This window comes from Calidris pugnax, unplaced genomic scaffold (genome assembly GCF_001431845.1).
Source record: "Calidris pugnax isolate Ruff unplaced genomic scaffold, ASM143184v1 scaffold13, whole genome shotgun sequence".
NCBI lineage: Eukaryota > Metazoa > Chordata > Aves > Charadriiformes > Scolopacidae > Calidris > Calidris pugnax.
This window is the reverse complement of record NW_015090810.1, coordinates 18,538,525-18,682,703: the sequence shown is the minus strand read 5'-3', so window position 1 is coordinate 18,682,703 and position 144,179 is coordinate 18,538,525. Positions and strand designations below refer to the sequence as shown.

Genomic DNA, 144,179 nt, shown 5'->3' with positions numbered 1-144,179 from the left:
CTCAAGGATATTAAATAAGTCAAGCTTAGCACAAATGTGATTTTATTTCCAAACCAAACAAATCTGGCCTTATTAGAAACCTTAAAAATAGGCATATTTTTACAGAAGGTGAAACTTCTCATAGGATGTAGATGCAACATCTTTTTAGCACATTTTACATGCTCAGCTATACCGTTATAGATGGTATATAATGTAATATTTGCTGCATGCTCCAGAAACTGCCAAATGTTTTCCATAACCCCTCTTTTTATTAAAATATTCCAGATACATCTGTACTGCACTAAATCCTATGCTGCTATTTGGCATGAACTGTATCTTCAAACTGTTCTGCAGAGTTACACTGTGCCAAGACTGAAGTATTGATTGCTACTTATTGTACGCTGCATACTAATAAATCCTATCTCTCTGTCCTGGCCAGCCATATAGATATAGCCCCGGAGAAATCACTCCTGCATTTTAATAGTCCTGTCCTAATGGAACAAGGCACTAACAAGTACCTTTCATAATTTCATGAGATGAAGAAATTGAGCCAGCTGAGCCATTAGGATATATACAGTAAGCAAAAGCAAGCGGCTGCCACATCTTCAGTTTAGCTCATGGTGTTGGAACAGGGGTGTCTCCACCTGGGCTAGAGGCTACAACCAAGAGAAAGAGAGAAGCTGAAACAGGCGGAGGCTAAAACTTCTCCTTCTATGAAAGACAGACTTCATATTGCAATGTTCATGCCACATTTTCATGTAATTTTTTATCCCATACTTTAGCAGACATAGACTCATTTTTTTCCATATAGTTATCATTCTAATTGAGCAAGCTTTCGGGGACAATTCAAAAGAACAGTTATTGCATACTATATTCTAAAATTATACATATGTGCTTATGGGAAGACTGACTCATGAATCTGGAAACAGAGACCTTACTGTTAGATCACTCTGTCCTATTAAGCTTAAGAATATCTCAGTTTAATTTCCCCAATTAATGTTCCCCATCTAGTTGTCTGGAGATGCAACCATTTTGGGGACATTATTGACATACGTATATTTTCTTAGAAGTCTGAGGGAGAAAAGTTGTTAAGTTGGAAAAAATGTGGAACAATAGAGGGATCCTTTTCAAGTATGTCACTGCAAATTGACTACATTTTTGAAGCAGCTCACAGTGACTTTAGAGCCAGCTACTTTTCTTCACTAACTAATTACCAAGCAATGATACATTTGGGTAGCTCAAATGTTCACTTTCAGGGCCTACTCACTACCATTTTTAGCTACGTTTACTGAGGAAATTAAGTTTATTCTGTAGCATTTGGATGTCTATCTGTCCATCCCAGTAATACTGCCTTCCATCAAACCTGACACTTAGTATAGGCTGTAATATGTAATAGGAGACAAATCAGTTGCTCAGACAAGTATCTAGAGCTCTTTTAGATGGCCACATGCACCCTTTGTCTGCTGCTCCAGAGAGGTACAGGTCTTCAATCCATTTTGTATCATAGTTCCAGTTCCACCTGGAAGTCTCTAGGGCAGCACGCCAGCTTTAGGCAATGACATAAATGTCTAGGCACCTAAATCCCACCCTAATTTCCAAAGAGTTTTGTGAAACTCCATTGCCTGCTGAGTTAACGGCCGTAGCTTAAAGCTTAAACACGTATCCATCATCTGCAAATTGCCAGTTGGGAGCATCCATGCAGCTCCGAGCTGGCCACAGGCAGCTACTGGCTCTTTCAGACTGGTAGGTGTGGGTGTGCAAGGGCCTGGAGATACTGTGGAGGAAGAGGCTTAAGATTAAGTAGAGAGGTAACCGCAGGAATGACAGGGCTCTCATAAATGACATGCTGGGGAGGCTGCAATTATTGCAGTGAGATCAAGGCTGGAAATCAGACATGGATTTAAAGAAAAACAGACTTCCTCATTTCCACCGTTTCCCCTGTTTATTGTTTAATAAACCGCTTGTATTGCTGCTCACTAATCTCTCCAGACACAAATAACAAAAATGGCCCTGATTAATTTGCAGGCTTTGCTAATGACCGTCCCTTGCAGCTCACCAGCAACGGTACTCCTAAGGCAGACCCAAGGCATGGCTGCAGAACCAGCCTTTGCAGGGGTGTTCCTGTCCCCTGCACTTCAGTCAGGGCTGTTACCTGTTGTAGACAGGCCCAGTTCTGAGGGAGGCATCTCTCTCTCAGATGTTTCCTGTAATGCAGTAGTATTTTTGCCAAATCTCAGCTGAATGAATATTCAACGACTAATTTAACCCACTGTTCTGACTGCCTGGTCCTAATAATGCATAGATTAATTCCTAGCCAGTAAAATACTAAAGAGCATTTTTAAATCCCATTGCAATCCATCAGCTACACCCCAAAATAAGCAGACCCTAGAGCTTTGTTGAATACTTCTGGCCTGAGTATTAAATACTTCTGAGTGAGGAAAGGTCCAGGTTTAGCTTACACTAAGCATCTCACTCATACATTATTGTGTCTGCCATATGCATTATGATAACATTTTCTACAGAATTTACTGTCCCTAAAGCTTGCTAAAAACTCATAACTTTTTTAATTGGAAGATTCATCAGAGAATCAGTGAGACCAAACAGCTTCGTAAGCAACCCTGATAAAAAAAAGGGGGGAAATGAGGAAAGAAAACACCAGAATGATCACTCTGAGAGAAGCAGGGCAAAAGTGTAATTCAGTGTGGACCTATGAGCCTGTTCCACCCTGAAGTCTTATACCAGCTCCCCTTGAAATAACAACAGAACTCTACCCAAACCTGGAGCATAACATAGGGCTCCAAGTGACTGCAATTAATCATGACAGCAATCAAGGACTTAGACTATATGAGGCCTTGCCATCTTGTGACCCTCTTGCTGCTTCCTCACAACACCTCAGAGCAGCCGCTGATGCACAATAATACACATCTATTTTAACACATGGGATCTTGGAGCTCCCATTTGGGCTCAATGGGCAGGTACCATTCATAGGTACTTTGCTTCCAGTCATCTGCCAGCCATGGAAGGGGAGGCAGGGGCAGGACTGCAGGTCCTAATCTCCTAAGATGCTGCAGAAAGAGCCCAGAGTTTATCTGTCAACACAGAGACAGTTAAGTGCCTTCTGCATGTTCATATGATCTACTGGCAATGGATATAGAACTGCGTTATCCTCATTACCCGGTGTTTACTCCTAAGTGAAATGAAACCATAACATCATAAAAAAACAACTTGTGTTCTTTTTGCATTTGCAAAGCACATGCTTTTCTACATGTGGCTGTTTAAAACTGCAAATTTATAAAACTGTTTGTCATGGTATATTTGACTAATAAAAAAAAAAAAAAAAAGCCTGGCAAGTTATGTAGCAGAAATGCTTTCAATGGCTCCTGCTATCTGCAGTTTGCAGTTCTCTCTGGCATTGCTGATGGCTACTCCATCTCTTTCAAAGCCCTGTGCATTAAACCATTTTGCAAATTAAAAGAAATGCGCTATCTCCAGCAGACAAAGAGCGGATAGGAGATCTTCCAGGCTAACACCAAGCCTTCAAAAAGCTTTTGAAATCTCATTACTCAAGTATTTAATGGACAGAGTAACAGTTGCTGCATGGTCTTTTCTCTTTACTAAGCATTGTGTATAACTGAGATACATCAGCACTCATGATGTTGTTAAATGGGGTGGATAATCTGCCAGCTTCGATTCCCCTCAATACAATTTTCCATAAATGTAGGAAATTAATGTTTACAGGTTATCAAAAAATAATTGTACATGTGGTTTAATAGTGCTGTCATACTGTATATTGTAGAATATTTAGAGTGACCAGAAAGCCTCATTACAACTTACTTCACTTTATCCATTACTTAAAGTAACATAAAATATGTTTATAGCAGTCCTCACTTTTCTCTCATGTCTTTCTCAAAAATTCAGAGTTATTTAATGATGATCAATGTTTGATTCATTAGTGTCTAATGAAGACCAAGTTCCATTTGTAGCCTTATGTAAATCAAGGTTTTGATAATCACCTTCTCCCTCACTCTTCCTTCCTCCTTCACTTAATCCCTCTCCCCAAATGAGGTCTGAATTCACACTGATCTGTTCTTGACTGTGGACACTGATAAAATTTTTCTCTCCATATCCTAAGGAAAAAATCTAGGACTTAATGGCTACCTTATATAAGCTTTGACTTAATTTATATGTGGATTCAAATATTACAGCACATACACAATTATGACCTACAAAGCTACATTTTCTTACAAAGTCAGGTTTAAAAAGCCTGCCTGTTCTGGAATTAGCACAGCAATATTTAGCAAAATATACTTACCAGGACAAAACTTCATATTTCATAAACTTGGACATTCTAGAAAGAGCAATGAAAGTATTTTCAGAAGTACACTACACTCTTCTAACTGACCAAGCCAGTGGTAGTTTGACAACTGGTCCCAACAGGGCAAAGAGCACTGTTGAGCTCTCCTGTCTGTGTTCTGATTTTCTTCTGTAGCCTTCTGATTGCAGAATTTAGTTTGAAACATTCCCCAAAACCCCCAAAATCTGACCATGGAGATCACAGAATCACAGAATGGCAGGGGTTGGAAGGGACCTCCAGAGATCATCCAGTCCAAGTCCCCTGCCAAAGCAGGTTCACCTAGAGCAAGTTGGACAGGAACCCATCCCAAACAGGTTTTGAATATCTCCAGAGAAGGAGACTCCACCACCTCTCTGGGCAGCCTCTTCCAGTGCTCTGCCACCCTCAATGTAATAAAGTTTTTCCTCATGTTGAGATCGAATTTCCTGTGTTCCAGCTTGTGCCCATTGCCTCTTGTCCTGTCACCAAGCACCACTGAGAAGAGTCTGGCCCCATCCTCTTGACACCAGCTCTTTAGACATTTATAAGCATTGATCAGATCCCCTCTCAGTCTTCTCTTCTCCAGGCTAAGCAGGCCCAGGTCTCTCAGTCTTTTCTCATAAGAGAGATGCTCCATTCCCTTGATCATCTTTATAGCTTTTTTGCCATACCCTCCCCAGTAGTTCCCTGTCCTTCTTGAATTGGAGTCCCAGAACTGGACACAGTACTCCAGATGTGGGCTCACCAGGGTAGAGTAGAGGGGGAGGATGACATCCCTGGACCTGCTGGCCACACTCTTTTTAATGCAACCCAGGAGATCATTGGCCTTCTTGGCCACAAGGGCACATTGCTGGCTCACGGTCTTCTTGTTGTCCACCACCTGGGAGGACTTCCACATCTCTCTCTACATAGGCTTGGCCCTGCACCAACTTCATCTCAATTCCTTTCCTTTTATTGGTGTTTTTTATTTGTCCTGGGAAGAGTGCGCAAGAGCCTGGTCTCTGCTATGCACCCACTCTGCCCCAAAAAGCCACACAACCCAGCACTCGGGGCTGCCCATTGACAGTCAGGCTCAGGGAAAGGAAGCTGTGTGCCTGCATGGAGAGGCGTGTTTCAGGCCCAGAGAGCTTTCATGCAGAGCAGAATGGATCAGCATGGGATGAGTAAATTAACTTTATGCCATGACTGTGGAGAACTACTAAGAGATGCAAATTTTGGCACAGCTCTGAAGGGAGAACCAATGCATTCGCTTTCTCTGTTTAGTGTGAAGGGGCTCTCTCTCTGTAAGAATACAGAGAGAGCAATTACAACAATTACTGGCTAATATTTTAAACAACATTTAATTTCAAAATCCTGATTCATAAAACTCGTAACACTTTGTGGAGCTGTTCTCCACTAGGACTTCTGCAGACTCAAATTCAAGTTCAGGAAGTTGCCTTGTGAGCTCATAATGGCTCTCTGGGGGGTCTCTCTGCAGCGCATGGTACCCCAGGGCAGGACTGCTCCACCAGCACTTCCAGATTTTCTGTCAGCAACCTGAGAGCAGCAACCAAAACTCTTCAGTGCCCAAATTCAAGCTGTGATGAGCTTTTGGATTCATGTAAGGCCTCCTTCTCAGACTACGCCAAATCTGGAGCACCACCTTCTCCACATTTCTCTGGCAAATGGCTTTGCATGCCTACCCCTTGAGGAGGCACATTTCACTGCAAAAGTACCACGTTGTTGGTATTTGCTGTGTAATTTTTTTCTTCCTAGAGAATTCCTTCTAGAAATTTAGACAAATTGGATTTAATTTCAAACTGGAACAAAACCAAATGTCAAAATAATGATGCACACTTTCCTCGGTTTGGCCAGCTCTGCATAAGGTGAAGTAAGAATGAATGACCTCAACCTGATTGTCCATCATTTATCTTCCAACAAGGTATCAGCCTGTTCTGAAAGCCCCAAATACATGCTGAGCAATTAAAGTTGCCTGAACGAAGAGATCAATGAAGAGCTGAACAAAAGGTGTACACGGGAGTGGGCACAGCACGGTGACTTGTGAGCTGTATTATCCTGCAGTCACAACATGACATGCAGGTCCTGTGGCCAGATAGCACTTTAGTTTGGGAAGTAGTTTGCATAGACTGGTTTGCATCTTTCTTTGGGACTAACCAAAAGAAGATGGAGAACTGCCTTCAAAAGGCAGATGCATTGATTTGTCATACCATTCAGTTGTCAGATTTCTAGCCCATCAGGGGATTTAATTTACTTTAAAAATGCAAACATTAATTCCCTTTGTTTACTCCTTCCTTCACATCCAGTTCTTGCAACACTTCGTTCTTCTTACATGTTTTTGAAATTCATATGCGTTCTTACTGGGAACAAGAATGATCCTAAATTCCTGAGTGACTGGGTGGCTCAACAGGATTTCTTTATGACTAATGAATTTTTCTCACTCCCTCAAAGCTTCATCATTAAGGCCATTGTTTCCCCAAGGATATGTCCTTGCACATTCAAAAAATTGCACAAGGTTCTTCCCATGTATTTTGTGGCAGATGCAGTTGAGTTCCAAACACCCACAGTGGCTCAGCTACTTTGTGGCTTGGTATCAGCCATCAGTTGGTAAGCTCTTATGCAGCTCTAAGGATAATTTCTGCTTAAGTAGCTCTGCTGTTATTCCTCCTCCTTTTGTTCCTGTTCTCATTCTACAAAGTTTATGGCAAGGTTATATTATTTTTTAAAAAAACTATGATTTGCTGTCCACTGGAGAATCATTAGGTACATGACTGGGTGTGCCTGTGAAACTGCAGATTTTGACAAAATGGAACTTCTAGATCTTTGTCTCTGACCTCTCTCTGTAGCCACACGTTTCCCTCATATTTTAAAGGAGTAAACTTTTGGGGAAAGAGTGACCATGTTAATCACAAAGGTAAAAGCAATCTTTTCTTCTCTATTCTTTCCAGAAAGTCTGTTTGCTCTCAACGCAAAAAGCTTTCTGTTTATAAATCTGTGAGGGTGATGAGGTCACTAGATATTCAGGCTCTTGCAAGTCTTGAGTGATGACAAGTGAGAACAAATATTTTTCTTTTCTTCTGAATTTAATTGAACTTCTGTAAAGAGGGAATGAAGCCCTCTGTAAAATAAAATTGGCTGTTTGATGAGATGGTGGCACTAAGTGATAAAATGAGATCTCTTTCACCTTTTTGTGTCATAAAATTAAGTAATAGTTATAAAAGAATTTTAAAAGTGCCAGAAGAGGAGCTATTATCCATTTTCCATGCATTTACTTGTTATACCATCTTCTCACACTGTCTAGCACCTTGCAGCTGTTATTGGTTGTTTTTAGCAAAAGCGCTTTATGCCTCCTCCCTTTCTAATTCAGGTTTTCCCTTCTCCAGATGACAAATCTTTGGGCTTGTACAGTTTTACAACCCAACATAAATGGCCAGTGCCTGGCCTGAAGAAATCCCTTTCTTCTTTACAGAATCAAAGAGTGGTTTTAAGTTGGAAAGGACCTTTAAGATCATCTAGTTCCAACCCCCTGCCATGGGCAGGGTATGCGGGCACCCCAGGTGGGTTCAATTAGAGCAGACAGGAGGAACTACTAAGCCTCTCTCCACTCCTGCCCACCCAAACCCCGCTCCCTTCCCGCAGATGCAGCCTCACTGGATTCTCCGACTCCTGCCCTCCAGATGAAACTCTTGGCACAAATACACCCGAGAGCTGAGCCAAAACTTCTTTCAGGCTTTTCTACTCTCAATACAGGCTTCTGCAAGCCCATCCTCTGTCAGACACAGAGGAGATGTGGCTGACCACAGGACAAAACTGATTGTAGCCATGGCTCAGAAAGACTGTTTTGATCTCATCCCACTATTTTTTTGAGGGGGGGCGTCTATTTTAGTGTCTCTGGTCTGCTGTTAATCATTAGTGCCAAGGGATCCATGGTGTCCTTTCTCAGGGAACAGAATCACAAAGTCTGTTTTATCTGAGAAGTTTTACAGGGTAAGATGCTGGCTGATAGCTAAAAGACTTCTTTCACGGCACAAGAGGGAGTGTAAAATGACTGGAGTTTGTGTGGGTTTGGGAGTGGACAGGGAAGAAAGAAGCTTTGTCAGCCTTTATTCCTTATTCTTTCTTCTTATTGTTGAACAAACTATGTAACTACACACAGACATGCACAGCTTATTACACACAGCTGCTGTCTGTGTTTTCAGTGTGGTTGGTACCAGCCTTGATGTTAGCTTCTAGTCCCTGTGTACATAACTCAGGTCTGTAGCAGAGTAGTGATACTACGAAAGACTTTTGTAGAAGTCAAGGGCAAAATTAGCTGAGTCCCCTTCAAGTCACTGAAAGGATAATGAATGTCAGAATCATACCCCGGCTGTTCACAAATTGGTGCCATTAGAAGGAGAAAGCGCATACTAATCAATAAGCGTTGGCACGTAATGGCTCTGAAGTATTGGTGGGCTGGCAATTTACATCTGCTCACAGCACTGTACCTCGTCACAACAATTTACTGTCCTCTCTCCTGTTGAAATCCACCAATATAAATTGTCAGGCAGGCACTAGGTAATTCTTCCTTCCAGTCTCCTAAATGACTCTTACAAAGGTCTGTTTAGAAATCAATAAATTTTATAAAAGGAATGGGTAAGGAGGCAAGGTGGTGTTTAATTAAGAGGTAACTGTCGCAAGGTAACATCATGTTTTCCCCATCAGATTTCTCTGTTGCAACTCTATAGATGTCCTCCTACGACTGCTCATGGTACATGCACATCCTTCTGAACTTGCAGAGATCGGTTTTCAATGTATTCATTCCCACCTGAGGTGCTTGTGTTCCCTCTTGAGATCCAGCTCTTGCTAGACCTGCTCAACTCAAAGGGCTCCATAACCTACTGCAATTCCAGACTGGGAGCCCAGCCCTGGGCAGCCCACCCCTTGCCCAGTGTTTGCAAAGGGAAAGGCAAGGGACAGGCTCTGTGCTGCAGATTGTACTGGTGGCCTTACTTAGATGAAAAATCCACCTGTGGCAACTTCCAACTTCTCCCACTGAAGATTTCACTCACAAGCTCCAGCTAGTTCACTTCCAAGAAAAAGGAATCGTGGAACTACTCTCCTATAATGGAAGCTTCTCGGAGAGAGCATTTCACAGAGCTTTCCCAGAAATTATCACCATTTCTTCCCCCAGTTGCCAAGGAAACCAGCAATGGACCCTTGGCAATGTAGAGAGCAGCAAAGAGAAAGATTTGCACACACCTGAAAACGCAAGAACAATCTTCTCTAAGAAAATTTTCAAGGTTAGTTATATGGGCTACTTACACAAAAAACCTCTCAGGAAGGTTCACTTAGTCCCTTACTGATCTGAGACAGTGTAAGGGATACGTCCACTCTCGCTTCACAGCAATATGGAAACTGGAGTATCACAACATCACACAAAAATTTAATGTTTGGTATTATACCTTCTCTTGCCCACCATTTTTTTTAAATCATAAGAACACCTTAAAAAGAGTATTTTATTGTAATTTTTTTCTCTCAAACAATACCTGAGGTTTTGTCCCTGAGATACGTTTATTCATTTTTGATAGCCTGTTCCCTGGTGAGTTTAGTTTGATCTGGCTTTAGGACAAAACGTAATTATAGAGATATCAGCCAATTACATGAATAGCTACAGTCTGCAGAACTAAATCTCTGTTTCTCTTGGGATTCTCCTTTATTAGCCACTGTCCGGTTACGTGATGTGGGAGAAGGAATTACAGATGACATGAGAAGTAGCCTGAGAGCTGGAGAAGGCCTATGGCACGCCATCAATGGGGAATGAGACAGGAGAAATTTATTGAAACTCCTCCATAACTGAGCTTCAAGAAGTCCAAAACTGCATCCCATGGTCCCTTTATTAAAATAATTAATATCTAACATAGAGAATTATTTCCAAGTCCACACACTGGACTGGAACTTAGAAGACGTGGTTGTCATGCTTCTTGTGTTTGGCCCACCTGAACAGACATGGATGCCCAGAGGACAGAGGAAAAAACTAGTGATCCGTCCAGAGGTATGGAAGCTCTGAAAACCTCTTGGTAGTGCCTGACTGTGAGCACTGAGCAGAGACAGGCACTTGGGACACAGAGCAAGGAAGTCAGTAACCCAGAAAGCACACCCAGCTATGAACTGCTCTCAGTGCTCTGATGCAGCTGTAGAGAGAAACCTGTTGCATCAGGCTGAGCTGGAATCCTGCTCCACGAACCACTTAGCCTGAGGCTTTTGGAAGAAGAAGACAACAAAAAGTGGGCTATTTGCACCAACAAATTGACAGTTAGAGGTGAGACTCCAGAAGGACAGTATCTTCAGATAGCTGGAAACTTCCCTACAAACTTCTGCTTTCTAGGTCTCTCTTGTTGTGAAAGCTGGGATGGAAAACTTTGCCTCACTAGGTAGGAGATACGGAGAGAGAGGGGACAGTGCCAGGGAAGCTCTTCTTCATTCAGACAGCTCAGCATCACTGTCCTACACAAAAGCATCACTCAGGTCGGGGGGATTTTTTAAAATGGAAACCAACCTGTATTCAACCAGCTCCAGGGTGCTCTTGCATAAAAAACCCCACAAAAAACAACAAAAAAACCCAAACAGGTTGCACCCTGATTTCCTCTGCAAAGGGAGTATGGTTGTAAAAACACGGTCACGCTCAGTAACAACTGGGTTGGTTTGGTGTCTTGTCTGTGAAAGTCATCTTTAGCAGAAACAATACAAGAAGTAAGGAACCCCACAGAGCAATACACCTGTATACGCCTACAGCAGGCTTTGACTATTTACATTTATTTAAGATAGGATCTGGATTCTTGTCACAGAGTTTAACATCTTGGATTTGGGCTTTTCCCCAGGCTCTCTTGCTTTCTCATCCATGCCCTATGTTTTTATTTTTAATTAGAGTTGTCCTGTAGTCTAAATAAAGCATTTATTTTAAAATAAATTCATAGATGTCAAGAAATGCATTACCCAAACAAATAAATCTTGCCTAAAATACAACATTGATTTGGGGATGGTCAAATTATTTGAGGTTTTTGGGTCCTAGAGGTCACTGTACTGTAAACTGATGTAGCTGCTGGGTGGCACAGTGCAGCACACACCACAAATCTGGCACAGCTCTGGCAGCTGCTCCCTAGGGCAGGCACAGAGGTGCCGAGGCTGGAGGAGCAGACGTTTGCACTGCCTCTTGGGGTGAAGCATTCAGTGACTTAAGCAACCTGCATGTGAAAGATGCATATTCTAAGTCACTCTGTCCTACAGTAACTACCATGAGAAAATGCTCACTGCTGTCAATCATTTGTTTTATTTCCCTCTCTCTGTTCAAATTGAGTCTATTAGCCCACTAATAAACACCATTTGTCAACTGCATCCCAAGTGTATTCACAGTGAATCAAGTAAGGTGCACCAGAGATATATTTAATGTTCAGATTCACTGGTTTAATTTTAGCAAGTTGCCACTACTGCCTCATGCTTCATCCTACTAACAGATTTATGTCTAGGTTTTTTGTTCATCCATTATTCCTCACACTGTTCAGTGGCTTGCCTTTCTTGCCCTTATTCTTAGCAGACGGGTGAAGCACACAGATCTCTCTCTGGGCCCAAAGACACTTTCAATTCTTTCTCCTACATCAATAACACATACAGACAACTTGTCTTCTGAGGGTTCTTTACCGTATTTTGTTGCCTTTTATTCCACAAAAAGATATACTGCTATGAAAAGACTCATTGTAGTTGCTTTCTCCTACCTTTACCCTCTGGGTACTGTCATTGTTATCTATTAGCTACAGAATAGCCTATGTTTTTCATGTTTCTTAATAGTCTTGTTTATTATTTACTCCTCCTTTCACTAGCATATCAGCTCATCTCTGTTTTCTGCTATGTATCGCACTTTAACCATTATGATTTTGCATTGTTGTTTCACCATCTTCTATAAAAGCACTCGGGGGCGGGAGAGCCCATTCATTCCTATGGCTGTGGAAAATGTAACCATGGCTTGAACCAAGAGTGACTTTTCAGCATCAGATGAAGCATCTTTATCAGGATTTTTCATAAACACTCAGGTTCATAGGGGGTTGGCTTTTTAAGTCTTTTACTTTACTTGAGACTGCCCTCCTTTGACAATGTAGTGGAAGTCTTCGATGATGCCCTGAAAGAATATACCAAGATTTTCTTCCCTGTTTTTGCCTATGACTGAAAAAGAAGCTCTTGGGGATGGGAGAGGAGGGGGGGAGAGCTGCATGGTGATACATTCGAGATAAGGCTCCATATCAAATCCTGCTTCATTCACTGTTTAAATTCATGTTGATCATGTTGTTTAGCTTAATTCTGCACCATGTAACTAGATTCATCTGCCTTTTGCCAGACCTTTTAAGGTGTGGGATATATTAATTTTCCATATTACTTTTCCAGTGAAGTATAATAATAATAATAACAAGTAATAAACAAATTACTGTTAGGCAAGCTACAACATGTACAACTAGCCTGTTAATGAAAATAACTTGCAGGGCTGAAAAAAAAACTTCTTAAGGGCTCTCTTTAAAACACTATTAAGTGTCTCTTGGGGTTTTCTCCTTACCAGGAGCCTAGCAGTCACAAAACAAACAATATTTTACCTAAAACAGGGCAGAGCTTTTTGTTGTGGTGATGCTTTGTTCTGCTTTCTCAGTCTGACTGACATAATCCAGCTCTGGACGTCGCTCCACCCTTGCCAAATGAGAACATATCTGCAACTACCACAGCTCCTCCAGGTTTGGCTCCAGTTTGGAGATCTGCACAGCTGAATGAGATATTTTTGTACTCAGGGAAGGGCAGGGAAGAATGTTATAATCAGCCGGCTTTTTCTGGAAATGTCAATAAGTTGCTCATGGCCGATTTCAGCTAATGCTGACATTTCGTCTCATCTCCAGACTACATCCAAATTCCCATTCTCTGATTTTGCTGGCACAGGGTCTTTAGGACAACGGCTTCACCCAGGCCGTTATCAGAGCCGTGCACATCCGTGGAGTCATTGCTGTGTTTATTTATACACGTCCTGCCCCAGCTCCTGGTGCCAGGCGTGGCTGGGCAGTGACTCAGCAGCAGGAAACCTGATGTCGATCCTCCTCGGCCGGCATCCAGGGCATCACTGCTCCCGGCTTCCTAAAAGTCACCTCAAAAACCTTCTCATAACCACACAGTCCCCTTCCTGCTGCACCCCCACCCCACCTTGCCCATACTTCATCCCTACCATGTGAACTATTTATACAACCCCCTCTCTTTTTCACTCCTTCTTTCCCTCCACAAAGGTAGAACAGTGAGATTTTGGGGAAGCAGAGACCCGACAGCAAACTTTGCTGAGTTTTCACTCATAAGAAAAGCGAACTCAGCGAGCAAGCACAGAGGTTTATTCTGAGCGCTCCTTGGTTTTTGCTTGCAGCAAAAGATTTTGTTAGGCCTTACTTTGCCTGTGTTTGAAGTCACAGAAGGGTACAAAGACGAAGGGTGACAAAAAAAAAAAAGAGCATAGTTGTTTGGGTTTTTTTTTCCCCTGTGTTTAAATCTCAGTAATGTCCTTAGACCACAGAACATATATATATGGGTACTATACACACATAAGGTACTATACACACTGCTTCTCAACCTGCTTCAGTCCAGCGAGCGCGTTTCAGCTAAAATGGCTTTATGCCGCCTTTTCACCTCGCCTTCTCTCACCCCTCAGGAGCGTCCCAAGAGGGCAGGTGGATAGCCCACTGACATTCATGGCACAAAACTCATCTAACACCTCCCCCAGGCCCAGGCCCCTGTGAAAATTTGCTTCTGGGAGGGAAAAAATGAAAATTGGGCCTTTTATTTTTGCAAGCCTAACTCCCCGATCCCTACAGAGCCCCCAGAGCTGGCGGCCTCAGCCCCTGTGTCAGCCCACCTGCCAGGGGGGCAGCTGAGGGGCACCCACCGAAGCCCAGCAGAGGACATCCATGGGCCTGGGCCTCCCTTTGCCAACACCCTGATGGTCACCCGAGGGTGGACATCTTTGTGTTGCCCGGCCTTCGCCTCCCTCCCGCAGGAAAGCCACTGAAAGCCTGAGTTTTGGAAGCCAGGCCGTCATTTCCCCTGCTTGGCACCATGGCTGTGCCCACTGTTATGGCAACGCACGCCGGAAAAGGGGAAAAAAAAAAAAAAAGCCAACGCGTGAATTTGCGTGGAGTTTGTGATTCGGCCTCCTCGGGCGATCCCCTGAGGGCTGGTCAGGCCCGAGCCGTGACCCCGGCGGCGGCTGGCGCTGGCAAGTCAGCCAGCGGGCGGCGGCACGGAGGGGGCTGCGGCGCCATCTTGTGTCGGCGCCGGGACGGGGAGACGAAGACGGGACGGCTCGGGGCGGTGGGGCCAGGGGGCGGCCGTGGGGCCGGAGGAGAGCGGTGTGAGGTGGAAGCGGGCTCCCTGCCGCGGGAAGGGCCGACCAGCGTCTCCCGATCGGTCGCCCGCCCCCCGCCGCCCAGCCGGGACAACCGAGGCTGAGAGGTGCCTGGCCCCTGAAGGGCCCCCCGGCAAAGTGTCTCGGGTTTGAGTTTATTTGGTAGGCCTAGGTGATGCACATTTACCCGTTTGTCAAAGGCCTGGCCAAAGAGAGGAGCGTGACTAAAGCACTTGGGGGAAAATGGTGGGGATGGGGGGCAGCGTCTTTGCTGTGAGGAGGGCCTAATTTTGTGAAAACTGTTGATTTTTTCATCACTCAGCCCAAAATCACCTGGGCCTTCTGAGCCCCGACAGCCATGCCTGGCCCTCTGTAGCCAGTCCCGAGGGCCAAGAGATGGGTAGGTGTGCAGGTACCCTGTGGAGGTCACTGGCTGCTCTCTACCATACTCCCAGTGGTCTCCAAAAAGTGGATGAACGCTCCTTCAAGAGGGCTCTCTGGCATTTCTGCAGCATCCAGCATCCAGCAAACTCTTAGGTGCAGCAACACCAGAAACCAAGTTCAAGAGAGACAGGGAACTACTGGAGAGAGTCCAACGTAGGGCAGCTAAGATGATTAAGGGATTGGAGCACCTCTCTTACGAGGAAAGGCTCAAAGAGCTGGGGCTCTTTAGCTTGGAGAAGAGAAGACTGAGGGGAGACCTCATCTATGTTTACAAGTATCTAAAGGGGGGGTTGAAGGATGATGGAGCCGGACTCTTTTCAGTGGTTTCCAGCAATAGGACAAGGGGCAACGGGCACAAGCTGGAACATGGAAAGTTCCATTCAAATATGAGGAGAAACTTCTTTTACGGTGAGGGTGACAGAGGACTAGAACAGGCTGCCCAGAGAGGTTGTGGAGTCCCCTTCTCTGGAGATTTTCAAGACCCGCCTTGATCTAGTCCTGAGTGATGTGCTCTGGGCAATCCTGCTTTAGCAGGGGAGTTGGACTAGATGATCTCTAGAGGTCCCTTCCAACTCTGACAATTCCATGACTGTGATTCCGTGAAAGACATTTTCCCTGGAGGGCGTTTCTTTCCACCACTTGCATCTAACATAACAGTTTTCATTTGCTGTGAGTGAACCACATTTTTTTTTTTTTTGCCAAAGCATAAGTATCTGCACAAGATTCAAGGTAGTGATGAACCAAGCTCCTCAGTGCCAGTACAATGGAGACAGCAAGAACTGAAAGAGCAGCATAGCAGGGAAGAGGCAACAGCTATGCAGGAAACTAATCGTCCTCCAATCTATGCTCCTCAGCATTTCTCCTCAGGACTCTGAAAAGAGCTTGGGGGAAAAAAAAAGAAAAAGGCAGCACAGAGAAGCAACAGATACATGGTTAATTGATCCATGTAGACTTCCAGTCCTAAAGAACAGAGGAAAAAGCCCTCAGAGATAGGTGAAATGAATATCTTAGTAAGTTCAGTAAAGTGGAGAAGCATTGTGAGGGGAAAACTGAACTAAAGGAAGTAATAAACTCAAGAGCTCAGAAATAGCTATAAAAAGAAAGCATTAAAAGGGATGGGGCAAATGGATACCCTACAGAAAAGGTGAAGGTTTATTTTAACATCTGTATAGTTATGGTATCATTCTCAGGTTATCTCAAAAAAGATTAACAGGTGTTAAACTCTATAGGTTATCTCAAAAAACACTTTTCTACTGTCTCTAACCTTTGGATACGTTTGCCTCCTACATTCCTCCAAGGGAATGCCAAAGAAGGCTTGGGAAAGGATGAGCAAAATACACAGAAGGCGAAAAAACATAAATAAACTGATTCTTACCTAATTCCCATGCCTTTAATGCTTTCTTTTTATGTTATTTTAAACATCTATAACACAAAACATTTTGTGAAACACCAATTAAGAACTCTGGGAGAGCATTTGGGGAATTTATTACTTTAATAATTAATATCCTATACTAATTTGTATGAAGTGTATTATTAAAATCTAAGGCTTTTTATAATGTCCCAAAATCCTTGTTTGCAATCTAGACAGGCCTGCTTACCTGCCATATGGTTTTTACTGTAGGATAGTGTTTCTCCTTCCACAGTGTTCATGGCTGAGAATATGGAACAATAAATCCCCATTCCTCAATAAGTGAATGTGCATTTAGCCTTTTCCCAGTTTGAAATGACCATACATAATTTCCATTATTATGTGATTCCCTGGTTAGGATTATCATGAGTTTCTACTTAAAAAGATATCAAATGTATGCCATTGATTCTGTGTTTGGAAAGCAGGAAAAAAAGGCTTCTGGAATCAAATGAGAAGCCCAGCTGGGTCTTTTACCTGCTGCTGCCCTTGCAAGCCAGCATCCCTACCCTATCCCAGAGTGGCACCAGCCAAAACCCAGAGTTGCTGACCATATATGTGAACAAATGCGGGTAAAGGCAATTTCATTTCAATAGCAGCAACAAGACCATAAATGCCCAGCGATGTGTGATCAGATCACTTATATTTAAAGCATGCAAACGGGGATTCAGGTATCAAATCTTAGGGATGGTGTTTTGGAAATTGTAGCTCTAGCCAGTTCCTTCATCAAGGTGGATGGAAGGGTTCAGTGCTTTTTCCTTCAGTTTGGCAGGTGAATGGATTATGCCTTGGTATATTGTACTAGGCTGCAATGGCCCATAGAAGCGTTGCATGAAACGGGTGCTGAGCTCATTCGTGAGTGGAAAAAAGTGTATTTGCAGTCATGAATCTGTAACTAGTTATTGGTGCAGTCAGCACAGTCATTGTGAACTCCTTACAACTTTATATGGTGTGATATAAACATATTTTTTCAGGAGACTGTATTTTCTTCTTGGGGATATTAATGATAAACCTCCATGGAGATGAACTGCATTGTGCTGCTAAAAGTAGAGAGGAGTAGTAGCTCTGGCTTAGCTCCACCATCAGCTCTGCATAATTAATTAACATTTTTATTTGCTCTTTTCACTCCATACTGTGGCAATTTTGAGAAAGCAGATCCAAACATGTGCTTTTAATGCACACATTAGGGAAAGAGTGAGGAGGCAACTCAGTCATAACTCAAGGCAATGCTTGTCACCTATAGAATCGATGGCAGAAAGTAAAAATAGAAAGAGTAATAAAATATATGAAATATATGCTTATGGATGTCAGCATTGCAGACAAAACAATGAAGGCAGTGCTTTACCATAAATCTCCAGTGTGAAGCAAAGATCACAGAGGTTGGCTGTGGATTTTGAACAGCACTCCAAGAGGCATAGAGCAAGTGACTGAGTAGGTTAGCATTGAAGTCAACGATAAGTTAGTTATTCTTTGATTTTTCAAGCAGTTGAAGCATTAGGTGATCATTTGTGATGTTTGCATGTCCCTGAAGCCTTTTATAATGTTGCCAAGAACTTCTTATTTGGAAATCCCAAATTTATGGGTCATATTGCCTTACAAGAGTGTTAACAAGTTTACAATATCTGACTTTTCCCCTTTCCAACTTCCCTGCATGCTGAATGGAACAATAAACAGAAAGAACCTCCAGTGTTGATTCACTTGTTATCAAAATGCACCTTTGTCTATTTTGGGGCTCAAGAATGTTTTTGCTTTACATCCTAAAGTCTGTAGAGCCTTATGTGCAGTCCAATTTTTGAGAGTATTTTAGAGACTTCCAGAGGGGACAATGTCTTTATGAGGGAAATGCTGCAGGAACCAGCCTACAACATGCTCAAGAGCGAGGTGGCTCACTGAAATCCCCTGCCAGCTCAGCCTGTGACAGCTCATGTAGACCTCTGTGTGCTCCTTCCTCCATGTGCATGTGTACATGCATAAGATGTGCTCATAAATATGTTCTAACTGTTGGAGAAAACAAAATGCTAGCAGCTGGTAGGAGATGGCAGTTTTATAACCGCTTGCTAATTTTTCCGTAGCTTATTACCGAGCATTTTAGAACAGTGATCTTGCCAGTAAGTGCCAGTTCTTTCCGTTCAGTTCAGTTTAATAGCTTAATAATGCATAATTGGAGTTCTTGGGTACTGGTAGTGAAAGGACACTATACTCCATTAAGTCCAGGATATTTATTTTGAGAAAATGAGTGAGTGCACAATTTTCTAGGAGCACTAATAGACTTAAATGGATTTCAAAAAGCCTTTTACCATTAACAAATAAAACTCAACTATGGGTCACATGCTGCACTCCCGGGATGAGCCCAGGATGCCGTCTGTCACTCACTGGTTTTTCATTAAAGAGATTCTGTGGATCTTGCTGGGAGATTGATTCATCGCGCGGTAAATGGGATCAGATTCTGGCCTCTGATGTTTCGAACAAGCAGCACTCTTTATATTAAAAATATATGGTTTTGAAGCAAGTTAATTCAGCATTATATTGATGATTTGTAAGGCTACCCACTAGAAATAACCCCTAGAAATTCTGTTACTGTCTGATTCATCCACACAGAGGAACGTTGGTCTCAGGGCCTTTTTAAAGTTCTTTTTCATTGACTAGTGGATTGTGTTTTCAAACTTCCTACACCCTCTCTTCCAGAGCTCCTGTGCGATGGACTGTAATGCAGTGTAACATCCCCTCTGCTGCTTCCTCTGGACTCAGCACCGTGAGTAGATGGCTATTGGGCTATAGAGGTACTTACATGGAGTGATGGACATTTGGAGACATTTTCCATGTCTGTGGAGCACCACACCCTTCCCACACTTAAAACTTCTTAGTTCCTTAGTCTTCAACACAAATACCTATTCAGCAGCGTACAGTACAGGAAATGTTCTTCCCTAACTTCTGTTTTCTGATTAATATTTGTTTTATGGGTGTAACATCTCAAGCCTCTCAGACTAGCTTTCCAATTTGGTGTTAGAAAACAAAATTACTAAGAACAGAAAGATAAAATCTGGTCAAGGAGATTTGACAAGGGCAGTGTAGTGCTGCACAAGGCTTGCCTATGCTTCCTTCGCATCACTGGAGGGAAAAAGAGGTTGGGATATTTTCTGTTGCTCAAGCATGGGAACTTTATTCCCTTCTGATCCGGTTGTTTCACCATTTCTCTCCCCAACATCCCTCAGTTAGTCTTCTTAGATATTTTGATCATCTCTTATTCACCTTCCCACTTGCTAAGCATAATGTACCCTGTGTTGAGGAGACAGGATTTTATATTTTTTTCTTGAAAAATGTCTGGTATAAATGACCAGATCTATTCCAGACTGTGTGTCTTGCTTCAGTTTATACTTGTTTCTCCATTGCTACTAGCAGTAGTAAAAGTTCTTTGGAAAATCTACCCATTTTGTACCCGTACCACTCATGTCATGTGTAAATAAGAAACAGAAAAAATTAATGAGCCAACATGCCGAGCGGATGCTTAGCATATAAGCAATGAAACAATAAAACATATAAACAATACTAGAAAGAACTGGAAGACTTCACATTTCATTTTTTATCACATTTTGTTTTCTTGTCACATGCATTTGGAAAACTGTCCAGCACCCATATTTTCATTTTCAATTTAATTTTTATTGACTACTTTTCTTTTTTCAATCCCACTCACAAAAATATGGCAATATGAGTTATCTATGGGTGATTCATTTATCTTGCTGGCAGGTAGTCTGTCCAATGAATTAGAAACAATCACAGCTCCATGACATCTAATTATACTTTCCTTCTCTTTTTTCTATGTTATAGAGGAAAACAAGGTCTTAATCAGCAATGATGCATACAAAAAAATGTTTTAAATCTATTTGAGGGTTTTCATTTGACTTGAAATGTTTTTTCTTTTCATTTTCTAACTGTGCTGGATACATGGTTTTCTGCAGAGAGTTGTAATGTTCTATTAAACAACAGAGTTATGACATAGTATAAATATTAGATTTTTCATTTCTGGTTATTTTTGTCTCTAGATGCAGTTTTCTATATGTAATAATGTTTGCATTTGAGCTGAGATAAGGATTCACTCCATACACCTGCTTTCCCCATCATGGAGTGTGGTTTTCTCCTCTCAGGAGCTTTGAGTCCCCTCAGCTCATATCACAGAATCATAGAATGGTTTGGGTTGGAAGAGACCTTAAAGATCATTGACTTCCAACCCCCCTGCCATGGGCAGGGACACCTCCAGGGATCCACAACTTGGCTGGGTAACGTGTTCCAGTGCCTCACCAACCTCACAGTAAAGAATTTCTTCCTAATATCTGATCTAAATTTACCCTCTTTCAGTTTAAAACCATTACCCCTCATCCTATTGCTACGCTACCTCATAAAGAGTCTCTCTCCACCTTTTCTGTAGGATCCCTTTAAGTACTGGAAGGCCGCTATAAGGTCTCCCTGGACCCTTCTCTTCTCCAGGTTGAATAACCCCTACTCTCCCAGCCTGTCTTCATAGGAGAGGTGCTCCAGCCCTCTGATCATCTTCATGGCCCCCTGGTGGACCCACTTGAGCAGGCCCATATTCTTCTTATGTTGGGGGCTCCAGAGCTGGATGCAGTATACCAGGTGGGGTCTCACCAGTGCAGGCTGGAGGGGCAGAATCACCTCCCTCCACCTGCTGGCCATGCTTCTTTTGATTGCAGCCCAGGGTGCAGTTGGCTTTCTGGACTGTGAGCGCACATTGCCAGCTCATGTTGAGCTTCTCATCAACCAGCACCCTCAAGTCCTTCTCCTCAAGGCTGCCGTCAATCCATTCTCTACTCAGCCTGTATTTGCGCTTCAGATTGTCCCAACCCATGTGCAGGAGCTTGCATTTGGATTTGTTGAATTTCATGAGGTTCGCACAGGCTCACTTCTCAAGCCTGTCAAAGTCCCTCTTGATGTCATCCTTGCCCTCCAGCATGTTGACTGTCCCACATAGCTTGGTGTCGTTCACAAACTTGCTGAGGGTGCACTTAATCCCAACATCCATGTTGCCAACAACGGTGTTAAATAGTACCAGTCCCACTACCAACCCCAGAGGAATGCCACTCATCACTGCTTACCACTTGGACATCAAGCTGTTGACCTCAATGCTTTGAGCGTGGCCATCCAGTCAATTCCTTATCCGCCAAGTGGCCCATCCATCAAATCCATGTCTCTCCAATTTAGAGACAAGGATGTCGTGCAGGACAGTGTCAAATGCCTTGCACAAATCCAGGTAGATGATGTCAGTTGCTCTTCCCTTACCCACCAATGCTGTAATGCAGTCTTGGGACTGTTGACCTGGAGTCAACCTGTGTCATACCCATCTCTGATGATTTTAAAGGTAGTGGTGCTAAAGAGAATTTCCTAAGCACTGTTCCTGAAGACAGATGGAAAGCAGAATTTGAGTCTGTATTCCATAACACTTCCAACAGCAGGGAAAGTCCTAAATAGCTTCTTTCATCACCAGCCACACTGGGGATAGGGATATGACTCCTTGTTCACGAGTATGCTTCTGTGGTGAGAACTCTTACATATTCAAGGGCTACCTCTGAGAAACAGGATTTACGAGTTTGGATCTGCAGTTTCTATATGAAGATAATCAGTAGAAACAAGACACATTTCTGAACTTGAGTGCGAAAGAGATGGATCTGCTTCTCACAAGCTCATACTTCACCAGGAGGTGACACACAGAGCAACACTTCTCTCTGATTTGATGAGTACTTGCTAAAAGAGAGGGTTCAGACACCTCCAGGAACTTTATTACTTTTACCTCCTACTATAACTTTTTGCACTGATTAAACTGATCACATGTTGTCCCTCCTCTAGCTGAGACCCAGGAAGAGTATCATTTAGCTTTGCTTAGTTCCACATTCATCCATACAGATTAAGTCCTACAAAAGCTTACATTTGCCAGCTGGCAAAAAGGCATGAAACTTATTGTTTTACCCTGCCTCCAGTCTTTGGTGCACACTATCGTTGACGCCGAGGTCATGAAATTATTAAGATTCACAGTTATGTTTTACATAGCTGCTAAACCTCAAAATAATTAGTATTGACTATCTCTGCTAATCAATCTAAAGCAGATGTTGGAAATTAGAGGCTAAATGATGTAATCCTGGATGCCAAAAGTTTATCCAAAAGTCCTATTTATGGCCTACCATTGTTTTGTTATGTTTTTTACTTCAGTAATAATTGAAAGATGTGGTTTAGAACCATAACTGACAAAAACACATTTTAATAACTGCTCTGGGTTTATCTCAATGTACATATGCCTATTTGGAGGATTTCTGGCTCTTAAACACAAGTTTTATAACTTGCCGATTTTGGCAAACAGCCACTTAAAGGCAAATATAAAATTCAACTGCAAGTGTCTCATAATTAGTCACTTTATAATTTACATTGTAACATGCTCTGAGAGCATGATTGTTTGTGGGGTTGTGGGATGTTGTCACAGAATGAGCCCTAAAAATGGATTTGATTAAGGGGCAATAGGCCCTGCTCTGGGAAAGCATTTGTTCACTTGCTTCAGTCTGTCTCTAGTCATGATAGTCCTTCCATATATTCTTAGAGGATCATTTCAAAAATTTGGACTGAATGAGTTAAGGAAGGAATTTCAGTGGCCTTGTTGGCTTTTGAAACTTATCATGGCTTTTAAAAACAGCTACCACCCAATTAAAATAAGCCTTTTGAAAGGTCCTGGAGAACAGGAAAGGTGCCTAATCCTTCATGGAACCTGGAAGAAAAAGATGGAAGCTAATTCCCACCGTAAAGTAAAGAGCATAGATATGTATAGAAAATTACATTATTTTACAAAGTTCCATGAAGCAGCAAACAGACTTCATTGTAACAGTAGGGCAAAAAAGTTCTGTTGACAATGACTAAATAAATACCCTCTTAAAAATAATGCAAATTTTAAAAGAGTTCATTAGCTGCATAAGTAAACCCCAGCCCCTTCTGTCTGTCTATTTGTTTCACAAATCAAGAGTCCATTTGAGAGGGAAAAACTTGAATTATTAACTCAAATAATTTGTTTGTGCTGGAATTCCTGGAGTTTCACATGCAGGTTCTGAATTGTTGTCAAAGCTGATCCCCACAATTTGTTCTAGCTTAGCATAAATGAAAATATGCAAAGAGGGAATAATCCAGCTGCCTCTATTTTCTTTGCTCCGAGATTCTTTTTAACAGTCCAATTAAAAACCTGTGGTGAGTTTTATAGAAGGTTCTTGAAGAACTTCAAAACTATTGGAGACTTGTAGAAAAATCACACAAAGACAATGTAACCCTGTCTTCTCACACCTTGGGCTTCCTGATGCCACAAGCTACACAACAAAGACGGGAGTCATGTCCTCCTTTCACCCCACTTTTTTGATCTCCTCATCCCAGGAGACCCAGCCTAACCCCTGTAGCTCCTGGCTGTACTCCAGCTCTACCATCGGGCAGAAGTGGTAGCATTTGTGCACAGGGAGCCCAGAACTGTTCCCTGGGGATGCAGCAGGGCCTGGACATTGTCACTCCTTTCTTTATTCCTGTCCCCAGTGCTCTCCACAGTTAGACACTTTGGACAGCCAGCTGTCCAAAGACTGGGAATTTACTGAGGGTGCCTGTTTACTGGCATGTCATGTCATTTCAGGAGATGTGTACTATACAGCTTTCCTCTTCAGCTCTGAATCTGAGCCACCATATTAACCTAGATGATATATCTATATTTGCATAACAACAAGCAGTTCTGCTCAAAACACCAAGCCAACAAAAAAAATCTGTGTAGAAAGCTAAGAAAGGATGGGAATAACTGTAGGTGTGAGGGCTACAGTGTGAAGAATATGGCTCTACTCCTGGAAGGCTGCATCACAGAAACAGCTGAGAAACACAGGAGGTAGCAGGAAATCACAAGGATTTTGAAAGTTTTAAGAAATAGTTAAATGACCCCAGCACAAGTACAGCAGGTTACACATACCATGGAATTTACAAGGGTTTGTGCTATGGTTCTTTTTCTTTTTTCTATTCAAAAGGAGGAAACTGCTGATATTTTTCAGCACGTTCACTATTTTTGACACTAAACTGCAATTCCAAACCTTTGCAATCAGCTCTCAGATAGCTCTGTTTGCTTAGAAAATATATTTTACAATGTTAATTATTTCATAAGGTGGTTTTTTTATGTTTTGAAAAAAAAATAATTTAACGTTAAACTTCCAGGATTGCACTTTCACATAAATCATTTGACTTTGTATGCTAAATCAACACAGCAGCTGAAGGAGCTGTGATGTAAGTATTAACAAGACAGCTGCAGGTTATCCTTTCTTCATACGATTCAGATCAGCTCAATTGTTGTTCAGAAATCACTCAGAGCCCAAGGGCTGGTAAAAATCCTCCAAAATCTGTGTTCAAACCAAGCCCAGCAGTATTCTGTAACACAGTCATCTGCACAACACAAGTAGTTCCAAATATCTCTTGTGAAATCCTGTTAAAAATAGAGTTTCCCACAAACATATTGCTGGCTGTGAATATGGAGTCTGACTGGGTTTTTAGTTTAACTGGAAATAATTCCAGCCCCATCTACTGAGTCATTCTAAATTTGCAACAGATCATCTATTTAGAGAAAATACACAGAAAATATACAACACGTGGCTTTTCCACCTATGTAAACCATTATTCAGAGAAGAGATATTTTCTTTCTATATGCTTTTATAATAAAAAGGAACTCACTACAAGTTAGAGTCTTAAAGCAATATAAGGCTCTTAATAAGTAGAAATAATTAATGAAGAAATGTGCAAAAGTTCTGAGGCTCACTGAGCCAGAAGTCTTTCATGTTTCTCCAAACCTACTGGGATGTCCATAGCAGGGTGACAGAAATTTTATAGGGAATGTTTTTATTTTTTTTTTCCTGATATTTTATAATCAATTTAAGAACAGAATTCCAATAGATTTACATTACTTTTAACTTGGACAGAGACCTGCCAGTGTTCAACACTGAACACTGAAAAAAACAGCCTGCCTCTTCCAGAACTCCATAAATTTCAGCTGGGACAAATTCTGAGTTTATATGAAGTTCAGACATCTTGTCAGTGTATATGTGTGATCTCTTATCCTTGAAGAATAGTTTAGAACACTGAAAGGGAATGGAGATACAGATAATACCAGTTCGGGGTAGAATAAATTTGCTACCCATTTACTGGGGAACTGTTATATATTACATCTGGACAAGTCACACAGAATCACAGAATCACCATGGTTGGAAGGGACCTCTGAGATCATTGAGTCCAACCTTAAAAAAAAAAAAACCAAAACAAAACCAAAACACCAACAGAAAGGGATAGATCCTGTCCCACAGCAAGGCTTTGCACTGCTGCCTTCATCATCATAAAGCTGCCATAAGGAAGTTAACTGGTCACCTTAACTCGCCACTGCAGAGCTCATCTTACAACTTGGGATGGTAGACAGTTCCCTGCTCCACTACCTTTACTGTCTGGAGGTGGGGAGCATGGTACCAGACACCCACCATCAAAGCCATTCCTGGAAGTTATAATAGCTTGTGGGAGTGTCAGACCAGCTGGCAGAGACTGCATCTGGGTTGGAACAGTGTTGGTGACCTAACACTGGAGAGTGACACAAAGGTAGGGGAGCAGCTCCAATGAGACAACTTGCTGAGCTCCAATGAGACATTTTGCTGGACTGAGTCCTCCTGGCCACTACTGACAGGAATTAGATTGACTAACTTGCTGCTTCTGCTCTGAGAAGTATTTGGGTCAGTAACCCATCTCGCTGTATTAGGAGGGCCTAGATACCTACATACCACAGGGCACAGGTCTGAGTTGTTTTTGTGTACCTGGGCAGTCTAAAAGTTAGAAGAAACTTGTGCAACAGCTCATATCCCAACACATTATCGCACTGCATGTTACTTATATACAGCTCTTCCTATTCATTTGTTTCATGAATTGGGTGGGACAATACCAGGAAAAGGCAGGGTTTTTTAACCAAGAGAAATATTTCCTGAATTTCTTTGGTTGCAGGTAGCTTTCCAGTCACGCACTCACACACTGGCTCTCGGATTCGCTCCCAAACTCTCTCTTTTACCCTGTGTGTTTGTGTACAGATGCCACGCTGGACTGATGAGATAACTTGGAGCTCCACGTGGTTTATGTAACATTGGTGCTGTATAGATACTAGAACTGAGGTGGAGCAGTGAAGTGATCTAACTAAAGAAGGCAGCATTAGTGATGGGATTAGCATCCATTTGTAAGATGTGATTCAGACACCTAAATTTAGGTGTGTACAGTGTAGGTGGCTCTGAGGAGGCAGTTGTCTATGGCACCATTATCATAAAGGAGGCTGAAGGGTCAGTTTAGCTTCCTAAATCGTAGGTGTCCTGTGCTATTTGAGACTCCCAAGGGCAGCTATTACACAGACCTCACAGGAGATTTGTGTCTTGCTGCAGGGCAAAGATCCTCCTAGAGGCCAGGTGGGATGCTCTTGGGCTAGGGATTCCATTTATACACATTTCCCTTCCCTGGAAGTGTTCAAGACCAGGCTGGATGGGGCTTTGAGCAACCTGGTCTAGTGGAAGGTGTCCCTGTCCATGGCAGGTGGGTTGGAACTAGATGATCTTGAAGGTCCCTTCCAACCCAAACCATTCTATGATTCTATGATTCTATTACCATTTGAGATGCCCTAGGAAATCCAAGGTGTGTACGAGGCTGGAAGTCATGGAACAGGACCTCAATGAGACTTGTGCCTTTCTGAAATGGCAGATAAATATGCTTGTTGAGGCAATGCACCCTGGACGCCCCAACTGGCACTACATAAATACATGAGGGTGACCTAATGTTCATGCAGACATCCTTGTCTAGGCAACCAAACCCCAGTCAATGCAGTTGGGAATGCAGACACTGACATCAGTTCAATAGTCCTCTAGACACATCCATTGCAAGGGCAGGTTCTCCAGGACATATGGGGAAAACTCACAGCCTAGTGTCTCCACAAGAAGTATCTTACCTTATTTAGCATCTAGTTGCTGTTCCAGAAGAGTAAATTCACCCTGGGGGTCCTGTGTCATACACAAAGTCTTGCATGGCTGTCCCAGAGGTGAGGAGGCATCTCAGACAGTGCTAGGAGCCCGTTTTTAGGCAACTGAATCCTACAGTAGCTCACCATTGGCTGTAATGGCACCCTCACCACCAAATTTACACATAGACACTCGCTCTATAGACACCTCATTGTACAAGCCTGAACTGAGATTTTCCCCTCCAGCTCTGCTCAGAGACTGCCACGCTGTAACATTTCAGACTACAGGCTGTTCCCTCACTTTGTGTCTACCACCGTGGACCCCTGATTTCACCTCCTTCCCACAGCTATGCTGAAATACAATCACTGAATCACAGAATATACTGAGAAGAGATCCACAGGGATCATCAAGTCCAACTCCTGACTCCACACAGGGAAACCTAGAAGTTAAACCATATATGTAAGGAGCATTGTCCAAATGCTTCTCAGATGCCAACAAGCCTGAGACCATGACCACTTTCCTGGGGCGCTTGTTCCAGTGCTTGACCACCCTGTCAGTGAAGAACTTTAGTGTCCAATCTGGACTTCCCTTGATGCAGCTTTAAGCGTTTCCCATGCATCCTATCACCAGACAGCAGAGAAACGGGATCAGCACCTCCCTCTCCACTCCCCCTGATGAGGAAGTTGTAAACAGCACTGAGGTCAGCCCTCAGTCTCCTCTAAGATGAACAAACCCTGTATCCTCAGCCACTCCTCATAAGTCATGCCCTTCTTCACCATCTCTGTTGCTCTCCTTTGGACATGCTCCAATACTTTCAAACCCTTCTTACACTGTAGAGCCCAAAACTGCACGGAGTACTTAAGGTGAGGCCGCATCAATGCTGAGTATAGTGGGGCAATCACTTTTTTTTACTGGTTAGCTGTACTGTCCCTGATACACCCCAGGATACAGTTGGCCCTTTTGGCTGCCAGGGTGCATTGTTGGAGCATATTGAGTTTACTGTCAACTAAAACCCCCAGATCCCTCTCTGCAGGGAGCACTCCAGACTCTTGCCCCCAAGTCTACACATACATCCAGGATTACACCCTCCCAGGTGCAGAATTCCAAGTTCAATTAATTCAATTACAAGTAGTAACTAGAACACACATCACAACTGAGAGAATAACAAACCTATTTCCTCAAATTTGCCCTCAGAGAAAATGCCTATGAGTGAATTTCAGTTTGCTATTTCAAGTTCCCTGCAACAACCGGGATCACAGAGCCATAGGGAAAGGAGCCCTTAACTTTTCCTCCCACTCCCACCTCTTTCATGACTTCCAAATCTCTCAACCCATTTAAGCCTCTCCAGCTGCTGAACTCCCAAGTTTTTCCTGCCTTACTGATTCAATCAAATCTGCCTGAAAATGGACAAAAAGTGGTGAATACCTGGTTCATCAGGTACAGGTTTCAGAGTGTTGTTCTCTGCTGTGTAGAGAGAATATCCTCAGATGGAGTCCTCCAAGTGTCATTAGTTCTGCATCTGCTCAGTGTGCCCATGGTATCATCTGATTTTTTTTAGTTTTGTACGATTTCTAACGTATCTCATTATTACCTTGGCACCTGGGGACTGTGATTTGCAGGAAGGGTTCTGTTCCAGGCCAAGCTGAATTATATTACAGTTCCAAGGCATGTTTGGCAACGGCTAATAGTGGCTGGTTATTTTTAGATTATTTTTTTCTGTTCTTCTCTCAGCTCAGATCTGTCCTATTTAAACTCTGTTTTCAAAAAATAGGGATTTTAGACCATCAATAGTTTTCACTCAAATTTGGGGGCATATTTTTACTGGTTATAAAAAGAGTTTTCAATTAGATTGTGTCCACTTTGATTTTTCTAAAGCTGTGGTATAATTATTTTGGACCTAAAACTATATCTCTTTTTCGTGGTGTGACAGTATGTCTCAGAATGAGGACTGAATTCCCATCTAAGCCCTTTTGCTGATGAAGGATTTTTTTCATATATCCTGTAATACCTGTTTCTGACATCTCAATATAAGCACTTCAGCAGATACCAGTCTTTTTGAGGACTCTGCCCCTCGGTCTTTGCTTTTTATTTGTGTGCTTCCAGATATGCACAGCTCTAATTCACAAAGCCAAATTCAGTGACCCTCAACACCTGGAAAGTTCTGGGGCCACTTGCTGAGCTAAGAGTAGCAGAGGGAGTAGAATTTGGCACCTTCAGTACCAGTAGCAGTAAGCAAAAAAAAACCTGCTTTCTTGGTATTATCTCACCTGATCCCACACAGGCTATTGCTCTCTATGGAGCTAATTTTGTCTGAAAACCATGGTTTTAAAAAAGGCAGGGGGGGAGAGGGTAGGGAGGGAGATAAATGGGGGTAAAACATTCAGTAAATTTTCCAAGGCAGCTGCCAAAATTGTCACACTCACATACACAGAGAGGAAAAAATAGTGCAGTAGTGATGCTAGATCCTCTCGCAAGCCATTTTTAGCATCTTGCTAAGTGATGACATTCTCAAAGGAAGGGGGAGTACCCTGTAGTATACATTAAGTGTACCACAAAGTATGAAATATATAATTATGCCATGCAAAATCCACTTGGCAAAGCCAAAACCAAAATTCTTGTTTAATTCCCATTCCACAGGTATCTCTGGTGTTTATCACTGCTATTATTCTGGTTTTGGTTACTGCTACAAGCTTATTGTAGCACCAGGGCCATGTAGGCAGACGCTTCACAGGGTGATACATAACAGAGGAACCATCTGTGACCTGCAGTGCTATCATACATACCAGAGTCATGTCTTCACAAAATATTTTCCCTAGAACATTTTTAAATCTCCTCGGGTTTTGACTGTCAGAAATATCCACTTTGCTGCTAGATTTCTTTGGAGAGTTGCTGTGCAGTGGAGCATGACAGCTGATGGAAAAATCTGACCTGCTTAATGGAGGGGTTAAGGGTTGCACATCAGAAGAGGAAACAAGCTTTTTTTTTTTCTTGGTAGCTCACTAATAGAAGCTTCCTCAATGCTGTGCAAACACTTATAAAGACTAATATTGCAATTGCTGCAGGTAAATTTACAGACAGGGAATGAGAATGCTAGAACAACAACTTTAATAAAAAGGCCTCCAGCTGGATACGTGGTGCTTGATTCTTGTCTCTCTTGTTCTTGGATAAATCAAGATTAAATTAAACATTAATAGAAAGAACTTACCATGGTACAAATTTGTGAAATCAGGCCGCAGCTCTTGGTCTGGATGGGGGTAAAAGATCTAGTCAAAAAAGGAGCAACAAAGGAGTCCGCATTTACTTAAAATATTTGTAAAGTGAATGAGTACATTAGCCTGAGTGCATTTGTCTTGTAATAAAATCAGAAATTCTGTACAAGAGAAAGGATTGTCATTTCAGTTTCATCCCTGGTAACTCAAGCTGCCCCCTTTTCTCTACTGCATGAGAGTGCCCCATACAGGGCATAAAAGCATGTGTAGGTAATACTGAGCTTTTGGAGAGTCCCAATGCTGTCAAAACAGGAGTAGTTGAAGGACAACATAGGAGGAAGTCCCCATCCCATCTTTGGCTTTACCTGCTAATCTTGCTTTCCAGCCATGTGCTATACTGCTTGTTATAAGATACATCTCTGGCAAGACAGGCGCTGTGTTTATGCTGAGTTTTCAAATAAGTGGGAGCCAGCGAGGCAGTATCTTGCAGCCAAGTATGCAACAAGCCCTGCTGCTTCATGTTTCAAATACTAGACTGTACTGATGCAGAAACTTTGCAGATGCTGCAACTCCATATTTGTGGCTTTTGCAGGCTGATTTCCTACTCGGTTCAGGAGAGTTTCTGAGAAATTTCAGCTATCTGGCAGGGATCGGAAATTTTGCCTCATGTACCATGAAATAGGATGAGTTTGTGTCTTGATGGTGTTTTGCTAGTAAAAGAAAAGAAAAACAGCAAGTTTATTTATGTGGCTGACACATCACAGATGGTTGCAACCATTTCCCAGCTATATGCTTGACTTACTTTTTCCAAAATTAGCACTAATCATAACTCAGTTTAGTGAGAATTGCCTCAAGAGTACTGTAAGAATTGCTATCTGATGGCCTGCAGAGAAAGAGCCCAGGTGCTGGAAACTCAACACAAAGTGCCACTCACAGCTATAACAGCCATCTGCAAAGGGATTAAAACTGCTAAAAAGCAGATCTGGGCCACTGAAAAAAAAGCATGTAAGATGTTTGCTACCATACCAAGGTTAATGCAAGAAAAAGATCATCCTTTTTCCATTTTTCTTTTTTCAGTTATACTCTGTCTTCTTAGTGATCAGGGAATCAAAACCACACGCACTGTTGCTGGATTTATGCTGGAGCATAATGTTGCTTCCTGTTTTGCTAGTTCTTCTGTACTTAATAATTCCTGTCATTTGATTTGCCTCTTGCTTTCCACTGATGTTCTCAAAGAGCTAAATGCAGCAACTGCAGGATCTCTTTCCCCACTGGTAATAGGTAATTAGAAACCCATCATTGCGCAAGTGTAGGTAGGATTCTTTTTCTCCAAAGCATTAGTTTGCATTCCTTAATTTAATCTAATTTGAACTCATTACCGGGCTTCTGTCTCAGCTCATAGCTCCCACTTCTTACGTGCATGTCTCTCTTCCTCTCCTTCTCCAGACACAACTGCATGACATTGGCTTTGACACAACTTTGTAGCATGGATGTTTAAAATACAGGTTTCTTTCCAAGAAAGCCAAGGCTTCAACTGCTACAAATTGCATTGCTGAGCTTCTGCCCTGTGGCACTGACAGCAGCGTTAGGGAGTGGAGTGGGGTCCCTGTGCAGACTGCCATCGTGAACTTTGATGCAGCTCCCAAGCCAAGAAGGGGAAGGCCCTTGGCAAGGCTTCTCACAGCTTTCCCACAGCTCTTTTCACAGCAGCCTTGTCCCAGGATATACAACTACACCACATCAGGGCTGGCCTTCCATACACAGGCCACTAAACCCTTGGGATGAGGGGGGAAGAAGCTGCAGAGACGCTTTGTGCAATCAGGACCCTGACACTCATACCTTCATCCTTTTCTTCCAGAAGAGGCTCAAGATCACCTCTGCTCCAAAAGTGGTACTTGAACATCAAATTGGTAATGAAAGGTGGAAGTGCTTAAGAGGGTCATCAGGTTAGCATTGGAAAGAGTACCACCAGGTTCCTGGGAGAGCATTGTCCTTGAATCCTCTAGGTCTCCTCTGAGGATACGATGCAGATTCCTAGCTGCTTTACCTAGTTTATTGGTCCAGACAACTGTAACAGATTTCTCATTTTCTCCTGAAAATTCAGTAGAAAAAGAGATCCTGGTCTCTTGCTGTATCTCAGTCATTATTGGAAGTAATGAAAAACTCTGTGTTCCTCTGTGAATGATCATAAACTAGTCATCTGAGGAGGTAATCACAGAATCACAGAATTATATGGGGCTGGAAGGGACCTCTGGAGATCTAGCCCAACCCCCCTGCCAAAGCAGGTCCATCTAGAGCAGGTTGCATAGGAACATCTAAGATGTTCTAATCTAAGATAAAAATTAATTTTAACAGTCATAGCCATAAAATTCTATATTCTTTCACTTGGCAATAACTTAAATAATATAGAAACTACAAGAAACAGAATTTTCATCCTTTTTTATCAAGGATCAGTTCAACTCATACAGTTTTCTAAACAGAAGGCTCTGAATTTGCACACAGAAAAAGGTGGAGAGGACAGTATTATTCATATGAGTAAACCATTGACTGAACCAAGCAATTCACTGGGAATAAGGTTAAATCTGTATTTTATGTGTGTGGGACTATGCCCTTGGATTACATATTTTATATTAATTTGCTGCATTCTACCCATTTTAGACACAATTCCGTTTTAATGTGGTAAACAAGCCTTTTGACACCAGTGTGAAAAGGCACTTGAGAATAAGCTGCCCCTGTCTCAGAGGGGGGTGTCCTTGGAAGTCTAAATCATTATTTTTGTGGTAATAGCTTAATTCTTAATAGCTTAACACTCAGGCAGAGTTCCGAGAGGGCCGAGTTCAGAATGTAGAGAGGTAATCTAACTACTTACGTGGAAGCGGATCTAATTAGAGCTCAATGCCTTTAAAATGGCTGAATTATGCATGGTGTTGGGATAGGTTGTGCTGACTGCAAATCAACACCAGCATTCCTGGTGGAAAATAATTATTATTCTATTTAGTTTATATATTTGCCCTGGTCTCACAGTGGGAAAGACTGCGTTGCTGCTTGTGAAGCTGTATGGAAGGAATGCAGATGCAGGGTGTTGTATTTTTTTCGGCCAAGCTTGTGTCATTAAATTCCTAAGTAAGGTCACAGCAAATTTTCTGCATCCAAGTGCGAGCTGCTTTTTTTGCTGCTGCAGTTGCCAGAAATGCGAGCAATTGTAAGTTTCCACATGAAGTTGAATCCAAAAAGGATAGTGCAGATTTTCCACAGCACCTGTCAGGCAAGTAGTCACATCCACTGACTTCAACAGACGAAAAGCTGTGACACCGGGTGCTTTAGCTATTGATTCTGGTAAGAACAGCAATAAGCCAAGTTTGAGAGTTTTTGACAGTCTCATCTAGAAATGATAAAAATACCAAGGAAAGAAGACCTATTTGGAAGGTGCTTAAAAACATGCTGGAGAAGAAAGCTTTAAGCTATATAGAAGGAAAAAATACCAATTTTTATCACACAAGAATTATAAACCAAAAATACATTTTCTTAAAGTGTTCAGAGCACGGTGAAAGCCCCATTGCCTGAGATGCTTAAGGTGAAATTAGTGCACCTGGGCATACACCATAGGGAACATCTCATGGTAGCAGATGAAAGGTCACCACAGCTTTACTGTCTAGCCTATTGATCGCTGGGCATAGACTCTGAAAACTGTATTTTGATTTTTAGGTGTTTCCTCCAATGAAGCTAGGTTTTAACATGGAAAAAATGTGCTCAGTAGTTACATTATTGTTTTGCTTTTCTTGGCTTAGATTACATCCATAACATTTCCGTGAAATAAGGGTAGAAAAAAGACACTGCGGGTCATATTTTCTCAAGATTGCCCTCTCTCAAGTGACCTAATCTGTTTTCAGTTCTCTCTTTATATTTCTCCCTCCTGCTAAATGATGAGAATAACAAGCCTCTTGATTGTTTTTTAAAGGCATGATGTATTTTGATGTCCATATTTTTATAGTAAGCACCTGGCTTTATTCCCAATTGGTCAAGCTAATGCATGTTAAAATTTCTTCAGTATTGCTTCATTTGACACACTTGATTTTGACCAGCTTTCAGCTGGGCATCTTTTTTAAAAAACTACAGGAATAAGAGAGTGAAAAAAATCCTCTCATAAAATATTTTATACCGTCAGTGCTTAAGACTTTGTTATCTTCTTTTCTGTCATTTCACTTTTTGAGACAGTGTAATGCAGTTACCAGATATGAAAAGTAAATGGAGCTACCTTCACAATTTCCAATAGATCTTAGATTTTGATAGAATATTTGATATAAACATATCTAGAAAATAGTAAAACAAACTCAGAAAATGACTGTTTTCTGAGTAAGAAAAAATTAGGTTTGGTTTGATGCTTCTGCTATCTGAAAACTATAAAGACTGTTTATTATTCATTCAGAAGCATATCTGAGTTGGGAATAAATACCAAATTTAAAAAGTAGTTAATTTCTTCAGAAGCTGATTCAAAACTCATGGATATGTGAATATCAGGTTCAAGACCACCCGTGGAACCTGATCACGAGATCCATGAGACCCGATGACATACATCCCAGGGTCCTGAGGGAACTGGCTGATTTAGTTGCCAAGCCTTTCCCTGTCATATTTGAAAAGTCGTGGCAGTCAGGCAAAGGCTCCACTGGCATCACACTCATTTTTTAAAGGGAAAAAAAGAGGACCCTGAGAAATATCAGCCACTCAGCTTCACTTCTGTGTGCAGTAAGATCATGGACCAGATCCTCCTGGAATATATGTCAAAACATATGGAAGACGGGTAATTAGAGACAGCCAACATGCTTTCACCAAGGGAAAATCATGCCTGACTAATCTAGTGGCCTTCTACAATGGACTGACTGTATCAATGAACAAGGGAAGAGCTACTGATGTCACGATCTTTAAAGCTCTCTTCCAACTCAAACTATTCGATGTTTCTGTATCACAGGAAAATGGTTTGTGAGTTTTGGTGGTAGTGGATTGGGATCTTTAATTATCTTTTTCCTTTCCTCTAACTTTCTTGTATAATTTCCTATTTCCCACCTTTTTGCTTTTGTGATGCATTACAAATGGCAGATGATAAATTGTATTAGAGCTATTGTAAACAAGAGATGATGTAGTTACATTATGATAAAACACAATAGGTGGGCTCCTTATTATTTCAGTAAACAGACCAAGAATCCAAAGGGCACAGAAGGAAACTGTTCTCTGGTTTCTGAAGGGGATCCATCTAGCCCCAGGGAAAAAAGTAACTGCCAGAGCTATTGTGGACATTTGACTTGTACTGCCTTTGTCTCAGACAGAGGATTTCAAAGTGCAGAAATGTGACTGACTATTAATAAATGTGACTATTAGTGGACACCAAGTTCTTCACTCAGAGCTGCTTTTAAAATGAAAAAGCGACCTGAAGGCTGAGACATATGGGCAAGCTAGCGTGTGATCGGACAAGGCTGCACGTAGTCTTGTCTGCTGCATTTTTGTGACATGTCGCAAAAGCCCAACAGGGCATCCAGAACAAGGAAGGTTACTGCCAGCTGCCTGATTTTTCATGGATGCCTCCTAGAAAGTTGGAAGGAAGCATCCATGAAAAATCAGATAAGGATCTTTATGTGGAAATCAAGCTCAAGTCAAATTGAGAACTGAAAACAAAGATGTTCCTTTGACTAAATTCCTTCAAGGGCTTGGTGTGTAAGGCATCGGAGTACGGCTAACACCCCTATCATATCATGCCTGTTGAAGGAGGAGCTGTAGACTAGCTTAAAAAACTGATTGCACAGCAATAGGCACAGCAAGCCGTAGAGTGAATAGCCATCCAACATCATTCTCTCCAAGGCTTTATTAATTCCCTATGGCCTTCAGCATTCCTGCTCCTCTTCGTTCCTTGCAGTGAGACAAGGTTGACACTAAGGTACACTTATGCTTTTTCAGTGAGGTAAATGAGGTCACACAGATGAAACTGAGAGCAAGATTTCATCCATTACACTCAGTTCTTCTTTTCACCTTCACATTACCATAAGCAAGGTTGTTTCTTGATAATAGGAGATTCAAGTCAAGTCTGGGATGTTAGGCATTTTATTTAAGCTTCAAGGAGCTCAGAAAGCATGCTGGATATCTCTGAGCCCAGGATTCCTGCTCAGATAACTTCCAAACTGATTTCTGAATACCGCAGCGAAGGAAGCAAAAGGAGATGAAGCAGATGTGGGGGCAGCCCTGAGTCCTGTGGCAGTCCTGTGAGAATTGTGCACTGCAGGTCAACGAGAACTATTTTCAAATGCGTTAGGAAAATCAGTTGTAAGGGCCAGGGAAGCAACTCATTTGTTCAGCGCCTTGGTCACACTGATATCTATGTACCCATTTCCAAGGTGAGCCAGAACACTTCCTTTTTGTTTTGCACACTTACATCCTAACTTTTCCTCTTATATATATGCATTTTACACCTGTGTCGTTTGGTAGAGTCTTTTACAATCATAGCAGAAGAAATAGGTGGCTAACCAGACGTCTCTGTCTAAGATTAGCATGACCTTGACCAAGGGATGAGCTGGGCATCTACCCTGTAATAACTCAAGGGGAAGGAAGTATTGCAGCTCCTAGCCTTGCTTTGGGATGGCACTTCAGCTCTTGCCTTGCACATTAGTCTTAATTGTCCAGGCAGAAGGAGCAATCAGTTCTTATGTTCCCTGCACGATGGCAGCCTGAATTGTAATCTGCAGCCCAAGGGTAAAGATCTCATCTGAGTCACCTTTATTCAAGGTGAAAACTACGGAATATTGCTTTAAAACCTTCTAGGTGAATTAAGCTAATACCTCACAGGACTGTTGTACTTGTTCAACCACTTTTGCTTATTTCTCAGCACTAACTACATCAAATACATGTTCCACGTTTAGAACCCCTTGAGGAGAAAAGCAGTGAAGGGGTTAGTGGGGGAGGACTGGGATCCCATTTTTGCTCCCAAAGAAGGACAACGCGTGCCCTCTTCCTCCTCTGCCAGCTCTCTCATTCCCAGTCCTATCCCATGTTGTGATGGTGGTTATTCAGGCTGCAGAACCGTAAACTCTTACAGCTACATTTGCTGGTTTCTCAGGGAAATGTTCTGTCCTTGCTTCAAACTGTGCAGAAGGCAGCTTCTCTCTTTCTGAGTTGCAGGTGATAAACAAGTATGGCCACCTCTTCTCCAGAGAACTTGGGATATTTGTGCTTGTGTCCATGTATGCTTGGGAAGAATAAAGCATCTCTACAGAACGATGAGCTCTTGAATGCCTTTAAAAAAACCCACTGATTGCTTTCTGAAAAAAATCCAGATTTAATTAATAGTTGTCATAATCAACAGTGTTATGTAGAGGCTTTGAAATGCCAATGACAGCCTAAGAAGTGACTAAAAACAACAGATTGATGTTCTACATTAGCTACTCTTCAATAAGGTCTACATTTACTCCAATTTACAAAGCAAAATAAGATTACTCTCCTCCCTTTCCCCAAGTGTCAGTTATTCATCTCAATATTTCAGAGGTTACTAAAGCAGGTGGGTTAGCAGCCTTTACAGAGGATTCCTTATTATTGATACCACTCACAGTCATATGAGCAGAACAAAAATTAAAAGGGCTGTTTATCCTTCTCTCCGGATCATCAGCCTCTCACTGTGGAGTTCCAACATCTTATAAGCTAAGCGATTGTCAAGTGTGACAGTCAGATGAAAATTGTCCCGGTGGTTAAAATTCATACCTGACCAGGCTGCAGTTCCTTACCACAGACTCCCTTTATAACCTTCAACAAATCACACCAGGCCAGGGCCTTGGGGTATTCAGGAGCCTCGTTCAGACTCACTGCAGGATGCTAGCACTTCAGGAGGTTGTGGCTGCACCCCACAGCACGGTGCCTGCTTCTGGGAGCAGGCTCCACAGGCTGAATGTGGATGTTTCCCTCTTTCTCCCTTCCCTGCACACATGTACGTCCCAACCATTTAAGAAACTTCGTGTACCTCCCTAAATCAGGTTCAGAAAAACGGAGCGCTGGTTCTGAGATGTGACTTAGAAGGTGGCAGGCAGTGGGCTGGACAAAACATCAGTGAGCCAGGAGCTGGAAATGAGATTGAAAATAATGCATAAGATCTAGATTGTGGAATCACTTCTAGTGAGATGAAGGAAGGTGGGAAAGGGGCTGCAGAAACAAACAAAGCCAAAGATAGATGTTTAAGATAGGAAAGAGTTGCAGTTCTGCTGCAAGGGAGGAAACACTGAACCAAAAAGCAGGGAGAAGAGTAGGGAAGCCCGAGTTCAAAAGCAGTCAGATGTCTGTTTTTCACATACATATAAGAAAAATACGCTGTGAAAAGTTCATTCTGGAGTCCTAATGTATATGCTGCACATGATAAGTTAATCATACTCTAAGCATTATTGTCTTTTTCTTTCATTTGCCAAAACTAAATAAATCCTTAGCAAATCTGTGGACTTCCCTCAGTTTTACCCCAAAAACAAGGAAAGTGCTTGCTGAATTCTTTCTCTTCAGAGAAAGCCAATACCTGCTGCTAACTCAAATGCCAGATGGTGCGTTTGGATTTATTTAGACATGATCCACTTCACGGGGGGGGTGCTGCCCATAGAAGATGATACCTGTACCCCGTGGGTTTGTGTGAGGGACCGAACTTCAGGAGGCTGGTGAGGCTGAGTGCGACGCGATGCTGAGCCCAGCGCTGTGAACTCCAGGTGATTCATCCCAGCAGCAGCAGCTCAGCTGGATGCAGCAGGAATCTAAATGCCTTCAAACCGGCACCTTTTTTTCCACATTAGGAACCAATAGTTCTTGCAAATGAATAAACTGCAAATGTATCTTTCCGGACTGAATTAGGGAAGAAAAGAGCGCAGAGCCAGAGTGGAAAAAGGAAGCCTATATTTCTTTTCGACCGCATTTCTAGCTTCAGCCTTTCAGAGTGATATTTTGCACTCCATTTTCCTCTCCAGCAGTATAAAAACATCTGCTGAGTCTCTAAAAGGCAACTGTTGCTAATCTGCCTAAAAAAAGACACCGTAGAGAAAAAAGACACTTTAAACTTCCTGGCATCATTTCTTAGTTAGCCAAAGGAGTAGGGAATGAGCCAGTCTTCTCTTCCGCAGAAGATTAGGATGGTATGTAGTGTTTCATGCACACAACAAACCAAAAGCAGGAATCCATCCCACGTCTCATATGTAGTTGTGTGGAAAGAAGTCTTTGCAGAACTGAGCTGAGCAAGAGGCTCAATGTGTTTGTTTATTCACAGCAATAGAACACAAATAATGACTCATAATGTGCATAATGGCATTCACATTTCTCAAGCAATGCAGTTCTCTTGAGTCTGCGCACTTATAGGTGTTCACTGGGGTGACAGTATCTTACTGCAGTTGTTTTTCACCTGCAACACTTAAAAGATCTGCTTGGGAAACAATTAAAGGATTAATATGTCACATTTAGATCAAAATGACTGACTACTGGGACATAAATGTCAGAGGTAAAATCCTCAACTTGCAATGTCTTCAGTCATTAATTATCTGCTTCATTTCGCAACCACCTGATTTAGCATGTTGTAGGCTGATGGTCTCCAATGAGTGTTTCTCCATCCTTTTTGAACACCCTTATACTTTGAACTCAATGGCATTGAGTTTAATGATTTAATCATGCACTTAAAAGAACTTGCTTTTGTATGCTCTTAAACTTGATACCAAACAATTTCACTGAGTATTCTGTAGCTTTCATACTGTGAGAAATAATGAACAGCCACTCCTTAATAACCTTCTCTGTACCACTCATGGTATTGCAAAATTTCTCACTTCCCCCCCATTCCCTCCCACAGTTTGTTTACCAAGTTGAAGGGCTCTAGATTACTTACTCTTTTTCTGTGGAAGTTGTTTCATTTTGCAGATGAATGTTGCCGTTCCTCTCAGCATCCTTCCGTACAACCCTTTGGAAATGAATGGCAAGAATTTAATGTAATGTGAAATATATTTGTGAAAACAGAACATTAACTCTTAGCATTTGTTTCCCATTTTTCAACACAATATTAATCCCGGAGAGATCTTATGTCTTAGGTCATGACACTTTTACTTGCCTTTGGTAAGGAATCTTTTCTAAAGATTTTTGAAAATCCCTATGTATGAACAACTGTAATCATCTGCTCATGGACGTATTCAAAAGACTGTAATAAACTTGCAAATAAAAAGAAATCTGTGCTGTTCTTTCCCCTATATCTCATATTTACACTTCACGCACTGACTGATTTTTATTCTCACTTGTAGTTTGTTCAGATTTGCTTGGTACAAAAGTCAGATCCTCAGAACAAGGTCTGCAGATCTTTTAACTGCTGATGCAGCACCTGCTTTTATTTTTAATATAGAAAAAGCCTTCAGTACTCTGGTTGCAACTGTTTCAATCTTTGTATTCGTTTAAATAAATGTCTAGATTTAAGGATATAAATAATGAATTAACCAATAAGATACTATATACTTAATTTCTGGAAAAAAGTTTCAAATAGATGCTTTCCAAGGAATTATTTTCACTCATCCATCAGTTCTTCCACTTTCACTTACTTCCCTTTCTCTTAGATCTCAGAACTTGTACTTGACAGAAAAATACTATCTCCAGGGCAATAGTTCAATAAAGTCTGCGTATGGAGATTTCCTTTCCCTTCAGCTTGAGTAATGCTAGTTTTGGAGGGAGGGTTGCAAGCCACCTTTTCCACCAGAACCTGAAGGTAAAAGCCATTTTTCTCTTATTGGAAAGTGACAGGAGTAAAGTGCGGTGCAGTCTTAATGTGAACACACTGAGGTGCCAACGTCTTCATTGCTGGATTTACTAAAACCTGGCAAGTCCTGGCAATAAAACTCATTATAGAGAAAGGAAGAAAAAAGCCCAAACATATACTAAAGTCGCATTCTAAAAGTAAAGGATCTGGTGACTTATTGATAGAGGAATTAAGAGATGCTTCCAGGGTACTCATACGTATGTACAAATCATTTATTGCTACCCTGTAGTCTTTGTTCAGAGAAAAACATACTCAGGAGTCTCTAAGCTTACGAGGTCTCACAGAATTTTGCATGCATTATTCTGAAAGTCTCCTCATCCACATTGCACAATTCTTTGCCTTCAGCCAAAGCTCTCATATCTCAGACAGTATCTTGAGAAATCTGTCAAAAGTGAGATGTTTTAACAGAGAAGCCCTCTGATTTTGTCCTCAGGGTGGGTAGAGGAAAGCCTAGAGCTCACAGTGGTAACTCATTCAGTCCACCAAGCAAAACAAACCAACTGGCTGCAAACAGCTTGCTGAAGTTGCAGGGAATTCAGCATGACAAGAAAGTGCTGTAGCTCTGCTGGTTTCCTTGTAAAGTGGCAGGGCCACACAGCAGCACCCAGCTGCAGCCTTTGAACAGAGCAGCCGTGTGTTATGGCACTAAATGGGAAACTGAGAAACGGGGGAACAATTTTCCTGCTCGCGGGCCTTCGTGACCATGCAAAAAATGTCTTTCAATCTCCATCTGTGAATTCCTTGCTGCAGGAAACAGGTTAATAGTGCGGCAAGCTGAAAAAAGAGAAGGGCTATTTTTCTTGGCTAAGCCAACACACACACACGTATGTCACAAGCATCAATGTCCCGCTTTGCAGAAATATTTCAAATGTTGGCAAGCAAATCCACAGGTTTAAAAGAGCTTTTAATCAACATCCTGCCTGGCGGGGGCAGTGAGAGAATGGATACACTGAAGAAGCAAGGTGTTCTTCTAGTAGTAGGACTCACATAAGTATAAATAAATCCCAGTTCAGTTTTTACAGAATATTCTACCATATGACTGACTGAAATAAAAATATCATATAGTCCCTGAGATCATCAGCTGCAGACTTATGTAACTGCAGAAACTGTTTTTCAGGAAAAATATTAATTGCAGCCTATTATTAGCCATGAAAACATTCTTCAGTGTTATGAGTCATGGTTCGTGTCATCAAGCTAAATGCTGGGAAATGTATTTCCTAAAAGCAATACCCTTAACTTTACCCAACGCAGTGGTTGTGTTAGCATGGTTAAATGCTGGCTCTCTGAGGGCTTATTATGAAGTAAAATGGGCACATGTGAAAGGACTTGAATGGTATCACATGTATTTGGACTTCTGCAGTGGAGGGTTGATGCTGCCATAGCAACAAAATCTCTGGATTGTTTGATTTTGAAACCACCCCAGTTAAACTCCCTGTTTTGATAGCAAACAGCTGTATCACCAGCCTCCAGTCACCATCATTTTTGCAAGTGGAATCGTCTGCAGGATGGTCCATGTTTATATTATAAGGGGCTGTATTTCCCTAGGATTTTACATGCAGACTGATGCTGCTGTAATCCTTTCTCCCACCTGGCCAAGAATTTGTCAACAGCAGATTTTCAGAAGACAGAGCTCCATGTGTGTGTCTGTATTCATATCCATTAGTACCAAAGCTGTGAGTGAAGTTGAGTATTTCAATAGCAATATTGTCTTGATGTTGCTATTGTTTGATTATAAAATATCACTGCACTTATAAATAAACGCATGCACATTTCTGCATCTTATTTTAAACATTGATAGGTATATATTGCACCCTCAGTCATAAACTAGGGGCAGAGTAAGGTAAGCTTTTTGTCAGACACTTTCTTCTGATACTTCTGTTCTTTTCTTCCTGGGCTCAGCAGAGATCTGGTTGAAGAGATTTCCTCTGCTTAGAAATCGTAATGTTTGAAAGTTTTTAGATGAGATGTTTTAAATCTCTGCCTTTTCTGGCATTAAAGTAGTTTTTTGCAGTATCACACTTCAGATGCTCATTTTTTTTCACACTTCTTAAACCACTCATTATCTTTTTCAAGTACTGATCTATTTCATATGCTCAATGTTTACAGCAGTTGCCGTCACCATTTTCATTAATAAAGATTCCTACAATATAAAAAATAGATATGAATTTTTAATCCTTTACATGTATGGAGTACAGATCCTGGTTTGTATCTTTTCATTTTTCAATAGATATGAATTTTTAATCCTTTACATGTATTGAGTACAGATCCTGGTTTGTATTTTTTCATTTTTCAACTGATAGTACCTTCCCAAGTAATACCATATTTTCTCTATTTATCTACAGCCCTTGCTGCTCTAAACTTGGCTCTTCTTTCTCTCAGGCTGCTTCTGTCACTCTGGTGACTATCTATCTAAAGGTAGATTATGTTTTCATCTGTTTTCAGGTCTTTTTATGTACAGTAATTGAGGTTGGGTATCTTCAAGTTGAAAGAGAAGCGGGTGTTCTAGTGTATTTTCCAGCCCCTCTGTAATTTGCAATTGTTCACAGTCAGAAACCTTATATTATGAAAGAGCTGCTGCCTATTAAAATATTTCTCGTGGGAATCCATTAGTGAAAATTTATGTTCCATTAGTGAAATTGCCATTAGTGAAATTAGTTATATAGCCAGCACAACTATCTACTAAGTGTTGGATCAACATCCTCCTTCCTCCCCGCCTCGTAACTGGCTCACAAGTCATAGCAGAGCTTCCGACCACTGCTAGCCAGGGAAATAAAATGGGAGTATTTTTGCATACAGAGTCTCTGCTACGAAGTAGAAACTTGCTCGTGAAGGGAAATTATCCATAGAGCTACAGAAAAATAGTTAACTGCTAGTGCTGAGACAGTGCAACAGCTTCTGTAGGTAGTTTCTCTCAGGATTTGGAATGTCTCTTTTCAGTTCAACCTATGTCTCTTCTGAAGCACTTTTAAGGCAAAATGAAAGCAAGCTTAAAATCACATAGAGGTTCACAAGGGGACTAAAATTAACATACTCTCAGTGATATAATTAAACCAGTAAAGATGATAAACTTCTCAGAGAAAAACATCCTGAAACAGGTTCTTCAGTTCTGTGTTAGAGGTTCTTTCTCCCTCATTAACAAAAAAGTGTGTAAAACACAAACTCACTGTCACATAAGCTGTGGTATCACGGTGCCCCACAGAATCAGGTGGCTAGACTGTGGGTGTTGCATCTACATGTGTTATTGCAACAATCCTGAATAAAGGCATCTCATAGGAACGGTTACCCTCTACCGCACCATAGTGGGGATGTGTATGTCAGTTCTGAGACCCTGTTGGTGCTCGGGGAGCACTGGGCATCCAGGATGCTGCATTTTCCTTGTCTAGCACAAAAGGGTTTTTGTCCTCAGTGCAGTAGTGTGGAAAATAGATTGTGAAGCTCAATCCTCACTTAGGGTTTTAAAAATAAACACCTTTATATCTTGTGACCGGAGGCTAGAAGAGGCTGTTCTATTGCTCTCAATAAATTTCCATTGCCTCTAAAGATTAACCAGCTTGGGAGCTTTTAATATATCATCATCATTACATTTGCCTTCAGTAAATTTACCTAAAATGTCTTTCCAGAGGAATAAATTGGAGCATAGCAAGGGAGATGAGAAATTGCTATTCACAAGCTACTGCCTCCTGAAGGTTAGCTTATAAAAATGGGTGCTCATTTAGGCAGTATTCTTCATTGCCATTTTGGGGATGAAGATTTCATTATATGAAGATTTCTTAGACACCCAGGAGTGTCCTCACACATATATAAATAAGAGGAACTGCCAAGCTCTCAAAATAAATCCCTTAGCTTTGCTTGGAGAATTTTAGGAAACTCTAAGGGCTGTAAAGACAGAAAAGAAGATTAAAACACTTCCATTTGTCTTAAGAAAAGCCTGTTTTCAGTGGGCAGTGGGATACACAGCCAGCAATTCATCAGAGATATATTCCAAGGATAATCAGGACACAGCACTGAACAAATGAGTCGAGTGCCACTCCTTGATTGACAAACTCAAGGTACTTTGGAAAAATCAGGTATCCAACATCTATGTAGAGAGCTTGGACTGTTGATGACTATTCTTCCTTGGAGTAAGCATGACAAAGGATCGTGGTAGCAGGGAAGCAGAGTTTCATGAGCCTGGCAAGTAAAAGCAGTGCTGGAGCTTGGTACTCAGCCTCCAACATTATGCATCCATTTGCTTACCTAGAGAATAGGAGAAGGAAAAGCAAGCTGAGAAGATCTAATGCTGAGGTCCTCACCCGGCCAGGTTTTAAAGCTTCCTGACAACACTTTTGGTTTCAAAACATAAAAACCATCTAGAAAAAAAACATTCATAAATTATTAAGTGGTCTGAAGTCTTATGGATGCATTCAGATGTTATGGGAGTTATTAACATGTTACAATGATAAAGAAAACGCCTAGGAGTTCTGGTGACAGGGGACTCAAAAATGATGGCAATATGTTCCTATTATTTAGTTTGTTTCAAAATTTTATTATGTGGAGCTGCACATCCCTAGAATTTTACATGCAAATTGGGGCCTCTTAATTCTTCCTCCCATATGAACCAAAGCATTAACTGGGCCACATTTTCAATAAGTGGAGCTCCATATGCATACATCTGTGCTTACATGTGCAAATCCCAAAGCTGTGCTTGCAGCTGAATGTTTTGATATCTGTTATTTGCATGAAAGATGTTGTCACTAAGGGTGAAAACATAAGTGTGTTTTGTATCAAATTATAGGCCTCAGTTTCCTGGAAAGATTTGAGAACATGAATTAATATAAATATGAATAATGTATCTACTGATGCTATCTCCTTTTGGCCTCATTCAAGTGGGATAAAATGGCTCCATATTTGGGAAATGGCTTATCATTTTGATGGTAAGACACCCAAACATCATCTGCTGGCCCACAACATTGCAGTGTCTCTGCGCTCCCCGAATCACCAAAGGCACATTGGATTGCTTTGGGCAGCATTTGTTGCAGGGACCCTCCAGCTAAAGTGGAATTGTCCCATAAATTCTCAGACAGCCATTATTGTTGGCAGAGCAGTGTAAAGAAGTGCATGCTCTTCTCAAAGAACTGCTGTGAATTATCTTCCTGGTCAAGAGGAAAAGAATATGCTTTGCAAATAGGCATATATTCGAAGCACAGCACTTCCTTAAGTGGACAAGTTTACAGACCAGCTTACACTTTGCTCAAAGTTCTTCCTGAGCATAAAATCTCTTGCCAGAACTCCACAGGGTCAGAGCAACGTGCACACATTTTTCTTTAAAGTTATGAAGTTTGGTCATAATAGTCAGTGATATATTTAGCTCTTTCCTAAGGCACTAATTTCCCAGAGCTTCTTTTACAGTCAGTTCCTTTACACAATATTTCAGCTGTTCTGGATTGTAGAAAAAGTTCTCTCATCTCATTGGCTATAGGATAGGCACAGGGAGGTCAATTTCCCTGGGTGAATTCAATCTGTGTGAATAGCCCTTAATTTTTACAGCAGTTTTTTTCTGATATTTTTCATTAAAGGAACCACTCAAAATAATGCAAATTATTCTGACAAAGAAGGGAGCCTCAGGATGAGGTGGAGAATATCTGATGCCTGCTCCATTTTATCTTGCATATTCTCATCAGAGGATAATTCTATAAACACATTATATCCCTCATCTCCATTTTCCTTCTATCTTATGTTTCTTTAGATTGGAAATACTCCATGTCGTCTACTGCAGGTATGTGTTCCCACCTTTTAACAGCCTTTCTTAAATGCAGAGGAACGGACAGTCTTAACCAGCTGAAAGGAGGCCCCTCTCAGAGCACTTCTCCAAGCAGGAGAGCCCACTGCCACCTATTGCTGGGGTGCTAAAACAATGTCTCCCTTCTGACATCTAGACAGGGCTTTGAGCAACCTGCTCTAGTGGGAGGTGTCCCTGCCCATGGCACGGGGGGTTGGAACTAGATGATCTTTAGGGTCCCTTCCAACCCAAACCATTCTATGATTCTATGATTTAAAATGCTTTGAGAGTTTGGGAGTTGAAGTGCCTTCTGTGGAACAGCAGCATTGTCCACAAGTTTTTGTTTTGAGAAGCTTCATGCTTCGGTGACATGTTCTTGAGAAGGAAAAGACCTACCTCCCCACAGTCAAAACTGTGATCCTTTTGGCTATTAAGCATCGCGATCTGGAACGTAGTGCATTTGAGAAAAAAAGGGCATTTGGTGCTTTCTTCCTAATGTTTGACTTAGGTTCTTTCTACTATTTAACTTAGTAGCTATATCTAATAAAAATGTAGATGTATATAATAAACGGCATACTACACAACAGAATTATCTATTCCACCATGATTTATTTAATAAGAACATACAAACAATAATCTCTTATACATCTTTGGAGACTTTATGCTACCATGGTTAAAGTGGAAATACTTTATTACCAATAGTTTAAAATGGGTGTATCCAATGCCATGAGGAACCCTAAAGTAGAAATCACTGAAGAAAATCATAGATGAATGCAAACATAATTTTTGCATAGTACCAGCTACTAGACACCCTATTTAATATATTTCAAATTAAAATAGGTAGCTCTCAGTTGTTTAACTAGGACACTTACAAATTTATAGAAACTGGATTTTCTTCATATAGTATAAATAGCACATACATAGTATAATAGCACAAAACATACCATGACATTCATTTATGATGATGGGTGCAATTAACACACTTACTGTGAGTAAAGTGGTCATCTCTAATTCATGTTGATGAACCCTTTGACTAGTACTTTGTGCTGCCATTTATTTCATAAAATTTTGCATGCTTATATAATAAACCTTATGGTGCCTGCCACCTGATTGCCAATCACAACAACCCCAGTTCCCTCAGTCTCTCCTCATGAGACTTGTGCTCCAGACCCCTCACCAGCTTCGTTGCCCTTCTCTGGACCCGCTCCAGCACCTCAATGTCTGTCTTGCAGTGATGGGCCCAAAACTGGACACAGTATTCAAGGTGGGGCCTCACCAGCGCCGAGTACAGGGGGGTGATCACTTCCCCAGTCCTGCTGGCCACACTATTTCTGATACAGGCCAGGATGCTGCTGACTCATTCAGCTGGCTGTTGACCAATACCCCCAGATCTTTCTCCATGGTGCCACTCTGCCACTCTTCCCCAAGCCTGTAGGGTTACATGGGGTTGTTGTGACCCAAGTGCAGGATTTGGCACTTGGCCTTGTTGAACTGCATCCCATTGGCCTCGGCCCATGGATCCAGCCTGTCCAGATCCCTCTGTAGAGCTTTCCTACCCTCAAGCAGATCAACTTGGTGTCATCTGCAAACTTGATGAGGGTGCACTCAATAATCCTCATCCAGATGGTTGATATTAAAGAGTCTGCTCTACCAACCCAGTATGTTGTGATTCTACAGGAATTTATATAGGGCTGGTTCTTTCTCTACACCTCTCAAATATAAAGGCTCACATTTACTTAGGAAATAGCAGTAGTTGGAGAAGTTGTTACCCCATAGCTAAATAAAAGGGTGCTTGTTCCTCACCTCCAGTACGCAGTGCAATAGCTCTGGATAAACTAATGAGGAAGACGGGTTTCAGATCTTAGGTCTGTTCGAACCTTGTCTGGCAAACCATAGACTTGAGCAATGGACATGAACGTCCACTTGGTGGCACTAAATAACCAGACTGTGGAGTGTTCCTGTGTCTCCTGTACCGGCAGCCTCACCAGCGGTGGCCATCTGAAAGGTTACGGAATGCTACTGCCAGGGTTGTGCATGTTCCTCGGAATAGTCTGACTTTTAGCTGTCTTTTCTATCAAGTTGGCCTTTAAAATTCACGAGTGCAGCACTGCACTTCTTTTGTTGCCATGCACAAGAATCACTGGATGGAGACAGGAGCTGTGACAAAGCAAGGCATTGCCGCTAACAGAAATGAGCAGTTTGCTCAGAGTGGCTGTTCATCTCTTAGATTAAAGCCTGCCCTTTACTTCATCCTTCCGTTTTGTGATAACAAGTCAGGCTAAATTGATCAGCTGAACCTTTGCAAGGAGCCTCTAATGTAGTTGTTGATTAAACCTTGTTTTAAATACAGTGTTCACCGTAAAGAAACAAAGGCAGGCAACGCTTGTAAGAAGAGTAGTATCTGTTAGCAGGTAATCGTGCAGTCTCACAAATGCCAACCTTTCAAGCATATGCACGTTCTTCAGGACTTAAACCTAGTCTTTTAATCAACACCAACCTTAAGGCTTTTTTAAAAAGTTTCCCTCTTGTGTTGTTTGAAGTGAACTGAAAAAACATCTGAACTGAAAACATCTGAAGAAAATCCTTACTGGGACTTAGTGTTTATGATTTTGCCTCTTAAATGTGGTATCAGCATAGGCCTCTGTTTTGCACTTGTATGTTACAAAAAAGTCACACGTGAACATGGCAGTGGCTGCAAGAGTTCACACTGAAGATCCATTCAGTTCAGCAGTGGCCAATAGCAGAGCATGGGGCACGTTGGAATAGGGCAAACAAATATCAACGGCAAATTCTTCCAGTTCCTAACCAGACTTACGTATGCTATTTGCACTATATATGATAAAAGGAGCTGAAATTGTATTTTATATCTTCTCTGAAGTCAGGTGATTACAGCAGCTGTAAGGCTCAGCTACAAAGGCTAAGACCTTTAGAACCAAACTATCCTAATGTTTATCCAGGCATAAAAATACTGTGAAGATAAAGCTCGGTATCTCAGGCCTTTCAAGATCGAGGAAGAAGTGTTACATTCATCATGACATATGGGAAGTACAGTGATATAAAGCACCAAGGTGAGATTCTGGGCTGTGCTTGAATCATCCTACAAGATCTTTAGGTGTTAAGATAGTTTTACACCTACCCAGTTCTGAGGGTGTCTGAGCTCTGCCTGTAACTTATGCTGTTTAAATCTCTCTGGGGCACGCAGAGGGTCACAACACTGCCTTGTATCATCTGCTGCTGCTAAAACCTTTTCTGTGACACAAAATACATGTCATATATGTAAAGACATCAAAAGGCTCAGTCTCTTTGAATCAACTGTAGATTAAATCCATCAAGAAGCTCTGCGGTTCTTCCTTTCAACAGTTTATATCTTAGCGTATTGCTTCCTCTAGAAGTCAGACTGGGGCAATTATGGGGAAAACTGCTCTCTTAAAAGGACAGGAAAAATAACTTTTCCTCGGAAAACAGTCTAAAGATTGATAATTGAACGATTTTATGCAGAAAATACAATAAAAATCTCAATATAAGGAGCTGGAAGTTTCCTACAATTACTCACAAGTGGCATTTTTCACAAGTGAAAAATAAGCCATTTTCCAGTCCTAAGGTCAGCCAATAATCTAGGTGCAGACCTAGAGTTTAAAAGCATTTTCTAATTTTGAATAAATCTATAAACAAAACTAGCTGGATCAAATTCCTTCTAGCCAAACCTAAGTGAAGCTTGTTGAATTATGTCAACAGGAAAAAATTTGACCTATCTTGTTTGTAAAATGTTGCGCAAATATAACAAATAAATTGAGTAAACAGTTCAAGAAAGAGTGCAGCATCATCATTCAAAATATGTTCTAGGAGACATAAGGGTAGATAGTGAGCTGAAGACTTGCATCATGGAAAAAACACTAAATAAGGATTCAAATCTGCTCTAACACATTTAGCCTTGCTGCTCTTACTTCTTTCTCTAGCTACTTTAGGGCAGAAGCAAAATCTACTTACCAATCAGACAGGACCAAATTCACCCCTTGGTGTAATTTAGCTGGATTGGAGTTCAAGACTGAATCAGTATTTCGATTGCCAGAGGACGACAGACAGATGGTGGGCATGGATAAAGTGTGGGATACAATTCTGCCTATATACATTCAGTATCTAAATCCATTGAGAATACTGGGTGTCTAATGCATGAATTAAAAACGCTCCACACGTGCACAGGAGATCTACCTGTTCCATTGGATTCACAGATACCCTGTTCCTCTCCTCAGTTTCTGTGTGCTGTTACTCCTCCTGGCAGGGGTTTCCTTTCAGGCCCTGCAAAGCCAGGTAAACTGCTGTGGGTAGCAGAAACTGCTTTTAGCCAAGTGTTATGGCTGGGACCTGGGAACCACCATAATGGGAGAGTTCTGAGGGGATGAGCCAGTCAGTAATTCAATCAGGGATCTATTTATGCTCAGCTTTTAGGCAATCCATCTGTTAACAACCAAAAATCAAGTATTAATTAAGCATACAGACCTAAACATGAAGACTTGTGAGACTGGTGCTGCATTGTGGCTTCTGATGGCCACATCATTTGATGATTTTTAGCCTCCAAGGCTGCGGTGCCTGAGTTTGAGAGCTCTCTGGCAGGGGAAGCCACAACCAAAGGGGGCGAATTCTCTCTTCCCCAAGCTGCACTGTGTCTCGATCATTCACATACAGCTTTCCCATGGATCAAGACCAGTCTCCTCCAAAATTTACTTCCTCTTTCCCTAGGTCAGAACCAGTCTGTTCTGGCTTTTCGGAGAGATTTTACACTCTTTGGTGCTCAGCTGCAGTCCAGCCTCTTCAAGTGGGTGTCACGTGGTTGCAGTCTGCACACTGGCTGGCTGAGTCCTTCACGTTTTTGCAGACTCTACAGTTATCTTAGCTCTACTATTTTTGTGCAACTATGCCAAGCAAACAGATATTACACAATATTTCACTTCCTACCCTAAATCAGTCTTGTGGTATGTCTGGATGCAAGGCAAAAAGGATGCCTCATGTTTCTGCTTTAACTCAAGCAGGCTTGTAGTGTATCTGGGTACAACACATACGAAATATATTTCACAAATAGATCCTCTCACTGCACAGCTGTCCCTGCTGGCTCTTGCTTCCTGCCATTCTGGAGGCAAACTAGCTGATCCCTCCACTGAGCAAAGCATGATTTTCATCAAATCACCTTTTACTCAGCATGGAGTTAGAGTCACTGACTCACCTGAAAGCAGCCTCCATTCCTCCTCTACCTGAGCCACTAAAATCTACCTTCTCACCATCAGGTAGAAGCAAAAGATACGTATTTAAATGATGCTTCTTTTTTTAAAAAAGGGAATGGGTCATTCATGTGCTTAAGTGTAGGATTATAATTGTACACTTTTCTGACTTACAACTTGGTAGCAGTAACAATTACTTGTTTAATGAGGGCTGGATAAAAATACTAGACAGAATTTATAATTTCTTCTTCTTCACCTGTGAACCACAGCAGATGGTTTCAGTCTATGCAGATTAAGAACAAAGTAACACATTTTGTATTTCCAGAATAAATAGGAATAACTTAACACCAATTACAGTTAGATCATGTAAAATAGGAAAGACAGCATTCTAAGCACTGAACATGTATTGATTTGAGCAGATTTTGAGATTACAAATATTACATTTATCGGTTTAGAATCTTCCACACCACAAATGGATGAGAAACTGTGAGAGAGAAGAATGAATCTGCAATAGGACTGGGATTTGGTTCCCCTTTCCTTTGCATCACTCTTCCACTCAAGTCTTTACAGCAATTTCCAATATAGCGCTTTTTCTGCAAGGACCCATGTTAGAACTAGTTTTGTCACCAGAACAGTTCCTGTCAGTAAAGCCCCTTCTACATCCTATGCTTGTCTCCAGGAGGTTAAATCAAAGCACGAAACAGGAGAGGACAGAAGTACTTAGGGGACAGATGGGGAAGCACAAGGAAATGACACAACAATATTCATCAGCGTGACTAGTATCAGTTCCAGCACTCTTAACTGTTGTCATGAGTTTTTTAGATATCAAAGCAAAGAAGAACTTTAACAAGGAACTGAAAGGTTATTTTAGATGTTCATACATACAAGCAATTTCTACCCAGTGGGCAGCCCAGGGAAAGCATGAAACAAGTGGGCGATGCAGATTAGCATCATAGTATAATAGAAGAGGAGATTTTCCATAGAACCACCGCCTTGATGGCACCAGACCAGCACATGGGCCTGCCCAGGAGCTCCCAGGTGTTTGGATTTGGTGCGTAGCTCACCACCCCGCAGCCCAGATGACTGAGTTCATGTCAGACTTGAGCTGGCAATTCCAAGCCAAGCAATCTCTTGTCACTCTGTATGAGGAAAATGTCCAGGATGGAGAGAGAGCGTTCTTCTGTATGACAGCACCTGCAGTGAAGACAGGCATTTCTGTTGAGCAGTTAGTGCCAATGTATGTCCTTGTTTACCTCTGAGGAGCGTCAGTTAGCCATGTAGTGCAGATTGGGCCATGGATTTTGTCAGGCAGGGTCTATGCTGCAAGATGATACCTGGTGTGTTTGTTGGTCCCATAGTTCTAATGTCACCCAGCTTCTGACACAGAAACAGCTGTTGTATAATTCAATCAAAATAATTATGGGGATTGAATAGAAGAAATAAAACATGTTACTGATGCAGCTTTATCGGGAGGGAGAGGCTTTGAAAGTGAAAAAAAGCTTTTGGAGAATAAAGAAAAGTCAGAACTTTCAACAAATTTGAGGAAACTATTTGCAGCAATGTTCTGAATGGCTGTGACTAGGGAAAGATTGAAATCACTAGGACATTTGCTCAGGAGAGAGAAAAGAATGTGACAGTTACTGAAATAAATAATAGGCTTAGCTGTCAGCAAAGTACAAAGGCAGAAGCTGCATTAAAGTGGTTTTTTTGATGAAAACCCAGATAGCAACTGTAAACTGTTTGTTAAGTAAACTGAGAGATGAAAAGAGAAATGATGATGAGGCAATAAACTGGAAAGGCAGGTGAGTTCAAGGGCACTATTTTGATTGAGATGAGAGAGGTTAAATTATGCCTGGATCTGTGAAGAGGATAAACCAAGGAAGAGTGAGGAGAAGACTGAAGATGACTAAAGATAGTGTGATGAGTGGGCATCAGGAACTAAGAGAGGATGAGATTAAGTCCTTAGGAATATGGTCAGAAAAGGAAAACAAAATGAGAAATTTGAAACCTCAAAGTCTACGGTGGCAGGAATAGCAAGTTACAGATAAGTAAGGGCATATATGTTTTTGGGTCTGGTAAACAGCTTCTCTGTCTCCTGTTCCAGTGTGGTGATCGTGAATCATTGTGCCAGCTTTGCCGGTGAACGATTGACCCAGACTCTGGTGCAGTCACACTGCTGGCACCCAGGCTTGGCACTGGGTCCTGGAAAGGTGTGAGTGTGCAGAGGACACAGCTGTGGGAGGCTCTCATGTTGTAAGCAGGACCTGTGCACCAGGATGCTCCTGCCATCTTGGCAGCCATTTGTTTCCCCATGGGTATCAAAGCGTGGAACAGCTGGATCCTAATAATCTATAAAGGTATCAAACCAACCTGCCTGTTCCCAACAGACTTAATTACACTCAAAGCTTTGGATGTAAGACAAATGTAATTCCTGTGCTTATAATTATTATCCATAGAGCTGTGGAAGTAGGTCTGACTAGGTCTGCATGTTTTGATTTAAATTAGGTAAAACAGGTCCCCTTCCCTGGGGACTCACTTTGATGCAACGGAAAGGCTGATATGACCTGCTGATAGTGAGAGCTATGCCAACAGAAGCATTAAGTTCTGGAAGGGCCATCCAAGGTGAAGAGATCAAAGATTAAAGGAAAAACAAAAAATAGCTTCTGGTCATCCATGGAAGGATGGTGGCTATGTAATAGTCCGGGGGCAGGGGGGGGAAATAAAAAAAAAAAGTTACTGAAATACAGTATAAGTGCTATAATAAACAGGATAATAGACAAGGACAGCAGAAACTTATTTGTGCCCTAGGATACCTCACAGGGTGAGAAGCATTTATTTTCAGACAAGATACTAACACATTAGAAAGTCAGCACCCTAAAACTCTTACTAGGCAAAGTAAAAATATCCCTTTAAACTGCATAATAATTACAACTGCATAACAGTAATTTGACCAGAAGTCAAAATTCATTCCTAGTAGAATTTTGTTGCCTCTAGGGAACAAATGAAGATGTTGTCTCCTTTCATGCACACAGTCATTGTGTTGCTTTTTTTATTACTACTTTTTTTGTAACCTCAACCCCAAGAGGTTTAATGCATTTTAATTTCTTTTTAAGTAGGTCACTGGTTTTCCTTTTCTGCACTGCCCTCCTTCTAAACCAACTTGTAGTCAAAACCTTTATTTATTCCTGTTAGAATGGAAAAAAAAGGCTCTGCAGAAATTTCAAATCTGCTTTAGCAATTCTACTGTATTCCACTTTAACCTCACCCACTCAATACCCACCAGGCTGTTCTCAAGTTCTTGCCTTTCCATCTGCTAGTCCTTCACAGAGAAGGATTTGGGGAGGAAGGCATCCCAGAAAGATGAAAGCTGCATACTGCAGAAAAGAGGAAACTTGTTCTTAAAGAATATGACAAGGCAATGCAACTCGTCACTGAAGCTGCCACTATTCTGGTCATGGATGATCTCTGTAAAAAGACAGTAACACATTAATCATTGGGAGCTTAAAACAGCCTAAAACTCCATCCCATTATGTCCTCCCTGCATTTACCTCTGTTGAAAAGTACAGTTACTTCTCCTCGTACCCTGCACAAGACCTGCGGAACTTTGTAATACAATAACCCACAAAATGTCAAAAAAATAATTTACCCTGCATGAGGTACCTCACTGCAATGAGGGAGTGACAGGAATTACGATAGCAGCAGGTACTAACTGAGTACTGATTGCTTGCCTGAAAGATGGAGAGAGTACATTGGTAATTTTTTCGCTTGGGATGCTAGAGGCTGCAAGATCTCCAGTTGCATTTGGTCAGCACTCTGGAGCCCAGCTGATGAATCAAGGGCCATGCCACAGGGACTGCTGTGTTACTTGGGGCTTGTGAAAGCAAGCAGAGCAACATTCAGGCTCCTGTCTCTGCCAGCACAAGATGTAAGGCTCACAGGCACTGTGGGAGGAAGACATAAATAATAAATGAGCTAACTAATGAAGACTAGCTGTACCTAATTATAGTTCTAGCTGCCCTTTTGAACAAAGAAAGTTCAAAGCTGCTGCAAAAAGATGCTGATCCCTTTTCTGAATGGTGTTTGAACTTCACGGATGATTAACATGAGAAAGTCAGGAGATGCCAATGGAAGTCACACCAGCCTTTCATAGCCTTGTTGAAGACAGAAGTGCTGTCTCTTACAGCAGTTTATTTACACATCAAAACATTCTTAACTTTAAATTCATGTTTAGCCTTAATACAGAAGCAATGGAAGAGGTAAAATTAAATTGTGTAAACTATTTGGAAGCTGTTCTTGCTTATTGCTTTTGGTACCTGACAGAGACTAACTTAGGAAAGTAGCTCTTCAGGCTCTGTACATAGTCAGGAGAGAGTCAGTTAACTACAGGAGTGCGAGTTCCTAGCCTGGGCATTTCAGTGTCTGATGCTAAGTATGTGAATGCTTTACCTCCTCATCCCTCTCTATTAACAGTTTAATTGAGAAGAATTTGTTCCTAGGGCCCTTCCTATGCTGCAAACCAGGGATCAGTATGCCCAATCCCTGAATTTTTTTTCAGACTAGGGGAACAGAATAGGATGCCAGGTTGTAGGTCAGTGGACTTGTGTTCTTTTCCAGCTCTCAGTGACTTCTTGTGACTGACCAGGCGTCAGTACACATTTGCTTAGCATTTTCCTACCTGTAAAATAAATAGAATAATTCCTAATCACATTCTAAAATAATTCATATTTGGATAACGAATTTTTAATTATATACCAAGTACAATTATTTCATTCCCAGCACAAATATCTATCTGTATGTATACAGGCACATTTAAGTTATTGTTACATATTTCCAAATATGTAACACAGCAAGTGCATTTCCACTTTCATACACAATGTGAAATGTACTTCCACATAAAGGTGAAATGTAAACTGTTAACAGCATATTGAATCAACTGCATTTGTAGAAAGCACGAATTTAAGGGACTTGTAAAATTGTACAAATTGCCTTTGGGCAAATAGTGAACACTGCTAAGATGTTTTTCATCATCCCTTATTCTATCAGTGGAAGAATGTTTCATATTACTCTATAAGCTTCCTTGTTAGAACTTAGTAACACTGAAGCAACATCTAGGAACATAAGCAATGTGTAGACATGTTGAAAAATGTGCAGTGTATTGTAAGAGAAGTACTTTATAAAGAAAAAACATATCACATGTTGCTAATCTGTAATGCCATATGTATACAGAACAGAACAGACTATATCATGAAGGAATGCCAACAAGTCATCTTTAAACTTAAGCACAGATTACATTTATATTTAAATATATATCAAACTTCATTATATAAACCAAAATAACTGGCTAAACCATGTATTAATATTTTACTGAGTTCAAGTCTCACAGCTAATGCAAAACTTCCTCTTATTCATTCAGCGGGTGTTGTATAAAAAATGCTGAGGTTACATGCATTTTATCTGCATTAGGTACCCAATACAGCTTGAGCCTATTTTCATTGTCATTCTCCATCCTTTACTGGTACTGCTACCATTTGCTTCTGTAGAACAGAGATGAAAATTTATCATCTCTAGTACTCAAGCAATAGAGGCGAAGTGATCATCAACAAAAGAACTTAAAAGAACAATGGGCTGTGAAAGCTCATATCTCACAAAACAGTGCGCCTGGTCCTTAGATGAGGAAAATCGGTTCAGTTCTCTCTCCTTCAGTGGAGTTACATCACATTCCACCAGCACAGAAGATATGGCCAGTTACCTGTGGGAGCGTCATACTCCTTCTTTAGAAGTTTCTTTTCAGATGCTATAACACCTACTGCACCACCCAGGTTTCTCTGGTATAGTAAGGGCTTTTGTCATCCCAGTCAGCCTCCTCCTACTGCAGTATTCCCTGGTGTTCACTCCCAGTTTGGTTCTCAGCTGTGGCGGTGGCTAAATAATTATGAGCTGGTGTTCTTTCCATGTTCCATATCCCTTCTCATTTTCTTTCCAGTCTCTCTCCTTCTGCGGTTGTTTCCCTGAAGGAAAATGTTCTGCAGAAGTGGTTCCATGTATAACCTCAACGCTACCCATACAGTCATCTCTTGTTGGAAGAGTTCCTTCTATGATGCTATTAAATATCCATTCTAATATTTACAGATCTCAGGCGAGGGTGTTAAATGAGCAGGCAGTTCATTGCCTGCTTTGTCTCTACTTTGCTTATAGAAATGGGTCTCAGAACACACTTTACACTAATTCTCCTCTGTAGTACATGTAAATTATTGATTAATTAAATCTCTATCACAAGGATAGAGACATTTTTTCATCTGAAACACTCTAGGGCATATAAACCAGTTTTTTGCACATTGTATTGCAATGTGAAGGTTACAAATGAGAAAGTTTTGTTTTCCTATGCTTTTAGATCTTAATTATTTAATATGATAGCTTCTGTTTGCTCCCTGTGTTTTCACACTTCCTAAATAGATCACTGTATAATGTATATAATGCTGAGGTTTCAGAAAGATCTTAATAGCATTTTCCTTTTTTTTTTAATAGTTGCAGCAGAGCTGATTGAAGGTGTTTTAATGTGATAAAAAGCCTGTTATACCTTTTGACAGTATTTATGTCCTCTCCAGATGACCTCTTTTCAGAAGAATCTCTTCAAATTGCTTGCCAACATTCACAGTCCCTACACTGCAAATTACTATTTATATTACTTAATGTTAGAGCATATATCATAAAATAATTAAAATTAATTTTTTTCAAGTATGATTGGTTAATATTACTTGTACCGCTATGGCTGGAAGTATTACTTTTAGATGTCAGAAAATATAGAGTGAATGTTTGTACATGAATAATGGATTGAAAATTAATTAAAGTTGATTTGTTTCTTTTTGTACTTGAAGATGGGGAGTAATGTAACAGTCATTAAATATCCCTAGTATGTGTGTTTCCATTTAAAACAAAAGCCTGAAAGCAGTTATTTGGCATAATGCAGACTAATAAAGAAATCCAGTGACACAGTAAGTAATTATTTGATTGCAAGAATAATTCTCGAGCCTACATTTGTGGAAAACAACACTCTTCTCCATCTCTTCCTTACTAGCCCACGCAATTAGAGCTTGGGAGGTTGCTGGGGACAGGGTGTGAGGTTATGGAAAGAGGTGGACTGGACATTCCTCACTGGTCCTTGCACACCTGCCCCGTTGGAGACAGAGGCATAAGTACATCATCTGCTGCACTTCCATTGTCAAAAGGGAGTCTTGTTCTCCCTAATGCAGCTTCCCTTAGGGATGGGTCACAGGGGAAAAGGAGCTGTTTGAAATCATTGCAGCCCATAGAAGTCCCTCTTAGGAACCACTGGTGGGTTGAGCAGGTATATGCACATGCTTCATGGTGCTGCAGCAGGCCCTGCGTGGGCAGGACGGTGGCACATCAGGGCACGCAGAAAGCAGAAGGCACAAAGCAACGGGCAAGTCCGCAGCTCACTGCAGACACCGGGCTCACATTCAAGGCCACGCTCTTTACTATTTATTTTTTTAGTATTGTCATCTGATAAACAGACTGTATTTTAATTACAAATGCTTCCAAATGCTTTTCTTCCCTTTGTCTAATAACACATTTATGAAATCCAGCCGAAGAATGCGTATTGGGTTAATTTATATAATTAACAAATTGCTGTGATTATATGTTTTATAGTAGACAAATGAATGTTTGTAAATTTATCTGTACAGGAACAGTCCCTAAGTCTAATAATACATTTCCTTTGCTATTCTTAGACTGTATGCCTAGGGCATACTCTCAACAGGATATAAAAAATTGGCTTAGTAACGGAATCTGTAATCTGTGCTTGAATATCACTGCACCATTACACTTGCTCTGTTTTAGGCAGTCTTTTAAGTATTTTAAGAATTCATCTCAGGGTAGTTTACAAGTACAGCGATGAGGTTTATAAGCAACCAAATAATTAGTGAAAACAAATCAATGAAAATATCAAATACTGGTAGCAGCACTTAAATTACAAATGCTGATAGCAGCTCTCAGCACTGAGGAAATGAAGAATAAGGAGCAGGAAGACAATCACTGACTACAGTAAACCCAAACGTAAAAGGCAGCAATCTAATTAGAGAAGTAGTACCACATTCTGCCTGATCTGTGCAAATGAAAATTATTCTATTAAAAGGACGTCACAGTTGCCCAATATATACATGCACATATATACATATATGTGTATGTCTGTATGTATATATGCAATTATCTGAAAGAGTAGTATCTTAAATTGTTCTAATACATGCATTGCGTAGTGTTTTGGGCATTGTCTAGAGCAATCTGTTGAGAGGTACTGGGGCTCTTGTCCCACTGAACACACAGGTTTCTTTATAGGAGGCCTCCGGGTGCAACTGCATAGGCAATAGCCACCGTAGTTTGGTCTAACTTTTATCATTTTATCATACAAATCCATACTGTAGTCGTGAAATCTTTTTTTAAAAAAAACCAAAACAACAGTTTGCCCTAGTGTAGTTTTTCCTGCCTTTTTGAATGTTTGTATGAGGTTTAAAAGGATCATCCAAGGTAAGTAAACAGTTGAAAAAATAAGTTATTCTTTTGGATGAAGTAAAACACTGTAAGGAAAGCTGAATTTCTGTTTTATCACGTATTTCCTAAAAGTTATTTGACACTTACAGCGTTAGCTAGCAGATCACCACAAGTTTTGCAAAAGTAAAATGTATGTGGATGGATTCTCACTGCGCACTGCGTGACTTTAATCAGGCTCCACCATTGGGAGCCAGGATAGATGAGAGGGTGGTGAGTGCAGGGGAGATTCTCCTCAGGGGACGAGGTATGGCAAGGGACATTGGAACATCAGCTGACACTTTGCAAATCTACAATGCTGAGTGCTCATCAGTATAAAATTCTTCCTTCTTAGCTGTTATTTGAAAAATGGGATTTTTCAATTGTGAAGGAGATACATTTGCGTTCCTCATCAGAAGACCTGAATGATAAAGGGGTCTCTACAAGTAGGGACTTGTGACTGATGTTTCTAACAACCTGTTGCATCCAAGGAAGATCCTGTCACTTAGATTTTCTTCAGTTCCAATATTTGGACTGTATTGACCAAATTTTACTGTAAAATTGGAATGTTTATCAAAGGCCAAGAAGACAGTTAAATGTTTAGTCCCTTTTTGATCAAGGGAGGTCAAAACATAGATGCAGGCAGTTTGAACATTAAATACCCTGATCAACAAAAGTGGGTAGAAAGGAGGAAAAGAGAGGCCGAAAAAATGTCACCAGTTTCTGCAATTTCCATTTATTTCAGATATTTACTTCCCAATTAATTTGTTTTTTTTTAACGTTGGTGTATGCCACCAAAAGGTTAAAATTCACCGAAAATTCTTACACAGATCTTGTGGGTAGTTTCTGTTATTTGACACAAACCATCACAGAATCACATGGGGTTGGAAGGGACCTCTGGAGATCATCTAGTCCAACCCCCTGCCAAAGCAGGTCCTCCTAGAGCAGGTTGCACAGGAACATGTCCAGGCGGGTTTTGAATGTCTGCAGAGCAGATTTCACCACCTCCCTGGGCAGCCTGTGCCAGGACTCTGCCGCCCTCAAGGTAGAGAAGTTCCTCCTCTTTTAGGTGAAACTTCTTATATTCAAGTTTGTGCCCATCTCCTCTTGTCTTATCCCTGGGCACCCCTGAAAACGAGTGGACCCATACTCTTGACGCCCACACTTTCAGTATTTATAGGCATCGATCAGATCCCCCCTCAGCCTTCTCTTCTCCAGACTAGAAAGACCCAAGTCCCTCAGCCTCTCCTCATGAGGGAGATGCTCCAGGCCTCTCATCATCTTCGTAGCCCTCCGCTGCCGCCTTCCAAGCTCTGACAGCCTGGATAACGCCTCCTTGCAGAGCGGGCAGTCGCGATACCTGCTAGCCGAGCACACTGACCGGCCACCCCCTAACCCACTCCCGTTGGACGAGCGGCCATCACGGCGGACGGCGCTAACGGACCCCCGCTAACGGCCACCCGTCACCCGCTAACGGCCGCCGCCTCGCTCCCGGGCGCGCAGGCGCAGGCGGGCGTGGCCGGCGCATGCGCGGGGCGCGTCTCCTTGCGGCTGTGTGGAGGGCGAGCCTAGGCCTCAAGGAGAGGGAAGGGAAACGGAGGGGGGGGGGCCTGGGGTCGCCGCTTCTGCTGCCGCCGCCATGTTCCTGCGCGCTGCCCTGCGGGCCGCGGCCGCACGCTCGGTAAGGAGGAGGGAGGCTGTTGCCGTGGTGGCGGCGGCGACGCGTCTGTCTCCGCCGGCCGAGGCAGGGCGCCCGCTTGGCTGGAGGAGGCGGGCGGGGAGAGGAGGGAGGCCGCGGCGGGGTGGGTGCTGCCCTCGTAGCGGGCAGGCGGCGGGGGTCCGCGGCGGGGCACGGCACCGGAGAGGAAAGGCCTGGTGCAGCCGGTGGAAGGGCGTCGCTGCCGGGGTGTCTCCCTGGCCCTCGGGGCCTGCCGGGGTTACCGGACCGGCTCTAGAGTTGCACCGCCTGCTGCCAGCGAAAGAGGCGCCAGCAGTAGCTGCTTGGTGCTTATTGTAGGTTATTGGGAGGCTTCCCGAGGGGAAATGATATTTCCGACTTGCCCAATTACGTGAGATTAACCATTGGAAGGAAGCCCCTTAGTTTGTTTTTCAGTCCTGAGTCGACTCTTCATACGAACTGCAGACCTTCAGGCCAGTGCAGAAAACGGGGGCTCGTCCTATTTCTTCTTAAAGTTTGAAATTGACAGGTTTTAGTCCTTGGAAGCAGCATGCTATATTTGGAGGGAATAAAGGGTTTTCCTCTGAAGTGCATCTTTTGGTAGGAATGCCTCTTACAGTGAGAAACCCAAAGCTTAACAATGTGGTGGTAGTTCCTTCAGAGCCAAACCTGCGTATGTGCGATGTTTACTTTGCATTTAGTAGGCTTTATACTACAGCATCAAACCCTCATTTATATGTTCTTTTCAGCATTGTCTGCAGAATTTCATTTGCGTTTTCATGCTCTACTTACACTTTTTAGTCTTTTGTCTGAATTTTATATGTTGTCTGGCTCACAGAGGGCACTCAAATTGGCATGGGAGTGTAGTTCATTTGATGTGCTTTGTATCAGTTGATGAAGACAACAGACTGAGAGTCTCCTGGAAGAGGTTGCACTCAAGAAGGATCTGCAGTCCATAGTTACCCATGTATCCCACAGTTCATTTTGGCCTATGACAGAGAATGGCAGGAGATGGATGAATTGCTCTCCTGGTTGCTGCTTCTATATGAGCCAGAAGTGGAGAGCAAAGAGGAAATGGGTGCATACTACATAATACAAATAACTGCACAGCACATCCAGTGCTTGCTGGAAGGACTGATCGTATGACAGGGAGAGACTGCAGCCATCGTGTGAAAGTACACTGCAGGTGAAACTATGTGATCTGAGCTGATTAGGTTGTTGTTACGGAAGAGCAGGCGCTGTAGTTCCCTGGTACTTAGGCTTGGATTTCAGATTTGACCCTGTGCCTGTTTTTGCTAGTTTAATGCTGATCCACTTGAAATCCCACAAATTTTATACTGTAATAGAAATTAAGTAGTTAAGGGAGGGTTTTTGTTTTTTTACTATGCTATTCTTCTCTTCAAGAATTATCAAAATTGGTATAATGTAAAATTAATGTAAAAATTAATATAAAATTATTTTTTTATAGAATGTTTGCAGATGACAAGATAATATCATCAGGTGACTTTAGAAATACTGGCCAGAATGTAGCAGTCTTGATCTGTTTTGGCATGACGGATCCAGAGAGAGAGTACAAAGAACAGCTGAACACAACTTGCATATGGCTCTTGTGTCCTGTTTTTATTTCAGGTTCTTAGTGTTGTTATCTTATGCCTGATCTTTCTTCAGCTTTTACCTAACTGGACAGTAGCATGTAAATATTTACTAGAGAAGAACCTCAATAATGGTAATTTCTGCAAAGTTTTTAAAGGCTGTTATATAAAGTAACAAATTGCAAAATCCTTCATAAAATGTTTGATGAGAATTAGTACTCAAGGCATTTAGATTAAGCTGTGGCAGGGTATTACCTGTTTGGAGTTAAGTCCGTTAACTTGTATGTTGTCTGAAATGGTCAAGGTGAGGTAAGACATTTGACCTCCTAATAGCATGGGAGAGCCCTTAACATTCTCTTCTTGACTTGATTTAAATTATTAGTGATGACAGTAGAATTAATGGCTTACAATTAGAATAGAAATCAAGCTGGTTCTGACAGCAGTCTAGCAGCGTGGAAATTACTAACTATTGATACTCTCTACTTATTTTTTGTAGGTAAGACAAATCCGATACTTACACAGAACAGCAGTGCGCAATGCCAGTGGAGGAGCCTTATTTGTGGTAAGTAATCCCTTTCTGGAAGGGGGATGTGTAAAAAGAGTTTGACACATGCTTTTGGCTAAAAGCTTCTGATGGGCAGAACTTGCTATAGAAACCTGCTGGAATTTACCAAGGAGTGTTCTGTCAGCAGACTGTTTTATTGGAGTTGCAATGGGAGTATCACAAGGCTTTATTTTAGGTTTTGGCCTTGTATTTCTTTCCTTATATAGTGAAAACTGCTGTTTATTAATAGCAATGGTGATATTAGCAGGATCAGTGTGTGATTGCAGGTGAAACTGTTTATATTTATTTAATTTTAAACCACTTTTTGTTTCCTTTTTTAACGGAAATTAGTTGAGTTTATAATTGAAGTTGATAACTTTTTGCAGGCCCAGTTTCTTGTTTTCTAAAGTTTGCCACAGAATTACCTTTAGGTCCAGATCTAACTCTGTTCACTAGCAGTTGAAAAGTGCAGTTCTTGTTTGTATTGTATGTCACATAGCATGTTGTGTAACGATTAATAATTGAGACCATTAGGCATTATCACAATATGTATAAATAGTAATTTCAAAAACAAAAGCCCTCAAATTTAAATGTGTCAAGCAGACATGTTGTCCATCTACCTCTAAAGAACCTGAAGCATCTCTGAGAGGTATATTCTGTCCCATTCTGATCCCTTTGGAGCTTTAACTAGTCTGCAATTCAACAGCTGAATAATTTGGCATTTTTTCAGCATTTGGTGGAAATCAACACTTTACTAGAGAATTGACCACTTTGTTGAAAGCAGGTGCTCAGCATTTTTGGACAGATTGTTGTTGTTGCCTTTCTGCAGCTGTCTCCACAGCTTTTCACATAAGACGAAGTTAATGGGACTAGAGTACATGCTTCTTACACTTTTCCAGAAACATGAGCAGTCACTGATGATTGATGGAGTGAGAGGTGGTGTTCAAGGAATAGAGGAGACAGTGTAGGCTGACAACTTAGGAAACCTCTAGTGTCGTTTGAGGTTGGTGAAGACAGGCAAAAGGTGTCTTTTGCACCCTAATGGATGTTGGTGCCTGGCATGTGAAGCTAGATAGCTTTGTAAATTTTTCAAGATTTATGTAACTGTCTAAATTATCTACTGGAGGGAGCAGCCTGAAAATGGAGAGGGGAATAGAAAAGTAAAGTTTGTGGTTCAGTTAACTATTTGTGATATCCAGGTGTTTCATTTAATAACATCATTCACTCCTTTATTTTTATTCTGCAACAGGATTTTTCCTAGAAGAGTGTAGGAAATTGTGGGGGGTTGTTTTATGTGTGTGTGAGTTGGTTTGTTTGTGTTTTTAGTAGGTAATATTAGTTCTTCTATGAAGTAAAAGGCTATGGGAAGAAGATAGTTGGATGCCATTGTGTGTGTGTCTGTTTTTTTTCTCTAACTACAACTAAAATCCTCCAGAGTAAATTTCAGAAGTTACTTAACGCAGCACATTTCAAGGGAAATGCCTCCTGCTGAGTTGAGCTGAAGGCATTATTTTAATCAACACTAGGTGTTTGTACACAATCAGAAAATGTGAATTCCCCCCCTCCCTCCCCTGCCCCCCCAGCCCAGATTTTCCTAGGGGAGGAAAAACCCAACATTAAAAAAAGTCTAGTTTTCTGGAATATTACAAGCGGATGAAGTGTCAAAGGTTGTTTAAACCTGCTTGCAGAGGAATAGTAGGTTTACCTGGGAATAACTCTAACCTGTTGTGGTGGTTCTTCTTGTATATTACTTTACACAGGAGTGTCTTGGTTTTGTTTTTCAAAGCATGTTGGTGGTGCTTGTTGCACTTTCCACACGTGAAATCTATATGTGAGGAAGGGAGATGCATACAGTATATTTGTTTTGTAATGGCAAGGAACACCCTGGAAGGGGACACGGTTGTCTTAAAATGTGGTATTAAAAGGCAGTGCTGATTTGCATGCCCTTTTATCCCTTTGCAGACTTTTTTCATGCAATTTCTTTTCCTTACTTGTGTTATCAGAAACATACAGAAATAAGAAAACTTCTACTGAAACTCCTTTTTATTCTGAGCAGCTGAGAAGAGACTTTCACAACCGTTAAAACTCAATCTGGTGCCATCACAGGCAGCTAGATCACGCTTCCAGAAAGACTGTATCAGGTTTAAAAATAGGTAGATTTTTTCCCTCGTAACCTAAGAGAGCTCCTCCAAATCTGTGACATTTCCGATGGCTAGGGAAGACCTGATTTCAAAGATACTTTTATTTACAATAGTTATCTTTCTTTAAACATGCCTTCTCTATCTTTGACTTTTACCTGTCTGTGGCCTCCTTAACAGCTAAAACTTAACTCTTTACTTTGTGGTGTTTGACACACGGACTGAGTTTTCTTGTGTCAAAGAGTTAACTTGTGAAGATGGTCAGTAAAATACTTGGATCTGAGAGCACTTCCACCATTATTAATTTAAGAGAGATTTATGTCTTGAGTTCTGCTGACAATAGTCAATGTAGGATACTTTCCCCTTGGAAAAGAAGTAATAAATTTCATTGCTGATTTGATATGGGCTCTTAACAGGTGGTTGCCCCAAACGCCTTTTCCCTTGCAGACCACACAGTCCCCTCATTTTGATTTACAGCGTTTTGGACTGGGCATAGGTCAAGTTTCAGGCCAACTTTTTTGCAATATACATGAAAGCTAAATTATTCTAGTTATTCTATTGTAATTCTTCAGCACTCTTTAATAATTCTCTGTGTCAAGGAAGACAGATGATTTGATTACTGAAAAAGAATAATAAAATGTCCCAGGATGGTGTAGTAAAATGAATGCGAGATGAACAGTCAGAAGCCTTAGTACCTTCCATGGAAGAGTATGATCATCTGTGGCTTGAGTAGGCCTTCATAGTGCAGTCGTTCACATTCTAAGTAGGTTAGGCTGAATGCTGCAATACAAATGTGATACAGTCAAGCTGTGCATGGAATGAAAACATACTGTGTAAGACTTCAGGAAACTGGCAGCATGAGAAGGGAACTGGAAAAAATGCCTGGGTAGAGCTTGATCTTGCTTTTCAACAAATGGCTATAGTTGGTACAGACACCATTGTTTGTACTTAGTTTGTGTATGGAGGAAGCCTTAATATGTTGGGGTTTTTTTATAATCATCTCTTGTATAAGGAAAGGCTGAGAAAGCTGGGACTGTGAAGAGAAGGCTGGGTGAGGGGAGATCTTATCAATGTCTATAAATACCTGAAGGGAGGGTGCAAAGAGGATGGAGCCAGGCTCTTTTCAGTGGTGCCCAGTGACAGGACCAGAAGGAATGGCCTCAGAGAACATTAGGAAACACTTTTTACTGTGAGGGGGACCAGGCACTGGCACAGGTTGCACAGAGAGGTTGTGGAGTCTCCCACCTTGAAGACATTCAGAAGAAGCCATCTGGACATGGTCCTGGGCAGCCAGCTCTGGGTGGCCCTGCTTGAGCAGGGGTGTTTGGCCCAGATGACCTCTAGAGGTTCCTTCCAACCTCAACCATTCTGTGATTTAACACAGTATTCCTTCCAACACTGTGTCCTTAATTCTGATCTTGTTCTGCGGAATCTGTGTTCTAAAAAACAGGCAGAAATGCACCGGTATCATGTAGGAGCACATCAGCTCATTTAAGTCTCAGATAAATGGTGTATCCTCAGACAAATGGAATACTGACAAATTCCTAACAGCTCAGTAGAACTATTAGAAATATTAGAACTATTTAAGCGTGCAATGAAAACTATCAAATTTTCCACAGCGCAGACTTAGATGAAGCCCACTTAGGAAAACAAAAAGCAAAAAATGGTGATGTGATCTTATTTGGCCTTCAGCTGTGCTGTAGCCTTTACAACGTATCTTTGAGTCTTGCTGCACAGAACTGAATGTGCGGCAAACTAGCTTCAGATATAGACTTTATTATTCCTCTTCGCATGTCAGGTATTTAAGGATATCAATTTAGAGATGATACACTGAAAAGAACAGCTGTTCTAGACAGATTTTAATAAATCAAAAAGAAATTAAGATCAAGCGCAGCTGTAACTATCAAATAGCTATGGGAGGAAAAACAGCAACCTGAAATGAAACAGGCATGCAGATTTGAGAAGGAAAAGTTAAGTTCTGGAAATACTTATCATGAATCATGGATTGATCTGTGCAACTAAGACACAGAACAGGTCCTGAGGGGGGAAAAAAATTGAAAGTTGCACAGTATTTCCTATCAGTTTTTTCTCCATCAGCCTCTTTTTGAGAAATTCCATTAAATTGGCAGAAAACCCTCAGCAGCACTACATATCAGGAGTCAAATCCTTTCTCTGGAAGGGTCAGTCTAAAATAGTGGCAATTGTGTTCCTAAAAAGCTGGTTTATGTTATGTTTTAGACTACACAATAAGTAATAAATTCATACTTAATAAAATATTAGTGGGTTCAAAGGGAATTGGTTATCTTCCTGTAATTCCTGGTATTAGGGGAAAGACTTCCTTGGTGGAGAAGTAGATATTGACTGTACTTGAATATTTGTATTGGAATTGTGATAGCAGTACATGCTCTCAAATGGATGGTGGTAGTAGTACTCTCTGCTTCAGGCTATGGATATAAGCAAAGGGAATATCTTGCTAGACCAACAGATGTAATGGAAATTAAGTATTTGGTCTTTTGGTATTTCCATGTTAAAATTTCTAAATCCAGAAATAGCTATGGACCATACATATTTTAAGTTCCACACTGATTACAATCTTTTAGTATGTAGGTATCTTGCAGTGTTAAGATTTTTCATTAAATCCTTTGCTGCTTAATAACCCAGTGTGGAAACTGCAAAATCACCCTAGGCTACTTGAGAAAATTACAAAAGTGAAAGTCAACAGAGTGGGTTTCTTTATCCTAAATATACTTTTAAAGCATTTATTATTAGTTGGTTGTGGATTGCATTTAACATGAAGCCTCAAGTATAGCTTGCATTCTTCCTAAAACTTTCCATTTAATTTGAAACTTTCTCAACTTGGAAGCTGTATAAATTTTGGAATTAAACCTAGCTACGAGCATTTCAAGGATACCATAATGAGCTGCTTAGAAATAACTGAAAATTTTGTGCAAGAAGTTTTTCTGGTGGATAAGGATTTTCACCAGAACCAATATTTTATTAAAGGAAAATGTCACTTTCTTCAAGACTTCCAAATTTCTGTTTTCTGAAAATAGAATAACTAATTTCAGTTCAATGTTTTCCTAGAAGACCACTTTAAAAATAAAGATAGACTGGCTTATTTTGAAAATATTAATTCAAAATTCTGCTTCTTCCACTCTGATTCAAAATTGTATCTAAAATTAAAATGTTGAAATCCATTACAAATCAAAATAATATGTTAAAATGGGTCAATAATGTGTGTTTGAATGTGCAAACATTTTAGTTGTATAGCAAGCTTCCTGATGAATTGTAATTTTTTATAGTTAATGTCTTATGGGAAAAGAAAGGAGAAAAAAAAAAAGGGCTGTTTTAGTTTCTTGTTGTTTATTAAGGCATTAACCAGAAGACTCTTAATCTACCTGTGATAAGTTTGAACATAATTGCCAAACTATATTAAGTTAAAAAATACATGTTTTGATAACAACACCAGAAATATTTTTGAGTAGGAAACAACAGGAATGAGTCATTATTTTAAAGTGATGAAATAATTACCAACATTTTTTATAACTTTCCCTGAGATATTTTATCATTTATGCTTGAGTACTATGAATTTTTTATCTGGAATATATTTATTTTATTCAAGCAACTCAACTGTGACTGTCTAGGCAGAAGATATTTGGCAACAGTAAACTTGTCCTCAATTTCCTGACAACACTATTTTTACATGTTTTCTTTTTCTTTTCCTGAAGCACAGAGATAGTCCTGAAAATAATCCAGATACTCCGTTTGAGTTCACACCTGAAAACCAAAAGGTATGCAGAGAAAAAAAGTTAAATACATAGACTTTGTCTTGAGATCAGTGCTGACTTTTTTTCCCTCTTTCCCTTTAAAAAGCGAATAGAAGCAATCATAAACAACTACCCAGGGGGACACAAGTCTGCAGCTGTCATGGCAGTACTAGATTTGGCCCAAAGACAGCATGGATGGTTGCCCATCTCGGCTATGAACAAGGTATTTAGTACTTAATTATCTCTCAAGCATAATTTTACTGTTTCCTTTAAATATCTTACTAGAACAATAGTGTTTATTTATCAAAGTGTACATGTGGCACAGAACTGTGAGAATTCCCTACGAGACTATGTTTTAAAAAATAAAAAGGAAAACTAACCCAGGAACTCTGGGCTCTGTTGTTTACATAATGTTAGCCCATTGCTAGAAAATACAGACAGAAAAAACCAAAAATTACAGAAGCCTTATTTAGATAGGCTCTTTTCCCAGAATTACCCTGGAAGTGGAAACAGAAACTTGAAATGTTTTGTTCACTCCTGAATTTGGGGAAAGAAAAAAAGATAACCATGGTGGTTGTTTTCTTCTCTCAGATCAGTGGCAGGGCACACATTGCCAGGATTGTACTTAATCTTTAGGCCTTCTGCAAATCTTTAAGACTTCTGCAAAACACCATTAGTATAGTATGTGTCACGAGTGTTTTATAACGCCTCACAGCAAGTGCCCGGAAGACTTATCAAATTATTTATTAAAATTGTTTCAAAATAAGCAAGCAAGTACACTACTCCAAAGTGATAGGTTGCTTGACAGTAATCAAATTTAAAAAAAATTTAAAACATTGCAGTTTGTGTTCATATGAATCAATATATCATAATTTGTGTTACAATCTGGCATAACATCAAAGTGAAAAATTTTAAATCCAATGAAGATATGCTAAGTGAGGATTGTGAGCATTACAGAAATTACTGAAGGATTTAAGTGCACTTTTTGTCTGCTACTGTTTCTACAGTGCAGCATTAAGCCTCAAATCTCCATTAATACTGAATGGGAAAAGTATTTTTGTTTATTTACTCTAAGTTTCTGATTGATACTATGTTTAAAAAGATCTTAAGATTTTTAAGTGAGCAAATATTTTCCATGGTCTGTTATTTGCCTGCTCTAGAGACTGGAACATAAAACAGTTAGGGTTTTGAAAACAGAGTCAGTTCTCAACGTGAGCGGTTTGCCAGGGTTCCAGGTTAATGAGGTCAGGGATACTTCTACCAGAACTGGCTCCGTGGAGATGGCGCTTTGCTCCCTGTTTGTTAGCTGTGACGCCAATCTGCAGATGTAGCAGTGGTGTTTGCAGCCCTGGTGTGTCACAGAACCTGAGACAGACCTGCTGTATCTAAATTAGGTGACAGCAGTACCAGCCTTTAAGTGCTCCCTTAGCAAAAGGCTTACGTGGGTTAGTGTGGGCAGGTGTGTCCAAGTTCGTTCATTCATAGAGCAGAAGAGCAGAAGTGTGGTATGAGCTGGAGCTGACAATGGAAGCTGGAACCCAGCTGACTCCTCGCATCTACCTTGTGTGTGGTGCTCGATGCTGGAGGGAATTCACTTGAGCTCCTCGCTGTGCTAATCCATGGCTCGGTGGAGTTTGTGCCTGAGCAGGGTGACTCCAGATGGAGTAACTCGGGTGTCTTTTCTTGGCATTTGAATACAGCTGTGCTTTGATACCCATCCCCTCCTCTTATTTATCCGTTACTGAAGACAGAGGACAGGTGACTTTATTGAAACGGTTTGTTAACGTGCTGTGAGAATTCAATAGTGTGTGTTTTTCTCCTTGTTACAGGTTGCTGAAATTTTAGAAATGCCCCCCATGAGAGTGTATGAAGTAGCAACCTTCTACACAATGTATAATCGCAAACCCGTGGGGAAATACCACATTCAGGTCTGCACTACCACACCTTGCATGCTGCGAGACTCTGACAGTATCTTAGAAGCCATTAAGAAGAAACTGGGTATGACACAAATTTTAACATACTTCTTGTAATTTATTTTTTTTACTTTTGTTTAATGAAGCTGAAGTAGAATTTCTCATATGGTGGGGATACAGCAATAGTATTGAAAATACAGAGGCAAATCATTGGAGAATAGTATTGTCTGGAGTGTGATTCAGTGGTCTTAAAGTGGTTTTAAAAGCATTTTGCCAGGAAATGCGTTGTTGTAATATGACTTGGACTGAGAAAGTAAGCCCTATCCCATATATAGTTGAGGACTCTGAATGCTGTGGCACTTTTTGATACGCAAAATAAGAATTGTAAGGTATATGCTATGTGGCAATTGTTTGTGAGGGTTTTATTCCTTAAGTAAGATGATACAATCATAGAATTGTTTGAGTTGGAAGGAATATTAAAGACCATCCAGTTCCAACCCCCCTGCCATGGGCAGGGACACCTTCCACGAGATCAGGTGGCTCAAAGCCCCATCCAACCACACCTTGAACACTTCCAGGGAAGTGACATCCACAACTTCCCTGGGCAGCCTGTTCCAGTGCCTCACCACCCTCACAGTAAAGAACTTCTTCCTACTATCTACTCTAAATTTACCCTCTTTCAGTTTAAAAACCATTACCCCTCGTCTTATTACTACATTCCCTGATAAAGAGTGGACCCTGTAGGCCGCCTTTAGGTACTGGAAGGTTGCTATAAGCTCCCCCCGGAGCCGCCTTGTCTCCAGGCTCAACAACCCCTACTCTCTCAGCCTGTTTTCATAGGAGAGGTGCTCCAGCACCCTGATCATCTTCATGGCCCTCCTCTGGACTCGTGTGAGCAGGTCCATGTCTGTCTTGTGCTGGGCGCTCCAAAGCTGGACACAGTACTCCTGGTGGGGTCTCAAAGAGAGCTGAGTGGAGGGGCAGAATCCCTTCCCTCCACCTGCTGGCCAAGCTTCTTTTGATGCAGCCCAGGATACGGTTGGCTTTCTGGGCTGCAAGTGCACATTGCCAGTTCATGCTCAGTTTTTCATCCACCAACACCCCCAAGCCCTTCTCCTCAGGGCTGCTCTCAATCCCCCTCATGCCCATGTTTGAGATTGTCCCAACCCAAGTGCAGGACCTTGCACTTGGCCTTGTTGAACTTCATGTGGTTTGCACAGGCTGCCTCCCTAGCCTGTCAGGGTCCCTCTGGATGGCAGACATGTTGTTAACATAACTCTTCATATATTCTGTTGTCTGGAATAGGCGTATTTAGATAAAATTTTTCTTGGTTTGTTACTGTAAAGATAGATTAATTTTAACTGAAACTCTTCGCTTGAGAAGTCAAAGCATTAAGGATGAAACACAGGCCTTAGACTTTTATTAGGTTTTTCCTCCCCTTCTAAGAACTCTAGAGGAAAACTGCTTTTCAGCATTCTTTCTTCCATGGAGAATTTTGCTGTGATCAGACTCTGAGATGCTATTTTGGCTAACCTGCCCTCTGGGGAAGGCCTGTATCTATAGCACTAGAACAATAATGTGTCATGGAAGCTAAATATGTGTACAGAGTTGTTCAGGAAATAAGCCTTAGTGTAAAAATCTGGAAGGTGTTCAGAATTTGTAGCTAACAATGTTAATGCTTGGATCTTGATTAATTTCAGAATTTGGAACTCAACACTGTATATTAATGTATTTCCTATCAGCACATGAAAGCTATGTTTTCTCTATTTTTCCATTGTATGGATTACTAAAAATGTTCCGGAGTAGAGCTGTTCTGTTTCTTAGAACTGTCATTTCACAGTTATTTTTCAATACATCATACCTGTCAATGAGGTCTCAAAAATGTATCTGAAGGCTGAGTTTACAGTTTATTAGAATCTTTTGTTTAATGGAAACATTTTGGACTCGTTTGAGAGGATTTAACTTTGCAAATGTTTATAAGGCCAAAATACATGTAATGAGAAGTCTATGGAGTACTTACACTCATGCTTTATTAATCTTGTTCAGTAACCATTGCTGAACCTAATATTCTTTATTGGCTTAGGTATAAAAGTTGGGGAAACAACACCTGATAAGCTCTTCACGCTGATAGAAGTGGAATGTTTAGGTGCTTGTGTAAATGCACCAATGGTACAAATAAATGACAATTACTATGTAAGTATTACATTCCTTTTTAAAAGATTAAACTGCTTTGCTGGGTTACCTGTATTTTCACTTGTTTCAGATTCTGAAGTTTTGGACAGTTAATTAAAATTCCTATTTGCAGGGAGAACTTCTGTCCTAGAGCATGTTTTAGTTCCTGGTCATCTTTCTAGAACACTTCATCTGCATCGCAGTGTAGCGTTTATTCTTCCTTTCAGTTATTGTCTTGACTCATGCAGTTGGGATGCTGCTGGTATTGTTATTGTCACAGCTGACACCATTTTGCAGTATGTGCAATGGGATGTGTGTACTGGGTAGGCAGAAATTCAGCTCACCAATATACCAAGGAAGCTGAAAACACAAACCCATGTTATAGATGACCCGCATCAACATTGTTTGTTTTAACATAATTTATGCAACTACACATGAAATAAAAATTGTAACATTAAATTGACAGTAGGCTTTTTAATTTTCCTAACTCTTTGAACCACTATGTGTGTTAATAGACAGGATCAAAATTACCTATGCTAGGATCACACCTAAGAGAGCCACTATCTGAAGAATCTGAATGCTGCAATTAGTATAATTGCTGACTCTGTTTTGTCAATAATCTGAATTTTCCTTTTTTTTTTTTTTTCAACAGGAAGATTTGACACCTAAAGATATTGAAAACATAATTGATGAGCTGAAGGCTGGCAAGGTTCCCAAACCTGGCCCAAGGTATGCTGTATTTGCATAATAATGGCCAACTAGTCTTGAAGGCTGATTCTTTACAGAAACTAAATTCCTGTTCCACTGACTGGAGTTAATAACCTACAGCTAAAAATTCTTATTAATTTACTGAACACAATGGCATGCATTCAGTGCCTCTCTATATCCAAAGCCAAAAAGAACTGGAAAGAACTAAGAATTTTTCATGTTCTTGATGACTGGCTAGAGGAGCATAAAATGTGAAAATGCTGATTCTGATTTGGATTAGGACCCAACAGGGGAATGGTTATCACCTGTTGAATTTTTTTTGTCTAGATCATATTAATCAATAAATGCCTGTTGGTTGTTTCGTGGTTTTTATTTTATTGATTTCTGACAAAAAAACCCAGAAAAATCACAAGTTTGTGAAAGAATAATCTTAAAACAGTTTCCAAACACAGGGAAGCATCTTTAACAAAAATATGACTGATACAGTTGGATACGGCCTTTTGTATTACTAGGATCTGCATCATTTTTGTTTGGCTAACCTATAAATAAAAAGAAAACTAGTAGTTCTGTCTTGCATTTTGGTTATGAAACCATTTGTCAGTACTTGAATGTGGAATCCTTTTGATTTAGAAGTTGTGTGACACATTTCTGAAGGATGAATAGCAAGAATGAAAAAAAAAAAAAAAGTTACTTCAGCCTTAAGTCAGATTTGTAACTGTCTTCTATCCAGAACAACATCTGGGGTTATAACAAGACCAGCAATGAATAGAACTGCTTTCATTTTTCAGGAGTGGACGTTTTTCTTGTGAGCCAGCTGGTGGCCTTACTTCTCTGACTGAACCGCCCAAAGGACCAGGTTTTGGAGTTCGACCTGACCTCTAAGGATTTTTGTAATATAAGATGAACTGTCTGAAAAGAATAAAGTAATTTTAATCTCAGTAAAATGATGTATGTTCTAGTACTTCTTAAAAAAAATGAAGAAGCAACAGCAATTAGAATGTCTAATTTACCATGGTTTTAACTACTGCAAAGCATAATCATCATTCTAGATTAAAAGAGAAGTGGTTCTGTGACTCAGTGAAAGAGTGCACTTACGGTCACTGAGAGATCAAAGCTGTGTTTTTTGACCTGTCACTGAAAATTCAACTTCTAAGGTTCTTTGAAGAAGCAACAAAACTGACTAAATTACAAGTCTAGCAAAGGTGAAAATGATCTTTTTTTTATCATGTTACAACCCCAATCCCCTCCCCCCAAATACCAGTAGTACTTTACTAAAAGAAGGAACAGCAACAAGAAACCACTTCCTGTACAAATTTATTCAGTACAACCAAGGTATGCAGTTGGGGGAACACAGAATATACAAGGACAGCTTGATACATGACCAAGTGTAATATATGAAACTAGTTATATGACTCACAGATCCTTCTTTGACCTTACTGCTGTGTATCAGTGACTTTTAAGAACTAATCTGTGTGAAACAAGTCTCCTGATGTGAAAAAATGATCAACTTTTTTCTATAAAATTGACTGCATATTGACACTTAATACACATGCTTGTAAAATGTAGCAAATACTTTATATATGTACACATATATACATTTCAACATGAGGAAATGTGAACATGTCACTTGAGACCATATTGTGTCTGCCTCTTCTAAAATCTGCTGTGTAACCTACATTCTTATTACAGTTAATGTGACAGATGTAGCTTAACTGTATTATTTATATTTTATTCTATATTATATTTAGTTTGTTTTGATATTCTGATTAACAATACTTCATAAACTGTTCTGCTTCTTCAGAGTCAAATTTTTTGTCTACAGCTTTCCCTGCATCATGATTATCTCACATAGTCTGTTCATGCCCCACCTTTATTTCAGTAGGCTCTGTGACACTGTTCTTAATGTACTACTGTTGAACAAGTAGTGTTGCTGTTGGTAGTTCTGAGAGCAAAATGTGTATCATTTGTATGAAAAACCTTGCTATCCCTTCTACATTATTAAATTTTGTAAAATGAAATAATTGCATACAAATGGAAAAGTAAATTCGATAAATAACTACATTCCATTAGTGAAGCTGTCACCCAATAAGCATGAAAAAAACCCTTGTGTATAAGTGATATAAAACACTGTGCATATAAGAAAATAGTACATGGATTGAAATATTATCTGTAACTTAAACTTGCTGAAAGCTCTTCTGAAAGGTCACTCTAGCATTTGTAATAGCCAGAGGCCTTGTAGCAGGCCAAGCATCTGTCGTGATGTGACACTTCTCTAGAGACATGAAGTGAGATAGAACATTACATTTTGATCCAAAGAGAGACTCAGTCCATAACTAAGCTATTTGCTCAACTAACAACAAAGCTGTATTCTAGTTCCTATAGGATTACCTTATTCTAACCTAGTATGAAAGCAGGCAACTATTTTTAAAGTATACGTTGACTATAAAGGAGGGTTTTTGCATATGTTATGGAACTATCACGTGCAACAATTATTTGTGGTTTTGTATGCAACTGTGAAACTGATGGGACTGCAGAACAGTTTAGACCTGCCGAGTTTTGAAACTTCAGTTATACAAACCCAAAGCCCTAGAATGCCAGACTTCTCCCACTGGTAAAGCTGGGCAGAATTTGTTGCCTTGTCACATTTTTCTCCCCAGTTCATTCCATCTGTACATGAACATCTTGATATCTGTCTCATGAGCAGAACATGGACTTCAGTAGTTCCCCATTTGGTGGAAATTGTTAATGATGTTCCACAGACAAGTACGTCAGTCATTCTGATGCAACACCTAACAGTCTGCCAATCCCTTGGCTAGAAAAGAATAGTTTATCCTTATTGTGTCGTACAAATCTGACACACTACTGTTCAAAAATAGAGTATTTTAGGGCAGCTATAGGACTGTCAAATATTTGAAGAGAAACACGCAAACCATTACTCTTCTTTCTCATCTTACCCATTTAATTAATATATCCAAGTTTTCTTTTCTATTCTTGAATACTTGCAGATTGCTTGCTTTTACTAAGAGTATTGAATGTTTTAAGTAACAAATATTAACAGGACCTAATTTCCATTATTCTCAATCCTCAGTAGCAGAGGGTTACGAATCTTAATTCTGAGCAGATGATGCTAACTTGTCAAATAATTAAACACTTAATTCTGCAGTTTCGTTCTACCGGTTAATAGCTTGGACTGTGTGAGTACTGGGTGGGGAGTTAAATGAAAAATGAGTTCACTACAGTGACAACAAATACATTCTTTGAAGTGGTAACACAGCAGTAATGGAACCAATTCTCTGTTTTCAGTGGTCTTGTTTGCCCCTCCCCTTGAATGAGGGAAAAATGAGAGTATTTGCATGCTGTATTAATTCTCCAAATGGAAGTGGGAAAAAAAAAAAAAAAAAAAGGAAAAGCCCTTTAACTGGGACCTAGAGAAGATTTTAAGAAAAACAGGTACAGTCTTAGGAAATAAGATTTAGAACATGGAAGCAGAAGACACACAAAGAATCCACTGGACTGATAGAGTGGGTGGTGGTGGTTCTTTCCTTTGGTAAAGATGGAAGAAAAGTTCAGAGTAACAGGAAACTCCACTAGAAACCCCATGATGCATTCAGTGTTGGATAACGGGAAGGATTTCTGTGACCTCCACACGCTGCTAGAAAAATGTTGCCTGGAACGGTGTTCTGTGATGGGATAGGAAGAAGCAATGAAATTCAGTATGTACGTTAGCTGGGCTCACTGACCGGCCAGTTAACTACCCAGACTAGTGCGTGTGCTTTCGTTAGTGTGACATTTTGCAAGTTCTTAGGATACAGTTCTTATTTTAGATACACTGTACTGCAGTCTGAGATTTTCAGTCATTTAACTACTAGACTGAATTCAGCAATGACACAGTTCAGCCAGACTGTGTGCATGTCTGTCCTGATTAAGATTAGTAGTTCACAGAGCTGATACCACACGATATTTCACTAGGGAGGGCAGATCGAGGGAAGTACTATGCACACCAACAGAGTACAGCTACAAAAGCATTTTGCAGCTGTGCTACGTAGAAGGGAGGGGAGACAAGACGACAAGGGGAGAAGGGAAAGAAAACAAGGGGGAGAAACTAATGTGGGGGTAGCAATTAACTGGCTGATGCTGCTTCCAAGTCCAAATAGTAGTTCTTACAAAAGGCTTAAGGAACTGTATTTTTTGTTACTGATAGATATTATTATCAAATCTTAACATCTGCTGCAGAAGATGTTTCTCATGAGACTCCTACCCTGTTATCTCAGCTGCTGGCTGTGAACAGCTACCAACACCCCACTGAAACCCTGTAACTGCAAGCTACTGGTGCTGATGCACAAGGCCCAAAATGCCAAATTACGCCACTGCCCGATACCTGTAGCTTGTCGTGTTTTAAAAGGTGAATCATCAGTATCATCCCTACATTAGTGCTGTGAGAAGAACAAACATTCTGCCTTGGGAAACAGTTCCTATTCCACTTACACTGGCAGTGGGTAGCCTGTCTGCTCTTCAATTTGCTTGTCACCTCAAGCAATGACCTCTGTAATTAACCTGACATGAAAGAAGTGAATGCAACTCCCTTTGTTATGTGGTCATGGATACCACCACACCTGCTGCTCTTGGTGAGCTGACGGTACTTGAGATACGCTAACAGCACCAAATGAAAATGAAGGCAGTTGTTTTACAACACAAATGATCTGTACCAGCACTTGTACAGTAAGATTTTGAAAGCAAATGAGAAGTTTGCCTAAACAGTAAGATGACGTGCAGCATGGGAACTGCTGAGATTTGTGATGCCATTCCCTACCCATGCTGAAACAAGATGGGTGGAGATCAGAATATAGGGAAACTTCACACAATAGACAGCCTTAATCAAAGTAATCTTTTAATTCTGAGAGATTCATGTTTCTGACTTGCATAGTAAGTATTATGGAATGCTTGCTTTCTATCCAGTAACAGATGAAAGCAATCCAGTAGTAGACAGAGCATGGCAATTAAGACTACATCAAATGGAAGGGCTTTGTTTAGCTGCCTTCTCAAAATACTACATCTGACAGCCCACCTATACTCATCTTCCAGAAACATTCTGTATTATTCAAGAACCCCGAACATAAAACCACACAGATTCTTAAAGTCTTACCACGTACTATTTTAATAAGCAAATGCAGAACCTTTCCACAAGTGCACACGAATGGCTAGTTTTTAACAATGCAACTAGGACTAACTCCAGTCTACTTCTGATGCATTTATATGACACCCAGCTTACCGGCATTAAAGGTTGTAAAGTTTTGGGTACGTTTTTTTTCCTTTAAAAACTGGAAGCGGGCTAAGCTGCAAACGGCAGGCTGTACCCGCCCGCGGGGCTGGGGGCCCGCACACCACCCACAGAGGGTCCCGCAGCTCTTTGCCCGCACCCGCCGGGATGGGATGCGATGCGGCGGGCGGGACTCCGCTTCCAGACAACGCCAGGCCCGGGAGGAGGCACCGAGCAGGCCAGCGGCCGCGGCGGGCTGCTCCTCCTCCTCCCGCAGCCTCTGCGCGGGTGCCCCGAAGGCCATCGCCCCCCCCATCCCGGGCTCTCCGGCCCCGCGCCACACGCACCTGCCTCCCTTTGAGGCTTCTCCCAAAACCCGCGGGGCCCTTCAACTGCGGCCTACCCAGGACGAAGCGCTCCTCTCAGCGCCCCCCCAGCCCCGGGGGCAACGGCCTCTCCTCAGCCGCCGGTGCCGGTACCGGCCGCACCCGCCTCCCTCGGCCGCGCCGCCGCGCACGCGCAGGGCGTCGGTTGTTAAAAACTCACTGCGCCATCGCCGCCGGAAAACCCCTCCCCGGGGAGGGAGTCGCCGCCGCCGCCGCGCGGGGCGCGCTGGCGGCTGTCGGTCGGCTGCCGTCCCGCTGTCGTCCCGCTGCCGTCCCGCGGGGATACGAAGGCTCATCGTCGCTTCGCCCCGTCCCTGCCCCACGACCCCCAGGCGCGCCCGCAGCCGCGGGTGGGGGGGGGAACCCGCCGCCATTTCCAGAAAGTTCCAGCGGCCGCCGCCAAGGCGAGAGCGCGGCTGCCCCGGCGCGTGCGCACGATGCTCGCCGCCCGCCCGTCGCCACCCTCTTCCCTCACGCCCCTGGGCATCCTGCAGAGCCCCGTTATTCCCCCAGGGTGGGGACGGGAGGGAGCGAGCGGCGAGGAGCCCGCTGGGGCGCCCATCCCTCGCCGCACGGGGGAACAGAGCGTTACAGTGACCCTGCCTCTCTCCCCCCCCCCAATAACAACCGCCGCTCCCTCCCCAACCGCCGCCCGGGCCGTGTAACGTCCGCGGGAGCGCCCGCCCGCCCCTGTGTGGGGGCCACGTGGGCGGGGCGCGGCCAATGGGAGGCCGGCGGAGCGCTACTCCAGCCGCGGCTGTTGGGGAAGGGGAGGGGTGGGGGGGGAGCGGCAACGGCAGCGCGGGGTGAGGGAGGGCGGCGGCGGAGGAGGAGGAAGGGGGGTGTTTTCAAACCCGACGGCCACAGCGGCCGGAGCCGGGGCTGAGCCTGAGCCCCTAGGCACCGCCGGGGGCGGCGGGCGGCACCCGTTCCTCTGTCGGATCCGCACAGAGAGAGAAGGAGAGAGGGAGGGAGGACGCGTCCCGCCGCCGGCTCCCGGGAGAAGGTAAGGACCGGAGCGCACCTCCAACACCCCTTCCCGATAGGCGGCGGGGACTCCCGGTCCCACCTGCCGCCCGCCGGTTGCCGCCCCCCTGTCTCTGAACGGCGGGGCGTCCGGGGAGCCCTCCCCCGCTGCCTGCCTTGGGGTTGGGGGGGTGTAACCGCTGCCTGCCCTCCCCGGCGGTGGGCACCGCGCCTCCCCTGCCCAGCCCGGCGGGGTGGCGGGCCTGTCCCCGGGGAGACACGGCGGCGGCGGCGGGCAACGGCTCTCCCCTCTCAGCCTGTCAGTGCCGCGGCGGGAGCCATGGCCGCCGCTGTCACCGTCTGACGGCCGCGCCTCTCGCACGCCGAGCCCAGCCCCTGCCCCGCCGTCCGGAGCGGGGCCCGTGTAGCGGCCGGGGGGCGGCGGGTGCTGGGGGCCGGGGCGGCGGTTTTGCCGCGGGAGGCAGGGCTGGGGCTGCGGGGAGGGAGGCGGCTGCGGGGCGGCGCGGGTGCCGAGCGTGGCATGGCGGTGTACACACATGCACATACATACACACACACACACAGAGAGGCCGCCGCCCCGCCTCCGTATCGGGAATTTCGGCAGCTCCCTGCAGCCCCGGGAGTTGCTGGGCCGATTCGGGCCGTGCCGCCCCGCCGGGATAGCCCGCCCTCGGCGCATCCAGAGCCGGGGCGAACGGGTGAGGCGTTTCTGGCGCCTTCCGTGACAGGCTGGAGGGTGGCCCGGTTGTTTTGCAGAATAATAACGTAGGTTCGGCCGCCTGGGCTGCCGGTGCCAGGCTGCCGCCGCTGAGGTGGAGCACGGGAACTCGCACAGCACAGGTGACACCAGGCAACAAAGGAAGGACAAGAAACGAGAGGATGCCAGGCTCAGTTCTACTCCTAGCCTGACTCTGGTACCATTGCCAATGCTATCTTTTTCCTTTTTTTCCTTTTTTTTTTTTTTTTTAAGGACTGGGTAGCTAATAAGAAAGGAAAGGATTATTTATTATTATTATTATTTAAACTCTTAAATGACACGACTAGTTCAGTGTTCCCAGCTAGAGGTCTCGTGGAGAACGCCTGCATGCTGTCACGGTGTTCTCTGCCTTTCTTCTGCGGGCCGTGTGATGTGGAGGAAAATCTGAATTGTATACCTCTGAATTACAAGGTAGCTTATGGGATAAAACAATGCTTTAATGACGGCGAGTGAGTAAGTTGTGATGCTCGTAGGAACAAAAAGCGATCAGACAGATGTGGAACGGTCCAAATGTACTTATGTTCCAGGAAAAAAATGTTTCATCTTGGAACGCTAGGAAAGGGTGAGATCATCATGTCTATAAGAAATCATTAACTTTTTAATAAAATAATTCAGTATTATTGACATGTCATGGTTTGGAGGTAGGGTTCTCTTCTGCTCTCTAGTTTTGAAGCAGCAAGGCTTTGGGTGTTTTTCAGCATACACGTTGGTGGCAGCTTGGTTGTCCTCATGTCTTAGTTTAGGTCCTCTCATCTAGGTTACTCTACGGACGTGGTGAGCTACCCACAGGTGCTGTGCAGCTGCAAAGAGCTAAGCATCCTGTGCTTTCTTTCCTTCTTCCATTGTAATATTCTGCTGTAGTTCAGCGAGTAAGAGCCCCCAGAGTAACAGATCTTCAGAATGGTGTGAGACATCAGGGCATTTCACCTGCTCTTATTATTTGAGGCTTGTGCAGATGTTGGGTGTCACTTGCATTTCTTCAGTCTTTAGATGGAAACCCAGACTCTCGAGCTAACCTTGTGCCTTGATGAGCTGGGGACCTTAACGTATAGTAATAGTAAACCCACTGACTATCTGTGTCTTTTTTCTTTTTTTTCTTTTCCCCTTCTTGAATACTTTTACTTTCCTGTATGTGCCTTACAAGCTAAAATGTCAAGGAGTGCTAATGTTTTTCTCAGCACCCAGAGGACTATGGTAACATTCTTGTGGTGATGTCAGTTTCTTGGTGTACAGTACATGAGTCTTTTTTTTTGATTTCCTGGCTTTTCTGTAGTAATGACTGAGTTGATCAGAGAGCCTCTGGTTCTTTCACAAAAGAAGACAGCTCAATCTTTCAGATACAAAGAACGGTAGAAATCCTTGTATGCTCTTCTTCCACCCAGAGAATTATTCAAAACTATTTGTGAATTTTGATTACTACAGACAGTAGAGCTTAGGACAGATGTTGTGTAAGAAAGCAAGCTCTGTGCAACAAACTTAAGTTCATTTACAGTTTCTTCCAGCAGGCTTGCACAATAGGTAACTTCTTTGAGGAAAAGGTCTTTTTGTAAGCAGGCTGAATGAGTGCTTGTGCGAAGCTTCAGTTTGTCATCAGTTGCAGGGGGTACTACTATGTTACCACCCTCTTTAGGATTAAAGGCAGAAACTGAAAATTGAATAGCTGGGTTTATTAACTCCTGTGTTTTTTAAATTGGAGGCCATTAATCATAGCCTCAAGTAGGGGCTTCTTTGCACCTTTAGGTGGCTGTTTAAATTGCTACAAAACCTATAAACTGTTGCAGCTTTAACTTAACTAGATGGAAAAGTCCTTGATATCCTTCTAGAGGAAATATTGGCATGTAGAAATGGGTGAGCTAGAACTTCTTCCTCGATATTGGGCATACAGGTATGTCTAAACACGGTAAATCAGTTCAACAATTAGCCTACAATCTTAGGCTGATGAAATAATCTGGAAGACTAGCACAGTTGGTCCTATTTAAAACCGGAAAAAACTATTGACCACAAAAAATATAATTATTAACCTGCTGCCGCATTGTTAATATGCACACTCAGAACAACTTACTTTTGACAAATTTGATCTTATATTATGAAGAGGTGGGCTTGGCGTGAATGTTTGGTGTTTCTTGTCTTTCATGTTCTATTGCAGATGGAGTAGTATAAATGTTGATTGGTCATTTAGTCTCCAGATCAGACTTTTTTTAACTACATCTACTTAGACTCTATTGACAGATGGTATGAAATAAATATTAGCACAAACTCTATCTTGCATTTTGTGTTATGATATTGAATAGTTTTTGATATTGAATTATCAGAATAACAGAAGTCAGAGCCCTGCTAAAATCTTTAGGTTTCTTTCTCTTACCAGTTGATTATTTTTCCAGAACCTAGAAAAGTCTTAGAAAGTTCCTCCATAAGCTTATCACAGAATCACAGAATTGTAGGGGTTGGAAGGGACCTTTGGAGATCATCTGGTCTGCCACAGCTGGTTCACCTAGAGCAGGCTGGACAGAAACACATCCAGGCGGGTTTTGAATCTCTCCAGAGAAGGGGACTCCACAACAGTATGGAGCCATACTTTGTATCTTCCCAATGCAGTTGAGGATCTTTATTGCCATCTTGCATAAACCTAAATATTCATTTGAAGAGAGACTTTAAGTCCTTGAGAATATGGCTTTGCCTTGGCTTATTTTGGGTTATCTCCCTGGATTTGACGAAGTGTCCTTATATCTGCTTTTATCTTTAGCAAGCAACAAATGAATAAGCTCTCCTCAGTTTCTTGGCTGCTGCTCAGAGTGCTCTAGGTAGTGATAATGTCACAAGAGTATTGGTTTCACACTGGTTTGTGCTAAGAAAAACCATTGGCAATGTTAGAGACACAATTATGATCTATATTAGAGACAAAAAGTAAAAATGCAAGCTGATGAGGAAGACTTGAGATATTTTCCTCCTTGCCCCTGTCATGTGCTTTCTACTTGCCAGTAGCCTGGTGGAGATGAAGACTACTGGAATTATTTTCTTCTTGCTCTATGTTTTACATTAATGGGGCTGGAAAACGTCAGAGGTAGAAAGCACTTTTTTCCCCTCTCTGTGCTTCAGAATGTATTAAATACAACAGAAACCAAATAACACTGCATTTCCAGGAGTATTGTTGTGGTAGAAAACTTAGAAAGTTCCAACCCTTCGTGGCAGCAGAAGTGTCATACTTACATTTCCTGTAGTTTCCCTTCTCTTTCAAAGCTTTTTGTATTAGTTCTACTTAATAGGTATCTGGCTTTTCAAACCTTTCAAGCTCCGATAGATAGCTTCCTTAGCTGCTTTGTGGAAATATCTTCCTCTTTTTTATGTTCGCTTCAGGATTGTGTGCAACAAAGAAGGCTAACCGACATAAATCGGCTTTCTGTGCAGCTCTATACTGTTCAGCAACCTACTGATCAGACTTCTTACTACTAGTTTACTGATAAAGGGAAAATTGAAAGATGATTTAGTGATATTCTTTCTAGAGTGAACAATGCTAATTCATTTGTCTTCCGACATCAAGAATTGACAACCGTATTATCTTTTTTAAATAAATAAAAAAATACAATCTTTTGTCTTGAAAATAACTGGTTCTTTGCTTTCCAGTCCCTTCAATTCTCCAGATGACATAGTAAAACATTAATGAAAGTTAATTGCAGTACTCGCTGTAGTTTTACAGCTCTAAATAGTTATACTTGTATGCAAACAGAATCGGGTTATTCTCTCTTCTCTGTTTCTACTCCACCTGTTACCTCACTATCTCTTTTCCCCCAAAGCGAAATTATTTCCGTAAAGGAACTGGCATATGATTTTGTTCTGTTATTTTTGTGATATGTGGTGATGACCAAGAGGTGGCAATAAAGATTGTCGAATATTTCATGTGTCTTCACAATTTAGCCTGGATAAAAACCTCAGTTATCTGGTTGGGCACATGTAAGTAAGCCTAGTCAGAGTAGGAAGTAAGAAGCTTGCTTTTTTTCCCCTGCATCTTTAGGTCTTACTCATGAACAGTAGCACTGAAGCACACTCTTTTACCCGTGGTGAATCGTGCTGAAGTTGAAGGACTGTGAGTAGGTGTTGGCAGTTGATCTGCTTTTAGCCCGTGAAGGGCCTTTGCATGTTTCTAGGTTATGTTCCTTCTGGCAGTGCTGTAGATAAGTTGTGGGTTTTCTTGGTGTTAGGTTGGCAAGTTATCATTAAGTTAAGAAGATTTAAATAGAAATTACTGAGTTTCTAGTAATACTGTACAGAGTAGATTTGAAATCTCTTGTCTTAGAGTTCTTTAGAAGGTTTCCAGAGGGGATGTAGATTCCTATAGAAGGAATTTAAACTTAATTGGCAATAGGCTTGCTTATCTTAAGGTTGGCAAAATGCTGATAGAAAAGCTTTTAAATTTTTCTTTAGTAGGCACTGTGGTAATGAAATAGTCTTAGTTGACAAAGATCTACTTAGTTACGTCTTTAAGGAATAACCAGTATATCAAAACTGAAGCTTACAACTCCACTTCTCCATTTAGTTTAATGGGAGTATGATATTATGCTAAACATCTGTGCAGGTGCTTCCTTTGAACCCATAGCTCATCCTAAAAAAGACTCAAGAGGAAGCACCTGTGAACATGCAAGTTTTTTGTACTTGTAGATTAAAAGGGAGGAGTAATGGATTTTGCAATAAGTTTCTTTGACTCCTGAGAGCCAGAGTTCTTGGGCAAGCATGGCTCTTTCTTGATCCTATAAAGAGGAAACCTCTTCTGGGAATGAAAAGAATCACCTTTAATGTGAGAGGCTATCCAGAATAAAAGGAGGTCCCTTCAGGCACTCTGGAAGCTTCTGTATATCTGATTCTTAAGAGTAAAGAGGTGAGGTTGTTTTTCTATGTAAATGTCTTATTTCTATGGCTAGGTATGTCCCTCAGTAGGAGTATGATGTTTTTATTCTATGCAGCTGTCTTAATGATATGATTTGAGTATGACGTCAGTACTCACAAGCTGTCACAAGACTAAGTCTTTGTTGGAATAAGCGCTGTCCTGACGACATAGCATAAGTTGTTGGAGAATATAGAAGACTTAAACCTCTTCATATGCTGAACATATCAGCAGGAGAAGGGATTGCCAGTAGGCATGCTACTTCTGAGGTAAAGAACATCTGCATTTTTATTTATGGAACAGAATTATAGACTAGTCAAGGTTAGAAGGCACCTCTGGAGGTCATTTAGTCTACCTCCCTGCTCAGAGTAGGGTCAGCTGGAGCTGATTGCTTTTAGGCATCATCAGCTGAACCTGGAATTCACCCCAGTAGTGTGAATAAAATGTAACAAAGATCTAATTTTAGTTAGTCCATTGGGATTCCATGCCAAACCTGTTGCTGAAGGCTTCATAAATTATAAAGCTGTCAAACATTTTTTTCTGCTTTCAAATGTGGAATAGAAATGTTTTTCAGCTGTTGTAGGTAATGTATTTTTCCTAACTAATTTTATTTTTAATAGTCAAAGCATGCATTCTTCTTGTACTGCCTGTGTGTGGTAGTCTTGTAAAGCTGTGGTACATTCTACTGTACAGATTCTTAATGAAGTTTTCCTGTTGTTTTTTTCCTTTTAAATTTAAATGACTCATTAACTGACTACATAAATAAGGCTTCTTTGCACTTCATCTTGCTTACTAAAATACGGTTTCTTATATATGTATTTATTTTTTTTTAAGAGATAAAAGACAAATACATGAATGTCTCTTCTACGTTGTTTGTACTGGAACTCAGTTGAAGAAAGTCTCTTCCAGTGCCTGCGATTCAGAGTAACCTTGTGAGTGAGAAACTGAAAGTGAAACAACCTTATTTTGTACTGCCGAAGGAGAAATATGAAAAGCAGCTAAAGCATTTTATTAAAAAGCATTTTTTTATCAATTATCATTTGAATATTAATAACATCTGAAAAGAAACATTATATTTTTGATCTTGCAGAATTTCTATCAGGGAGAAAACCAATTATTTTTTCAACCAGTTGTATTTGTACTCTCATCATTCTGTTTGTTTCTTTCCAGTGCTTCCTTGCAGAACAGCCAGCCGTATGTTAAAACAATAGTGCTAGTATCTTCCGTGAAAAGACAAAGGGTTAAACTGAGAGTAGAGAAATGCGCTTGAGAATAAGACAATACTGACAAACATCCTTCAGATTCATCTTGGATTCTGGCAGCGGTTGCAGTTCCTTACTGGTCCACGTGGAGGAATGCTCTAGAAATGGTGTATGTGGCTCAGAAGGAATGATGTTCCTTGTCCCTAAGGGAGCTGTTCCTTCCCAACTGAAATGGGAGCCAATGTCTGACTTCTGGAAAAGCAAGTTTATCACCATTTTGGAGAGAGAGAATGTTTTTTTTGTTTGTTTCTGTTTGTGGTTAACGCCAGCAGTTAACCTTATTTTTAAACATGCGTTTCTTACATCTTGTCCCTCCTAATTTGGAGCAGGGGATACGCATAAAAAGAAATTTTAACAGAAGTCTCTTAGAATCAGGGAGGATTTTTCTGCTTTTAAATAATTCTAATAATTTTTAATAATTCTAACCACTCTGATAAAAACATCATCTGCAAGTTCCACAAACTTTCAGCTTTGTTATTTTAAGCTGTTTCATTTAAAATTAGTTTTGTCATAAAATATTAATTTAAATGCTTCGAATGCAGCACTTTTATTGGGTATTAAGAAAAAATTATATAGAAAAATAGATAAATAGTTGTGATAGAATGATCTGCTTTTTTTTTTTTAATACAAGACAGTACTGGCATATTGGTGAAGATTCTGCCATTCTTGAACAATCTGGTATGCCTACTGTTTTATGCTTTTCTAGTAAAACTAGCATTTCCCCAATCCTATTGTGAGAATTATTAATCACTTAAGACTGTGATTTTACAAGTTCATTTGTAACATATGTATTCAGTCCACATGCTTCGCTATTAAGCAAACCCACAGCCCTTCAAATGCTTCTCTGAAATAATGGATAATTCTGTAAACTTAAATTGGTAGGACTTCTGTTCTGAAAGTTTATCCTGAATATAAATATCTGTATGATTGAGGTGTAGAGCCAGAGAGTACTTATTGTAAAGACAGTCCCTTGGCCCTGTGTATTTCTTTTAGTAAACAATTAAGATTTAAGATTTCGGACTTGAGAAGCTATTTCTGTTAAAAAATAAAAGTGAAGAAATCATAGTATTTGATCTTTTTATTTCTTCAGGCACCTTCTTATGCAGTGCTTCCCTGTATCAGCTGTCTGTTTATGTCAAGTCTTCTTTTGGGATCCCTGTTGCAAAGCACCATCTTCCCCACTCACCTGTTTCCATGCCAGTGTAGGCCATGTTTGTCAACGTTGTTTTTCACCCCAAATGACATTATGTAAATAAATTCCCATAGCTTTTCTATGTGTGGAAGTGAGGAAGGAGTTCTTTGTCCTAGGAGTCGTTTGTCAACTGGGAAAGAGTCAATCCCCTCCCTACTTCTTTTGTTTCATACCTTTTCTCAGCACCTTACAGGGTCTTTGGCAGCAGTCTCTTCGTGTCGTCTTTTGGATGGGGCTTGATGCAGATGGGTTTAACCTGGTTTTGGGTCCACGAATCTAATTGATTATTTGAGAGTGTCCCGTCCTTTGAAAATGGCACCTTTTTGAATATTTGGACTTTTAATATTTAGTATACTACTGTGAGGTGGTGTTAAAATAGGAGTAGAGCTTAGCACACTCATTTTCTTTAGTTCTTCCATGTTCAGTTATCTCTGTGGAAGAACATTCAAGGTCATTTATAGATAGCTGGGATCATTTTGGTTTTTTTCCTGTTATACTCTGTTAATAATTTTGAGCTTTTATATGCCCAGCAAGACAAGATAGTTTGGTATAACATGTGCAAGGATATTTTGACAAAGTGTTAACTTCTATGGTTTTTTCAGTGCCTTGGGAAGACATAAAGAGTAATTAATTCCATATGAGTTTAGAAGTCTGATATCAACAAGCTGCTTTTATTTTATCATAATCTTGGTATATGGAGTGACCTTTGCAGTGGAGGATCTCAGAAGCTATTTGAGACTGGAAACCTTAGAGAAAGTAAAGGAAGGAAATAGAGGAGTGTGTTGCAAAAGAAGTGAAGCAAGTTATTCTTGTCTGTATTTGCACACCTCCTTGCTGCATACTACAATGTCACTAACCTTTATGTTCTGCTTGTCAATGTTGTTTGCTGTATATTAGAGTAGCACTGCTCATTTCCCTTTCTGCAGATAGAAGAATGGGATCACAAGTTGGTAATTTTTGGTTGTGACTCCGCTTAAATAATGAATGGAATGAATCTCTGAGGATAAATTGTAATTATGTGGTCCAGGATACTGCTCCAAGAGAAGCCCTATCGTGGAAGTTGACATCAGCTCTCTAACTTAGGAGGAGGTTGCAGGAAGAGAAAAGAGGGTCCCATGTTGAAGAAAGTTGTGTACTGAAACTTAGAATTGCCAATTTTCAGTCGGTTTTGGAATTTGTGTAAGATACAGGCTTTTTATGAGCCTTTGCCAAGTGTTTTCCTCACTTGTGGATAGCTGCTTTGAGACTGTTTTACCTTTTTCCTTCTGCAGTGGTGGGGAAGAGCAGTTGCTTGTAGAAGCTGAACTGAAGTTGTTAGTAGCTATGGTTTCACCAAGTATAAAGTACTAACATGAAATAATCTGAAAAATGAAGTCCATAATGTATTATGGGTTTGGAAAATTGGTCAAAACCTTGACCTCATTATTTCTGTGAACTTAAGTCACCGTCTGTAAAATGAAGACAATAATGAATTCTCATCTTCTAGCGATATTGTGAAAATAAATTAGTATCTGTGAAAGGAGGGGAGCATAACCCTTCTTATTCCCGGTTTTGATTTATGGATAATAAGTTCTGTGGTGTTGATAGGTCCTCCTTTTTATTTAGTATGTTTTTTAAAATGAAAGAAAGTGTTGTAGGCATTTCCATCTCTATAAGAAGGTGGAAATCAAGGCAAGCTGAAATGGCAGGGAATTGTGGTATAAGTGACAAACAGATTGTCTTTCTCTGGAAGCAAGTGAAGCTACTTGCTATGTGTGTTTCTGGTCAGTGGTTCCTCAGAACTTCACCAGATTGTCAAAAATTTTCACACAGCAACAAAAGCGAGTTTCTTCAATTGCTGTGAGAATTTGCCTTTGCCAGTCGTAAGAATTATCACAGAGAGCTGAAGTCCACTTTTTGTCTTGAGTGCTAGTTAAACATTTCAGTGGGAGTATTAACAGCTAAACTAGCTTAAAAAGAGCATTCAGCCAATGAACATGTTGCTTGATCGTGTCCAAGGAAGTATAAATAAGATCAGAGTTGCAAGATACCGTAAAAATCTTGTTTTCATTGTCTTGTTTTGTTTTTACTTTGAGAAGCAAATCAGTCCCAGTGCGTTGGTTTCATTCTTACAGGTAGATCTTAGAGTTTTAGTTAAAAGCGTGTGAGGCAAGTTATGTCCAACGCTACTCCAATAGGAGTTTCAGTCCTTGCTTGGTTGACACTTATTTTAAGTGTAGTTGCAAGAAGACATCACAGAAAGAAGTGCAGGTGTATTTCTAATTATGAGCTCTGACATAGAAGAGGAGCAATGTCTTGCTCAGGTACAGCTGTTATTGAAACATGGTCTTTCTGTAATTTGTAAACCAGTAATACCTTTAAAATTCAAGTAAATCCATGCAACAAATCTCAAAGGCATATTGGGGTGTGGTATTTTCAATCAGTGAATCAGACTTTGTAAGTTAAATTTTGGGCCAAAGTCTTTTTTCTTATTCCATGGTGTCCTGCTTCTAAAAATCTGTTGCGTGATTTATAGGTACCTACAGTTAGTTGGGAGTAGGAAGGTTTGTGTTTTCCATAGTTTCTGTACCATTTTTTTCCATCTCTAGTAACAAACTCAACCTGGTCCATGTAAGGCACAACGACAGCTGAAAATGTCTGACTGACTAGATAACTGAGGGTCTTAGATGACCTCCATATGGCCCTTAACCTCAACTATTCTTTAATTTTATGAATAATGAAGTTCTTGTATTGGGTGAACATGTGTTTAGTTTAAAAAAAAAAACAAACCCTTACAAAACTCAATCAGAAAACTCCGCATTCAGTCGTGTTCTTTAATAGAGCATATTTGTTAGAAAGAGGTTGACGAGTTTAGGTGCTACTATTAGCATGGAAAATAAATTGAAGAGTGTTGTGAAATCTGTGGAACCTGGCACTTGAAACCAAGCACAGGTAAACTCAGGCTCTTAAAATATTCTTTTGAAGGTGTTCTGGGTAAGAGCCCAAGGTCAAAACCCCTGCAAAGAGTCTTGTTTGTTTTCTGCATAGGAAAGAGTTGTATGTCCTCTCATTTTTTGCTTTTCCTAGTAGAAATTCCTAGACTATGAGATACATTCTTTATTTTGGTAGGAAGTAGTGGTGAGTTCCAGCTGAAGTACTGGAAAATTTTCTTGCTGCCTGTGTCGGCTGTTTTTAGGGACTTCATCCTAGCGCTGTGTAGTGTAGTCTGGCATGCGATGAGTAGGTGCTTTAAAGTATATTAAAAGCTGTTTTGCAGATTATGAGTAGTCACTGCCCATTCCTATTTCACTATTCGAGGACGCCTTTTTAAAAATAGGGTTCAAATACTTTATTTTTCTTAGTACAGAAAGATTTCTGTAATCCTTACGTGTTTGGATCTCAAGTATCTAAACATTTCAAATTAAGCTGTAGAAATGCTCTCTGATAGGACAGTGAGTCTAGTAGTTCATTCCATATGTTAGCTAGGATCTGAGAGGTCTCCAAAATACACATATCCAAGCTATCTCATGGCATATGTTTCTGAAAGGTTGGTTTCTGTTAAGCTGGTTTTTTGTTTTCTTTGATTTTTAGTGTATCTAAAGTCTGGTAGGGAGAGTTCCTGCAGGGGAGAGGTAAGACACCTTTTCTGAGGTTGCACAATAAGTATAGCAAAGAAATGAGTAGAACTGCTCTCAGAGTTCCGTGTTAGAGCTCAAAGTCATCTCAAGTCTTGTGCAAATCTTAAAGGAAAATTATAATAAAAAAGAGTACCTCACTTCTGGACCAAAACTGTTTTGTCATATTTTATCATCAAATGCTGTAAAATCTGCCAAATTTGTGACTCATGTCCATTCTGGGTACTGCATTTGCACTTAATACTGCAACAGACTGTTGCCTTAGGCACCGTTAGTTTGAGACTGTGTTGGAGCTTAGTTCTTTCATCTTAACTGTGACATTGGAATCTGCATGGACTGAACTGTAGCAGTCATGTGTGAAAAGAGCTTGTGAATATTTTCCAAATAAAAATGTTCTTGTTACCTTTCATCTGTAAAAGCCACTGCATGTATCGTATCTTTCAGGTACTGTTCTCTCCAACATACTAAGTTGGTGTGTTACCTAAAGCCAGTAGTATTTAGTAATTTGTTTGCTGGTTATTGTTGGAGAACTGAATTGCAAGAACCATGAGACACCATGATTGCAGAACAAAAAGTGCTTGGTAAATTGTTCCATTCGTTATATTTGATGGTAGTTTAGAGCATGCCACATACAGGAAGTGGTGATGGTAAAAATTTAGTCTTAAATAGTATAACATACGCAAATAGCCTCGTATTTAACCTTTTTGTCTTATGCAAAATGTGTTTTCCTTTAAGCTTGTAAAGGCGGTATGCTTCTAGCCTGCAGCAGGAGGCTGGCTTGCCAGTAGGGATGTACTGCAGTGTATGTTTAGTCCATTATAACTGCATATGTCTAATGTATTATCAGCTTTTGGAAAAAAGTGTTTTACTATACAGATCTCATACCTACTCAACTTTGACTTCAGCACCCTGGGAGTTAAGTTGTTTGGTAATCCTACTTAGCAGTAGCATGCATGCTGGACTCCAGCAGCACCCTCGGTTGCTAAATGATTGGGAGGAAGTCTTTTTTTGGGATTCATGTAACACTGTTTTCGTAGGACTCTGCACAAGAAACCTAAAACTATTTTTGCTCAAAGGAAGCCTTTAATAGCTCTTTCATTGTATTTATTGTAAAGGTCAAATAAACTGCTACAATGATTATAAATAGCTGTGCTTATATAGTCCTCTGCAGTGAAGACCTTGGTACAAAGACTAACATTTTTGTGGCTACAGTCACTCTGAAATTTTGAAATTTCAGAACAGTATTTTATATAATGTTCTAATGAGATTTTTTTTTAAGTGCATGCCCTGAGCAATGTCCTGCCCTCTAACATCATTTTGGCATTCTCATGACACATCAGCGGTATTTAAAACTTCATTTCTACAAGTATGCCTTGGAGAAGGAATACTCCTTCCAAGGAGATAACAGAAAACTCTCCAGAGTAGTAAGCTTGTCATTCATTCTGCATTAAAATTAAAAGGAGATAGAACACCTGTGCTTTTTTACAGGGCCACATGGATGGCACAACTAAAGAATTTTGGTTTGTGTTCCATGTTCTCAGGATGTGTGTTGATCATGGAGTCTCCTGTGCTTTCCTCCCAAGCACAATCCCTTCTTACCTGTCCTCTCAAGTTTCTCTCGCTGCTACTTCCTCATCACAGTTGCATTCTCTCATTTAGCTAATCTGAAGTTTTACTCTTCACAGGCACACTTCTGTGTAGAAAAGATCAGGTAAAAACATAGATGTTCTTTTTCATACACATGGTGTTTAAATTTCCCATCCAGATAAGCCCAGCTCTGTACTAGTGGACTTCACGACCCTCCCACTGTGTGTTGTACCTGAATGGTCTCTTTCCCTACAAACCCAAATTCCTGGTCTTGTGCCTCTTAGCATGTCTCCAAGCTCTAACCAAATATTCCAAATAATCTCTCGTTCCATATTGAAGCCTTTTTTTCTTACTGGACAGTGCAGGTGAAAGGTGGGTGCTTCTCCGATACCACATGCACTGCAGTCTAACCAACAGCTGGTTTATTATATAGCAGTAGGTGAGTAATTATCTGTATAGGAGCACTGAGTTCTGTAAGAGGAAAAAAATTGACAATGCTGCTATGTCTCCCATCGCAATGTTTTGTGTAGCACTAATAATACTGGAGTTTGTTTACCTCTCTTTTGGAAAGAAATCGCTTTTCCAAGTTGTTTGCTGAAGGATGCTCTTATTGTGAAATAAAATATTAAAATCATTTGCACTTTCCTGATAAGAAGAAAAAAAGAACCCCAAGAGTGTTAAACTTAGTTAAATTAATGTCTTTTTGCTAATATCTTTTTGCTTAAATTTTGTTCCTTATAGTACTTAAAAAGCCCAATTTTCTGTGCATTTTGGTCCTTTGTGCTGTACCCATTCCCTTTCTTCCATTGCATTAACCTCAGCTGCCTTTGACACTCCCACCAGAATACAGATAACATTTGGCATGGCTAGGCGGGAGCTACCTACGTACTTCTTAATTAGCCAGTATGTACATACGGGTTGGCCAGCTGGCTTTCTCTGAACAGAATATGTAATGTTGGCTTTTGCCTGCCTGCCTTTCAGTTCAGCTGTTCTTCGAGGTCTCTCTCACATACTCATCAACCAGCTTTTTTAATCCTTTACATAATAGACTCTTAATAGCTTTGAGATCTGGATGACAGTAATTTCTAAATAAACTTGGAAGAGACAAAGTCTTGAGGATGGGAGGGAGAAGATCGTTAAGAGGAAATCTATGTCAATATCTTAGTTTGAATCAGGAACATGCCTTTAGAGTGACTGTCCTTATATCTTCTTGCTCCGGTTTAGTTTGCTCTATGCAGTGGCTTCAAAGCTTGATTTCTCCTGTTTTAAGCAGAGAGATATGTTCAGGAATGTGCTGAATGTGCTCCGGCCTTTAATGTGTGTTTAGTACATGGGACTGCACTAGAACTACTCCAGAACAAAACTGCTGAATGTGACTAGTGCAAATTCTGAATTTTTGTTACCAGCTGTCCCACTCTACAGATCGCTCTTGATAATTCTGTACTTCTTGTTAATGTAGCCTTAGCTGTCATTTTTGTAAGTTTAATTTTAGCAAAACATTCTGAAGCACTCCTGTCAAATATTTATAGCAGAAATTTTGTACAGTTGATTCACTGTTTCCCAGTCTGGAATAAATCCCTGTTGGAAGAGAGCGATATTTTTCTTCTTTTTTTTTTCCCTCTGCAGATGAAATAAGACATAGCAAATACAGAAGAACAGAGGTAGTTGAGAAGATTGCGTTATGCGAGATCCCCTGCTTTTTAAATGCATTCTAGAGATCAAGTATAAATGCAATATCTTGGAAATTAACCCATCTGCTATAAATATTCTCACAGAATTTCAGTCTTGTGCCCCATATATTTGCTGTAATAGTAGTCAGCTAACCTGTATGTACGTACTGGGTAATTGAGAAGTATGTAGGTAGCTCCCACCATATTTTTTTTTAATGAAATAATTCTAGCTTTTTATATCACTGCCTGCAGATCTGTCAAAATGCTTACCTTTTTTTACTTTAAGGAGAAAATAGAATGTTTTGGTTCCTTTAGGTGAAAAAGTGATTGAGAGAAACTTTTAACAGTATTGCAAATAATTGGATGTTGATAACCGACAATGAATGTGCAGCAAAGATGTCCAAACATAAAATCAGAATATCTGATTTTGTTACAAGCGGAGAAGTTTCTTTAGTAGGAAGCAGATTGTATGTTTTATTGAAAAGCATGAAATAGATCAGTTTGTTAGAGAGAAAGCACAGCTGTGCCTGTTTGTCAGATGAAAAGTGATGGTACTGCTTGTTGTGACAGAGGAGAATAATTTGAATGTAAAGAGTTTAACTTTTAATTTAGGGTTCTGATGATTTGAAATATGCCATCAAGACTGCCTGATAAACCAGTAATTGCATTAAGAAACAGCCCTGAAGGAAACTCAAAGCAGACAGATCTAGGTTTCCCTGGAAGAACCTGCTAAATGCTCTTCACTTTCACTTTGAATGCAAATGTTTGTTGACTCTGTTGGGAACATGAGTTGAAATGGCACTGAACTGCAGGCAAATGGAAATAAAGTTAAAATGTCAGTAAAATCACTACTTCAGGTCAGAATCACTAATTCAGGTCAGAATTTTATTACAAAATATACTATGTGATCATGGGTTGAATAGTTTGCTTACATTTCTGGACCATAGTGATAGCTTATGAAATAAAAAAAAAATCTACCCTTTATGAAAAGTGTTTTTTCCTCAAATATTTAAAGCATTTATGACTGACTGAAAAATATTTCACACAGGAATTGCAAAACAGCAATCTGGCACATAAAACATAGTGGAAATGCTGCCATGTGTCAGTGTGGTAGTTGGGATGGTTCTGCTTTAATAATCCAATATGTGAGTATTCAGTTTTAGTGAACTTCCAAAGCAGTTTTCCCTTCAAAACATAGTTGGCTTGGGGTCAAGAATTGAATGAATTCACATTCAATTTTGATCATGTGGCGAAGAAAATGGAAATGTCCAATGCTTTCTGTTTTCATTTACTTTTATTTGTGTAATATTTGTGCTTAAATATTTGTGTTACTTAAAAATACCTTTAATTTTAAATTATTTTGAAAATGTTTTCATCATCCTCTTGCCACTATACAATACCCATAGCTGGAGTATTTTTTGGTCTACTGTTTTAAAAGATGCACTATTTCTGTTCCGCAAGAACTTCTTTTTTGAAGGAGGAACCCTTGTTCAGTTAATGTGGTTTAGCCCCTACTGTGGTGATGTAAATAAGAGGAATGGACTCAAGCCTAAGCTGAATTTATCGTTTTACTAAACTCGTGAAGTTGGGCTCCTCACTGTCAGTACCAGAAGGTATAGGGAACAGCATACAGAAACAGGAAAGGAAGAGAAGCAAAGCAGGAATGGCAATAGTTTCAGGGAGTCAAGTAGCATAAAAAAAGAAAGGAAAGAAACCAGCAGCAAATGCAATGTGAGATATTTTGATTAAAATAATAAAGATACCTTTCACACGTTGATCTATTTTAAATTAGTTGTAATCATGATGATAGACACAATGGGAATTGTTGCAAATGAAACTTGAAGAGAGGATTTGAGAGGCTAACTGAGCAAAAGCAGATGTGTGACGTGGTTTTTTTAAACCCATGAAAACAGATATTTGCTGCTATGGTAATACTCTATGTGTGGTGTAATCAGCATAGTAATTGTTGTTTGTGAAGATACTAACTTGTTTCTTCTGTTAGGATTCAGAAATATTTTTGTAAACTACAAAAAACTCATTCTAGAGTACTCTCCATTGCACCAATAACTTTTTTTTTTCTGCAACTGTTATGAAAAGCAAATAAAAAGACAAATAACCATATGCTTTGTCCATTAAAAATGAGCAGTTATTCTCCTGATAGGTAGGGCTGCATAAATCCTATTGACACTACATAAATAAAGGGAATACACTAATGTTTCTCTTGTCTTGGGTAAGAGTAGAACAGTAGGAATTTTGCAATATTGTATCTTATAGTGGAGATAAGATTCAGTCTATTGTATGTGAGACAGTTTCAGAGGGTACAGCAGAGGGCTACAAAGATGACTGGGGGCCTGGAGTGTCTCCCTTACGAGGAGAAGCCAAGGGACTTGGGTCTTTTTAGTATGGAGAAGACTGATGAGGGATCTGATCAATGCTTATAAATACTGAAAGGGTGGGTGTCAAGAGGACGGGGCTGGTCTTTCTTCAGTGATGCCCAGTGACAGGAAAAGAAGAAATGGGTGCAAACGTGAATGTAGAAGTTCCACCTGAACGTGAGGAAGAACTTCTTTACTTTGAGAGTGGCAGAGCCCTGGAACAGCCTGCCCAGGGAGGTTGTGGAGTCTCCTTCTCTGGGGACATTCAAAACCTGTCTGGACAAGTTCCTGTGCAACCTGCTCTAGGAAGACCTGCTTTGGCAGGGGCATTGGACTAGATGATCTCCAGAGGTCCCTTCCAACCCCATGTGATTCTGAGATTCTGTAAAAACTTCGTAGTTCTTAACAAGGTGCTAAATAAATAATGCTAAAAAAACCACTAAACTGTACTGCTGGCAGTGTTGAAAGTGTAGAACAGTCTTCTGCTGTGCTCCTGACTTAAGTTTTTAGGACAACCTGACTTTCCTTGGTAGGTATAGCAGTTGGGCTTGATGATCTTAAAGGCCTTTTCCAACCTAAATGATTCTATGTATTAAAAATATTTTGCTTCTCCTGAAGTAGAAAAGTGGAATCAAAACTAATATGAAAAAATCAGAATTTCATTATGTGAATCTGTAAGAACACTTGCTGTACCCTGGAGATGAAACACCACAGAGCTCTTAGAGCTTCGTATGCATACGTATATATATATATACACATACATATATATATAGCAATGGCTTATGTAATTAATTTGCTAGACAGTGGAAATTAAGATTTCTGATTCCAGATCTAAGCTTCAGTGGATTTTTCTTCTAACATAGATACCTTGTTGCAACAAATAGGATAGCAAATCACCAAGATTTGACCTTTTTTCTGTAATATTTTGGGTAGACAATATTTCAGTTTCCCAGACTAGAAAGCTTAATTTCTCTTCACACTGTTGCTAGAAATGATTTTTTGCATCCTCCCAGTCTTACTACCTATAAAATCAAGTGATATATTAAACAAATAATCCATCAAATACCCAAAAGTGTTAAGTCTGCCAAAAAGATTAGAGTGATGAGGCAGTTCAGCAACTGACTTAGTGGTTTTCTGATGACACTTTCCCCAGTAGTAACTGTGTTAGACCTTTTTGGTTTTCACCCCAGGGTTCAAGCTGCAGATGAGTGGGAAGCTTGAAGTCACGTGTCTTTGTTAGCCATCTCTTTTTGGGGTGCTATTTGATTCTGCTACCATCTGCAGTATCAACATTTGTCCTGAAATGACACTGTAGTGTATATATTTATATAATGTTGGTTGTTTTTTTTTTTTCAGACACACGATGAACCCACTGATAGAAGATACAGCTAGCTAAACAGCTATAAAATGCCCAAATTTGGGTCTACAAAAACAGTTCAAGTTGAAAATTCTGACAGTGACAGCACCATGGTGGAAAAAACAACAGCAAGAAAGGTAACAAAATTATATTCATGTCCATTTAATTTCAGTGAAATGAAGCGCATGTGTTCTATCATGATTTTTGTTACTGTAATGCAAAGAAATAAATATGAATCTGTGTTCTGATGTCTTGACTGCAGTAAAAAAGTTTTTACATGGCTTTAACTGTAAATTAAATCGGGGAACAGAATTAATGCCTTTTATTCTGACTTGCAAATTAATTCAAAAGGAAGCTGGACACACTGGGTTTATTTGATATAAGTGCGTAGTTTCCATATCTTACATCATATGAAGTATTTGTACACTCACAAGAACAATGATTCATATTTTATTTAATTTTACAGTGTCTTATTCTCAATAACAAACACATGAAACATTTCTGAAGGCCTGGGACAGAGCACAGACCAATGAACAAACATGTTTCCTATATTCCTTTGTAACACAGGGAATTATTCTCTCCGTTAGGAGGACTTGAAAGCCAAATGCTGCAGAAGGGTTAAGAGTAACTTCTGTAGAGAGGAATCCCCTTTAAAACCCCCTTTAAAACCTGTACAATCTATTTTTGAGTGTTGGAGAATGAAGGACTATGCAAGTTCTGGGAATACTGAAGAGTGGCTTGTTTTCTATAAATGTGAAGTGTCCTATTATTTTCAAACTTCTGGAGCCAAGTTGTTCTCCGTTGGGTCTGCCTGGTACACTGTGCAACACTCGAGTTTATCTGTAGTACTAATGAATATCAAAAGATGTAGTAATATTCTGTATTGTGAATGATGAGTTGTATATTTTTCTAAGGAGAGAAAATCCATTTATCTCCCAAATGATGTTTAAAACTTTTCTCTGTAAAGGGAGACTGTGTGTATGTGGTCATACATACTGTTACTATTTTGTTGAAGACTGTATTCTCTTTAAGACCACTTAATGAATGGATGTAAGAAAGGGACAAATGAAAAATAGGAAAAGATGAGAACATCCAGCATCTGCTTCAGGCTGTTTGTCTTCTGAAAACATTTATAGAAAACATTAGCATATTAGTCTTTTCCCAGTTTGTTTTATAGATCCTAGCATAGTGAGGCAAGGAAATTATTGTTTGTAGGTTTGAACATATAGAAATAGATTATATTTTTATAGTCCAGATTACTTTCTTCATAGGCTTTGAATTTTACATACAAATTGCATTGCAATCTGAGTTTTTAAAAAAATAAAGCGTTTAATTCTGAGGCCTCTTTTTGTCCTTCGCTCACCACCTCTGACTCCCCCACACCTCTCCCTGTTGCTTGCTGCCACAGTAGAAAAATGGTGCTGGTTTCCAGAGCGGCGGTTGAATCTACAGCCACTGCCAAAGGAGCTGCCTTTGCAGTGATCCTTCTGCCCAGTTCGGTATTTGCTGACTGTCTTGACACCTTCCTTTCCAGTAATCTCCTGGCTCTCATCTGCTAATAAGAGTAGCAGTTACGTCTGCTGAGCCATTTAACCCTGCAATCTCTGCAAAATTAGGTAATCTTCTGAAACAGATATGAGTAGCTCTCTTTCGCCAGAAGATGATATGAATCCCTATGAAAATATGAATAACTTTTTTCAGGGAACAGAACAGTGAACACAGTGTCATTTATTTAACCACCATGAAACACGGCAAATTTTGATTTGATTTAGAAAGAAGTAAATTAACATTCTATTTCTAATGGTCGCATAAACCCCTTTATTGTTGTATTGGTTTAGGTGAAAAATTGTCTTTAGCTGGCTGCTCTAGCAAGGAAATGCCTATTGTTGAGACTGATCGCCAGTACAGGAATTAGAAGTGTGGACAAATGTGCCAGGTTCAGATTCTACTTTGCCTGGTATTTGAGATTAAGATGCCAGTGAAAGCAGGTTTACTTAGAAAATTAAAGCCATGAATTTAAAATCAATAGTCCTTGAAGCATTAGGACTTCTTAGGAAAAAGTTACGGATTTGTTAACCTAATGTAATTGATGTAAGCAAGTACTGATGCTGAAGGTGAAAGGAATTCTAAAGTAAAATTTTTGCTTTAGTGACTTTTTGATATGGAAGTCTCTTGATTAATCTGGAAAATACCTCTTGTCCACACGCTTTTCTCAGTATTGTGTGACCAATGAGTGACCATTCACCATGCCATCAGAGATGCCCATGTCTTTTAGTAGCGTGAAAAGGTCACCAACATTCAGATAATTGCAGTGATTCTATGTACAAAATCACATTCTAATTGTATTTTTCATGTAGCTTTGGCTTTTTATTTTTTCTGTAGAAGTCAAACCACTTCTGCAGTTCACTATGTAAACTTGCTCTTACTTGCTTCTGTGTCCACTTTGTTATTGAAGCAGAAATGTCCACTACTCGTGGACCTTAATCTTCATGATTGTAAACAAACAGAAGATACAGAGTTTAATTATCGGTGTTCCCTTATATGTCCATAGATGCATTGTAGGCAGAGGAGGCCTAGCGTGAAATAATTGTGAAATAATGTTCATGCGAAACAGTGCATTTACAAATGAACAGTGGTGTTAAAGGACATCACTCCCTAAAAAAATTCCTCATTCTTCAAAATAAAAACTGTAACATGTAGTGTAAGACTAGTCCAATGGTTAGTACATTAAGAAAAGAGAAAAAAAACGCTTGCAGGATTTGTTTTTCCTAGTTGATACAACATTTAGCTCTTAGTGGATGTGCGCTCTTAGCTAATGACTGAGAAATGTAGTAGATACTGTTGTGATGAGATTTAATCTTTCATATTTGTCCAGTGGAAGTTAATGCTTATTATGCTGTTCTAGCAGCCAGTAAAGAGCTACGTGAATCACGTATGTGCTCAGGTCTTCTGAGAGCTTAGAAAAAAAATCATTAGGAATACGTTCCTGTTAATATGCTGAGTTTATATCATATATGCTTCAGGGTGCATGTATTATTATTTCTGTTGCTCATCTTGGGAGCATAAAACAAATCAAGAAAATTATAAGAGTGTATACAGTGGATAGACCACTTAGTGTTTGCGTGAGATATTTTATAAAGATAAGAACATAATGAAATTGTAATTGATCTGAATTTATACTTTAGAACTTACATGGCCAAAACTCAGGAAGTAAATGATAGATATGTGGTCCAAAGGAGGAACACATTTGGGGTTTGTAAAAATTAACTCTCTTCTTAGAAGAGTCTTTCAATAGTGCCCAAAGCCATTTTAATACCATGCAGAACACACTTCAGTATGTAATTATCTTTGATAGGCAGAAAAAGAATGCTTATTCTCCCGGGGTTTAGTACATCTGCTAGATTATATGGCACTCTTGTCTCCTTTTGTGTGTTGTCGTTGATTGTAGCGGTACCAGACAATAGAGCTGGAATGGGATATCAAGAGATTGTCCAGGCTGCTGTTTTTTAGCCTTCTGAGACAGTTTCTGTTGAACAGATTAAAAATATGTTCCTCATCATGGCACACTAGTATGGTTTTGTTGACAGAGAAAATTCTTCCTTGTTACTACATCCTCCAGTGAGGCATGCATAAATGTTGAGACATGCAGATCCACTTCGTCCATTTGCCCCAGAGTAGAATAAGCTCGACAGATGTTTGCCAGACCTTTTCTTTACAGCCTTGACTGATGGAAATTCCAGTCTCCTTGGGCAGTTTATTCTGATACTTAATTACGCTGACTGGCACAGAGTTAGATACTTAGTAGAACGATAAATAACCTTTGCTTGTCTCCTGTTGCAGTCTAAAGCCATTAAATGTTCTCTTACTGCAGTGGACGTGGGGAGTATGTGATGCCTTTCTCTTTGCAGCAATAGTTTGTGGATCTGAACATTATCATGTTATCAGTGTTTCATTTGAGATTAATTTACCTCTTTAGAAAGACCACAGATACTCTAAGTTACGTGTTGCTTTTTAAAAGATGTCAGCTTTGGTTTGAGTTGCTTCCATGGATCCCATTAAACTAATGTATAGACCTATTCACGGTGAATTTTGAACCTTGCTTTGAACCTTGAAAAAGAGATGTCCATGCTGTTGCAGTGACCAGGAGTAGTTGGAACAGTTGGAACAGAACCTACATCGAGGTGCCTGTTCTAGCCTGTAGGGTTTGCTATCTCCTCTTGCCTTCCTTTCCTTGAAGTTGAATCCAGGAGGCTGTTAGGAGTTTTGTGGCTTTTAATGTGGAGTCTTGTGATTGTACAGTTTATTATTTTTATCAGTTTGTAGAACCTTGGTTTTATCCCGGGTTTTCCTGTTTTGTTTTTTATATAGGCTGTTTTTCAAACTTGCTAGTCATTTTATTTTCCCTTGCCAGTGCTCTTTGCTTTTCCCTCTCTCCTGGCTGTGATGATGTCTGCATATCTAATTGCATATCTTTCAGCATTGTCACTGAAAATACTAAACAGCATTAAATTTGTACAGGTTTCTCAAACACCCTGTTCATTGCATCTTTTGGGTTGGAAAGTCCGTCACTGGTTTATTTCCACAATAGCTAAGGAACGAAGTACTTTCTTTTTTTCAGTTTCTGTGTTGTCTGTATCTGGCCTGTTCTTTCATTTCCAATTTGTCTTAATTTATCTGAAAGTACGTGTTTTGAACTGTCTCTCCTCATTAGATAATCACAAAACTAATATTCAGGGATTTATCAAAAATTAGTACATATAATGCATACATACAATTTAAGAATAAGAACAAATGCAAAACTATCAAATTATGTAAGCAGCTTATGTCTCTTTGTGAGCACCTACCAATGTATCTTACTAATTAGGACCAAGAAAATGATGATTTTTAAGGACTACCAACTGCAAAGAAAGTTGTTGTGGTTTTTTTTTCTACAAAACAAGTTGATACCAATGCTTCTTGCTTAGGAATTTTAGATTATTTTCAATTGATCCTTTCTATTATACTTAATATCGTATTGTGGGAAATTTACATATGTACATATGAGAAATAATTGGATTGTTGGGAACAAGGGATAAGAGAGCTCTTGGTGAGATCAGGCTGAAGTGGAGAAACATGTATAGTGGAAGAGATCTCAATGGGCTTAATGGAGTTTGGATGTGCTTCTGTCAACTTTTAGATTCATTTACAACTGATCAGCTGCATTAGGTTGATTAGCTTCTTTCTTTCAAAAGTAATAGCACAGACACTTTATTTCCCAAGGGCTTAGAGAAGTCTTACAGGATTTTAGATTTTTAGATTTTCTTGTTCTTGTATGTAAGAAAAAGGCTCGGGGGGTGTTTGTTGTTTCCTTTAGGGTTTTGGAGGAGGGCTGGTTTTGGTGTGTGGGTTTTATTGAGCATTTTTGTTCATTTGGGGGTTTGGTGGTGGGTTTTTGAGGTTTGTGGAGGGGGTGGTTTTTGTTTGTTTTTTTTCCCCCCAGGTTTTCAAACTCAGAGTAAAGATAGGTATTCTCTGTGGGCATCAACCTTTTGCTTCAGGAATTCTCCTGACATAGACTGATCCTTATTGGTGATTTTCCTGGTACAGACATTTGTACAGTTTGTTTGCAGGTTCTCTTTGTAATCACTTCCACCTACCTCTTTGGCAACAGCTTAAACTCAAGGTGTCAGATGATACAATCAAAATACTCATCTTACCTGTGTTTGTTTTTAAATAAGGGAAAGGTACTCTCGAGAATAGTACCTTTACTTGGAGTCATTCTCTAGCTTTCCTCTAGTCAGAACAAATCTTTTAACTTCTTGCTTCAAAAGTGCCAAGGATCAGCCTTTTGTTTTTCTGATTGGCAAGTAAGTGTATGTGCCTCTTCTACCTTTAGAAAATTAATCTGTTAGTGGTTTTGTCCGATTATCTGTTAAGAATGATATAAAGCTGTGGAGCTGTGATAGTTGACATAGCTGGATAATGTGTTTCTGCAGCATATAATGAACAGAAGATGTTACGTCTCTACAGTGCATCGTGTTTGGTAGGCCAAAATGTTGGGGTTTGCAGAGGGTTCTCTGAAGCAGATTTCTCACTAACTTACTGTCTTTTACATACTTTGACCTCAAATATTGCCAAAGTAATCAAATGTAAATCAATGTTCTGCCCATCTGGGTTTTTCCTCTTTTATCCTGAAATACGTTTTGCAAGGCAAAAACCCCAGACTTATGCAACTAAAAATTCCAAATAGCTTGTACCTATTTTTTCTACATTTCATAGAATCATAGAATCGTCAGGTTGGAAGAGACCCTTGGGATCATCGAGTCCAACCATCTACCCTACTCTACAAAGTCCTCCCCTACACCATATCCCTCAGTACCGCATCTAAACGTCCCTTAAACACATCCAGGGATGGTGACTCAACCACCTCCCTGGGCAGCCTGTTCCAGTGCCCGACCACTCTTTCAGTGAAAAATTCCTTCCTAATGTTCAGTCTAAACCTACCCTGTTGGAGCTTGAAGCCGTTCCCTCTTGTTCTGTCGTTAATTACTTGTGAAAAGAGACCAGCACCAACCTCTCTACAGTGTCCTTTCAAGTAGTTGCTACCAGTAGTAGTAGTTGATACCAGTTAGAAAAGTTTTTTCATAGACTTTCTTAAGTATTAGTAAATTTTGCTTTAGAAAAATGAAACACTACGCTATTATTCTTGCTGAAATAGAAAGGGAGGTCTGTATGGATGGGTTACGGGGTAGGGGTGGAGGCAGGAGATGGTTGTTAGAAGTTGGGGGTTTTTTTATTGGTACTGTGTTACTATTCACAGTCTGAATTGCACTTTGGGCTTTTAATGTACTTTTAATGTGATTATTATTATATGATCAGGGAGGGAAATTGGGGTGGTCATTAAGTCTTAAAAAATTCTTGTGTGGTTTGTATTGTTCCTTTGCTTATTAGTCAAGGCTCTAATAGCAGCAGTTTTACAGTGATGTACCTGGAAGTAGAAATAACACAGAAGATACTAATTTTATAAAGGAAGATATGCCATTGATTATTTTTAGTAAAGTTACCTTAAAAGTTTTTGAATAAAATACATAATACACATACATGCACACATGCACATACATTCTTGCATAGCAGTCTTTTCAATCTATATACGTTATAAGACTATTCTGCTTTATGCAAAAATTACTTAGTATACTTTTTATTTATACTAGAGCAAGGACAAGATTGCATCCTACAGCAAAACTCCAAAAGTGGATAGGAGTGATGTGGGGAAGGAGATGAAAGAAAAGTCTTCCATGAAACGTAAACTTCCTTTTACTATTAGTCCATCCAGAAATGAAGATCGCAATTCAGACACAGGTAGAACCTTTTTATTTCCTTAACTAATTATTTGTTGGTAAAATACGTCCTAATTTAATTAATTGTATATTATGTTTTTATATTGATTATTCTTTCTCCCTATAAAAAAGGATACTAAGTATAAAATTGCTTGCTTGCTTCTGATTGTTGCATTTCAGTCCTATGGGTTTTCATCCTATCAATAGCAAGAGCTAGCATGCCAGCATAGCTTATCTACATTTTCCAGTTGTTTCCTAACCTCACTCTTTCGCTTCTATTTTAGTAATAAATCATTCTTTTTGTTGTCATCTCTAGAGATCCATTTGCTTAAACAAGTAAACTGATGAAAAGACATGCAAGTGCCTTGATTTGAGACACAGCTGTCAGCTTTTGTAGCCTTTTTTGGGGAGGGTGAGAAAGATTGGTAGACATATTGTCCTCCATAGAAGAGATCAGATTGCTAAGGTTATGGAACTAACTAAACTAGCCATGGAGAGCAAACTTTTCTAAGTCTAAGCTCCTGTGATCTCTTCAGGATGCCTTTTCTGCACAGGCTGGTAGTTCTTCCTAACCTAAGCATATTTTACTAGAACTGATTTAATGACTTCAGAATACCATTCTTAACATGGCTCTTTTCAAATCGAGGTGGAGGAATCTGGATGTATTCCAAGAGTACAGTTGTCTCTGAGTTTAGGTAATTAGTTATCTATGTCATAGTTCAGTAATAGTTCTGTTAGTATAAAGACAGTATCTGTGCCCTCTATAGGCCACCAGAAGGGATGTTCCCCAAATTTGTCAGATGCTCCGTATTACAGTGCTCGTTGTATATTTGAATATTTTCATAAACAGGTAGTTCCCTTAATATGCTTAGATTTAAACGCAAGATAGAAGTATATATCTCACTACACGTTTAATTTTTGTCCAGGATTAATTTAATGCAGAAGATTTGGCTCCTGGAAATTTCATACGTATTTTTGTTATTCTAAAGAGAATATGGTATGAAATCCAAATTTGAAATAGTCACATTACAAAAAAATACTCTTGGCTTTAGATTTCCATTTTCAGTGGTTTCACAGAATTCTAGAGTCTTACACTGTTTATGATACCACTTGATTCTGAAATGACCGTGTGTAAATTAGAAGTATGCTCCCAGCGTCTGCTTTATTGGATTTATTGCTTGGTATTAGATGCTAACTGTTTTTCATAATCGAAATAAATATATTTAGAAGTAATATTTAACACTTACCTAATGTTTTTTGTGTCAGAACTCTTTTGTCATCTCTGCAAATAATTAATTGTCACAGTATCTTATAAGGTAATGTAATTTTTTGTGTTTCTTTTGCTATAGCATCTATTGTCACAGTTGCCATAAACAAGATGGATTTCTCTAGGCACTTAGACATACACAAAAAGACAATGCATGCTACAAAATCTTTTTGTTACAAGTTGTGACAGGAAGATGAAATAAACAGTTCAAGTAGTAGCAAGAAATAATTAATAATGCAGTAGAAGGCACACAGCTTTTAACTACTGTATAGCAAACATCATAGTTTGTTGTCCATTTCATTATTGCTGAGGTAAGTAGGTAAGAGCAACTACCTTGTTTCATAGATGAGGAAGTTGGTACCTAAGCTTTCCAGACATTTTAGAGGCAAGAGCATTACTAGGATAAAAAATAGTTCTTGTAATGCTGATTCTGTACCTAACCAATTAGATTAGACCAGTGGGAATTAACCACTTCCCAGTTTGGCATGGATTAGGGACTGCCATCAGTGCTTGTGAAATGCTGTGCTGCTTCTGGTACAAACTTGTCATTAGACATTGGCAAGGTTTGCCATCACTGGAGTGAACTGTCACCTCTGACAGAAGCGTCTCTCTGCTAACTATCTACAGAAAATGGTAAGTGTTATTTGAGAAGGAAGAGAGTGAGTTTTTAAAGATGAGTGTAACCAGAGACAGAGGGAAAAGAAGAGGTGATGAAAAGCCTCTTACTAGCTAGTAGTGCTACTGTTTAAAAATAAAAAAAGATCCCAGTTTACTTCTGATGCATTTTGAAAATCTGTAGTGATATTGTAGGGAAATAGTCAAAGGTTGTATATACAAGATTCTGGAAAAATATGTGGTAATACTCCATTCTTCATGCTGTCCATTACAGTATATTTTATCCTTTGCCTCTAGTTTTATTTTTAATAACTTTTCACTAATACAACATACACATACTGCAGTCAAATTTATTTATACCTCAAATTTTGCAATATAGCTTTAACCCTTATTCAGGTTGATCTTGTGAAGGATTCTACATGAAAGCTTTGATTAAGACTGGTAGAAGGACGGTAGGAAAAGCACTTTTCATATCTTTTTTTACTAAGTTCTCTGATTTGAAGTCTCCCAATCCAAAACCATAATTTGATTGAAAAGCCATCACTTACCATCACTTATTTGGACTACTTAAATGGCATTGTTTAAATTTTGTTAATTTATTTAATTAATCTTGTAATTTTTAAATAACCTTTGATTTGGTTATCAGAATAAGAACAACAGGCAAGTGCTGCTTTTGCAAAGGACAAGTTTGTTTGCTTTCTCTACCTGAAAGAGAGAAATTTGAATTTTTTGTAATAACTAAACAGCTGCAAATTGGAAAAAATCTCTTCATTGTGAAGATAAGCATGGGATTATTTTTTTTAATGTAGTCTTGTTACATAGTTGATTATTCTGGAAGAACAACAAGAATTATAATTACGCTAATGTGCTGATTTGTTGATCTTTCCTTGGAAATTCTCCAGATTTTCTGTTTTTAGTAGCATCTCAGTTTTGTTTTCTGGCCCCTTCAATTTCTGTCTTTAAAGTGTCCCAACTTGGCACAGTCATATTTCTTTTAGCATTTAATTGATGTCTGGAAAAGCTTAACAAGTGCCCTCTTTCTGTTCCATGTGTATATCATAGGAACACAATTTCTATATTTGTACTTCCCATAGTTACAATGGTTAGTGGGGCTGTTAAAGGGGCTGTTTACACACTGTGTAAACCAGCTACTGGTTGCTGGACTTGGACTTATTGTTCAAGTTTCTTGAACTGATGTTTGGGCTAGAGGCAGGACAGTGGAGGTGGTTTTGTGTGTGTTTATGTGTGTGTTGGTTTGGTTAAATAAATAGTCCATAAACTTGATTAATTAGGTATCACAATGATACCTTTATATCTCTGCAGTGTACAGTGTGTTGTGAGGTCTCTTCATCACATTCTAATCTTTCTCTTTCACTGAGGACAGGAAGCAGCAGTAAATCATGATGTGTTTCTCTTTAAAAGAACTTCGGTAAGATTAGCACAAGCACACAGATCTCAGTAACTCTGTCTCTCAACTTCATCATCTGATCATCTTGACCTGTTTTCTACAGTTGTTGATAATATGCAAATTAGTCTTTTGTTGTATGTCACTCAATCTTATAACTTCCTTAGAAGAATTTATTTCAAGCAGTTCATTTTTCAGCTTCTCATGGTCCTATTTCTTAATCCTGTTATTCCTTACAATTTGCACTATGACAGGCATTTTACATTAAACCAGACTATCACAAGCCCTGAAGTTTGAATGTATTCTATTTGCTTTATTTCCTTTATCCACTAAGGTGCTTATTTTACCAAATGGAATATTCTGTTAGTTTGGCATTACTTGTTTTGAGAAATCCATATATTCTGTTATTTAATAATTTATTTTCCTAAAACATTTAGAAATCAGTTGACTGGGAATTTGTCATTTCTCCAAATTAAAAAACAAGCAAAAAAAACCCCAAACCAAAACAAAAAAAACGCACCAAAACATCACTGGATGCCTTGGGACATAACCCATCATGCGTAAGCTCTCCAAAAATAATTGCTGGTGATTCTGATGTTCTTTGTGCCAATACATTCAACTACTGTGAGTTGTTTCATTAAGCTCTTCTACAAATAAGTCCTCAAATGTACCTAAATCACTGTTTCATGTAACTTGGCTATTTTGAAATCCTTTTTTTTATAGTGTTTGGTGAAAAGCTTAATTTAAAAGGAAAATCGTAAAAAGAATGTTGTTCAGATAGATCTTTATTGTATGTTATACAATAAAGATAAAAGTGAAGCCACTTGAAGAGTTTTGATTTTTATTTTTTTAATAACAGGTTAGAAATTCCCTAATTTTTCTGTTTAATTGCAGAAGAGCACCAAAAATAGCAAGTAAATGTAAAAGAAGATACTTGTGCTTCATAGACTTTGAAAACAAAATGCTCCAAATCTAAAAGAAAAGCCTGCAACCTAATTAACTTTGACACTCATTTTCATTCATTAAATTCTACCTAAACTTAATTTCTTAAATTGATATTATTCCTCTGTTAGAGAAGTTATTATTGTTCAAGTTGTATAAACATCCAGTACACAGCTGTGAAAAGTTTTCTGTTACAAGATAAAGAATAGCTAAAAAGTCAAAGTTCTTGAATGTGAAGTTGGTCTTCTACTGCTAAATGAAGTATAGTCTACTGCATGATGATATTCTCGGAGCAATGAAAATAAATCTTATAATATATTCTGGAATAAGCATAATGGGGGTTCCCAATAATTTATAAGATTTTTTTCTGTGGATTTGTGTAGCTTCTTTATCAACAGTTGCGTTGTTGTTTTCCTTGGCTTTCAAACAAAAAAAATGCTGTGTGTTTTTTTTTTTTACTATCTTATATATTTATTTGTTTATTTATTGGGGTATAAAAATTTCTCTTTATATACTCCCTTCCTTTTGCTTCATTCCACCCCTTTTGTCCTATGCTGTTTTATCTTGTGCATTCAGAAGCAGGGCATATGCATTGAGATCTTTGGGGCAAGAAAGCAATAGCCTCTTAGGGGCCGTACTCCAGTAAATGAATTATCAAGTCAACCTGCTATAGTCCTGAGACTTTTTTCTTTTTGAACTCTGTTGTTTGTCGTAATAATTTTATGTATTGAACTGTTTAGATTTACTGAAAATACATATGAAGTCTCACATAAGTTTTAATAAAATTGTGTCCTTTTTTTGAGTGGTAAGGGCATAATTACAACATAAGCTTGGTGAGAGCAATGGTATTCTTATTTGGAACTTTTACTTGGTAAGCTGTAGAAATGCTTTGCAAACACTGTGTTAATAAAGAGTAATAGAAGAGTAATTTGCCCCACCACTGAAATGCATTGGAATACATAGAGGAGGATCTTTAAGTTGTTTGACAACACTAAACATGAAATGGAAGTAAATTGCACTGATGAACTTTTCTATCAAAATGATTAAAAACCAAACCCACAACCCAACAGATAAAAATACCTGGAAAAGTACACTGTATAGCAAAAAACGTAAAATAACATCCTAAGGCTTATTTCACTTATTTTGATGTTTCATTTTCTCAAGCTGAGTATAGCTATAAAATTACAACGAATAATTCAAAATGAAAATGAATGTGTTTTTCAAGAAAAGAATCATAAGCAGTAAATAGCATACGCTGAGAAACAGCAGATCATGCCAGACAAACTGAAATGTGTTATTTTGATGGAAGTACTGAAGTAGTCAATGAAGGCTATGCTGTATATTATCCTTGTAGAGGGAACAGCATATTTGCAGTGAAAAGATGAAAGTACAGTTTCATTGTAGGTTTTCTTTAAATTTTCCCATGCAGATGTTGTACCAATAGGGTAGTAGTGTTGATTTGGATATTGAATGAATTTTTAGGTATTTAGGGGTATGAGATGCATGCAGTTTAGAAAAATCTCATCAATTACTCTGTGAAAGGGATCTTGTTTCCTTTTTAAACATGACAGTTAGATATGTAGGGTTTTTTTAATATGTACATAACCTGTGGCTTTCCATTGCTAAAATAGTCTTGCTCATAATTCTTTAGTCTGTAAAATCATGTATTTCTTATTTGGTCACTATGGAATTCAAGATATGTACTATTTATATGCCTTCCTGTGCCTCAAGAACATTACATTGTGTGCCTAACCAAGCCTAGAAGATGAGATTTAGAGAAGACTGGGAAGGCAGAAAATGAGTTGAGAGGAAACGAATGAAACAAGGAGGGCCACAGAGAGGACCTACGGTAGAAGGAGAAAATCAAAAGATAAAAAAAGAGTCAGTTGGAGGCTTAATGGAATGTGGAATGGCATGGTTAAGAAACTCAAAAGGACTTAACCCTCTCATTTGTAATTTTCTATTAGTCCCTCTGCAGGAAGTCAGTGAATTTTGCCTCAATGGAGTCTTCTGTTTTAAGATTTTTCTGCTTTTGCAGATGCAGATTTATTATTTTCTAATGAAGTTGTTATCACACAAATGTTTGAGGTTTACATTTGGTCTCCCAGTTTCCTTTCCTAATATAGTCATGGAGACAGTAATAAAACCAAAATCTCTGCCCCTTACTTTGATTTACCTTTATTGCATTCCCCATTTTTTTTAGTATGGCCTAAAATACTGAGATTAACTGAAAATGGATACACATTCATCAGATGGTAATTGGTTACAGTAAGAATAAGATGAAATAACTTACTACACAAAGAACTAAAAAGACCAGTGTGGCAACCAGGCTTATTTAACTGATAACTTACACATTATAGATCTAATGTGTAAGTAACATAAGCTACTTACAAGATATATAATGTTGAATTTGATAAGAACTTGTTAAGACAGAAAGAGCGGTTGCCTAGAAAGATGAGATAATTACAGAAAATGAATGGTCTTCACGACACATAAATGCAAACTAATATGCCTCTAGAAAATACAGTTTAAAAATAATGATCAGGTAGGAAGAGCTGTGGACAATAGTTGTATCAGAAGAAATTTGATGCATTGTGAGTTTGTAATTGTTTGATGTTAAGATTGTACATACTGCTCCAGTTAAAAGTGATTTAACTAAAGGACTTAATCACAGATCAGTTATTTCCTATCTACTTTAACCTAATTGACTGTGTTTTGTTTACAAGACTTTTATACAGAAAAATGAAGGAAGAACTTTCAAATAGGATGGAAGACATAGACCAAAGTTTCCAAATTGCACAAGTAAAATTGTAGTTTTCAAATTTGTTAGCTATTAAAAAGTTGTCTGGATTTCAGAGCACATTTAACCAATCTGAAGATCTGTGAGAGTTTGTAGATACTGAATAGCTTCACAAATGATCTGTTTATTCAGATGTGTAATTTTAGCTCCTGGTTTAAAACTTGGACATGAAATATTAAACAACTTCTGTAAATATTGATAAAAGGAAAAAAGTTATGTATATAAAATAGCTGTATGTCTTTGAAGGATATGAATTTTGGAGAAGAAATTGCTCTAAGGTGAAGTAATAGGATGAGTTTGAGTGAAACAATCTTTTATCCAATTATTCAACTATAATTACCAATACTAATATTAAAAGGTTTTTCCTAATTTTTAACATGGTGTCTTGAGAGAAGTATAATAGAGCACAGTTCTCGGATCTGTATTCAAGGCTGAAAGTTGACTAGCTGATCTTACAGGATTTTTTAGGCGCATGACTTGATTCTCTGAAAATTAAAGTTGTGACATACAAAGTCTTCGTGCTGTGAAACAGGATTTTAATCTTTTAGAATTTTTTAGTAACCCTCCTTACAGCTTTAAATGCTTTAACTAAGTAGCTTATTATCCTGAGATGATTAGAACATGTAACCAAAACTAGTGCAAATGCAGTACATTAGAGATGCAATTTCTGGTTTTCATCACCTGCCACCAATCACCAGTTCACATATCTTAAAAGGATGTTTTTATTTCTAGAAACACGTTCTAATAGAACAATGGTTTGAGTTTTTAAATGTTAATATTTCCAGAGAAGGAAGGTCCTGAGAAAAAGAAAATGAAGAAGGATGCTGGAAATAAGAAATCAACACCAGTTAGCATTCTTTTTGGTTATCCTCTGTCAGAGCGCAAACAGATGGCACTTCTTATGCAGATGACAGCACGAGACAACAGTCCAGGTGATCTCACAAAGTTAACAGTTTTTTTCCTCCTGCCTGTTTAATTCTGTCCCAATCAGGATATTCTGAACCCTGATGTTTTTCAACAATCCTTGATTTTTATTGATTTTTTAAATTATTCATAATTCTGCTTAAACTCTTATTTTGCATTGATGAGTAATTTCATAAAAAATTCTTGACTGTCTGTATTTGTGTGCAAATCTTTGCATGATGATAGCTGTAAAACCTGAAAGTGTCTTTTCTTCCTTTGAATATTTTTGCCTCTCAAACACTGTTCCATGTTCATTATTTAAAAACTGAAGTGTTACCTGTATTTTTTGTGAAGTTTAGCTACTGTTCCATTGTCTCAATTTGGAGCAGGATTTTAATGTAGAAGGAAACTGGATCGTTTCCTTAGGAATTAATAGGAGATGGGAGACACCTTGTTTTTAATTCAGAACTTCAAACTGTCCTTGGTCCAGTTGTATTTTTTAAAAAAAATCTTTATGTATATGTTATACAGGTGTAATGTTTTTATAAAATTGACATTTAAAGGTGAATGGCTGTATTTCCTTAAGAAACTATCCAGTCCACCCAAAAACGTTTGTGTTGGCACAGCTGAGGAAGTGCATGGAGTAGAATGCACAGACAGTAATTCCTTAAACTGGCATACCACTGTGTAAAAAATAGAGTGAAATTGTGCTGGAGGAAGGGGAACAGACTTAATCTATCCTTGAAGCCTACAGTTAAAATAGTGAGATTTTGCAAAACACCTTTTCACACATTGCAAATAGGCATTGTGTTGATGTATGTGAAGTGTCAAATACATCTTTTATTTAAATATAGTAATTCACTGATTATTGTTGTCTTTGAATGCAAGTGTTAAAACGAGGTGCAATAACAATAGTGTTAAAGAACTTACAGTGACCACTTAAAAACTTGTTTTGTAGATTCCAGCTTAAATCATCCCTTACAAACAACACCGACACAAAAGAAAACTCCAAACTCTTCTTCAAGACAAAAAGACAAAGTCAACAAGAGAAATGAACGAGGGGAAACTCCTCTACATATGGCAGCAATTCGAGGGGATGTTAAACAGGTTAAGGAGCTAATCAGTTTAGGTGCAAATGTGAATGTAAAAGATTTTGCAGGTAAGTTGATACATGTTCTCTTAACTGTACAAATTCAAAATTAATGCTGAAATTGTTATTAGGTTTAATTTTGGTTCATGTTCTATGCAAATTATAAGATATAACAAAACTTATTAGAAATTCTGAAGTCATGTTTGTTATTTTATATGGCAGTGGTAGTACTGGGACAATATAGTACATAGTCTATTATTAGAACACTATATTAATACCAGGAGGTTTCAGTTGTGGCCAGAGCCTTTGCGTGCTAGGTATTAACACAAATATGTGTGTGCGCTTGCTGAACTTGATAGAATTATACTAGGCAGAGTCAGAAATTGATAATGGGATTGTAGGCTATGTGAGAAGATTGAAAGTTTAGTAACAGTGAAGGTGGTAGCACTGTAACGTACATTGTCTTTTTACTGGGACAGATAATATGCACCAAAGCAGATGAGTGTGGTATAGCTTGCACTTGTCATCTAGTCCTGCTAGATTAATGATAGTTTTGATATGTCAGTATTTGCTGTGATTTCAGCACTGATTGAGCTTTAAGGTATGTTGTAAGTTGCACTGTATTTTCAGTGTCCTTTATTAGGTATCTTTCTTTATGGTCTGTATGTCTGTAAGACCTCCTAAATAATTTTTGGGAACCTGCTGGCAAACTTCTGCCTATTTTGCTTTTGATACTCTCACCATAGATAAGTTTCTACATGTTTTAGTAAAAAATCTCCAGCAGAGTAAGTATGAGATCCCCCCTGGCCAGGCACCAATTGAAATGCATTTATATACTGAGATAAGCCAAAGTACTTGCTGCTTTTTCCTCAACCAGTGTAAAAAGGCATAAGACTTAAAGCTGTAGTACTGGGTAGAGATTTAGGGCACAGAAAGAGGTTGGGTTAATGAGGAGGGATGGAACAGAGTGAAGGAAAGGCTAAATCAGAGGATAAAGGTGAGATGCAGAGGTTGTTGTCAGGTTGGGGTCTAAGAGGCATCTATAAAAAGATAGGATTCAATAGGTGTTTCTCTTAAATGCAAGGACCACTCTAAAAAATAATACAACTATTAAGTGCACATTATATAAACAGCATATCAAACTGCTCCTAATACTCTACCTCTCAGTGTTGGCTGTGAATAGTGGCTTTTTTGCATCTGCAGTAGAAGTGGATCATGGATAAGTGGGGAAGTAAATACAAGAAAGGGCCATGTTGCTTTTGGTTTTGCATTGCATAATAGAAGCAAAAATATAATGGAGGTCTAAATGAGAATTTTAACTAGACCTACAGCAAAGCCTGCTAATGCTCGGTTTATGGGTAAATTAATGGTATAGTGAGAATGATATTCTCAGTTGGAGTAGGTGAGATGAACTGAGGTAGCAGGCCCCAATGGGAGAAATTGAGAACTACATGGTACAATTATTTGTCAGCTCAAATTTGACATCAAGAGAAGATATTAATGAGACAGACTGAAATCTTGATTTTTTTTTTTTAATAAGCAGGTCAATAATTTCTTGGTTTACAGACAGTAGCTGAATTTGTGCGTGAAGATGAGGCTGCCCAGGACTAGCATGTAGAGGAAGAAAAGAAAGGAAGCAGAATTAGAACCCTGTGAGATCTTAAGGGAAGTTGAGAGGAGAGATGAGAAGAACTTGTTGACAAGAGCAATTTTAGAAAAGGAGGGGGAGGTTCAGAGGAAGGCAGACCTATAGAAATTGCAGGGAGAATAGAAACACTTCGAGATGTTGTAGTGGGTTAACCGTAGCTGGCTACCAGACACCCACCCAGCTGCTCTCTTGCTTCCCCTCCTCAACAGGGCAGGGGAAGAAAGTGAGATGGAAGAAAGGCCTCATGGGTTGAGTTAAAGACCATTTAATAAGAAAGGCAAAAACTGCACATGTGACTGTTCACTGCTTCCTATGGGCAGGCAAACTTCCTAGGAAGCAGGGCAGCAGCAGGTGTAACGACGGCTTGAGAAGACAAATGCTGGAACAACGAACATCCCTTATTCCTTCTCCTTTTCCTGAGCTTTTATTGCGGACCTTGAAATCATATGGAACAGAATATACCTTTGGTCAGTTTGGGTCAGCTGTCCTGGCTATGTCCCCTCCCAGCCTCTTGCCCAGGGGGAGGGAGAGAGAAAGCCTGGACACTGTACAGGCACTGCTCAGCAGTAGCCAAAACACTGGAGTGTTATGAACACTGTTTTATCCCCAGATGCACTGTATAGGCTGCTATGAAGGAAGTTAACTTCGTAGCTTCATTCCACCCTGACCTAGTATAATTACTTAACTAATTATAAAGGTGGATGAAAGGACAAAGAGAATGGCTGAGAGCTGGTTCTGGGAATCAGCTGGGAGCAAGTGGTTAGAGACTTCATTCAGAACTCTGGAGGAGGTATTTGGGACCAAGTGAGATACTTTTCCATTGGTAATCCAAAGCGAGAAGCAGAGGGGGCTTAGCCTCAAAATCCTGTACAGAGGAAGAAGTCAAGAAGAGGGGGAGGGTTTGAGCAGTGAGTCATGAGTGGAGAAAAATAAGAATTTAGGATGCAATGAAGTCTAGAGAATTTACAGTTTTTTTAGCTAGGAATTTGGCAGAACTAAAGGAGCAGAAAATGAATTAGTAATGGAGGAAGTAACCCTGCTCATGGGATATCTGCCAGGATGATACTGTCGTGTGAAAACGAGTAAAGGAAACAGATGTTGAGAGCAAGTCAGGACTAGAGTTGGCAGGCTGGACATTGTGATAGGATAGAAAGGCAAAGCAGTAAAACATGGAACAGAATGAATTATGGAGAGAATTAATAAGGGGAAAGAAGACAGGGATCAGAGGGCTGAGAGCAGAAGAGTGTCAGCATTGTGCGTGAGTGGGAAAAGGGTAAATGACAAGAAAATGGAAAGGAGGAGATAATAGCCAGGCTGTGTTGGAAGGGAGTGACCCAAGTGATGACTGGAGAGGAAATTTACTATACAAAGATCAGGAAGAAGTGTTTTGCTATAGAATAAGGTGGAAGCTTTTTTCTTTTCTGTTTTTTATTATTATTATTTATTTAAATTTATTTGAATGAGAGATGAAGGTAAAAAATTACCTTACTGAGTGATTAGATAAGTTATGGGCTTCTTGTGCCTTTTCTTCATGGATGTACAAGACTATTGCTGATTAGATGCAGAATTGAAGTGATAAACTCTTTCAGGCTTGCACTGGTTATGTTGGGGAAAAAATAAAAAAAGTTGAATGCCTTCCCAGAATTGGCCTTTGAGAAGGCATCAACAGCAGGCCAGAATTCAGGGCAGCTATCAAGTGGAAGGAGTCAAGTTGGGGAGAGGAAATTGAGGTAAGGAATACAGATAGCCTGTGTGGGTTGATTGTCGTCTTCAATTGAGACTCTACTATAAAAAATGAGGACTGAACTTCAGTTTATCAATGTGTAAATCAAAATTGCTAAAAATGGATAATATTCTAGGAAATATCAGGAGTAAATTCTCTGCCAATGTTTATTAGTAGCTTGCTATGTAGACTAATAGCTGCTGAATGTTATTAGTGATTCCTGGTACATGTTCAGTGGCTCTGAAGGAGGACTGGTTATGATAATTTGCCATACTTATTCTTTAGAGTAGTGTGGATTTCAAGTAGTTTCCATTTAGAATAATGTTATTTATATATATCTAACACTGTGTTCAAATGCTCACTAGTCAAAGAATTTCTAACATGTTTAGCCTGGAGATTTTGTGCCAGACTTTTTGTCTTTTATTATTCGATTAGTGATTTTTGTGTTCAATTTAATTGCAGTAAAATCTGGAATTTGGCATGAGGTTTAAAGTTGATAAAGCACGTGGTGTTCATCACATGGATGGCATTACCTTCCTCCCAACTACTCTGTGTATTTTGAAATGTTTCAAGGTGGTAGAGATCTATAGCACAGGAGTAAAAAAAACTTTATCCTTTGACCTTCAAGCTTACACTTACTGCTTTTCACTACAGGTTGGACACCACTGCATGAAGCTTGTAATGTTGGTTACTACGATGTTGCTAAAGTCCTGATAGCAGCGGGAGCTGATGTGAACACACAGGGCTTGGATGACGATACACCACTTCATGATTCTGCCAGTAGTGGGCATAGAAATGTGAGTGTTCTGGGAGCGTGGGAGGGGGATAAATAAGTGTTTTGAAGTGCTCAGTTATTAGAACAAATCCTAACTGTCCTGATTGCTCTCATATGGCTTTGTAATTCTGCTTCTGCTGTTTTGAGGGCCTCTTAAAGATGTTTTGGTTTTCTTTGTTTCATTTTGGTTTTCATCCTACTTCTTTCGCCTACTTAGATATTTTCTACCAGTATCTGTTTTCTTAAATATTTAAAAGTTTTACTTTTTTAATAAACAAACACTTCAATTACTTTTTTTAAGAGAGACTTCTACTGCTTAGAATTCTTTCCAAAAAGTATATAGTGGGTTTGGGGAAATATTTTTTATTTCTGTGCATATATGAATGTGAAATATGCTTTTTATATATATATATAAAGCAACGTAAAGGTATTTATCCTATATTTATTGTTATATATTTGCTAATAGACTTTGAAATAGAGCACAGATTTTTTTTTTTTAATAATTTTACCAATAATTACTTAGGAGAGAAGATTAATGGAGCACTGTAGGTATTTTACCTTATTTCTGAATTTGTTGGTTTTTTCTGCAAACTAGATGCAGAAAACATCTGGAAATGACTCTGCTCTCCCTGTATGTCTCTCTTACTTCATTACTATGTGTGTGATCTGCTGTATAAAGCAAAAAATAGAAAATATCCTTAAATCAAGTATACCTTCCAAACAAGATGTTTGGTTGAAAGGATCTTCTGGAAAGGCTAGAGAAATGAATTATGATAACCTAATTGTGAAATTTTCATTAACTGTTCAGTAATTGTTTCTTACGAGTATCTAAACAAAAGTGGGTCTTTATATCAAACTTGCATAAAACTATAGTAGAGTTTTAGACAAAAGGATCTTTTGCTTGTCTGGTCTCAGTATAGGTATCTGTCACCATCTCACCAACATTATGTATTGGAAAAATTCTGCCCTCTGCTGAATTTCCTCATTTTTAGCATGTACAACCAAAATAAAATTTTTTAAAAAAAGCAACTGATACTGGATACTGTGCTGAAAATGCAGTGGCCTTGGTACCATTGTAACTTTAACAGTTTTTTGCCCTTAATGCTACAAAAATGAATGATTTTGCTGTATTGTAATCAGTCAGATATGAGGGTAGTTTATTCCTTTATGAAGATACTTGGATCACTGTCAGGGCTTTTGTGGAATCCTGTGGAAACCGGTAGTACTGCTACTTGAAAAACTTCTCCTGTTTTAAGGAGCCCTGAGTTAAGGGCTATAAGATTTGCAGCAAAGTGAATTGAGTGCAGAAGAGTGGAGAGCTTGGTAGGTGAGAAACGAGATGAATTGCGGGGGGAAATGCTAGAACAATAAGAACAAAATGCCACTGTTGTTTTTCTTTGTGATGATGTAACAGAGAATAACTTTCCTTGTTACCTCTTTCAAAAAGCAGATTATGTTTATCTGGACCTTGCATTCTAGTTGCTGAAGTCTTGCTTTGCTATCTCCGTTTCATAGGTGGGAGCTTAGGATTGCGTATCGCATTTATCTACATTCTGTGTGCAATGGAATATTTTTATGCTGGTCAAGTAACATGTTGTGGAAAACCTAAAAGTTCATTTATTTAATGCTGCAGATTGTGAAACTGTTGCTGCGACATGGTGGAAATCCATTTCAAGCAAATAAGCACGGGGAGAGACCTGTTGATGTTGCCGAAACTGAAGAGCTGGAAATGCTATTGAAAAGGGAGGTGCCCATCTCTGATGATGAGGACAGTTGCTCAGGTAAAGGTACCCATTTAATTGCATACTTCAAGTGCATCAATTCACCTGCAGTTAGGTGGTTTTAATCTTTTGTATAGTGTTAACTATGGAGTTAAGGCAGGAAGATGATAGCACGTACAAATGGGTGGTGGGGGGTGGAGTATATAAAAAGCTGATAGTGCAGAACTAGTAATATGTTCTGGGTGGTATAGGTAATATAGAAGGTAATAAGAACTTCTGGCTTCTATTTTACTGATACTGTGTTGTTGAAGACAAAGTAGCTGAGAAGTCTGCTGGCAAGGTATGTGCCTTAACTGTAGTAGTTGGTCCACAGAGGATCCTACTGGAAATGAGGGGGAATCTTGCAGCAGAAGTATGTTGTTTTTTGGGTTTTTTTCTTATTCAAACTTTTAATGCATTGAAACGGCTTTATCACTTTCCTTACACTGTTATTTCAAACTCTTCTATTATTTTTTTATTCAGTATGGACAATCTTTAGTCCATGGTACTGAATATGATAATACTCAGTTCTTTTTAAACGGCAAACTGATAGATTCGGCTGAAGAGGCTTGACTTGAAGCCTTATTTGGAGGGAACAATACATCCGAAAATACTTTTTAAAGATTTTTGAGTTCTAGATTTTCATATGATCAGGTAGTGATAACACTCCATATGTTTCCTAAATTTTAATTTTGGGTACAGTTGAGAAATTTACATTTTGGACTTGCAAGTCCAAGACATCCAGTACAACATACTTGCTCCATGCTGTGCGCTCCGTATAGCAGAGACTAGTTGCAGTGAGTTACAGCATAGTCTACTTTAGACTGTCCATATCAGGTACATAAAGAGTCATGAGGGAATTTTTTTACACAAGCAGCTCTTTGCCTTTTAAGAATAAAAGCTCATCTGCAATTGAAACAGAACTAAATAGTTCATGTTGAGGAATATAGTTTAGTTGTTAGAGAGCATTAGAGGTGATGAATTCCTAGAGGAATGAGTCATTATAAAAAGATGTTCTTGAGAAAGAGTCTGGTTATGCAGCAATTATGCACAATAGATGAGGTTTACAAAATTTAAAGTGCATTTATTAGATTGGGAGATAAATGCTAATTAATATTTTTACATATCTGAGTGACAGCTGTAAAGTGTGGGGGGTACTTTGGCTTCATGACCTTTTGTTTTGTCTTAAAAAGCTTAATTCTAGTGGGAAGGCTTATTGTGTGTTTTGAGTGCTTTTTATTTTTTCATTTTTACTGCTGAACTGAACTCTTTTGTCCTGAACTAAAGCGTGAAGAATGTTCCATCAGTATTCAACCTAACTTCTTGTTTTCTTCCTCTAGATTCTGAAGAACCTCCATCTGTAAATCCTTCCAGTGTAGAGGGGAATGTTGATTCAGAAGCAGAAAAGGACACCGCAGCCAATGACAGCAAACAAATGGTCCCAAGTAAGGCACCACTTCCGTCTGCTCTTGATGAGTATGAGTTCAAAGATGATGATGAAGATGAAATGAAAAAAATGATTGATGACAGACATATTCTAAGAAAAGACCTAAAGAAAGAGGATGAGACTGAAGTTGAAAAGAACAGCGTATTTGTGAAACAAGAAAAAGTTGTCTTTTCAAAACCATTTAAAAGTAAAAAGCAGAAACCATCTAGAGTTTTGTATTCAAGTTCTGAAAGTTCCGATGAAGAAATACTTCAGGACAAGAAAATAGTTTCTCCTTGCTCTATTTCAGAGACATCAAATTCTGATGTAAGAGTGAAGAAAGAATATATGGTTGCAAATGAACACAAGCAAAAAGGCAAAGTTAAAAGGAAAGTAAAAAATCAGAGCAAAAATAAAGAGAATCAAGAACTAAAGCAAGAAAAAGAAAATTCTAGAGTAACAAATATAGCTACTTCCGGGTTAGATTCTTTAGATAAAACTAGAGAGGAGGAAACCTTTAAGAAGTCTTTCACCCCAAAAGAAGATTCTTCTTTGCATATATTTCATATCACTGCTGGCAAATCTCCAAAGCATCCCTGTGGATTAACTGAAAAGCAGTCAACACCATTAAAGCAAGAAAACACCAAAACTTGCTTATCACCAGGAGGTTCTGAAATCACATTGCAATCCGAATTAGTTCGGTATGATCACAACACTGATTCTGAATATCTAGTAGAAAGTTCTAGTGGCAAATCTTGCAAGCACAAAGAAAAAAGCAAGCATCATCAGAAAGATTTCCACTTAGAGTTTGGTGAAAAATCTAGTCCTAAAATTAAAGAAGAAGATGAGAATTCAGAGTATACTCTGAGAAAGATTGACAAGGAAGGCAAAATACTTAAAAAGCATAAATTAAGGCACAAAGAAAGAGAAAAGGACAAGCACAAAAAGGAACAGGATGGGGAAAAGGAAAAGCATAAACATAAAGATAATGTTAAAGAGGTTCAAAGAAGTATTGAGTTCGACAGAGAATTTTGGAAAGAGAATTTTTTCAAAAGTGATGAAAATGAAGATATGTTGTCAAATATAGAACATGAACCTCTTTCTTCAGACAGAAAATCAAAGCTAGAAAAAACGGTGGCAAAGGAAGATAAGTTAGTGAAGGAGAAACAGTTCCAGAAAGAGAGAAATGCTAAAGAGGAGAAAGAGAAGAACAAAAAGGAAAATGAGAAGTTTCTCAAGGATGAAAAAATAAAAGATACAAAAGAAGAAAAGGAAATTACGCTTGCAGATAAAGAAATGGAGTTGTTCTGCTTTGGTGCTAAAGATGAGGCAGCCGGCATGCATTTACTAGAAAAAGAAACAGATATTGAAAAGCATGAAAAGAGCTTAAAGGAAAATAAAGAAAAGACTGAAAAGCGAACCTCTGCCAAAGAAAAAGATGTCGAAAAGATAGAAAGAAAAAGCGGAGAAAAAAAGGTAAAACACGAATACAAGACAGAGAAAGAAAAAGCAGAAGTAAATGAAAATATAGAGAAAATAAAAGAGAAACCCAGTTTCCAGCAAGTAGAAAGATGCCATAAGGAAAATGATAAAATGAAAAGCACAAGTACTCTTAAAAAACTTGATGACAAAGAAAGAAATAAAGAAAAAACTGAGAAGAAGCATGATAAAGAAAAGGCTGATAAAGACAGACATTGGGCTGAAAGCAAAGAAAAACACTGTACTGAAAGAAAAGTCAAACAGCCTGAAAAAGATTCTGAATATACTAAATCAGAAAAAAACAGAACTAAAGACAAAGAAAAGGAACTTGAAAAAAAAGACAAATCCAAAGACAAGGAGATCTCAACAGTAGCAAACTCAAAACACATGCAAGAGGAAAGGAGATGCAGTATTACAGTGCATGACAAACTGCCATCTTTGAAAGAAAAAACAAAAGATGATTTGCTGAAAACTCCAGATGGTAGAGAGAAAGATAAAAAAGACAAAGATATAGACCGATACAAAGAGAGAGACAAGCATAAAGATAAACTGCATCAAAGTAGTTTGCTTAAACTAAAACTCGAACATGAGAAACTTAAGCCTAAACCAGCTCCTGCAGCAAAGGATGCTCGACCTAAAGAAAAAAGATTAGTCAATGATGATTTAATGCAAACTAGTTTCGAAAGAATGCTTAGCCTTAAAGATCTGGAAATAGAGCAGTGGCATAGAAAACATAAAGAAAAAATAAAACAGAAGGAGAAAGAACGCTTAAGAAACCGCACTTGCTTAGAACTTAATAAGATGAAAGAAAAACCAAAACACTCATTACCTGAAGTAAAAAGCAAAGAACTGATTCGTTCAAAGAGCTCAGAGTTGCCAGATGTTTGCATGAAGGAGAAACAGCAGAAAGACGCTACAAGTAATAGATCGCAATCAGTAGACACAAGAAGTGTCAATGTGATAAAGCCTTCCTTGGTTTTAGAAAATTTAAATAGATCACCCAAATCTGAAAGTGAAAAGCCAGGTCTAAACTCCAGATCAGTGTCTATGGTTTCAGTTGCAAGCTCTGAGGATTCTTGCCATACCACAGTAACTACTCCAAGGCCCGTAACTGAATATGATTCAGACTTTATGCTAGAAGGTTCTGATTCCCAAATGTCTTTTTCACAGTCACCGTTTCTGGCAAGTGCCAAATCACCAGCCCTTCATGAAAAAGAGACTGATGGACTTGCGGAGTTGCCAGATCGCATTAAGCCAACTTTTGCAAACAGGCTTCCACCAGCGTACATTAGATCAGCATCTGTTGAAGACACTAAACTGGTTTTCAATGAGTGTAGACCTGTTGTAGAGGTTCGAAGATGCAGCATGCCTGCTGCTGTTTCTGAACACAGCAAACAGCCTCGAATATCAGAAGAAAATAATCAGAATGCTCTGCCGTCAGTTCAGACTTATGCTAGCACTTCACCTAAACCAGAATTACCATGTAGCATGCTTGAAAGAGAATTTCAAAGTAGTATGTCTGGTTTGCAGTCAAACTTTACACCATCTCTGAGTGGAGCTGCTAGCAGCAAGCAGGCAACAACAGGTCCAAGTACCATTAAAAGTTCGGCTCAAATGAGCCCTTCAGAAGGCTATAATATGCATTTAGAGCCATGTAGCCAAAGTGGTGTGACTCAGAAAACCAAACTGTGGGATGTGCCTTTTGACAGACTTAATTCATTAAACAGTGAGTTTAACAGCTCAGGTTATGGTGTATCCGAGCAAGATACTAACAGTGTTATAGCAATGCATAATTCTGAAAACAGGACATTAAAAGAGCAACAAGTGTCTGAGTTTTTGCCTCAGCATGCTGAAATCAAGGGAAATTCCACTTCACAAGAATCTGCATCGGTTTTGCCTTCACAGTTGCCTTGTTCTTTACCTACCCAGCCACTCCCAGATGTGTCTAAACACATTTCTTTACCAGGCATTAGCAGTCAGGATTCATCCTTTGTACAAAAAAATCTTGTTCAAACTGCAGCTTCTACTTTAGATACAGATGCTACTAGCACCAGAGAGATGGAAAATGCTTTCTTCCCTTCACACATTAAGAAAGCTGATGCACCCACTGCTGTATATTCTGAGAGCCCCATGAAGGATATTTCACAGAGCTATGAACGGGTGAATGATTTACCGGTGGTACCGTTAGAAAGAGGTATTCCTGAAAGTGATAGCAGTTCACAGTTAAATGTAAATTCATACACATTCAATAAACTTGTTTGTAAGAATGCTCAGAGTGAAATGGATAGTAACACAGCAGATGCTTCAGACATGAGAAATGAAAAAGGCCAACAAGAAGAGTTGATTTCAGTGCACGTAGATAGTAAAGCCGATGCTGATCTCTGTGAACTAAGTTCAGGAATGTCAAAAGGAATTACAAACGAATCAGCTAATAAAAAACTCTGTACTGCAGACAGAGAAAACGTGTTGACAGATGATCCACCACAGTACTCCTCTTTATCTAATTTGGAAAATAGTTCACAACAGATTACACAGGAAGAGGTGAATAAATACATCCAAATAGTTAAACTAGAAGAAGAAATTGCTGAGGATCTGAAGATGGAACAGCAAGAAGTACCTCAAAGAATCACGAGGAACAGAGCAAATATGCTTGCTAACCAGGGTAAGCAGAATCCTGTTGGCTGCACACAGACATCGGAAAAAGAGTCTGAATCATCAGCATCTATGAAAGCAAGGATTAGATTAACTGAAGAGGATGATGCTCAGGTACATCATCCACGTAAAAGAAAGGTGTCACGTGTGCCTCAGCCTGTGCAAGTGAACCCTTCTTTACTGCAAGCAAAGGAGAGAACCCAGCAGTCACTGGCAGCTATTGTTGATTCTTTGAAACTTGAAGAGATTCAGCCATACAGTTCTGAGAGAGCAAACCCATATTTTGAATACTTGCACATAAGAAAAAAAATAGAAGAGAAGCGTAAATTACTGTGCAGTGTTATTCCTCAGGCACCTCAATACTATGATGAATATGTGACCTTCAATGGCTCATACCTACTAGATGGCAACCCCTTGAGCAAGATATGCATCCCAACTGTAAGTAACATTGTCTTTAAATATACAATACAATGAAAGGCACATTTTGGTTTTATTCTTGTAACTTTCATATTCTTCCTAACTTGCTTCTGAATACTTGCACTGAAAATAGTAAATTGACACCTGTCAAGTTAATATTGACCAGCAATGTCATATTTAAAAACCCCATTCAGTGGAAATATAAACAGTGGTTTCACAGTCATTACAACACAAACCATCATGTATGGCATCTGTAACAGGCACACAGACAAATACTATATTTCAAAGTATTTACTACTGTAAAGCCTAACCTTTCAAAAGTGAAGTCAGTTGCTAAGAGCTTCTCTGAATTTCTGCTGGCAATAGTTTGCTTAAAACTAATTATTCAGAGCTCTTTCATTTGGGGTGAGGTGGATGTGCAGTGCTTCAAAACATTAAGTCCATCACCAAAAGCTTTGTGTATGAGAGTGCCTGTTAGCTGTTCTCCTTAGTACTCTCAAGAGCAGCAGATATAATGTGCGGTGTCTTGGCTTTTGTGATCCATCAATTTAAAGTGTTCTGGGTTTTATTTAATAATATGAAGCTCTTTTCCTTTTCAGTGAAGAACATCCGTAGTTCAGGAACGCTTGTATAGCTCTAAGTCTCGATAGTTCTGACACGGGCATATTCCTGATGAGAGCTGTGAAGGAGCTCTGTGCAATGCAGCACATAATGGCCTCAAGCACAGTTACTATTGCTGTTTGCTGTGGAGGTGCCCCTCCAGGTGTCTCACAGTAACATGGTCGCTGCTGGGCTCTGTTTTGATGTCAGCATAATCACGGTAGCACCTGAATTGCAATTCATTTCTTTGCTCCTCAGCACACCTGATTCTGTGCTTATGGTGTTCTATGTGAGGGAATAGGGGAGACCCAAAACATTTTGCATTGAGGGCTTTCTGCTAGTCACCTTGAAGTAATGTTACTCCTCAGAGTAGATGGTGGGTTTATATTTTTCCAGTTATCCGATCCACTTAAATTGCTCTAGGTCCGAGGGAAAATTTACTAGCTTAAACCTGTTTGAAGGGGTTAGGCTAACATACGTAATAGTTGGAATAGGCTGAGACCACGTATTTGATTTCCTAAAGCAGTTATTTGACTGACATACAGTAGCTTGTTAATTTCAGAATTAGTAGCATTTGACTGTATGCCCATTACTTCAGATATGTCCACTTCAGGAAAAATCTGAATTTAGGAGGAACGGGGACAATATTGTAATCCTTGAATAGTGAAAATGCCTACTAAACTGAACTGTTTGTGTATATGAAGTTCCATATGCACAAGCCAAGCATCCAGTCTTCAGCTTCCGTATTTCTGAATGGGCTAGTTATGTCAATTCATTTAAGATAACTTGCCCCTACTTGAGATGCTGCCTTAACTCATTACAGTAATTTGAAGATTCTTTTGATTAAGAAATGACGAGTGTTGCTAAACCAGAGATCACTTCATGCTCAGAAATGAATGTTTGTGTATACGTTGCACATGTTGTCCAACCATGTGAAAATCAGGCCTATGTCTAGTCTCTCTACAATTGTGGAATATTAATAACATGTACACATTGTTATGCATAAAATGTGTAAGTTAATATGCAACTGTAAAATGACCTCTCTATAGTTTTTTTTAAAATTTTTTTCTTAGATGGCTCTTTAATGATTCTCTGTTAACCGGATTTTTGCCTTATTAATTTACATAAGCTACATGAAAGTAGATACTCTTGCTTAAATTATTGTTGTACTTTAGATATCACTGCGTGAAGGGCTACGTGATGACAATATATTTAGCTCTGACACTCTAGGACTCGGAATAGTTTGTATAACATACTGTTCTCTGCATTGGAATTTTAATGATGCACTGTAGTTTATCTGATGAACTTCAAACATCCTGTAGGTGGGAACCAGGAGATGGTGTGCTTAAGTTTGATTTCCACAGCCTTGTTTATATGCGGTAATTTATGACCCGTATCACCTAAGGCTGTAAGGATAGTCACGTATGAATTGTGGCTTCCCTTTCACCAATGCAAATACAAAACATAAGATAGGAGATACTAGGTCAATTGAAAACAGAAGGAAACAAATCTGAATCTCCTAACAAGAGGAAATTTAAATTGAACTTAGCTATGTTGCCTTTCAGATTGCTACAGCAGTATGTTCTGTGGGGCTCAGTTGTCTTTATCTGTACTGCCTCCTGAGAAGAGACTGCAAGATGATTCATTTCCAGCTTGCGATGGCTATCTAGCAGACATGTTTCTAATAAAAAGGATTCTGCCCAGTCTCTCTGGCGTTCCTGCAGAAACTTAAGTGGCAAAAGCTTGTGTTGGTGGTGCTACCAGAAACTTGCTTCCTAAATGCATGAAATACTATAGCAATAGAGCAGGTCAGTCAATTTGGGTGGCATGGGCGAGGAGAGACAGATAGGGATGTGTGAAAATAATTGCAGAAATTTTGTGCATGTGTGAATCAGAGTTAGCTTAAACGTTCTCCTTTTTTTGTACTAGGCACAAATGAGGATTGAAGGTTTATAGAGTGAATAGTTTGTGTTCTTGTTGTAGTCGCTATGAGGGATGCAAGGCATGGAAGACACTTTAATTGGTTTTCATGTGTTGGAGATGGTGAGGGTACGTCTGTTGAGATGGCAGCCTTCTAGTGAAGCAGAGCAGAGGTGAAAGGCTGAGTTCCGTCTAGCTTTTTGGATAGTTTCTTAGACCGGGACTAGAGAACGCTCGACACGGCAGGGCTCTGTAGTTTCCCTCTTTTCTATATGGAGTCTGGGCCCTCCAGAAACTAGTTTGCTAACTTACTTTGGTTACACAAGGAGCTGAGGTCACCTTTTCCCTGTGGCATTTGGTTTCATGTTCTGTCCTCACAAGTCCAAGATAGGCGCTCATATTTTCCCTACACATGTTTTGTGGTCTCCTTACTAACCGTCTCAGACTAGAAAATCCAAGAGGCTCCTCTGGCTGTTCCTGCCTTGAAACCTTTAATTTCAGTTCCCTTTGAGACCAGAAAGTTTATTTCCTTTGTCCCAGTCCAGTGCTGGTTCACAAGCTGGGATTTCCAGCAGGGGCTGTGGGACGACTCCAATCCTGTGTGCAGACTTTAAGGATACGAGGCTCTTTCCTCCCCTGTTTCTAAGAGGAGAGGAAAACATTAATATTTTCATAAATTAATGTAAAAACACTCAGTTGTGTATTTAGCTTTATGTTTTATAAGTACAGGGCTGACGGGAGTGACGCGTTTATAGGTTTACGCAGAGGCAGGAGTGGTCTCTGGGCTCACAAAAGCCTGTAGCTGCCGCAGGGGCGGCCTTTAGTGAGAACAACCGTGAGGGCCGCCGGGGGTCCCGCCGTGGCGGGCCGGCCGCCCTTACCGCCGGGGAGAGGTCCTCCTCCCGGACAGCCGGGGGCTTCTCCCGGCCCCGCTGCGCTCCCGCTCCTTCCCGCCGCCGGGGGGCGCGCCCGCCCGCCCCTGCGCAGCGCCGGGGCGCCCCCTGCTGGCCGGGAAGCGTCCCTCCCGCCGGGGCCAGCGCCTGTGCGTGTGGTTAGAAGCGGTGTATGTGGCTGCTCGGCAAAAGCAGTAACCCAATAAAGCCGTTCTGGGGTCCCAAAAAGACTGTTAATGAAAGCTGCGGTGTAATAACAGCTGCACAGAGGCAGAGTTCTCCTATAGGTTAAAATTAAAGTCCACAAAAGTTCACTGTTGATGTAATTAAGTCCTTTCCAGTTATTTCCTATGGTGGTGTTTCTCATTTCTGTTGCAAAATTAAATGGTGTGGATTTTTATTTCTGTTGCAAAATTAAACAGTCTATAAATTTAAAGGAATAACATCTTATAAGAAGATTTGAAATTGTTCAGGTGATATAGTTGCTCGCCAGCTCTGAAATTTTGATTTCTGGATAACTTAGCTGCATCAGCTCAAAGAATATTTATAGACAGATTGTTTATCTTTCTTCTTGTGCTGCGTGCTTCTCTATTAACAAAAGCAACTAGATGAGAGATCTTTTGTGGCTTAGAGAGACAGGGAACTACTGGAGAGAGTCCAACATAGGGCAACCAAGCTGTGCGGTGTTGTCGATACACCAGAGGGATGGGATGTCATCCAGAAGGACCTGGACAGGCTGGAGAGGTGGGCCCAGGTGAACCTCATGACGTTCAACAAGAGCAAGTGCAAGGTTCTGCACCTGGGCCTGGAACAATCCTCGCCATCAGTACAGACTAGGGGGTGAGGTATTAGAAAGCAGCCCTGAGGAAAGGGACTTGGGGGTGCTGGTGGATGAGAAGCTGGACATGAGCAGGCAGTGTGCAGTTGCAGCCCAGAAGGCAAATCACATCCTGGACTGCATCAAAAGATGCATTGCTAGCAGGTCCAGAGAGGTGATTCTGCCACTTTATTCTACTCTGGTGAGATCTCACCTGGAGTACTGTGTGCAGGTCTGGAGCCCTCAATATAGGAAAGACATGGACCTGATGGAGCAGGTCCAGAGGAGGGCCACCAGGATGATCAGGGCGTTGGAGCACCTCTGCTATGAGGACAGGCTGAGGGAGCTGGGGTTGTTCAGCCTGGAGAAGAGGAGGCTCTGGGGAGACCTAATAGCAGCCTTCCAGTACCTGAAGGGGGGCTACAGGAAGGCTGGGGAGAGCCTGTTTACAAAGCCCTGTAGTGACAGGTGGAGGGGAAATGGCTTTAAGCTGGAGGGGAGCAGATTTAGACTGGAGATTAGGAGAAAGTTCTTTACTGTGAGGGTAGTGGAGCACTGGAACAGGTTGCCCAGGGAGGTGTTTGAGGCCCCTTCCCTGGAGATATTCAAGGTGAGGCTTGATGAGGCCCTGGGCAACCTGGTCTAGTTGGGAGTGTCCCTGCTGACTGCGGGGAGGTTGGACTAGATGACCTTTGGAGGTGCCTTCCGGCCTGGACCATTCTATGATTCTATGATTAAGGGATTAGAGCACCTCCCTTACGAGGAAAGGCTCAAAGAACTGGGGCTCTTTAGCCTCAAGAAGAGAAGGCTGAGGGGAGACCTAATTAATGCTTATAAGTATCTAAAGGGCGGTTTTAGGGAGGATGGAGCAGGACTCTTTTCAGTGATTTCCAGCGATAGGACGAGGGGCAGTGGGCATAAGCTGGAACACAGGAAGTTCTACTCAAAAATGAGGAAGAACTTCTTTACGGTGAGGGTGACAGAGCACTGGAACAGGCTGTCGAGAGAGGTTGTGGAGTCCCCTTCTCTGGAGATTTTCAAGACCTGCCTTAATGCAGTCCTGAGTGATGTGCTCTGGGCAATCCTGCTTTAGCAGGGGAGTTGGACTAGATGATCTCTAGAGGTCCCTTCCAACTCTGTCAAATCCGTGAATCCGTAAAAGCTTGGTGTTGCTACAAGCATCTTGTCTTTTTTTTTTATTGAAAGACTATGACAGCACTGTTGTACTGTGCTTTGAATGCAAAATTTCCAGGCAAAACAAGACTGCTGTATATCTCAGGCCTGAATTTAACCATGCTGAAATCCAATAAGATTGAGACAGATTATGCCAGTAGGTGTTTGTGGTTTGGGTTGGTGGTTTTTGTTGTGTTTGTTTGTTTTTAATGCTGATGGCTTATACTAACTGGCATATGCCATAAACGTTACTTACCCGTTTGGGAGCCAAATTGTTTTCATTGAGAGAAGTGAAGTGTATCTTGTTTAGTAGTTTGAAACATGAAGGAGTTGAATGTCATTTTATACCAAAAAATAACTTAAGGAATGCACCGCAATTAGTTATTCAATATATTCTTTCATTCCAAAGACATTGGCCAACTTCCAGTTGGGGAAAAAATTGTCAAATAATTTTCTAACATCACAATAATTGAATAATTTTTGGTAGATAAATCACTTTGTTACTGGAATGCATAGGTGCACAATTAATACTAGTAATGCAGTGTGGCCATGTTTTCATAATGGATTTATTATTTTCTTTACAGTTGCAGGATCTGTATTATTGAATAGAATTATGTATGTCAATGTGTTTGTGTTAAGTACAAGGTAGAGCATAATACCTGTAGGCATGGATTTCAGCTGTGCTTTCTGAGGATCGGTGGTAGTAAGCAGTACTTCATTTAGTTTTGATGAGTCCTTCCAAAACAATGTCAATGCTCTTATATCTAGCAGTTGTTAAAAAAACATGCTGAACTGTCAGACAGAACTTGCATAGAGAAAAGTAAACTCTGAGTGGAGCCTTAAAACTCCCAAGATATATATTAGTTATTTCCCAAGAAACACCCGATTTCTGCAGTTGCCTTGAGGGCTCCAGGTACCTTTTCAATGTTTGTCATACAGCTGTCAGGAGAGTTACATCAGTTGTTTACTATAATTAACTAAAAATGCAAAATTTTTGATCAGTAACAGTGTTGATAACTCACTCCGGACTATTTTATTATATCTTTTATATATTATTAATTATTATTGTTATTACTATTATTATTATTATTTGTATCAGCTTTTAAAAAAACTTACTTGAAGAATTGACAGGAGGAAACACTTTTCCAAGCCACTGCATGGAACTCTAGTGTACTTTTGTGCTTGCCTGTGTTCTGTAAGATTAGGAATATGGTTGGTTATCTTTTGTGCCATATAAAATGCCAGTGACACTGTATAGATATATCAAGTGACTTATTTTTTCAATGATATTTTCTTTTTCTTACTTTGCTCTTGTATTTAGCTGGGCAGTTCTTAACTTCTCAGAATGAACAGTTGTGCTTCAAAGAGTCTTTAAAATTGAAAGCAAATTGTACTTTTACTATAATCTAATGTGTGGCCCTTCTAAAGAACAGCTTATGGCATGCTGACAATGACTGTTCAAAAGCACTAAACAGATTGAAATGCCATTTCCATTGGGTTTATTAATTTTATGGTAAAGAATACTTTAAAACTTTTATTGCAAATGGATTGAGATCACGTAATTAATGGAAGGTATAGAACTGTAGTATTTTCCCTAAAAAATACCTTGATTATGGTTTTTTTTTAGTAAATGCTCAAATCATTCAGGCAGTGTTAAATGTATGTTAAATACATATTCACTATACTAGTTATAAAACTTTTTCCACAGATTACACCACCTCCCTCACTGTCGGACCCACTTAAGGAACTATTTAAACAACAGGAGGTTGTAAGGATGAAACTGCGTTTGCAGCACAGTATTGAAAGGGTAAGACTAAAGTAATTTGTTTTTTTTTATTTCCCAATTTCAAGCTTTAGGGATTTTTGTTTTTCAATGTACAGACTATATTTTGCTTAATTTAACAATGCTTTAGAAGAATCTGCCTTCAGTCCAAATTTATGAATTGGAGAAGTTTGTAAATACAAAAAAATGGTTTGGAGGACTGTTACCAGAATACTTAAGTCAGTCAGATAGCAGCTTTTTCCTATTAATTGCTCTAAGATGTGGCCCACTTTTTTCCCCAGGGGCAGCGGGGAGTGGAAAGAAAGCTGCAGACTCTGGTTTTGAAAGCTAATAGTGGTTGTAGACTTCAGAACCAAATTGACTGACTTAAAAGAATTGAAGCAAGAGTAAATTCTGTACTGGTAGAAGGCACATGTGGCTCTAAGACAAGAACATTAGAACACAAGAACATTGCTTGCAAAGACTGCCTAAAATTGTTAGGTATATATCTGTAAGCTTCACTGAATTTGATCACAGAAATTGAGAAAATATTCCTGGCTTTAAGAGTATTCTTTACTTTTAGGTTGCCCAAACTTTTTTCCTTGACAGCCTAGATTCAGATGTCTTGTCAGTATTGTGAGCCAGATTGCTTGTGGACACAGGCAGAGCCCCTTTCTCACTTAGAATGAATCATTTAAGGGTTTCCTCACACTTATACAAGTAACTGGCTCATTAAAACCTGATGTGGTCGGTTCTTGATTAAGTTGATTTCAGTGTAGCTTAACAAACCTGTTGAGGGAGGGGTTTTACTTGAATTCAGTATTTCGGTGTAAAGCTAGGTGTAAAATAACAAACACAGAGAATGTAAACGTGGTTCAAGTTCTGTCTGCAAAGAAATTATTGTAACCAAAGGAGAGCTGCTGCTTTTTCTGTTTTCCAAGCTTTTTATAATCCACCTGATTGTCTTTTGATTTAAAAATTAGAGCCACTATGTTGCAAAGCAGTAAACACACACACATTCTTTTATGTCTTATAAAAATCTGCATATATTTTTAGGTTTTTTTGCTCAGTCTGTTCTTCTAATCAAATCCAGTTTATACAACCATAAGTCAAGTTTGCCCAAGTGAGCTGTATTTTCTTGTCTCAGTTCAGGAAAGAATCTTTGTCCATCTAAGGATTTATGGAGTCTCTGCATGTTGTTTAAAGAAAAAATAATTATTTTTTTTTTAAATTAAGATTTTTTTTTAAATTATCCTGCAAATTATATTTCTGCTTCTGTTTGTTTGGCCATTGTGCCTGGCATGAGAAGCATGTGACAAAAATCTTAATATAGTTGAGACTCACAAACCTATATCCCAGCCTTATGCTCTTCATACCTTTAATTTTTCACTTTCTTCATTAAGTAGAACTTCCCTCACTAAGTGGAAAATCCAGGTATGGCATTCAGCCAACAGTGGGGGGGGAAGAGGGTATTTTCAGTTCTGACATTCAGCAAACACTCTTTGCATAATTAAATTGAAATTTTGGAGTTGATTAGATGAACAATTGGTTGTCCGTCTACCAGCCCATTTCTCATACCGTTCAAAAGTGTAAGCCCTTAAAAAAAAAATGTGTGAATGAATGGACGTTTTTATGAATCAAACCGAAATGCTTGATTTAACAAATGTATATTTATATGTTGATTATCTTATTCAATTAGGAAAAGCTTATTGTTTCTAACGAACAAGAAGTTCTACGTGTTCATTATCGAGCAGCAAGAACGCTAGCTAATCAAACACTACCATTCAGTGCCTGCACTGTTTTGCTGGATGCCGAGGTTTACAATGTGCCTCTGGATGCTCAGGTAAACAAATGCATTTCAGAATTTCAGAAAAGAAAAAAAAACAGGTCTTTCTAGCCTGACTCAGAAGAACCGTTTGGAGAGAATTCTGTTCCCATACTGAAATAATCATTGATTTATCTGGAATTAAGATTTTGCATGTTCTAGATTGTTACTTTAATTAGACGTCATTTGGTGTGCAGTAACAAGAGCATGTGGGTAAATGTATGCTGGTTTTCTGTTTTGTACCATATCTGGTTTTCTTTCATCTCCAGAAATGATGAGGATAAAATGAGACCATTACTCCGCTGGTTTTTATGAAAAAAATTTCAGTCAGAATATATTTTGGAAGCTCACAAGTACAGCTTAAACAACAACAAAAAATCAGACTATAAGATCATTACTGTCAGTAGTCCAGAGAATCAGAGTGCAGTAGTATGTGAGGTGATGAGTTTGGTTTGTGAAATTTGAAAATGTTTTGTGGAGATGTTCACTTAACATTTATCTCCTCACTCTAAGGTAGTCATTAGACCTGTTCCATAAAAAGCAGATGACCAACAGTGAAATGTTGAACACTCCCAGATGAAATTATTTTTTTCAAAATCGCCTCAAGCTCCATGTTATTTACATGTGCCATGTTATTTACATGTGCCGTGTTGGTATTTAGTTCCTGATTAAAACCTAAAACAAGTGGTATACTTCATAATCTGCATACCTTTTATGCTAACTAACTAAAATGGAAACAGCATTCAGAACCTGTTTCAGTGACTGTAAAGAGCACATAATGCAAGGAAGAAATTTGATGTTAAGGATGTAATAAAAGTGTGGGTGCATTGGATGTTGGGCATTTTAAAATGAAACACCTCCATTTCCAACATATGTGGAATTCTATTTTAGTCTTGGAGCCCCTTATAGAATTATTACAGGTCCCAGTGTTTTCCCAGTCTGTTACTATGTTTTTTTCCCTTCTTTTTAAAGAACTAGAGCTATGCACAATGAGGGGATTCAGCAGGAGATATTAGTTTTATAGTGACTGTGTTGTTCTCCCATTTTAAGCTTTGTACTGAAAAGTTTTTAAATCATTATTTCCTTAGTAAATCTAATTGATAAAGCAAAAATGAGATATTTTTTTTTCTCTTCTGTTAACAGTCCAAGTATCATCACTGTTAGTTCTGAAGCTCAGAATGTCCATTGCTTTTTTCTGACCCAGTTAAGAGGGCCTAATCTTTTTAGAAATTTGAGATACATCTGAATTATATGCGTATAATTGCATTTTATGCTTAACATTTTACAACTGATTTTCAAGAAGCTGATTCTATATTTTAATTCTGTGAAATAAAAGGAATCTTTTGTATTCCAGCTTTTTTGACCATATATATAATGACAACAGTAGTAGTAAAACATCCCTCCTTCTCCCTCACTACCTCAACAGCTTTGTGTTTCAGTCTGTGGTAATTTTTATTAGAAAATTATAATACTGCACATAATGTTCTGCAAAATATTAAATATATTTTTTTACTGTAATTGAAATCAATGTTTTAAGCTATCAGCTTGGTGCTTGGGTTTAAATTTGCTTCATGGCAAGAATGTAGATGCATAAGAAACCATTTTCTAGTAGCGCATTTTGTCACTTCGCTGTTACCCCACTTGCAACTCTTAATGTTGTTGTACAATGAAGAAACATTTCTGATTAAGTTTTTCTTCTATTTGAGCAAATAGCTGGGAAAGATTAGTAAGCAAAGATCTGGTTTATTTTGCAGGGTAGTGACTGCCTCAGAACTGTTTTTATGGGATTTCTGAGTCTTTGGAGGCTTGCCTTTATGGCTGCACATGTTGGGCAGACCTTGAGAACCACACTATGCAGTCATATGGGCCAAACCAGAGATGGGGGAGGAAAAAGGCTCAGTTTCTGGTGAACAGACTGTTAGCTGGTCACAGCTCACCTAAATGCCTACAGTTCAGGGTTACAAGATCAGTGGTGTTGAGGGCTCTTTCTAGAACCAACCTGTTCAGCTGTCCTTGATAACTGAAATCTCAGCTGTTTTCTAGAGATGGCAGTCTCTGCAGCTGTTGTTCCTGTTCTTGCCCATTGCTACAGTGTACAAATTCCTACAGGGTCTGGTTTTGTGTTGTTTTTTTTTTCTAAAGTAACAACAGCTTGTTTTATTTAGTGATTATTATTTAAATGTTAAATTGGCATAGTAGAGTATCTAGTTTCGTATGATGGGCAGCTGTGGCATTTCAGATTCTTATTAAATAGGTCTTTTAAAAAAATAAAATTAATTGAGCAGGACATTAAGACACGTCTGCTCGCTTTTTTTAATTTCCTTTTGAGGATTTTGATGGTAAAGATATTTTTTTGTTATTGTTTTTGAATACTTGTGTAGCCATTTAAGTCAGGCTGGTTAAGCTTTCCTTTATTAATGTTTTTGCTTTTCCCGAGGGAGTGATAATTTAATTTGTTACTGACTTTTAAGGACAACAGAGAGATTGGAATTTGTGGAAGGATCAGTCGGCCTTGTAGTGATTAAGACTTAAAGGCATAAATCTTTAAGCCTCCTACTCTAAATTTAAAAAATAGAGTACAGTAAATAGCTTGAGGGAATCTGAAAATACCCGTTTTTAGTGAGCACTTGGCTCACAGTGAAAGTGGTGGTCAACATGTATGCTCATCTATACCTTGATACTTTGACTCAGAGTTTATTTTTCCATCTGAAGCATTGTTTATGAAGGTCCCACAAAGTAGGTTTTATGTTTCACAGTATGTTAAAGACAGCATCATGAAATAACTTACAGTTTGAATACTTTTTTCTTTGTTTGTTTTTCAGACTGATGACAGCAAAACATCAGTGAGGGATCGATTTAATGCAAGGCAGTTTATGTCATGGTTACAGGACGTTGATGATAAGTTTGACAAATTAAAGGTACACTTCTTTGTCTTTCCACTTTAAATAAAAAAACAAAACTCTAATGTCGCTACAAAAATGACATGAATGAATAGTAGATTTGTATGCAATAAAGGAGGGTCTAGCAGTCTAAAAACTAAACTTTGTTGCTATATAGCTTAATGGAATAATCTGCAAATTTCTAAATACGCAGTGGGGAAAGCACTTACTACCACCAGAGGGGCTCCGAGATAATTTTTCTATTTTCAAACCTGTTGCAATGTTTTTTTCAAATATTGAAATAACTTCTTTCTCAATTTTAAAATAGACGTGCCTTTTGATGAGGCAGCAGCACGAAGCAGCAGCTTTAAATGCGGTACAGAGACTGGAGTGGCAGCTTAAACTACAAGAACTTGATCCTGCTACATACAAATCTATCAGTATTTACGAAATTCAGGAGTTTTATGTTCCTCTTGTTGATGTTAATGATGACTTTGAATTGACACCAATATGACAACTAGCATCTTCTGGCTCACCCTTCCCCTCGGACAACTAGCAATTGCAGTGCAGTGAGAAACAAAGGTATTTTTCTTTTAAGACAGAGCACTTAATTCTGTGGAATACTACCTTTCTCAATAATGCAGGTGTTCCTTCAGAGAAGTGTGGCACAGGCTCTTGTCCAAACACAGAAGGTGGATGCTAATTTTAAAGTCAGCTTCCCAGTAAATGCCATTATCTGTATTTTAAAATTGCCTATAGCTTTAGAGCTTATTGCTGAAAAAGATGACGAAACGTGGTGAGTTGACAGCGCTGGAAGCTGTTAATAACTAAAACAGCCACCAAAAAACAAATGATACTTAAAATCTGCTATAAAGTTTTGTATTATGAAACTTCAGTAACAGTTGAACTCCCACAGAAAAATGATGAAAAAGCCTGTGGAAGAAAATGTAAGACTTGGAGGAAAATAGTCTATTAATCTTATTATATTTTGTAAATTACTGTACAGTTTTCTTTTTGGAAAAAAGATGTAATATTGTCTTCATTTTTAAATAATTTATTTTATACATAATGTGCAAATGTAAATAGTCTTGTAATTAATGTTCAAACCTGTATAAAATAGATATTTTAACTGTAAAACTGTTTTTGTCTAATGTTTTATTGGACCAAAGTTGTAGTTTTATTAAGTGTAGTGTGTTCCTGGTTGGCAGTTCTTTTTCTATGGCATGTGTTTGATTTAGCTGCTTGTTTCATCATCATAACTGTAAAAGAATTGAAACTGAACTGTATTGCATGCTTCACAGAACTCTTAACTCCTTTCCTTCAATAGCTGATACCTAAACAACTGTAATATTTACAAAATCATATTTCATATTAGTCTGCTGTTGTAATGCCATACCTACCACTTACTATACTGAAAATATTTTTGTGTAAAACAAAAAAACCCCTTTTGCTCTTATATGGTGGTCTCGTAATAGAGCCTATTTTTTCCAACAAAAATGCCTTTGAATGAAAATTCTTAAATTGTATATTGTCTATTTTAATATTAATCTATGGAAGGATATGTAAATAGTTGTAAATATAATGTTTAATAAATTTTATTGGTCATGGTATTAATTGGAATTTCTTAATATTGTAACACTTGCTATATCAAATAATATCAAACTTTGGCATTCCCTAAATATGTAAGGATGAAACGAAAAAAATTCCCGTGTTGTGACATTTAATGCTTTTTTATTCTTGGTACTGTTAATGAGCAGACAGTTAATTATTTATTAGTAGGAGGTTACACATATTCATGAAAAAGATTTGTTACCCTCTAGTCCATAAATTATTCAAGAATGCTGGGGATCTGATGTCTGTGAAATTAGTTCTGAAAGAAAAGGGGCTTAGGCAAGAGTCCTGGTTACCCAGAAAAGAGCTTTTAAGGTACTTGGTTTGAAGTGATTTTTAATTACTAGGTGAGCTACTGCAGAGTACTTATTCCTTCTGCTTGTGTGAACACCCAGAGTATGTTTCTTGTGATGGAGAGCAAACAGGCATTGAACAAGGGACTGCGTGGACAGCAGGCTCCTCCCTGTTTGCACATCACTGCTAATTCTAGTCAAGAATAAAGTAATATTATCTGAAGCATAGTATAAGCCAATTAATGTGTAGTTCCTGCCCCGTAACTTTTTTTCCACTTTTAATTTGTTAGGTACCTATGGAAGGAGAAGTTGTTCGTGCTTTTATGTAGGAGTATCTTCCTGACATCATTCAGAATTGAAGATGTACTGAGGAAAATGCAAATGTGATATTCTTCTGAAAATAAAATGTTCTTCTGAAAGTAGCTGTAAAATTTTAAAGTTATACAGAAATGCTATTATCTACTTAAAAAGACAAGGAAAAAGATGGATAAAGCTGCAAGGTGTTTACAACTAGTAAGTGAGTGCGAGTTTACTTCCATCAGATACTTAGAGTAATAAAAAGTAACATACCTTTCTGGAAGTGGGAGAATCTAATACACACTTTCTGAAGTATGAGATATTAATTAAGAGTATTTCATGAAGAACAGAAAAGGTGAACTGGTTTGCAGGAGCATTGGCTGTGTTAGGCAAGAAGTTGGTGACAAAAATACTTGGGATGTTGGAGACAACAGGGAGGATGCATAGCTAGAACTTGTTGCAGGTGCACAGCGGTACCTCAGTGCCTGCCCAGAGAGAGCGAGGAGATGGGACTCTGCTGGGACAGCAGCTGTCACACAGACAGGGAGCAGGACTGTGGTGGGGCAGCCAGAGCAGCTCCGGGGGGGTCGCAGGGCTGGGAGGACGATGGGGGTTCAAGGGTGGGTTTTTTTAAAACAAAGAAAGTTCATCCTCTGGAAGTATCAGCAGAAACATTTTTGCAATTAACTTTAAAATATGTTGGCAGTCTCATAAGGAGATCTGAAGACAGATGTTTAAGTTTAGTTTGTGTTTTCTTCACAAGGAGGGATGATTTCCTGTTATCAGGGTCACAGAATCACACAATGGCAGGGGTTGGAAGGGACCTTCAGAGATCATCTAGTCCAACCCCCTGCCAAAGCTCACCTGGAGCAGGCTGGACAGGAACTCGTCCAGGTGGGTTTTGAATGTCTCCAGAGAAGGAGACTCCACCACCTCCCTGGGCAGCCTGTTCCAGGGCTCTGCCACCTGCA

General features: G+C 39.8%; 2 protein-coding genes across 5 annotated transcripts; both read left to right on the top strand.

The window, feature by feature from the left end:
- Positions 1-62,615: 62,615 nt before the first annotated feature.
- Positions 62,616-77,618, top strand: NDUFV2 (NADH:ubiquinone oxidoreductase core subunit V2). Its single transcript, XM_014938602.1, has 8 exons — positions 62,616-62,769; positions 64,855-64,920; positions 70,769-70,831; positions 70,914-71,030; positions 72,637-72,805; positions 74,804-74,913; positions 75,545-75,621; positions 76,389-77,618. Exons 1-8 carry the CDS (start codon positions 62,728-62,730, stop codon positions 76,480-76,482), a joined length of 738 nt encoding a protein of 245 aa, XP_014794088.1. The 5' UTR covers positions 62,616-62,727; the 3' UTR covers positions 76,483-77,618.
- Positions 77,619-82,061: 4,443 nt separating this feature from the next.
- ANKRD12 (ankyrin repeat domain 12) lies at positions 82,062-143,385 on the top strand. Of its 4 annotated transcripts, XR_001411548.1 has the most exons (13): positions 82,062-82,249; positions 100,920-101,057; positions 108,111-108,258; positions 116,051-116,197; positions 117,127-117,327; positions 121,284-121,426; positions 123,038-123,191; positions 124,505-129,159; positions 136,250-136,348; positions 138,003-138,146; positions 140,951-141,046; positions 141,336-141,589; positions 143,202-143,385. XR_001411548.1 is itself a non-coding variant. In XM_014938518.1 (12 exons), exons 2-12 carry the CDS (start codon positions 100,971-100,973, stop codon positions 141,519-141,521), a joined length of 6,054 nt encoding a protein of 2,017 aa, XP_014794004.1. In that variant the 5' UTR covers positions 82,062-82,249; positions 100,920-100,970; the 3' UTR covers positions 141,522-142,617. The 4 variants fall into 4 exon arrangements, 3 of the variants coding, with proteins under 3 accessions (XP_014794004.1, XP_014794003.1, XP_014794005.1); XM_014938518.1 differs by lacking the exon at positions 143,202-143,385 and having other exon boundaries at positions 123,038-123,185; positions 141,336-142,617; XM_014938517.1 differs by lacking the exon at positions 143,202-143,385 and having other exon boundaries at positions 141,336-142,617.
- The last annotated feature ends 794 nt before the right edge of the window (positions 143,386-144,179 follow it).

Coding starts and splice junctions, on each gene's coding strand:
- NDUFV2 (XM_014938602.1), top strand. CDS start 62,728: ATGTTCCTGCGCGCTGCCCTGCGGGCCGCGGCCGCACGCTCG. Junction 64,921..70,768: donor GTGGAGGAGCCTTATTTGTG/GTAAGTAATCCC, acceptor CTTTTCCTGAAG/CACAGAGATAGTCCTGAAAA. Junction 70,832..70,913: donor TCACACCTGAAAACCAAAAG/GTATGCAGAGAA, acceptor CCCTTTAAAAAG/CGAATAGAAGCAATCATAAA.
- ANKRD12 (XM_014938517.1), top strand. CDS start 100,971: ATGCCCAAATTTGGGTCTACAAAAACAGTTCAAGTTGAAAATTCTGAC. Junction 117,328..121,283: donor GAATGTAAAAGATTTTGCAG/GTAAGTTGATAC, acceptor TTTTCACTACAG/GTTGGACACCACTGCATGAA. Junction 138,147..140,950: donor ATGTGCCTCTGGATGCTCAG/GTAAACAAATGC, acceptor TTTGTTTTTCAG/ACTGATGACAGCAAAACATC.